General features: G+C 43.5%; 3 protein-coding genes across 3 annotated transcripts; 2 read left to right on the top strand and 1 right to left on the bottom strand.

Annotated features, from left to right (window-relative positions):
- The first annotated feature begins 24,496 nt into the window (after positions 1-24,496).
- Positions 24,497-32,988, top strand: LOC309451153 (transmembrane emp24 domain-containing protein 7-like). Its single transcript, XM_082074646.1, has 3 exons — positions 24,497-24,834; positions 27,546-27,791; positions 30,088-32,988. Exons 1-3 carry the CDS (start codon positions 24,652-24,654, stop codon positions 30,322-30,324), a joined length of 666 nt encoding a protein of 221 aa, XP_081930772.1. The 5' UTR covers positions 24,497-24,651; the 3' UTR covers positions 30,325-32,988.
- Positions 32,989-48,565: 15,577 nt separating this feature from the next.
- PIH1D1 (PIH1 domain containing 1) lies at positions 48,566-51,005 on the bottom strand. Its single transcript, XM_082074578.1, has 10 exons — positions 50,950-51,005; positions 50,766-50,858; positions 50,588-50,654; positions 50,322-50,504; positions 49,900-49,961; positions 49,734-49,818; positions 49,466-49,559; positions 49,299-49,389; positions 48,897-49,043; positions 48,566-48,702 (listed from the first exon to the last, which is right to left on the bottom strand). The coding sequence occupies exons 2-10, from the start codon at positions 50,853-50,855 to the stop codon at positions 48,670-48,672; spliced, it is 852 nt and encodes a 283-aa protein (XP_081930704.1). The 5' UTR covers positions 50,856-50,858; positions 50,950-51,005; the 3' UTR covers positions 48,566-48,669.
- A 21,061-nt stretch (positions 51,006-72,066) lies between these two features.
- Positions 72,067-91,088, top strand: FEM1C (fem-1 homolog C). Its single transcript, XM_082075615.1, has 3 exons — positions 72,067-72,126; positions 72,727-73,456; positions 85,498-91,088. The coding sequence occupies exons 2-3, from the start codon at positions 72,913-72,915 to the stop codon at positions 86,805-86,807; spliced, it is 1,854 nt and encodes a 617-aa protein (XP_081931741.1). The 5' UTR covers positions 72,067-72,126; positions 72,727-72,912; the 3' UTR covers positions 86,808-91,088.
- The last annotated feature ends 53,091 nt before the right edge of the window (positions 91,089-144,179 follow it).

Here is a 144,179-nt window from a genome sequence, read left to right as displayed (position 1 = left end):
AGTAAAGTAATGGGAGAAAACCTCTCCTTTATTAGGACAGATGATGTGAAAATCTGATGTAAGGCTCCTCTGCCTGACTGCCACAGCCATCTTCTCTCTAATGTGTTTTGGAATTTAAAAGAATGTGAAGACCAAGAAAGTCTATTCTGTGTCAAGTAATGGAGGAAAACCCAAACAGGTGAAAATTCTTGAGATAAAGGTGACTCTCTTTCAGAGTTTACACACTTAGGAGTGTAGCAGAAGTGTTGGGCACCCAGAGAATAAAATCTTACGCAAAATTTTGTCAAAATGATGGATAGAAAATGTACATTTATGAATAGCTAATTATCCTCTTAATTTTTCCGCTCTTTTTACTGTGTTCCTCTCTTTTTAAAAATAATCATCTTGATATTTCTGCTGATTCAATGATTTCACATTTGTTGATGTCAGAATATTTTTAGATATTAAATTACATAAATCTTTCCCATACCAGAGAGACAATTCAAATGTTAATGTAGAGTTAGACCCCTTTTTCCTGGTATATTCCTGTACTGTAGAATGTTAGGGCTGGTTCTGTCTCACTTGCTGTATGACCACTCAAAAATTCCACCTCTGAAATGGAAACTCTTCTAAGTTTCCACGCAGATGCCAAGTTGTTTCCACATATTTAAAAGGCAAAGTCCAGCATGTTTGTTTTCCAGTATTCAGCTGGGTGTTTTAAAAAGGGAGATCTAAAAATGAAAGCTTAAAATATTAGAAAAAGGTAAACATGGCAGAAGTTTTATGGAAGCTTTGCTGAATTTCTTTTAGCAAATGATTGCATATAAATACTGCTTAAAAACATTGAAATCACTTTTTTCTAGAAGATGTGACACCAAAAATACACACGTAATTCTTCAGTTTTTAATTCATGCCTTGAAAAGGCAAAGTTTCCAGTGACATGTACAGAAAACAAGGTCTCATTACCTAAGATCTATTTCTTCAACTTTTATATTTTTTCTAACACAGATGTTTTAAGCATAAGATCAGCCAACACTTTTAACTTTGTCATTCTTTCATTGAACTGATGTGGGAGGAAAGAAAGCACCTGAGAGAAACTAATAACCTCTTGTCAGATGGCATGCTGATGGGGATGGTGGAAATGTCTCCCCTGAGTTCAGGGGTCAGGGTTGGACTCTGTAGCAATAAGCACAAGGAAAATCTCGGCACTCTTTCAGCGAGAGGTGCTTTAGATTTGCAGAGATTTGGGATTGAGGAAGAGGTGTTCAGTTTCACTGTCGATTCCTTCCAGCCAAAGCTTCAGCCAGCTTTCACCAGCACACAGCAGCAGAGCTGTCAATCAACAGTTAAATACCGGCATGAATAGTGCCTTTATAAATATTTCTGTTGTGCCTTTGAAAGCACACAAGCCAAAACAAAAAATCTTTTCACAGTGTGGAAAACAAAACTGAAATGCTTCAACAGCCTTTTGCAGTTAGAAAGTTTGCCATATGAACTCTCTAAAATTGAATGTGCTTTGTCAGGCAGAGGAAAGCTTGTGTTCTGAGATTTGACCATCAGGCAGCCCAGCTGTGCAGCTGTGTGTCTTAGAAAAGCATTTCTCAGCTGCCTGAGTTGGTTGGTTGCATTTTAATCACCTTCATGAAGCATTTGCAGTCATCATTGTATTTGTCTTGAGTGAATTTCCCTTGTAAAGGCATTAGCAAGATACTGAGCACTTTCCAGATCTTCCGTCAGATCTGATGTATTGTAAGGTCTGTCAGACAATTCCCCAAGTTGAGTGGTTGCCTTACCTGGAAGAACCATGATTTGAGTTTGTGTTGTTTCTTTTTTCAAAATGCTGATTGCACTTGGTGTCACAGGCTCAGCCTGACTCTTTGGTAGCAACAGCAGAAAGCACTAGGGTAAGTCAGGCTTAGATGAAGCCTTTTTCTGTGTAATGTCCCTATTCAATTAAGTCATGTAAGCATATTTGTAACTTACATAAAAGAATGATTGAAACTATTCACATGTTTAAAGAGAGAAAAACAAATTTCTGAGCTGCTGGCCAGTTTCTGAGATGTTTTTCTTGTCCTCCTTGAGTGGCTCCACTGAGGCTTTTACTCCTGCAGTAAAGTCTTCTGAACATGAACTGCAGAAAGCAGAGATGAAGGCAAAGAGAAGCACTTCTTTTTAGGAGGCAGTAGAAAACGAAAGGCCTCACATACACAAAGGAAATATTTTTCATACATGTAAGTTTATAATCATCCTTATAGGATAGTCTCAATTACATGCATTGCAAAAAAATGTTGAAGGTGGTGACAAACTAAAGAGAAGTGGGACAGAAGTGCAGCAGTTATCTTGAGTTGCACAATCACACTTGCAAAATTGAATATTCAGTCTTGTTTGGATTAAATGACACATTGGCTAAAGCTGCCAATTTATCTGCCACTTTTATTATAACTTGTCTTGGATTTTAGCTTCCGCAAGAGGTGGCAGTAGTTAATTGTTAGTACGCCATCCAATATCCAGCAGACTGAAGTGCAGCACCACTGCTGCCAGTCTGCTCAAAGGTGGCTGGGCATCCAAATTCTCTCAATGAAAATTAAAGTAAACAACTTTGCGTTATGTCCTGTGTTTGTGGGAAAACTGGGTTTTTTTTTAGGGGATAAACTGCTTTATGCCCATATACTTCAATGTTGATGTTTTTTGGTTGGTTTTTGGTTTGGTTTTGTTTGCTTTGTTTGTGGGAATTTTGTTTGATTTTGGGTTTGTTTTTTAAGCCATCTGACATCTTTTACAAAGCAGTTAATCCCTTTTGGAAGAACATAAGTTTATCCTAGAATTGTTGTGTTTTCACAGAAAAAAGATTTTCAACAGTTACCTGAAGTTAGATCAACAGTTGCCCTTCTGTCAGTCACCCCGTGTCCATGCCATTCTGCACATATTTACAACTGAGTTAACCTGTGTCTTTTTTCTGTAGGTCCTCTAAGGACAGTTCAGCTGACTGTAACCTTCCACTCAGATTTTAAAATTCAACTAGCCCTAGTAGCATTCCAGTTTATATACACTTAACAACATTCCCTTTATAGCAGTCATGTTGTCTTCCTCCAGGTGCACTTGGTGGGCAGGTCAGTTCTTTAGTCTTGAGGAAAATAAAGAAATTCTCTGAAATGTCAAGACCTAGCAGCACTGGAAATGCAACAGATGGATGGAGTCCCAGTATCTTTGAAAAATGGTGAATGGGGAAGGCATCTAAGTAACTGCAGGTGTCAAGGAGGGATGTCTTTCCCAGAGAGAAAGAGGTTCTTCCAGGTAGATTATCCACCTTCATTTAGAAATAGGATCTGGAAATTTAAGATACAAATGTGAATCATTAGGTGGAGAACTAGCATGCAGCTTCCACAGGCTAGAAAACAGGCTGGTATAAACCTCCTTAAAATTATGGGATATAACCCACGTTCTTAATTATAAGCAGATCGATGCAAGATTGTTCAAACAGGAGGAAACAAATGTAAACTTCTGATGCAGAAATACTTTCTAAATACTGTCTGAGCTGTAATTATATGCCTGTGGATAGATGGAGGAATATATATGTACAGAAACATCTAACACTGAAAGGAAAGTCTAAAGTGTAGGGTTTTGGCTCACATTCTGTGGAGCTGTTATTTCCTGTGGCTCCCACCTTGGCATCAGGGATCCTTCCAGATGGTTCTCACTAATATAGTAAAACTGGAGGCTTGGAATGAAGAACAGAAAATAGCTGGGTGGATCTTGTTATTTGTCCTGGCGTAGTATCGTCATTGTAGTGTTGTAGTTATCTATACTTGAGTTTTGAATTTGCAGTCAGTGCTTACAGCAAAGTATTTTTTATCTAGATCTTCATCTGAGATGTGTCGTTATTTTATCCACTGAAGTCAATGAAGTAGCAGTGGCCTAAATCATCTGAGCCTTAATCCTACCTGTGTCTGGACACCCTGGCTCTTGGTGTTTCCCTCTCATGCTTTACAGCAGCAGAAGAACAAGCATTAGAGAGAAATGACTTTTCTGTTTTGAACCAGAGACCATTTATTTTGTATTGCCCTTTTTTTATTTTTCTTCATTCATGAGTTTATTTATGAACTATTCAACACCTACCAAAGGTGATACTCCAGCTTAACGGATGGTAGCTGAATATCAGAAGGTCATTTGGGCTATGTGTATACTGACAAGTAGGGTAACTGAGTAGGACAGGATCTGTATGGTAAAAGAGTTGGTGCTGGGGACTGGGTATTCCACAATATATTAATTTCAGTAAGTTTTACTTCAGATGGATTCTGGTCTGACCTCTGAATGGAAAATGCCTTAGTGGTTGGAACACTCCAGAGGCACATCTTCTGGATTACTGTTATCTACAAGTAATCCAGATAAGATGCTTCATGACCTCTCTGCAGCATGGTATGTGGGAAAGAACAGGAGGTTTGCTTCAAAGTTGCACTCTTGCCCTCACCTAAAACACAATGTAGAAGCCTGATTTTTCACTCTGTCTTGAGACAGGTCACCAGTTGTACATCCTGCAATAAGTACACAGTCTGAGTATAGGCTTGTGAATTCTTCCCTTATTAAAAGTCTTCCTACTGGATTAGAGGTAAGGTTGCTTGCAAAAGGATTATTTCTCAGCTGAATGAAAATGTATCTGGTGTATAGACTAGAACTACGACATTGTTTACACGTCTCTGAGGCTTGCCAGAGAACAGCTGTTTCTTATTTTCTCCAGAGGTCCCTTCCAACCCAAATAATTCTGTGAGTCTGTATTTTTTCAAGCGTAGTGAAAAGGAGACAGATCTGACAGGAAAACTCAGACAGGGGGTGGTAATGCCTCAGAATTTGTGCTCTCGTCTTCGGGCAATGTGTTTGGCTCAAAGAACTTGAAACTACCTGGGCAAGCTATGTGAAGCCATACAGGCACAAATGCCAAAGTGATTTCAACGAGCAAAGATCTCACCAATACATTTGTAGCTGGAGAGGAAATTACCAAGATATAAGCTTCACTGCTGAAATTTTAAACCTCTTAAGTCATACACTTTCGTTTTTGGTGTGTCCAAATGACACCGACACACTATTTCTCACAAAGCAATAAGTTCACAGATTAGAAGGGAGACAATAAGAGATTGATTTGGAGTCATTAAAACAATTAATCAGTATGTGTATTTGACAGTAACGTTTCCTGAAATAAGTTTGAAACCACTTAGCACCAATATCACAGCTGGTGGAAACACTTTCCAGAGTGTCGCCGGAGCTGGCCCTGACAGCTGCTCTGAATTGTCATGTTGCACATTCCATGGTTTAAACAGTAATTTATTTTGAAATCTCTGCATCGTCAGTTCTGGGGTGTTTGTAATGTTTAATGTTTAAAGAGGTCAATATTTACAGAGATCTGTGACAGCAAATAAAACCTCTAGGTTGCTTGAAAGTTAATATGTCACACACTCTCATGGTGATATAGAACAAGAATTGTCACTGACAAAGTGTCAGTGCCTCTATTAAGACAAGTAATTGTGGTGCCAAGAGAAACACCAGTGAGAAACACAATTTAAAACTTCTGACGCAGTTTCTGAGTATCTTGGTAAAGTTCAATGGAGCTTAAAGGAAAAACTCTATTTGTTAATCCTATTCAAGATGTGCAGGGGAACAAAACAGTTTGACTAGTACAAAACAGGGTATATAGGATTTGCCAGCGTGGAGAAATGAATGTCCCTGCTGCTCTGTCCCCTTCTCCAAGCCAGCGTGTGAAAAAAAAAGGCGTGTGTATTGGCAGATTGTGAGATACAATACTACCCTCAGTAATGCCCGCAAAACTCACCACAATGCATTCCTACAGGATCACTGCTTTGAAGCAGCATGGCCACACTTGGCATTGAGGTCCCCAGAGTGATTCTAGAATAACCAAATTATCAAATCTGTGGGTTGTGCTGCCCATAGAGAAAGATGATGGCAATAAAAACCGGTACTACAGGCACTGAAATCAGTGTACATGACTGCATGGTAATACAAGCAAAGAAGGAAAGAGCCGGTGGAATTCCTTCAGATGCTGGTGACCCAAGGTTAGCAGGCTTTGCCTCTGCTAACCCTGCTGCTTCTATACGAGACAGGGCTTTCTGCAGCAAAGGTCTGTAGCAGCAATGCTGGGAAGCACAACCCACCCCCCCTCTCCTTCCACGCACAGTTCTGAGTGAGACAAGGGCTGCTGCCTTAAACAGCAGATGGGCAAAAGACCTCTGAGAAAAATCTGTAATCATCAGAACTTCAAAGATATTTTTGCCCATGTTAAGTTAAACTTTTAGAAATAGGGTTATTTGATTAGTGAGAGGACTTCTGATTTTATATCATACACTAGAGATACATATTTTTTTCATTTAACTTGAGTAAACTCAGACCTACAAGCACAAGGAAAACTATTCCATTGAATTGGGAAAGCACCTCCTGAATCTAAAATTACTTTGGTTGCAGCATCAGGTTAAGCATCATGACATAGCGTATTAGTTGTTCAAATACAAATTAAATAATTGAATAAATATTATCCTATTTTTAGTTTTTCAAAGAGTTTTTCAAGAGTTTTTCAAACTCTTTTAGGAACTGTGACCATTTGCTTCCAGATACTCTAAGCACTTCTGGTGTTTCTGGGAGAAGGGAAGGTGTTAAAAAAATCCAGTCTCTTAACAAGTAAGTTCGGTGTTTCAAGCTGGAAAGATAGCTCACTTCCTGAAAATCACATCTGATTATAATATCTTTCATTGACAAGAAATATTATTTCTATAAAGGGAGCACAAAATATAGTTTAATACTTCTAAATACCACATTTGAAGAAATGTGGGATGTGATTTGTTTCCCAAACCTGATGCTTGCGAGTTAGATCCTCCATGGTCCCAAAAGTCATGAGTAGCTTTTTGTAAGTAGTAAAGAGAAAAAGAAACAAGACTTATAAAATCTTCTTAATACTCAGGTCTATGCTCTCTCTCTCTGCTTGCTCTCTCTCTCTGTCTCCAGACCTAAAAATGCTGTGAGGTTGAGGCAAACTGCCAAGAGTTTCACACCCGGTGCTAAACTGGCATAAAGTCAAAGGCTGCTAGCTGCATTTGGATGCCAACACATTAGCATGGCTCTCACTACTGGCTCTTCCACATCCTTTTTCAAAGCTAGATACTTTGCAATTTTTGCTTCTTCTATAAGCTTTTGTTGCTTGCTTTTCAAGGTTTTCCTTGAGCACTAATCTTGCTGCTGATAAGAAAGCACACTGCATACTAAGGGTTTCCTCTTCAGTAGTGGGTGTTGATGGAGGTCCCTTTTCTGCAACAGGAAGCACATGCATCAGGTGCTGCATGCCCTGGATACATCTGCAGTATCAGTCCTGTGTAGTTCAAGCCTGCTTTTTGGTTCAGATTTGCTGGTCAGTCACACTGCACCCTCAAAGCCCCAGTGAGAGGCTGCCTCAGCCTGAGCTCCGGTGGGGGACAACCTGACCTTTCTCAGAGCCCCCAGATATGTCCAAACTTCCACTCAGAAATGGAGCGTGCTAAGTTTTAATGCAATACTGCCCTGTCAGTGACACCCCAAGCCTGACCCTTGTTAACACTGTATGAATGCACTCAGTGACTAACCACCACAACTTGAAAAACTGGGCTGCACCAGCTGGGATCTGCCCTGCATCCCTGGTGTTTACCCCACAACTAATGGCTGCCCTCAGAGGGCAACACACTGGAAAATGCAAGCATATTTTTGGCACATAGGCTTCTATTCACCATGTACTTAGATAAACACCAATATGCAACTAATCACAAACTTCCCTTTAAGCTCAGAAATGTTCCCACTGAAATCAGTGGGAGTATTCGCATGTTAATTGCGCTGGGATCAGTTACCTGAGGCTACGAGCTCTCAGATCTGCTAAAAGTTCCTTTCTGTTGTAAACATGTGTGTGTATCAAAGCATCTGACAGAATAGCAGATTGATGCCATTATGATATTTAATATTATAGCACTTTAAAGGCTCTGTTCTGCAGGAAAAACAAGGGCTTCAAACACAGAAAACTCTATGTAATGTTATTTCTTTGCGGATATTCAAGTGGCTGGCAGAAGGAATCAATACAACTGAGCAGACACCTTATTGCACCAGGGCAGAGTTAACTCCAGCATGGAGGAAAAACAGCCACAGACTGTAGGGAAGTATTTAATCACTGTTCACCTGTGCAATTCTCAGCAACAATTAATGATTTACATACTTATAACCCAATCCTCTTGACCTTTGTTAGCCAAAACACCTGAGTAAACCAATCTGTATGCTTAAATTTCTTGTAACATCTGGGAATGTGGGAATGTTTTTTTGGGATTTGTTTGTTGGTTTGGTTTGGTTTGGTTTCTTTTTTAAAAAACAAACAAAAAAACACACACACACGTATACACATACGTATAAACCCCGAACAAATGAAAATCAAAACAACAACACAACCTGGCAGGAAGGATACTTGTTTTGGTTCTTTCAAGGTAACACAAAGCAGGAATACAGAAATGGTATGATTGAGTTTAACAGTAAGACAACAAGCAGTAACTGCTAAAAACAGAATGTAAAAAGCCATTTTGCTTGTGCAGTTGCACACTTTAATTTTGCAATGATAAGTTGCTTGTTTATCTCGTCCAAGTAACTGTTTCCTCATTCACATCACAGCAAACAGCTGACTAATTGAAAAAGGTTGATCAGCAATTTTGAGGGTTATAGCTAAATAATCACATTGGTTTCAAATTAATGGTCATAAAATAGTCATACTACCTTTGTAGCAGTTCATTGGACAGAACACAGTATTTCAACTATTTGCAATTCTTAGAATGGCAGGCTCATCCCAAAGGGTTATTTTAAAAATACATGCACCCTTTTTGGTAACTACCTCTTTTGGTTTCATCCACCCCCTGAAACCTAAAACCAGTGAAACCTAAAAGTAAATTTTATGCTCTGGAAAAAGGGCAGGATTTCTTTTCTGAGTATGTATCACTGAAGATCCTACAGCTTGCAGCTAGTGTTTTGTCTTGAGGCAGCCAGGGATGCTTGTCAATTTCGTATTATAGTAACATGTGGCATAATGGTAATTTAGAAGCCTGTTTTGTCACATTAACGAGCGAGGATCATACGAAGAAGAAGAACACATCCCTTGCTCTCAGAATCTCAATGCTCTGTTAGTGCTTGTGAAGAAATTCTTGCATACTTCTAGCATTCTGCTTAAGAGGCTAAAAGTAAAGCAGGATCTATAAGCACTATGGATTCCTTTAGTTCCACCTAATATCTGTAGTTGCCAGATCAAAGCAAAACTGAATAAACCAATCTATGCTTCTGTATCTGAGCCAAATGCGCTTGATTGTCCACACCCTGCTGATAATAAAGGGTTCTTAATCACCATAAATGCATGCTTTGTGTGCAAGGACATAGTGTTTTGTTGGAGACAGAATGGATGGTTTTAGCTGGAGAAAAATGACTGTTGTCCAGATCACCAGCAATTTAGAAGGTTGTTTTGTGTGGATGAGTTAGCTACACATGGAGCACTAGAAGGCAACAACTGTTGGATGATATTGCACCCATATGGCTGCAGAGGGGGTCAGAAAATTAGTTTTTAGAGAGGTTTTAAATGGGTATGGAAGGATGTTTGTTAATGCACCCTGAAAAGTGCAAGACACAAGCACTGGACCTGGGAACTTGCTCAATAATTACTCAGATATCACCACAAGTTCCTAAGTACATACACAATGTTGGTAAGTCCCTGCCCTGAGATTTTCAGTGCGATCATTTGTTATTGAAGACAAATAACAGTTAGTAAAACATACAAGCAACCCCAACATTTAAATAACCTAGATAACTTTTCTGTTCCCTAATCTATTTTTGCACTTCTCCATTGTGGAGTCACAACTATTTCCTTTGTTCTTCATGCTCGGAATACACAAAGTAAAGAAGATCTTAATTTCTGAAGTGAAATAATGCAGACATTAGCTTGGTTTACAAACAAACTTTGTAGCTTCTCTCAAGCCTTGTGCTCTAACACACAAGGACCTAGTGTTCTTTACTTACAAGATCAAGAAGCAGGAACAAGAAGAAAGGAAAAACTCTTTTTAATTTTACATAAGTGTTACCCATGTATTTCCTTAAATAGAAGGTAAGCAATCTAATCTAAAGCACTACAAAACCCTTTTCTTGGACCTTAAGTGGCTGTCAGAGGTGCAGTTCTAGTACAGGGGATCCTTTGTTCGACAAGCAAAATCGAAGTATGAGTTAAGGCTCTTAACTAACCTGAGTCTTAGTGCTGTGCTCTAATCCACCCCTGCAATGCTGTAACTACTGCTTCTTTACTGCAGTGAATACCTAAAGGTATCATGTCTCAAGTTACCTACTGGGTATTAAAGCAGAAAATCTGGCCTAAGGTTGTTAATGGGAATTTTGCCACTAACTTAATTTACAACCTGGATTTCAACCACAGCTTGTTGAATAATTGTTTTGTTTTCATATGTTTGTTTCTTCTTTGTTCATTTATTGAGTTTTCCACACTATATGGTATCACATAACTTTCGTACTCCACTTTCGGCACTATTGCTTTTTGGTTCTGACTGAATGGGTCTTAAAAAAAAAAAAAAGGCAGATGGGGAAAAGAATGTTTTTAAAGTTTTGAAAGAAACATTTGTACATCTTTTCTAGGCGTGGAGCAACAGTTGCAAAAATTGTATCGACAGGACAAAAGAGCATAATTGAGCAGCTAACCCTCAGAGGCCTTACACTTGATATGTTGGAAGAGTACCCGAATAACATAGCTAAACTGTGAAGGAATTTCAGGAAAGTAAATGTTAACCTTACATATTTAAATCTATCTTCCTTTGAAATGCACTTCTTCACAGGGGAAACTGATTTGCTTAAGTGAGTCTTGGAACAATTGACTTTCTGTGTTTTTCCATCAAAGTAGCCGTTTTTCCATCAAAGTAGCCGTTCTAATGATTTCTGTTCTCCAAAAGGACAGAGGTTCTTTCTCTCTCTTTGTGAAGGGGAATATTTTCTTAACATTAGAAGAAAACATATTAGTATGTTACAGCACAAATTAAGAGACAGACCTTCTCTAGGAACACTAGCCCATCAAATCACTTCTGTCACTTCTTTTTATTAGAAATGACAATGTAAGATCTTACTTTGCCCAAATTCACTGTTTCTGATCACATCTATTTCCCAATCTTTTATTAGTATTTCCATTTTGCAAAGCAAGCATAAACCTGCTCCATTTCACGTTTCCTTGGCACAGGTGCAAACGATTTAGCAATTGTAACCACATGTGTCCCATTATGTAACTGCAAACACTTCCTATTTTAGCCAGTGTGGCAAATGACTAATTGTATAAATGTGCAACTTAACAACCTACTGATATGAAAACAAGATAGAGAATGCTTTCGTTTCTGCGGTGCTGCTACCCTCTGGATGAATGTATCGTGTTCAGTGCTATAGCTCTTGTCTGTAATGACGCTCTACCCAGTTAACTGGTTCACCTTTTCAGTCTCTAAGGAATGTGTTGAGTTGTAGGATTTGTGTCCTGCTGTAGAAGTAACAGAGGACAGAATGTGATGCCCTCAGCTGGGTGACCCGTTGGTGCAGGGGCACAGACGATCATGCAGCTGCACTAGAGCTACTTTGTATTGACTCATGGTTAACTTTGGGTGTCTCCCCACTCAATTAGGTGATCCTTTAGGACTGGGAAGAACTGATCTCACAGGGGAAAAAAAAAGCTATTTCTAGAGAAAGAAAAAAAAAAAAGTTTATTTTCCCTGCTTGTATTCCTTTATTTTCTTGGATAGATGAGTTCAGGACTATTATTTCACTTCAAAAATTAAGATCTTCTTTACTTCCTCTACTCTCTACATAACACTGATAAAACAGAGAAGTGCTGTTGAAGACAGTTGGATTATTCTTCTGAAGTTATGATTTAGAAAAACATAAGGAAGAAATGCATATATGTCCTTTGACACACACAGAAAGTTAAGAATTATCAACAGTTAGTGATAATCTGCAGAGATGTAGCAATATGTTTAAAAAGCAAAATAGCATATATTAGGGGAAAAAAAAATGTAGCAACTTCACAAAGGTTTCCTCTCCAATTAGTAAGTTTACCGTTACAAAAATTATTACTCATAGTCTCAGTCTTATTTTTGTCACTTGTCCAGGCCCGAAGTTGCTCCAAGAATCCAAACACATGACATGCCTACTATTCCAGGAAGGAAACAGAATATTTTTGTTTTCTCATGTTCTTCCACTTTCTGCAATCTCCAGTATATTGAAAATGTACAAATGAAAATGTGAATGAAAGACGCTACCTATTCTCTTTGTCACTAGAACCAAATGTACTGGTGTCCAGACTTTGAGACTGCAGTAATGATGATTACTATCACTTTTGCAATATGGCCCTACAATTGAAAAATCCTCACTAGTTAGTAATAGTGTCAATCCAGAAACATAAATTTTAACATAGACAAATGAGCAAAATATATACTCTGAGCATCTAAATTCCAGAAAAAAGCACAAACTCATTGCAACCTCCATGCAGCCTTATTCTACTGACTTCGTTAATATCAACATTTTGCAAAGTAATAATAGGTACAATTATAAAAGTCCTTTGGAATTAAAATGCTGGGTCATGTGACTTTCAAAAATAGAATCAGTATTCTAAATTAAGCCCCTGAATCCCTCTAAATACTTTCTCTCTTCTGCTGTGTTTCTTAATATTAGCTTTCTGTTTCACCTAATGTAGAAAAAGCCCTTGTTGAAATCCTGTCTGTACCTTGGTAAGTTATTAAGCAAATTAAAAACATTATAATGTTAAGCCTGTATCTTGTTTTCTATTTCTATATACAACTTTAATTATTACATACTTCTACACCATACTTCGCTTATTTTTGTACTGAAAATGTGTTACAGAATCATAAGTTGTAAAAACTAGTTTAAAATTGAACAATTGCAGTTCCAGGCACCACAGTCTACAAGAACTCAAGAATGTAGAATAAAGACCTGTCCTAGCAGCTTGTCAGGTTCTCTGTTTGCCTCTTTCTCTAATAAAATGGATTAACTATTTGCACTGAAAGAATCTGTGAGAACCTGCAACAAAAAGTGTGTTACAGAACTGCCAACACAAGTTACTGGAAGGATCACTTGAATACAGCCATGCGTATACATTAATTTTGCAGATTGGCACAAGCATATCTCCAGCCACCATCAAAGCTTTCAATAAGTAATTCAAAGCACAAGCATGGGGATGTCTCTGGTTTCACAGTCTGTACTGGTATAAACTCTAGTTGTCTATTAACCTTCTGATAGCTACCTGCTTTATATAATTGTGATGGGTCCTATGGTATCTCTTACAAAGACAAAAAATAAACAATTCAAGTTTAGGTGAATTATCTAAGCAAAAACTTTGAAAATATCTTTTCAAGGGCCAGAGGGGGTGATTACCAGAGAAATTACAGGATGTTGAAACAGAAACTATGAATCTGGAATAGAAGCCTGAAGAGGAAGAAAGTGAGCAGGTTTTATTGCCCATCCATGTTACTATTTCCCTGTGCTCAAGATACAGTAAAGAACTGCAACAACAATGATCAATCCATGAAAACATGGTCTTACCCCTCCCCTCCCCTCTCCTTTCTTTCCACTTTCCCCCCAGTCGCCTGTTGGATATCCTCATTCATCCCAGTGCATTAGTTTTGGGACAGGACTTGTGTTCCTGTGCTCACCTAGCAGAGCAGCAGGGCTTGGCAAGGAGTGCAGCAGACACAATGTCACCTCTAACACTGGTGGTTTCTCTATTTCTTCACAGCTGTTTGTCTTCCACAGGGCTGACAGATGTGAGGCTGCAGCAAGCACAAAGCCGAGTTTCCTCTTGGATTCCCTTCTTCCTCCTGCTGTGCCTCATGTGGCTGGCAGAGCTTTGCCATTGTGGAACAGAGGTTGCTGGAAATAAATTCTTCCTAAGCAGACAGGCTTTTGTTCAGTTTGACTCCAGGCTCCCAGCCCAAAGTCTTGAGCAATCTGCACTGAGAAAGCTCTGTGTGTCTGTGGTAAGGCTCTTTTTCAGAGGCCCCTACTCTGAGCCAATTTGTAGTAAAGAGAACCATTTTCTGAAAGACTATGTTCTGGGCAAAGGATTGTCATTATCAATCTTGTCCTAGCATGTTCTCTGACATTTCCATCAAATTAGGCTTTGGATTTAGATGCAGATAAGACCACTCTTAGACTTCTGTATCTGTGTTTATTTTGCAGACTAGTTGCAGAACAAATAAGGGAGGTATACTGTATTCTTGTAGCTCTTGCCTATTAATTATTAATCTTTCACTTTTTTCTTTAGAAACGGGTAAAAGAAATGGTGTGTGCACAGAATTTTTTTTTTCTTTCTGAAAAAGGAATACATGATTCAATAACTTATTTTCTGTCAAAACCACAATTTCATCACATGAAATCCAAGGTACCTCTGTGCTTAAAAACAGGCAACACATTACTCATCTTTTTGTGGAGTAAGAGCCCAAATAATTTTTCAAGTTTTCCTGCTCCTTTTCTGCTTCTCTTGTTGTAATGTCTTTGCACGAATCTACAAACTGAGGCACTTTTTAGAATAAAAGATTTAGTGTCACACTGGTTTCAGCGTGATGTTTGTGCAGCATTTGTATAACTGTTCAAAGAGCATCCCTCTCTCATTTACTTAATGATGGTGGTAGACAAGCCCTCCTGTTTACCAGTTAGTTGTCATCACCTGTCACCCATGTTCTGAGCATATCTATCCAGTCTTCACCTGCCAGCTATTTTTATTGGATGCTTTGGTGAATAATATAAAAATTGTATAAGCGCAATGTTGACTGCAACATGCACTTTACAGACCCTTCACTTCTTTTGCAGCTAAAAATAGAAGAATGAGGACTATAAAGAGTTCCCATGTTTCTTAGTCTACCTGTAAGTCCCAAAATGCACGTTCATGTGTCTGTATCCTGTTCTGCAGGACAGCAAGGCAATTTTACAACAGCAATGAGCTCTTGGGCAGCAGCTTTGTCATTCTTATTTTCAATCCCACCCAAGATGCTTGCTTTTCCCCTTAACCTTGTTTCCCCATTCTTATTCCACATCAAGCAACACATTTGAGTCTTTCTTCTTTGTTATGTACACTTGACATTGCTACATGGCTTTTTTCCTGGATTTATTTCATGAATGATCTTTGCCTACACTTCATCTGTTAGAATTTGCCACATCTAGGCTTGAACTCCTTTTTCTAAACACAATGATAATATATTGCTTTTCCAGATGTGTCCTTTTTTTGGGGGGGTGGGGGGGGTGGGGAGGGAGGGGAGCGAGGCGGGGGGAAAGGGAGTAGAACCTTGGATGTACTAGTGTGTCAAATATCTTAAAAGAAACAAAGCATACAGAGCAAATGAGAAAAGCCACAGAACAAAATACTGAGTCACAGCATACTTGGTTATTTTGCTTTCCAAGATGTTAACAATGCTGTTGCTGTGTTGGCTATGTCTAAGATGAAATGTGGAAACTCCCTTTGGCTTAGAATACTGATGATACTTACGATATTAATGCTTGTCTGCTATCTTCTAAATATTCAATATCTTGTGTTCTTTTACCCAAGATTAAGACAGATGATTTTTGAATCAACAGACTAGACTTGGGTAGCCAGATAGTGTACCAGATGGGTATCCTTATTCACTTACTTTAATGAAATTCTGTGTTGCTTCCCACAGGAAATATTGTGTAGCATATTTATTAGAGAGCCAGTCATGCTAAAGGCTTTGTTTCTTCAATGGACTGATGCTTATAAGCAATAATTACAGCATGATAGAAGGCAACAGTCCAACATATTCATGTTTCAGTGCCTAACTACAGCCTGAGCACGAATAGCTGGGATTACTATGGATAGGGAAGAACCATTTAGGTATATAACAGAAAAGAAAAACATATATAATTATTTCCCATAGAGGTGTTCTTTATCTTTTAAAACCTGTCCATTATTTATGAAGCCACAATATTTCCTAAAATGCTTTAATTGGAATGGTTTTTGTAGAGAGAATGATGTGTTTCTTTAGATAGACTACACATAGTTGTAAAGAGTGGACTATTTTTATTAAGTGTTTAATAGTATATTGTAAGTACCTTAAATCTGAGCAGATAAAAGTACACGTGTGAAAGAAGAAGTCTTTCTTTCATTATGTAAATGTAACAGAATTATCAAATTTCAGCCATGGCTAGGAGAAAACAAAACAAAACAAAACAAAAGGTGGGCCACTGGAAGGAGTGTTGTGGGGAGGATGCCTGGATTCTTCAGATGCTTTGCTTAAAATATGACCAGGGCATCCTTTGGGGTTCCTATCTACTTCAGTGCAGTCAAACTTGAATTGTCTGTCTCTTTCTGAGGTTTTTCAGCCCTTCCCCAGACCTCTCCCCTTCACACAGTCCACTGAGGTCGCGGTTCAGCCAGAGAACAGACGGGAACCAGTCTTTCACACATCCTGAGCCCTCCAGGTCCTAAAGAAACTGAGTTAATGGGGATGGTCCTTGCTGCCCCACCGCACCACTACAGCCTGCATAAAAGAGCTGGTGCAGGCACCCATACCTGGAGAGGACTGAGAGTATCAATAAGAGATTAATTCCTGCCTGTTACTGAGGGCAGGCCATGTTTGCCACGGATGTGAGAACACACTGACATTTCCCACGGGGCATCAATTCTTCATTTCCCACAGAGCAGCTTTTGCAGCTGCCTCCTCAGGATGTAGGTGCTGGTGACCCTCACTGTTGGAGATCTCTGTGAGTTACATACAGGGAGATGTGTGTTACATATAGGGTCTTCTGGTACCTAAAGTGACATGGTGCTCCCACTGCTGAACTGGAAGCCTGACCAGTGCATAAACCTTGGGTGCTGTAACCATTCCTTAGGGCTATGCCTACCTTACGTATGGCCGAGATTGGCACTCTTTTATTTTTTTTAGCTTTCCAATATCCATTCACCACTGAATTGGAAGAGTCAATTGAAAAGTCAGAAAAGCTCGGGCACGGAATATTCTTTCAACAAAAATTGACAAGCGCGAAGGGAAGTTGTTGTGACCAAGAGCTCCCTCTCGTGTACCACAAGGTCTGTGTCTGCACAGGGAAAAAGCCTCTTGCAATATTCGCAATCATGTGTATTTTACAGATTCCCTTACCCACCACCGCCAAAAAAAGGAAGAAGGAAGAAGAAAAAAAAAAAAAAAGGCACAGAACCGACATTTTGAAACAAATTCTGGCTTAGTATTGGCAAGGAATCTACTTTCCTGATGTGGAGACAGATGGCAATCTAACAATGATTTGCCTTTATCCATGAAATTCATATATCTAGTTAAAGGAGAAAGAAAGATCTTGGATGAACCAGTGAATTATAAAAAATGACCAGTCAAGATAAAGTGCATTAGAAAAGACATTTGAGAGAACTTGTAGTACAAAATTTGTTATAGTCACTGTTAAATATACAAACAGAGAGTTAGACTCTTTTTGTCCTATTTCTGTATTAAAAGTAACAGTTCTTGTAAAGTAATTACGCAGATTTGTTCTGAATTAGTGACAATTGATCATGTGCCAGGTTTTGTGATTTTTTTATTTTTTTTTTAATGTGAAATAGCAATCAACTGAGGTAAAAAATCATACTTGTGATTTAATGCAACCTGATTTCCGTATGGATATGGAGCCACAGGACACCCACCTTCAGATTGTGTGCAGTGAAGAGGTGTCCCAGAGGACCCAGTGGTCTGAGGATCCTCCTTGTTGTTTTACAGCTAAGGAAGGAATGTCACTTCTATAAAGCAGCAAAAGACATATTTTCAAAAAATAAAAAATCTTACCCATTTGAATTTCTTATGTACAAAGACAAAAAGAAATAAAAAAAGTTAAAATCAAAGTACTATGTTTTCATTAATACAGGTTTGCAAATTCTGCTTGTCAGTAAGACTGGAGACTCTGCAAGAGTGCATGTGGAGTATTTCAGAAGGTAACACAGGTCACAGCTTTCCCAAAAATCTCCCTTCTTCTCATTCTATGATGGCTAACTCCTTGTACTGCAGGAATTCTCAACCTCTTTCTCTGTGAAGCTGTACATGTGGAAATAGCGTAAATGCTTAATTCGGGGTGCAACTAAATTAATTTTTCATCCCAAATGTTTATTTAAACATTATTTTTTTTCTTGGGGTTTCCCATCTGGATGTGTTTTGGCTTTTACGTAATCAACTATCATGAGCATAGACAGTAGTGCACTGACTTTTTAGACACAAACAAGCTCATTTCTTGTTCACTGAAGTTTTGAAAATGAGAGAACAGGGGTTAGAAAACGCACTGAACCTTAAAAGAAAGGATAAATTCAAGCAGTTTTAAGGTCTGGTGATTTTTTCCTTCACAGCATGACTTTGCACAAATCACACTGAAACTGAGGCCTGAAACTGTTTGTAGTTAGTATACTTGACTGCCCTTCAAGTGTTTTGCAGCTGCCAAAGTTGTTTAGGGCTGGTTTTGCAAGTATGAAGGTCAGTGAAAATGAAAATTAATTTGTATAACAACCTGACCATTTTAATCTATCAAAAATGGAGCACTGTAATGACAACTAAGCACGAATTAATATCTGGATATGACTACTTATAGTGATAATATTTGTTTACTGTTCAGGTAAAATCTGTGGAAGCAAGCCCGAAGAAGGGATTTTTAAAGCTGAGGTACTTAAAATGGTGAAGCTGTTGAGTTTGGGAAGCAATGTAAAGCATACTGTGGAACGTACTTAAGTGAGTGGATTATTTAACTGTTCCATGCAACTAGATTTCTCGAAAGGTATGATGGCGACGCAGACTGGGTAATGTTATGAAAACACCTTTCAAAACCTCCTGTGGGAGGATTGCATATTGAAGGATTGTAAAGGTGAAGAACACCTTTTTCTGTTTTACTACTCATATAACAGGAAATGCTTTCTCTATTACAAGATCTTGTTTTATCTGCCTGAAATCACATCCCTACGTACAGCCTCTAATTCAGGCAAAAACTTTCTAACTACCTCAGGAGAAAGGATTTGAAATGTGTCTCAGCTACTAAGCAGAGAAGAAGAAATTCAGACACCTGACTTTCCTCTGCTTTACAGGTTACTTCAGTCTTTTTGCAGCTGCTTCGATGTGTGTTTCTGAAGAAATGAACAGCTTGTACCACCATGGTTCATTAGCATTCTTCAGGAGATCATGTTTCAATTAATGCCTGCACAAGCAACTCTAGCCATTCGACAATTTTAACTTCCCACAGACATAAAATGACATCATACATTCACAAACTTGAAGTCAAACTCATATAACAGCAAAATGAATCCTTGTTTTTCCTAGTCTTTGACTGAGAATTATGTTCTAACCATATGCTTATGGTAAAAGAGTACATTAATAAAATTATCTAGCTATGCATGTATGCCTGGGGAAGATTGTAATTCAGAATTCTGCTTGCAAATATTGTCCTGATAGAGAAAAACTGATAAAGGTTTTTTTCAAGTGAGAACTATGCTGAGGAGCATCTGAAACTGAATTTCATCCTAAGAAAAAGATGGTCCAGAAGGAAAAAACCCCTCCCTCTAAAATTATTAAATCTTATTTTGGGCTTAACACTCAAATATTATTTACACAGTAAACTAATATAGACAGCATGTGGAATTTTATTATTTCACAAACAGAATGGTTACCCATGGAGACAGAACAATGGAAACTGTGAAGAATCTGGTAAAAGTAACAGAAGCACAAGCGACCTAGAAAACCAGCAACCTGATTAATTTTTTTATTCCTTGTAAGGATTAACAACTATTAATGGGCTAACTCAAGGAAAATTACCATGAAATCCACAAGTACAAAGGCATATACGATGTTCTTCTAAAAGAGGAGAGCTCAGATCCTTACTGTTACAAATTAATACATAGTTCTGTACATCATTTAGGGAAGAATATAAGGCTGCTGTTAGAGGATGTAGGAAGGCAGCTAGGATAGCCAAGGCCTCCTTAGAATTACAGCTGGCGAGAGGGGTCAAGGACAGCAAAAAGAACTTTTTCAAATACATAGCAGATAAAACTAATACCAGAGGCAATGTAGGCCCACTGATGAATGGGGTGGGTGCCCTGGTGGCAGAAGATACAGAGAAGGCAGAATTACTGAATGCCTTCTTTGTCTCTGTCTACTCTGCCGGAGGCTGTCCTGGGGAGCCCTGTACCCCTGAGACCCTGGATGAAGCCAGGTCAATGGCGGAGTTTGCTTTAGTTGATGAGGACTGGGTTAGGGAGCAATTAAATAGTCTGGACATCCATAAATCCATGGGTCCAGATGGGATGCATCTGCGGGTGCTGAGGGAGCTGGCTGAAGTCATTGCTGGGCCGCTCTCCATCATCTTTGCCAAGTCTTGGGAAACGGGAGAGGTGCCCGAGGATTGGAGGAAAGCAAATGTCACTCCAGTCTTCAAAAAGGGCAAGAAGGAGGACCCGGGTAATTATAGACCGGTCAGCCTCACCTCTGTCCCTGGGAAAGTAATGGAACAGCTTGTCCTTGGTGCCATCTCAAGGCATATCAAGGATAAGAGGGTTATTAGGGGCAGTCAGCATGGCTTTACCAAGGGTAGGTCATGCTTGACCAACCTCATAGCCTTTTATGAGAATGTAACAAGGTGGATGGATGATGGCAGAGCGGTGGATGTGGTCTACCTTGACTTCAGTAAAGCCTTTGACACAGTCTCCCACAGCATCCTCACAGCTAAGTTGAGGAGGTGTGGTCTAGACAATAGAGTAGTGAGGTGGGTTGCAAACTGGCTTAAGGAGAGAAGCCAGAGAGTGGTAGTCAATGGTGCGGAGTCTAGTTGGAGGCCAGTATCTAGTGGAGTGCCTCAGGGGTCAGTACTGGGGCCAGTATTATTCAATATATTCATTAACGATTTAGACGAGGGAATAGAGTGTACTATCAGCAAGTTTGCTGATGACACTAAGCTGGGAGGAGTGGCTGACACGCCAGAAGGCTGTGCTGCCATCCAGCGAGACCTGGACAAGCTGGAGAGTGGGGTGGGGAATAACCTAATGAAATTTAACAAGGGCAAGTGTAGAGTCCTGCATCTGGGCAGGAACAACCCCATGTTCCAGTATAGGTTGGGAAATTACATATTAGAGAGCAGTGTAGGGGAAAGGGACCTGGGGGTCCTGGTGGACAACAGGATGACCATGAGCCAGCACTGTGCCCTTGTGGCCAGGAAGGCCAGTAGCATCCTGGGGTGTATTAGAAGGGGGGTGGTTAGTAGATCAAGAGAGGTCCTCCTTCCCCTCTACTCCGCCCTGGTGAGACCACATCTGGAATATTGTGTCCAGTTCTGGGCCCCTCAGTTCAAGAAGGACAGGGAACTGCTGGAGAGGGTCCAGCGTAGGGCAACAAAGATGATTAAGGGAGTTGAGCACCTCCCTTATGAAGAAAGGCTGAGGGAGCTGGGTCTCTTTAGTTTGGAGAAGAGGAGACTGAGGGGTGACCTTATTAATGTTTATAAATATATAAAGGGTGAGTGCCACGAGGATGGAGCCAGGCTCTTCTCGGTGGCAAACAATGATAGGACAAGGGGTAGTGGGATCAAGCTGGAACACAAAAGGTTCCACTTAAATTTGAGAAAAAACTTCTTCTCAGTAAGGGTGACAGAGCACTGGAACAGGCTGCCCAGGGAGGTTGTGGAGTCTCGTTCTCTGGAGACATTCAAAACCCGCATGGACACGTTCCTGTGCAACCTCACCTAGGCGTTCCTGCTCCAGCAGGGGGATTGGACTAGATGATCTTTTGAGGTCCCTTCCAATCCCAAACATACTGTGATACTGTGATACTGCGAATTGGGTATCAGGGTGACAGGGATGTTTAGGAAATGGACAAATCAAGCCATTTTCAAGCTTCGAAAGAAGTACTGAGGCTCATAAGCAGTACATGTTGCTCATAGTTCTAAATTACTATCAATTGCTTTTGCTACATATACAAAACAATCAGTCCTTAAGAAATATATGCCAGATGAGCTGTGAGCACACAAGATGCTGCACAGTCAGTGCTGGTGGCTTCTGCTTCTTGGTGGTACTCACTCACTGGGGCCAAGGTAAGCAAGCTTGAGAGCTCCTTGCAGGCAGTTTGACACCCTTCTTCCTTATGCAGGTGATGTTTTATACTCTCTGTTCCTGATCCAAAAGAAAAGGAAGTGACCTCCATCTGCTCTTGATGACTCATTTTGGAGACTGGGTCGTGTTCTGGGCTTTTCTTATTCTGCAAGTGCCACCAGACACCTTTCTTGCCTGCTCTGCAGAATTATCTTGGTTTTACCAAGCATCTTTCCCCTTCTGCTTTGTTTTTTGTTTGTTTGGTAATAGTTTTCCAATTGTTATTCCTAGGTAAGTTTGATTTTGTCTATTTAGTGAGGCTTTAAGAAAACAGCTGGAAAGAGTGAACTAGGAAACCATAGGCTGTACAGGATCACTTCAGTTGCCTGGAAAATAACAGAGTGAGTCTTCCTGAAACGTGTTTTTTGCCACATGAAGGAGAAGGTGGTTGGGAACACTTTGCAAAAGCATATGGGTGCTACAGGCCTATAGTCACCGATTTAAGTAAAATGGCTGAAACTGCCTCCTATGGCACAAGCACACAATCTGCTTTTAAGCTAACTGAACTAATAGCCAAAACACAAATGCAATCTGAAATAAAACCAGTGTGTTTAAATTAAAACAGCAGAGATGTGAGGGTTCATTGTAACTGGATAATGTCTGCCTCTGAGGTGGTGTAGATACTTGGTGAAGCATTTGCCATCTCACTTTAATCTACACCTGAAATTCTATTAGAGTCTTCAACATAGGAATTTCGGTTACCTCAGTCCTGTGAAGCCCACAGTCCTGAAACAGATGCCCAGACTTCTTATACAGTGCTGAAAGTGAAACCTGCAGGCTCCACAAACTAATTCAGGAGTCACCATGTGGATGCTGGAGGATTACGAAGGAGCATCCAAGTGCGGTGCCTGTTTTGTCAGTAGGTGCCTCATGCAGAGAGATCCTTCTCTGGAGGAATGAAATGGAAGGCCTGACCTACCCCAATACAAGTTAATTCTCCTGCCTGGGAGATTGGAGCTGGGTTTTCTTTCTCCTATTCTGCCTGATTTATAACAGAAAGGAAAATAAATATTGAGGGCGGATGATTTATTTGATTTCTTCTTTTGATTCTCTTTTATGTTGTAAAAATAACTGAGTATTTACTGAAGTACAACTTAAAGCCTACATTCCTGCAGCCAGCATGAGCACTCCAATTGGTATTATACCTCTCTGGAGCAATTAATGTTTAATGACCTGTGAAGCAGCACTCTCCAGGGCCGTTCCTCTGTATTCCGTTTATTGAAGACGGGGAGTACCAAGGTCACATTTCTCTTGTATTCCGTTTATTGAAGACGGGGAGTACCGAGGTCGCTTTTCTCTTGTGTTTGGTGGCAAGAGCCACTATTTCAGTTCCAAATCGTGCCTTGTGGGACCCTGAAGACCACTTAACCGCCAGGTGTCACAGCCAGTGGAGACAGAGCCAAAAGCTGTGATAGAACAGGGAACCTGTTGTCTCCCACAGGCTCTGCCCGCACTGTGAGCGATGGGCAGCAGTGGGACAGCCAGAGAGCTGCCTGGTGGAAAAGGACCTGGGGTTGAAGTGACCAGTGACTGAACATGAGCCAGCGGTGTGCCCAGGTGGCCAAAAAGGCCAATAGCATCCTGGTGTGTATCAGGAATAGTGTGGCCAGCAGGACTAAAGAAGTGATTGTGCCAGTGTACTTGGCGCTGGTGAAGCTGCACCTTGAATCCCGTGTTCAGTGTTGGGCCCCTCATCATAAGAAAGACATCGAGGTACTAGAGAGAGTGCAGAGGAGGCAACGGAGCTGGGGAAAGGTCTAGAGAACAAGTCCTGTGAGGAGCAGCTGAGATAACTGGGGCTGTTTACCCTGGAGAAAAGGAAACTGAGGGGAGACCTTATCGCTGTTTACAACTACCTGAAGGGGGGTTGTAGAATGGAGGGTGTTGGTCCCTTCTCTCAAGTAGCAAGTGATAGGATAAGAGGAAACGGCCTCAAGTTGTACCAGGGGAGGTTTAGATTGGATATTGGGAAAAATTTATTCACGGAAAGGGTTGTCAGGCATTGGAAGAGGCTGCCCAGGGAAGCGGTGGAGTCACCATCCCTAGGGGTGTTTAAAAGACGTGTAGGTGAGGTTCCTAGGGACACAGTTTAGTGCCAGATTTGGGGTACTGTATGACTCGACCACCCCGCTGTCTCTTCCGACCAAAATGACTCTATGATTCCGTGACCCCCGCCCACCTTCCCCCGCCCCTCCCCACAGACCGTGCCCCCTTCCCCGCCCACCGCCCCACCCCTCTCCACGCCGCACTCCACGTCTGCAAAACCATCCGCGGGAGGGAGGGGGCGCTCACCCGGAAGCTCTCCCGGAACGCGGTGCCGCCCAGCGCGGGTGCTTCCGGGTGGCCGCTCTGTTCCCCGCTCGGCCCCTTCGCCACGCCGGCGCCGCCGCCTCTCCCTCTCCCTCCGCTCCTGCCGGGCCGCCCGCTCCCCCTGCGCTCCGCCTGCCCCTCGCTCCCCCCCGCGCCGGGACATGCCGCTGCGGGGCTCCCGGGCCGCGGGGCCGTGGGGGCGGCTGCCCCCGCCGCTGCTCCTGGTGGCGCTGGCGGCCTGGGCCGCGCGGGCCTCCGAGATCACGTTCGAGCTGCCGGACAACGCCAAGCAGTGCTTCTACGAGGAGATCGTGCAGGGCACCAAGTGCACCCTGGAGTTCCAGGTACCGCCTGGGCCGGGGGCGGCCTCGCGGCCTGGAGCCTGGCCCGCCTCCGGGGAGCGCAGCCTGCGGGCGGTGCTGGCGGGGCAGCCGCCCGGGCTCGGCCGGTCGCTGCGGGCTCCTGGCAGCGGCCGGAGCCACCGCGGGGCTCCCAGCCCGGCGGATGAGGCGCCGCCCGCTGCTGTGCGGCAGCGACCGGGAGGCCTGTGCTCAGCTCGCTGATAAGACGGGCACGTAAAGCCGGGCCTGTAAGCTGCGATGGCTTTTACGCAGGCCGCCGTCGCACAGTGTCCCATCCGAACAGCGCGGACACCCAGCGTGCCCCTGCCCGACAAGATGCCACGGAAGTGATTGTCTTGTGGTTTGTGAAGCGTTTGCATGATGAGCAGGATGCAACTTAAGGAGCTAACGCTCCTTATGTCGGTGTGGTTCGAATGGGGGTCACACAGCAAACAGTAAGAAGGTGATGGAATAGATACACAGTACTAGCAAAGTGTCCCAGGCAAGACAGGAGTCTTACAAAAAAATAAAACATGTAGGCAACTGGCGTCTTATTGAAGACTAACCGTGATTAACATGCATGTATTAAGTAAGGCTGTGCAGTTATTCTTGCTTTTCCCAGTTTCTAACCGTTTGAACATGCAGCTATTACGACAGAGCATACTGTGCAGCTTTGACATGAGACAGTTTTGGTGCCTTTGAGTGTATCAGCAGAGTCTGAACTTTTCAGTCTGTCACTTTAGCAGGTTAAGTCACTCATGGTACAGCAGCACAAGAGAAAAATCATCCTTCATTATGGGAATCACAGTAGCCTTTGAGGGCTTTCAAAGGGGTTATCTACTTTTATGGTTCAGCTTTTATTTTTTCCCTTTATTTTTTTGTTTTGTTTCCCAGCTGTTCTGCCTTTTGTATTTTGCTGCCTGTTGCTGCTAAATATCCATCCTTGTTACTTTGTCTTTCATGCACTAGTTCTTTCTTAGATGTATCTGTTTTCTTACACAAATGTTTCCTGTCCCTGCTTGTTAATTTCATGAGGCCTTTTCTGTTCAGTACTTTCCCCCTGTTTTGAAGTGGATGTCATTGGAAGTTACTGGACAGATCAGCCTGCTGCTGTCACTTTTGTCGGTGATCAGAACAGGTGTAGCATTGTTAAAAGGAAACTCTGGATTTGAGCAGCTGCTGGTAGACTGAAGAGCTGTATGTGTGTCCTTTGTATGTCTTATCAGCTGGGAGTGAGGCTCAAGCAAGCTCTGTGGGAAAGAATCCTAGCGAACTTTAAAGTTCTGGAAAAGCCTTACAATATATATGTAAACTGGCCCTTTCAGAGTGTGTGATATAACTGAATGTGAGTGACTTTCCTGTAATTGGTAAAAAGCACACCCTTGTCAAATTTCAGATCATACTTCCAAAATAAGCCGTTTCATTATAGAAAATCTTATTTTTGTTTTTCCTTCCAACCTTCCATATGAAATATCCCAAGTAGATGGAATTCAGGGAGAGACATTCAGGCATCCTTTTTTGTTTGTTTGGTTGTTTGTGGTTTTTTTGCTTGTGGGGGATTTTTTGTTTGTTTGGTTTTGTTTGGTTGGTTTTTTGTTGCTCTTTTTATCCTCTCATGGTTTTGGAAAAAATGAAGATACTGCTTGCCAACTGAATATTTTTAAAACTTCTTATTTGCAGAGCAGCGACTGCTCAGGTCTCTTGTTATTTCAGTTGCACCATTAACATTATCGTTTAAATAACTCAATACCTAAATAAACTGATGTGAGTTTAAATAATACTATGTGAACTGAAGCACAGATACCCAGATACTAAAATATTTCAGTGATTTCTGCGCACATGTGAAAGGGACATGCCTTTAGATATAAGTCTCTTTCTCCTTCAGCATGCTTTATCTTAAAAGCAGAAAGTTTGGAGCAAGGGTTAAGTGTAAAAAATACTACTAGCCTAAGGGTCATCAGAACACCAAGTCATGAATACCTAAGCTACTGATTAGTCTTTCTCTAGAGATGAGGTAGCTAGTCTGCAGCATAGTGTGCTGTACACCAGCAGTAATCAGAGCCTGAAAAAACCCTTGAGACAATTCTGTGAAGTTCTGAGTCCCATTGTGCAGATGTGCTGGTTTTGGGTGAAATGCTGTGGCTAACGCCAGCAGGCAGGTGGCAGGCCCAGCTGGAACGTGGATGTCTCTGTTCACAAGTAGGCTTGAAGATGAGCCAGGCTGAAGTACCTGTTCTACTGGTCCAACGCCATTCCTGCAGCCTGAAGCAGGCTGAGCTGGTAGGGCAGTTAACACACTTTTGGCTGTAAAGGAGCCGTTTTATTGCATGTCAGCAAACTCAGCTGGCTGAGTCAGTTCCGTGGAGAATTTGTGGGTCTGGCAGATGGGTGATTTGTTACAGTAATGTCTTTGCTGTGCCATTGTAGCCTTTGCTGTTGTACAATTATTTATAGCAAAGTAACTAAAATTGCTCTTTTAACAGTTTGAAAGTAGAATTGACATTACTTATCCTGAATCTAGAAGTGTTTTGAATGTCTTTTGTAAGAAAGTAATTCTGCACTCTTGCTTTCAAAGATGTTCAAATTAATGGATTATGTTTTAAAATATTTGTTAAAAGTTTTGCAGTGTCAGCTGACAAGTCATACTTCTTAAAATAGATGTATAGATATTTGTTTGGTTAAAAAGACAGTTTCTTCTTTGTTTTTGTTTTCAGGTGATCACTGGAGGTCATTATGATGTTGACTGTCGGTTGGAAGATCCTGATGGCACTGTATTGTACAAAGAGATGAAGAAACAATATGACAGCTTCACGTTTACTGCTTCCAGAAATGGAACATACAAATTCTGCTTCAGCAACGAGTTCTCTACTTTCACACACAAAACGGTGTACTTTGATTTCCAGGTTGGAGAAGATCCTCCACTGTTTCCTAGTGAGAACAGAGTAACTGCACTTACCCAGGTAAAATGCTGTTTTGATTGACAGCAGCTGTTAGATGCAATGTTGTGTTTTGTTTTTTTTTTTTCCAGGTCAGCTGCATTAGATATCTATATGACTTTTGAAAATCAATGGATTTGAGCTTTGAAAAAAATCTGAATTACTGCATATAAGCTTTCTTTCTGAAGACAGTATTTATAGAATGCACGGTTCTGTTAAGGAAACTTCTTTTTAATGCCATGGTTCTGTGCCTGTTGAAGTGTGGATTTCACAAACTGTAAATATTGGTGGATTAGGGTTTCAAAAATTCCCGAACTTTAGAGAAACTTTGAGAATTGTTTTTATATTTAAAATGGTAGAGTCTTTTTTGGAGGGAAGACATAAATTGACTTAATACATAAGTACCGTATTTAAAATGGAGAAGAAAATTCTAAATAAATAAGTGAACAAAATCAGCCACATTTAGCTGTCTTCGAGGTATTTGTCCTTTGTAAGACACTATGCAGTGTCAGAGCATGATTATTATATTCTCAGGATTTTACAGTTTTATACCACCTCTAGCCAATCTAAATACGTCAAAACTTCCCCAGAACACTTGCTTCATGAATTCTTACTGTGTTTATGTGTTATAACTGTCACCAAGCCTTGCTTTAAACAACCATTACAGAATGCTGGACATGGTTGCTCTTTTGCTGCTCTGGGTTCAGTGGTATAAATACCACTTCCCAAATGCCAATATAACTTAGGATTTAGCACAAGTTAGTCTGCAGTAGCTGAGATCTGTAATGAGTAGATCATTTGCTGTTAATTCAACTGCAGCTCTTACTGTTTTCTTCTTGCCGCTTTTCTTTATTTTGTATTCTGATTCTTGATCCTGTATCTTTCCATCTCTTTTCCTTACTTTAGTCTTTGTTCTCTTCAGTCTGTATGTTCTGTCTGTTTTTTCTTTTGCTATTTTGGCATCATCAGAAGGATTTTGAGAATGCAGAACATGTTATTCCTGGGTCAAGATACATTAAAAAATAGTTTATCACCGGGTTGTAGCATGCACAATACAAATAAGGTGCTCAGCGAAAGGAAAGTTGATTTTCAGAGTACAACTTGTCTTTGGTAAGGAGGTTCTTATTGCAGTTTTTATTGAGGCTCATAGCATGACCAAATTTGGGCAGCCTGTAACAGGGACAATAAAAGCTCAATCCCTAAAAACAGAGTGATTTTATGTTTATATCCGTTGTGCAGACTAGGAGAGCTCTTTAATTTATCAGTGAGAGCAGTGGCAAAACCTTGTTTGGAAAACCTCTTCCAGAATTTTGTTGAGAATATCTTGAACTTGTTCAGACACCTATTTTGAAAGTCATCAGCTTGAAAAGGTGGTTACTCACAGGTGTAAGTAACAGTGAGTGGCGCTATCAGAGTGTTGAAATTTCCTTTTATAATAAGTTGTGCCATTTGATTTTCAGGAAATACTAATTTTAAGCCATAAAACAGAAAAACAAACTACAAAGCAGGTATTTTGCAAATCTATTGATTAATCTCTTGGTGATCAAAACACAGTGGAGGGGTACTAACTTTTGCTTATGGAAGATAAACTGAAAGTGGACGATGTTTATGTGAAAAATTATCTAGGGCTTGGAAAAATTACAGTTTTTTAAATGAAAAATGGTGATGAAGTTGGGCAATTTGTTGAAGTGTTTGTTATAAGATTGTTATGAAGCATTCAAGAACACGGAAAGGTAACAGAATTGTCCTTTGTTTAACCACTTCTTGTGTATGTGACTAAGAGAAGGGTGTCTTGCCAAAATAACATGTTGAGTTCAGTAATGTAGAGTTTTAGGATGTTGTACAACTTGAATGAGAATTATGCAATGAAGAATATCCTATTTGTTAAACACACAAGCATTTAATACATACTATCTGCACGTTAATGTTATAAACAACTGTTTGTTTTCCTGTTATTGTGTGAAATTAATAACTGGGAGATGACTGACATTTCAAAAGTTTTTCTAATATTCATTTTTAACCTAAATATAGATAAATTTAGGATATACTTAGTCATTCTCATAGCCCATTGCTTTTCATTAGATCTTCAGGTTTACACACTTCTGTATTTAATGGTCTGTTGCATTTCTGTGTATAGAGTTGGATCAGTGTAAGTTGAATTTTAGTGCATATATAGTATTTCAGTCTGGCAATGGGCTGAGTTGATCCTTAGCTTTCAAAGTTACGTGAATCCAAATTTTAAATATCAAACTGAAAACCTTAGCAGTAAAAGCACTGAAGGGTTCTTAATTCAGCGGTGTGTATTTGTTTGCTTCTCTAGATGGAGTCTGCATGTGTTTCAATTCATGAAGCTTTGAAGTCTGTCATCGATTATCAGACTCACTTCCGCCTGAGGGAAGCGCAGGGCCGCAGCAGAGCAGAGGATTTGAACACAAGAGTGGCCTATTGGTCGATCGGGGAAGCAATCATCCTTCTTGTTGTTAGTATTGGGCAGGTATTTCTCCTAAAAAGCTTCTTCTCGGATAAAAGAACCACAGCAACCCGTGTGGGATCATAACTGGTAGCAGTAGTGGTTTGGGTCATTGTGTGCTACTCATCTGCAAAAGTACCGTTCTCCAATTAATTGTAGGTGTGAAGGATCTGAATATATGCAACATTCAAATGTGTCCACCCCTCATCCCTTAAAAATCACAAAACAGACCCAAAAATTGGTGAAAGGAACACATGATCTGAAATATTTTAAAAATACTTTGGAACTTAAATATTTTCTGATTCCTCTATTAAATATCTGGCAGTGACCAGCTCTCCTTGTTTCTACTGATTTTAATCCAAACCAAGTTTCATTTTTACCAGATTAGCCATCTGCAGTGTAACAATTTAAAATAACACAACAGTCTAGTGTCTGATATGAGAGACAATATATATGAAAATTTGATTTTAATTTTCAGGCTGAAGGTATTGGATTATAAAAAAGCAAATGTGATGAACTGTAGTGCACTGTTTTGATTTGCTATTAAAAAAAATAATCCAATGGTACCCCTTGCTTATTTGTAAAATTGTTGCAAGCATGACACTACATCACAGTGCAAGTTCTCCATCAGCCTGGAAAGTGTCTGTCTTCAAAAGTTGCTAAATTTTGTACTTGATTATATTTGGTTGAACATACATTCTTCTATTTTAAAATAAATACATTTCCTCTTTTACAATGTTTGTTTTACTGAACAAATTGTAAGCTGAGACTACTCAGGAAATCCACTTTCTGTACTCAAAAATCCATCACCTCCAAGTTTATTTAAAAAAACATGCAATAAAATAGGGAATCTTTAACTTTGTCACTGAAACTGTACAGTTTCTGTACTTGTACATGCTGCTGCTGCTTTTTGGATTTAAGACCAGAAGTACTGTGGTTAGTTAAGCAGCACAGCACCAGCACTGGACAAGGTTCCATTATGTGTTAGGCACATACAAAGCTTTTTACTAAATTGTTTTCCTACTAAGAGGCCAATTTGATATTGATACTGCATTGCACGAATGCTGTAAATTTTACTTTCCTGTGTGTGGTGCACTGATACATGATGGCCTTGTGCATCTGATTGCCACTCTTTTTTGCTAGTGGTCAGGAAATGTTTTAAATATTTCAAGTTATCTTTTTGGTAGAGCTATAATTACATTTTTTCCACTGCTCATGTCTTCAGTAGCTTATGTACTGTAAAGTCTTGTTTTATTTGGATGTGGAAGGTAGTAAATGTATGTACATAAAAGTAGCTTGAACTGAGCTGGTCATAGTAAGGCTAAACTCTTCTAAATGGCTCTGGAGGAATAAGTAGACTGAACAATTCTTAAGTGCACGCAACCTAAACTAAGGTTAAAAAAATTGTCATATATTACTGGCTAATTCAGAAGATGCTTCCTAAACAAGCTCTCAGCAAGCAGAGAAAGAATGCTAAAGCCTTATTCATTGCCTGTGTTATTTCTAGCAAAAAATTTGAAATTTCATGTACAGGTGACACTTGAGCAGTCTGAAGAATATATCTAAGATGACTTGATTTTAAAATCTTGTGATGGCTGAAAAAAATAAAAGTACACCTACTCTTTGTTGTGAACTGAATGACTGCTCTTGTGGAAATAGAAGAAAAACCTCAGATGGCTCCAAAATTATTTGAAAGGTCACGGGGATATTAAAAAGCTTAATGTTTGTAAAATTCAGGACTATATGTAATGTTTTTCTCTCCTGTAGTGATTGTTAAATACTGCAGTCACATTTGGGGATGCAGGCTTCCCAGAAATAGTTAAACTCACAAGGATCAGAAGACAAAAAAAACCCAGTGCTTTCTTCTTGTGATACAATCTGCAACTGCACTCAGTATTTTTCGTTGTACCTACATGCTTTATTCTTGTGTTTCAGCAATTGATGTCAGTAATTTTTGTGTTACATTGCACACAATAATGAAGTAAGTGGTACACTTTGGGTGCAAGTGTCAGACGAAAACATGACTTAATTTTGATAGTGTCCACTATTATCTTCTGGAGTTTGAATATCACTTGTGTAGCTTTTATCGTAATGAAAGCATTTCTTTCAAAGATTGAAACACATTGGGCTTTTTTTCCCACTGAGTTGTTCTGTGTACTGTCAATATTGGTAAATAATAGGTTAAAACACATAATGGTTGGCCATCACGTACACGTCTCTTTATTCTTTCATAATGTTTGAGTGTGTGAAGTGGGACTGTTCAGCTCAATGTTACTCCCACTGCAGAGGTTTAGCGGGCTTGACTTTTGCATTGAAGTTAGGTATCTGATCCAGTGCTCTGGTATCCTGCTGCATAATATGCAGCAATAGCTTAAAAATGCCTTTATTTTTGTGTTATTAAAAACATGGCACAAATACACATGTTTAAACATAGCTGTATATAGTTTTTAAGTGACTGAATAGGGTATAATAAAACACATGCTAACACGCAGTGGGTGAAGAAATGCATTATGACTTTTGGTGTGATACAAGTAAGCACCCGGCGTTAATGGGGATATAACTGTGTTTTTAATAGATAATAGCCCTGGGTTTCAGCTCTTCCTTGGATGTTTTTTGTTTACAGAACTACTTTTCATGTCCTGAAATGTCAGTTCTTGTTTTAGTTTGCAGAAAAAAATAAAATTTAGTTTGAGTAAGACAAAAAGCAGACCCTGTGAATATTGTATGGGAAAATAAAAATTAATATATGAATGTGGTCTGATTGTTTTGTTTGCATGTGGGTGTGGGGACCATTATTCTTCAGAAAAGCTTTGAATAATGATTTTAATAGTCAGCTTATACTCCAACACGTTATAGTTAATCTACCACCTGACACTTGATCATTACTTCTGTTGCTGTACCTCATGAAGTGTGCAAGTTCACTGCTGTTCATAAGTAGCTGTGCTTCCAGGTCACTGGAAAAACTCACGTTTCGGCAAAACAGTGTGGTTACTGACTCTTTGCTCAGCATGTTAGCAGTGCAGGCAGTAATATTCATAAAGCTGTTCCTGCTGAGGTGTAAATCTAAGTATGGGACTACAGGTTCAAGGAATTATTAGGGACCTACAACATCTTTTCACATCGGTTCTGTAGACAGACAGTTAAGATGGAATGAGCTAGAAAGACACATCCAACTGGTGTTCTCTAATGATGAGATATAAACTTTGAATATTATGTAACTAAATGTGTGACCAGAGATACTTCATACTGCTTAGCTTCTTGCTGAATTCTAGCACATACCAGTTAAGCTTTAAAAACCAGATTTAAGTAGGCATCATTGCTTCATGTAGGCACCTTCCAAAATGTTTTGCTGTTTGTGTTTCTTCCATATTGATTGCTGTACATTTAAAATTTTTCAAGAATATTTACAGTATTGCATTTTAAAAAACCCTTTCATCTACAAGTACAAGTTCTACTCATTCAGTGATGTGTTACTATTATGTTCAAGTAGTTGTCTGGGTTGTTTTTAGGTGCCTTGCACCCACAATTTGGAAGTAGCATAGGATAAGTTATGGTCTGAAGTACTTTTTGGCTTAAAGCTGATGATTTTACCAAAAAAAACCCCAAAAAACTAGATAAAATGAAAAGATGAGTCAGGGGATCAGCTGACTTGTATGATGATGAAGGCTTTTATCAAGGAGGAAGTAGAAACATACTCAGGACCACTGTAACCAATTTTAAACAGTTTCTTGGACTGCCAGACTGCCTGAGGGCATAACCTGGATTTGTATGATTTATGCAATGGCAACAATTATTGAAAGAAACTTTTAAAACCTGATGCTGCGGTGCAGTGGGGAGTTACGGTCTAACACGTCAGTGTGCAGAAAGCGGTTATACTGCACTAGGTTACTCCAGGAGAGGTTCTGTGCTTGCTGTGTCAGTGAAGTTCATCGTGATACGGATCTAGCTTCCTAAGTGGTGTGGGTTTTTGCAGCTTATAGTTATATTCTACATCTCTTAAGGGAAGCAAGCTTATTGTGTATTATCTCAGATTTATGTAGTCTAATGCAACTCTGGAGTCATTGCTGTTGACTTAAGAGGCTTTTGTGTGGATTCACATCCAGGTGCCATCAAAGTGTCTCCTAATCATTATTCTTGATGTGCAAACTTCTCATGCCTCTGCTCTCTGCCTAATTCGGCTCTTCACAGGAAGAAGCCATACTCCTTGTGGAGAAATCAACCAGTAAGGGCATCATCTATTGACAACGATTATTTAAAACTAAGTCTTAGCAATCCACACTAAGACTTTGCTTAGTTCTTTAGAGAATAATTCACCAGTGTTGTTGTCCTGGCTGGGTGGCCTATAGTAGACTCCCACAATGACATCCGCTTTATTTTTCTGACCCATAAGCCTTACCCAGAGGCTTTCACCTTTGCCATCGTCAACTGTCAGCTCCATGCATTCCAGCCACTCTGCTACATAGAGTGGCCCCCTCCCCGGCCTCTCCTGCCATGCCTGTCCCTTCTGGATAACCTGTAGCTGTCCTTCATGGTTCACCAGTCACAGGATTCATCCTACTAGGTTTCAATAATGCCAATGATACCTTATCTGTGGGAGCGGGCCAAGGCTCTAGTTCATCTTGCTTTTTCCTCATACTGTGCACACTAGTGTAGAAGCACTTCAGGTGTGTTTGGTTGTAAGCTTCACCTAGTGCTACACTGAGGAATCTCACTGTCATGCAGCTCCTTGAGCTTTGGTGTGCCATCCCACTGCTCATCACTGACTGACCTGGTCCTGCCCCCTTCCCCCTTCCAATCTAGTGTAAAGCCCTGTCAATCAGCCCGGCTAGGCCCTGAGCAAAAACCCTTTTTCCCTTCTGAGGGATGTGCATCCCATCAGATGTCAGTAGACCTGGTGAAGAACAGACCATCCCATGGTCAAAAAACCCAAAGCTCTGCCAATGACACCAGTCTCGGAGCCATGCGTTCATCAGTTGGACCTGCCTGTTCCATTCTATATTTTTGCCTGCAGGGGGGCAGGCTGAGGACATATCACCCAGCAGCCCCAAGCAGTTTCCATTCTCCCCGGTCTCCTGGATCTTCCCTTTCAGCCTGCTGGCGAGAGGGCAGGGGATCTTTTGTTTCTAGTGCCATGGTTGGCTTCTGCACCTGCCTCAGGGATGGTAGAGTGTGAGTGCACTAGTCAGTCTCCTCTGACTCCCTGATGCTCCTCAGCCTGGACACCTCTTCCCAAAGCTCTGTCACCAGGCTGAGCAGCTCCTTAGGAAACTTTATTTCCCATCTGGCCTCTGCAGAGTGGGCAAGTAGATGTCCTTTCAGCCCACCGCAGGATGCAGCCCAAACAGAACTGGTGCTGTCAGGGGTGCACAAAGGCGACAGTCTTCTGAGCAGCCCAGCAGATGGTGCAGCTCCACGCTGTCTCAGTGGCCATGGTTGCTCTCTGCAGCGGGCTGGGGAGAGCTGAGGAGGAGGAGCTGCTTCCCCTGGCTAGCACCGGTGCTTCCAGAGGTGTTGAGCACTGCAAAAGGAGAGAGGCCACGGTCCTTGGTCATCCCATGGAGGGGAGGGGAAGGGGGCAAGGAATGCTCAGGTAACTTGAGAAGGACACCCTCCCGGCTTTGCGAACACCATCACCCACCCCACAGCCAGCCCGGGGGATGTTTCCCACACAGCTCACCTCCACTGCTACAAGTGTGTCTCACGGTGCCTGGCTGCCTGAAACAGACAGGGCTGGGGAAACACGGGGGATGGCTCTGGGATGGGAGCAAGAGCTGCCAACAGCAGCCCCAAAGAACCACCCAGCACCTGGAGAAGCCTCGCTCTGATGTCCACACCTCGCAGGCTGCTCGGCAGGAGTACAGGCACGGGCTAGTGACCCAGAGATAAGCAGCGAGGGATGGGAGGTCACTGTCCATGGCTCGCTGATGTCACCCTCCACAACTTGGTGATGTCCCAGCCAGACTGCAACCTCACACATGCACAACAGCAGGAGATAAAAAGAACATATCATTTATTGGTTTTGCTTCTACACTTCCCTGCCACCCTAGCTTGGTCACCTGCAACGCATGCCTATGACTGCTTCTTGTCCTCACTCTTGACACCATGCACAGGTCTCCTGTGAAGGGGAGTGTGGTGGGACCAGTCAGCGTGGACTGCCCATGGCCACATGTTGCCTCCCCCAGGTGGGAGCTGTCTTTCCCTGTGGGATGCTGGGATTTGCAGGGAGAAGTCGTGCTGTCTCATCAGCTGTTCCTACCTTTGCCTTTATAATAATTTCCACTCATTAGGCCATGCTCTTCTTTTCCTTTTGCAAAATCATTCTCTGTTATTTCCAATTTTGACTGCGTGAGTGTCAAGGGTGCTAAAGTCAGACACCTGGGTCTGCCCATTCACATCTTGTGGGATGTCAGCCCATATTTGCCATTCACAATCCTTCTTGCCTACATCGATGGGAGAGGCAACACAGGCAGACATTTCAGGCAGTCCCTGCACATTTTTTTTGCCAATTTTATTTTAAACGCAGGTTTTTTCTTCTCTGCAGCCTCACTGGATTAGTGGTGATAGGCACAACAGCACTCTGGTTCTACTTGTAGGGCTGCACAATTGTTCTGCATTCTCACCAAGAAGAAGGGGTTGCCTTGTTGCTCTCCGGCTGTAGGGAAACACCAAACCCAGCAACATCTTCTCTCTGCAGGCTTTTTCGGCAACCGTTGTTTCATCTGCATGTTTACAAGGGCAGGCCTCCATCCTGAGAACATATCTGAAATAACAAGGACATACGCAACATTCCAGCATCTAGATCATGTGAAGAAAGTCCAATTGCAAATTTACAAATAGTTCCCACAAGGCCAGGTTTGAAGCTGTGCTTGTCTTCTCCTTCTGCCTTACACTGTTCTGTTGAAAAGTTGTAACCACATGAAGACTTCAGAATTAGAAGAGTACTGTGCTTGCGAGCTTCAACCATTTATGCCTTCATCTCTGACAAAATGCAAGTCCTTTCCTGATCCTTCCAGCTACTGAATGGTTTTGATTAATAAAAATGTGTATGGACTAGACAAATCCTGTATTTGTGTGGACTGTTTGAAAAGCCAAAAGAATAATATTTGAAGTCCTTTACATTTCTTTTTCCAGTATTAGCTGTATCTTCAGGTATACCAATTTTTTAATGACATAGTCCTTAACTCAGCGACGTCATTGCAGTCTTCTGTTGCTCTCATCCCATTTGAAAACAATTATGAGAATGGAGAGGTCACAGACAGGTATACACAGAAGCAAAATTTCAGGCAAAACAAATAAAATGTGGAGGAAACCTATCGTGCCACAGAGCTGCAGTCATCCCGCTGTGCAGTGTGGGCAGCTGGCTGGGCCAGCCCAGCAAGGGCGGGTCCCTCTGCTCTTCTCCTGGCCGTGCTCCCACAGCCCTTGTCCTGCAGCTGGCTGGAGCTGTTGGTCACTGCAGCCATGCCTCATGAGTCTCGTGTAGTGCAAATAGCCTGATCTGATCAAGTGATCAGCAGGATGCGTTTCTCTTGAGGAGATTTGCATTTCCAGTAGATGCATTATTTACAGAGTGCTGTAAAACTCGGTTCTACTGCTCGTCTCTGCCAGGTGTCAATTTCTGTAACATGACACGATTCCTTTGCAACTACGCATTTCCCTTTCCTACCTCAGTCTTCATAAATTTTGAAATTCTGTTTGTAGGGAGCTTAGAATCACAGACTCATAGAATCAGTGAGTCTGGAAAAAATCATTAAGATCACCAAGTCCAACTGTAAACCTAACATTGCCAAGTCCACCCCTAAACTATGTCCCAAAGTGCTGCACCTACCCATCTTTTAAACTTCTCCAGGAATGGTGACTCGACCGCTTCCCTGGGTAGCCTCTTCCAGTACTTAATAACCCTTTTGGTGAATAAATTTTTCCTGTTCTTTGCTCTGATGTTTGGAGAACACAATACCTCTGGGTGCCAGAAAGGATCTCAACAGGAACAGAAGGAGGGGAAAGAGAGGCAGAGTAGAGAGGTAGAAGAGAAGAAGGAAAAGCAAGGAAGGAATGAAGAAAGGAAGAAGGACACAAACTCTTAAAACCTAAATGGAATATTACGTGTTTCCGTGTGTGTGGTCAAAGGAGACTGCCTTTAGTGTTGGGTGTAAGCACTGATCTGCTGGAGGGTGGGAGGGCTCTACAGAGGGATCTGGACCAGCTGAAAAGATGGTCTGAGGCCAATTGCATGAAGTTCAACAAGGCCAAGTGCCAGGTCCTGCACTTGGGTCACAAGAACCCAAGCAGCGCTACAGACTCGGGGAAGAGCGGCTGGAAATCTACCTGGTGGAAAAGGACTTGGGGGTGTTGATCGTCAGCTGGCTGAACATGAACCAGCCAGTGTGCCCAGGTGGCCAAAAAGGCCAACAGCATCCTGGCTTGTATCAGAAACAGTGTGGCATGTAAATTTTCTCTCTAGTTCCACTATGGCAAATCTTATGTTATTTTATCAGCATTTGACAGAGAGAGACTTCATAATGATTTTGCTTTATCTTTTTTGTCCAGAGGCTAACTGTAGCAACATGAAGAAACAGCTTTATTACTTCATTTCTGTCGGGCTCCGTGCCACAAAAAAAGAGAAACTTATGCTGCTTCTGTGACATCACTTTACAGCATGCGATTTTTTTACATGAGTCTTTCACATTTATGCTATGGCTTCCCTCTGTTGACCTTTGAATTTCCACTACAGAGGCACTGTGCAGTTGGGCTCCAACTCAGCTTCCACATTGCCTGTACATGGTGAAACTGAATGACAGGGAAGCAGCCACATGACAAAAGAGGGGGAGCTCTGTTGGTTCTCATCTTCAGAGAAATGGAAATAGAGAAGAGTAGCCCTTGCAATCTGCCTTTGTAATTTCAAGAGAAAGAACTTTGTTTCATGCTGCTTGCACAGTGGGATAAATGCGTCTTCATCTTGAACAGATAGAGAAGGTCTGAAACCAGGGATCAGTCAGTTCCTCAGGAAAGGCCCCCTAGCTTTCATTTGCAGGTTGAGTTTTAGTTGCAGCTGAACTACCCGTTGAAAATAGTTTTCGGTTTGAACAGATCCTCCCATGCTGGTGTTCTCGGAAGGAAAACGTACCACTGAAAAGCAAAGAGCTGTCCCTTTGCTGTCACCCTCCACCACTGCTTCCTGCCCTGCCAACACACTCCCCAGCTGCCTACACCCAGGCCTCCTTCCTGCCCACCCATGTCAGCTTTTGCACCTCTGCCTTCCTCAGGGCGGTAAGGACCTGCCTGCCTCACAGCACAGCTCCCATGCCCTCTTCCCTGTCCTGCCCTCCTCCCCATTCCCAGACACAGAGGTTCAGCTTGGCCCACACAATTCCCCACAGTGATCCAGCACAGGACTGGAAGGGATGATTTGGGTCACTGCAGGCAGGGAGAAGAAACTGGTGTTGAGAACCCAGGGGATGCCATGTTTTCTCCACATTCCCAAGTAAGGGGCCATACTCTGACCTCTTCTTGCCAAGACCTGTGCCAAATATGCTAGAAGAAGGGGAAAAGAAAAACCAAACCCATTAGTTAGTGAGAAGACAGGAGACGTAGAGAAGCAGCCTAGCATGGAGGGGCAGGGTGTGCTCCTCATGTACCTGCTGTTCCCATGTCATGTTCTCCCAGCCAAAGTTCAAGCTGACACACTAAGACAGCTTCAAGCATAAAGAAGCCAAATGGCCTTGGAAAGACAGGAGGACATATCAAGCATTCATCACCAGAGGCCAAACCCAGAGAAATCAGAGACAGGTGAAAGTAGGCTATGTGTGCTGTAGGCTAGCAAACAACTCTACCACATTGGCCAAGAAAGAGAAGTGTCTGGGAAAGGACACTGAAAGGGCTGGGATGCCAAGCACTGGGCACCATAATGTTTCACTGTCACTGAAAGGGCTGGGATGCCAAGCACTGGGCACCATAATGTTTCAAGTCCTCCTGCAGTTTCAAAGAGACAGCAATGTTAACATTCAAACTGTCATCCAAAGAGAAGGTCAAATCCTGGCCCAGTGGGAGAGCTGAGATCTCAACAGGAAGGCATGAGGAAGAGTGTCCCAGTGGTCCCCGTTTCCCCATGGGAGCCAGACTGGCACAAAGCTTCCTACTTAGAAGCAGCTGGGACAAAACCTCCTTGGGTCAGCATTACCAGGCCATGTGGTGGAGGAAGCAGAGCATGGAAAACACGGTCAAAGGCCATTTGGACAGAGCCTGCAAGGTTTGGTTGTGTCTAGCAATACAGATAAACCTTCCCTGTCCCTGTGGCTTCACTCCCGCTCTCTCAGCAGCAGAAGGCAGCAGGGTAGAGAGGCGAAAAGCCTCTCACACCAGGGTTTCCAAGCATCTCGGCCACAGGGAAGGGAGACCAGCTTGGTCTTTCTCTGCAGAGCTCCTCTTTGCTGGCCAAGGCTGAGCCCTTGGTGCCATTGTCTTCCTCATCCTGTTCTCTCAGAGGACACTCACCACTTCTTGGTGATCCCCACATATTCGTAGACAGAGACAGTTTGGCTAAAGCCTTTCATCTTTTTCTCCAGCAGCTCCTTGAAGTGGTAAGCAGGCAGGGGAGCAGCAGTGTAGGTCACTGCATCACAGCTCACCAACCCAGGGTAGTTCATCATCATCATCCAGGCTGCCAGATTCATCCTCTGGCCAAGGACTGCCAGAGAGAGAGAGAGCACATGCATTGATGTACCTGTGTCACCGCAGGACATTTCTAGGCCACCCGTAGAGCAGGGCCCAGCAGAACCCAGGGGAAAAACTGGCCACAGAGACCATTCCCCCAGCCCTGGGCCATTCCTAACCGGCTGCTGGGCAGGCCCTCTCCCGCGCCAGCCTCCCGTGCCTCAGGCACGCGTCTCGTACCTGTGTATTCATGCCTCTCTGGGTGGCCAGTGACTCCGCAGAGTGTTGACCTACTGGTAACTTCAACAGACACTTCCTTGGAACACATGGAAACAGTGTGGCTTCATCCCCTCCTGCACCTGCTCTTGGTGCCAGCCTCGGCCGCCTGCCATCCTGCCCTGCCAGCACAGGTCACTAGAGAGCTCAGGGGTGTAGGAACACAGGTAGAACACATGCAAGAAGTTTTGGACACTTCCTCTGAGGCAGCATTCCCTGAATTGCCACCTACAGAAGGCCACAGCCTTCTAGTGAGCAAAGAGGGAGGGAAGAAAGTGCTCACTATGTCACCAGCTGGGATGACAGCAACTTGAGTTCAGGTGGCTGGGCTCCATCCCCGTTCATGGGCCAGTTGCCCCTGGCACCAAGAGCCTCTTGCCCTTAGAATCACAGAATCATTTTGGCTGGAAAAGATCTTTAAGATCATTGAGACCAACCACTAACCCAACACTGCCAAGTGCACCCGTAAGCCATGTCCCTAAGAACCTTATCTACAAGTCTTTTAAATACCTTCCGGGATGGTGACTCAAGCACTTCCCTAGGCAGCCTGTTTCAATGCTTGACAACCCTTTCTGTTAATAATTTTTTCCTGGTATCACACCTAAACCTCCTCTGGTGCAACTTCTTGTTCTGTTGCTTGCTTCCTGGGAGAAGAGAGCAACAGCCTCCACACTACAACCTCCTTTCAGGTAGCTTTCAGGCAGACAACAAGAAGGTCTCCTCTCTGCCTCCTTTCCTCCAAGTTAAACAGCCTCATTTCCCTCAGCTGCTGGTGCCAGTGCGATGGCTGGCAGAGTGTGCTTGGAGGGACTCCGTGTGGCTGCCGTGGGCTAAGCCCAGGGCAACCTGCCATCACCTCTCAGGGCACTTGGCAGGGACAATGGAGGGCAAGCTAGAAGGCACACCTCTTTCTGGTAAGACCCCTTGTGCCATCCCAGGCAGTATGTGCCCCCCCCCCTGCCACACACTCACTCTACATCCTCGAGCATGGTGGAGCACGACTGGAAGATCTGAATAGTACTCTGCAAGGCACGAATGCTCTCATGGGGCAGCCTTTCTCCACTTAGTCCAAACATGCAGAGGAACGTGCAGCCCTGCCAAGGACAGATGCAGCACATCTTGCTACAATGCCTAAGAGGGTGCCTCTCCCTCTTGCTCACTGCCCACACTCTCATGGTCAGGGGAGGCAATTACTCCCCCACATTCACTTTATCAAACAGGACGACTTTGTTGAGTTCACCCTTGTGAGGACACAGGACTTCTAGTATTATCCTCGTGGCAGTGTGGAGCATCTCTTGGAATGCACTGATGTGAAATGTCCAGCGTACTTCAGATGGACGAAGAGACTGCTGACTGGCTGCAGCTCAGAGAAGAGGACCAGTGGCACTCTGTAATCAAGCTGGAAGACAAGAACCTGATGGGTTCACCAACCTGCTCTCCTTGGGGCTTACTGCCCACATCAGATACTGAGGGAAAGCAGGCACACTAGCAATCACAGGTACTACTGCAGGAGGGACAAAACCTCTCTGTGCAAATGTCAGGGAGGCTGCGCAGCCTGTGGCAGGCAGACACCCAACCGTAACTTAAATCACCAAGGAGAGAAAGGTGCTCCGGTAACATCCCATCTTGGTACAGATAAGGATGTGAGGGGAGATCATCAGGGATACTCTAGGGACTTCAGTGGGATCTGCCTTTTATCCCACTGTCATGTGTGCCGCACATTCAGACCCATACCCACAGTAAGAATGGGAGACAAAAGTCTGCCTCCCACTGACCATGTGTCTCTGAGGACAGGGCACACAATGGTGCAGCACGGGTGCCCCTTGGCTCAAGTTTCCCCCATTGTCTTCTCAGTGTGCATTTTCTTTTGATTATCTGTTCTTGTGAGAACTCAATCTTTGCACTGCACTGCTTCTTGCGTCCTCCAAAAATGCAGCCCCCAGCAGTGGTGATCTGGCATTACTGTTCTGAGAGCGGTTGCTGGTATGTACGTCCTAAACATCTCCACATCAGAAAAATTTGGCAAGAAGAGAACAGGACACATGGCACCTGGGGAGAGAAAATGTATTGGGAGGATGGAACTGAGGAGTGTTGGAAAGCAGGGGCTGGCGCTGGAAAGAGAGGAGAAAGAGGCTTCTGTGGTTACTCCTGTTTCTACCTCCAGGTGCTCAGGGAAGAGCTGTCTGGAAGGAGGAGACAGCAGTAGCAAGTGCCCCAGCTGATGCACAGGGGGACTAAAAGCATGAGTGCTAACTGAAAGGTGAAAGAGGGTGGAGGTGGTTCCTCTCTGGCCTCTGAAGCAGCCAGATCCTGTGTTTCAGGGCAATCACAGAGCAAGGTGAAGCTGGCACTCACCTTGCCCTTCCAAGCAGTGGTTTGTTGGCCTTCCTGCAAGCTTGTATAAAGTGTCTTGGCATTCAGACCAAGACATCTGCTCCATGCCTGCAACCTGAAGACACACAGAATGAAAGCAATGCCCATGGTTCCAGGGTATGGAGCCTGCCCTCCATCAGTGCCCAGAAAAGGGGACAACAAGCCCACCTGGCTGGATGGGACAGAAGTGCTTCCTCACAAGCACCAGAACTGGGCGGGTACCACCCAAGCATCCCCCAGCTGTCAACAACAGCTCCAGGACCCAGAGAGGATATTGCTGGCCGAGCCAAAAGCCTTCCAGTGCCTTCTGACCCCTCAAACCAAGCAAGCTCAGCCCACAGTTACCACTGAGATAGAAGGACAAGAGCTTCAGCTGCCTGTCCTCTTTCACAGCTACAACTGTCCACACAATCAGCTCCTCAATCTTACGACACCTCCCTCCTTTGTGGCCAGGTCCAGCTCCTCTGAATGGCTTTAGAGGCTTTCCCATCCAACCTACCTTCACAAACCCGTTGTCTCCAAGATGCTTGGTTGTAAGCTGGTGCTGCTCACAGAGCTCCCAGGAGGTGGCTGAGAGGATCACTTCACCTTCCTTCACAAGCTCTTGGGCCTCATGAATGTCGTGCATGGCTTGGCCACAGATGCAGAAGTAGTGCCGCGAGCCATCCCCAACACTCAGGAGGCTCATGGGCCCGCAGAGACCACTGGTGAGAGACAGAGGGTGAAGCAGAACTGGCACAAGGAACATTTTTTGCTTTACGTCCCCAGCATCTCAGCTATTCAGAAGCTAATTGGAAGCCAAGTGGGAAGACAGGCCCTGAAATGGGTGTCTAGAAATAGGCAAATGAAGTTGGCATTCACAATGTGTTGAGAGTGCTGGGCATCTGACCCAGCTGCCTGCCCCAGAAGTCCAGCAAGGCAAGGGGTTTGATCACCTTCTGCTCCATTGACATGCAGGCAGGTTGCAGCTGTCTGCTTCAGAAGACATAACAGCCTGCAAAAACTCTTCTCACAGACATAAGCAAAGCAGTTCCCCTTTGCCAAAGGCAGGAGAGAATGCAGCAGGGGAAAGGAGATCAAGCTGCTCCCACCTGAAAAAAATGAAAGGATTGCTACCTTCTGCAGACATTCAAAGGCCCTAATATTTGATCTGAGACCCACATTGCCTTTAAGCTTCCCCTGCATCTGCACACACATGCAAAGCCAGCAGTCCTGCTGTCCCACCCCCACTCCGATGGCAGCTGGCCCCTCCGATTCTTGCAGGAGATGCTTTCCTTTGGCACTAACCCCAGTGGGGACCCCCACATTCCCTGCCACTGAGAAGCACCCAGAGGCACAGGAAAGTGCCATGGATCTGCGCCTGGCACAGTGCCCATACCTATCTTCAGGCGGAGTTTCTGACCCACGTTGGTGTCACGACTCCCATACTTCTTCTGGACCTGCTGGCTGCATTGCAGCACCAAGCTGAGGGTCCTCGACACCTACTTGGCTGTTGTCCTCCATAACACCAGCACAGCACCCCTGTGGAAAGTGAGGGGAAGGTCAAGGCTCTGCTGAGACGTGATCCTCCCCAACCTATGCTCAGTGGCAGGAGCAGCAGAAATTGGCTGATGTGCTGAGGACGATGGGCTTGTGGGAGAGCATCGTCCTGGAGGAGCACATCCTGGGCACTGGGACACCTCCCCTCTTCCAGGACAGCCACTGCAGTGGCCAGCTGGCAGCGGTGGCACCCCCTGCCCCAAGCACTCCTCTGCAGCTGCAGCACACCAGGGCCTCCTCCTCCTCATCCTCCTCCTTGTTCTCTCGCAGCCTGGTGGCCCAAGCTCTGCCATCCCCAGGGCCTCCCTGCCCCTCACCACCACCCTGACACAGCCCTTTGCCTGCACTTTCTAGGGAAGGGTCTCCTCCTCTCAGGGCTTTCTTGCCCCCACCCCCAGCCTAGGAACCTGCGTGTGGGGGCAGAGTGAGGGGAGCCATAGCCCTTGCCAAAGCCAAACGGTCTGGGGGAAAGAGAAGCCTGGAGAAAGGGCACTGCATTGGGGGCTGAGTGCCTGGCCAGAACGCTAGCTCAAGGTGCCACATAGAGCCTCTTGAGATGAGAGCAGAGCAAATGGCCGCCACAACAGTTAAATGCTGCACAGCAGTACATGTGGGCATTCGGGTCTGAAGTACATACCAGCAAACTTCAGAACGTCTCTGCCGAAAGCCAGCATCTCTGTGGACAGAGAGAAGAAAAGGAAGAGTCATGCGGACATTTTCTTCCAGAAGACACAGGGCAAGCCCTCTGGCTGGGGAGCAGCCCCCGGGCCAGGGTGCACCACAGCTCAGGAAAGCAGCACTCCAGTCTGTGTCCCTGGCTGCACAGAGCCAGTGGCCAGGACAGTGGCTGGATGGCTTCTGAGTAGCTCTGAGGAGGGAGACTCCACAATTTCCCTGGGCAACCTCTGTCAGTGCTCAGTCACCCTCACAGTCAAGAAGTGCTTCCTGACATACTGGAGGAACCTCCTGTGTTTCAGTGCATGTCCATGGTGTGGCCTCTGTCCTGACACTGGAAAGAGCCTGGCTCTGTCCTCTTTGCACCCTCCCGTCATGTTTTAGACACATTACCAAGATGCCCCTGAGCCTTCTCTAGGCTGAAGAGTCCTAGCTCTCTCCACCTTTCCTCACAGGTGAGATGCTCCAGTCCCTTCCTCACCCTTGAGGACTTTCTTGCTTTGCTCTGCAAGTGCTGCCAAAGGGGTGGCCACAATGTGCTCATGGACAGTTCAGAAGGGTCAAGATGTTCCCCTGTACTCTATGCTGGTAAGGCTGCACCTCCAATACTGTGTTCAGTTTTGGGTCCCTCCCTAGAAGAAAGACACTGAGGTGCTGGAGAGAGTTCAGAGAAGGGCAATGAAGGGTCCTAGAGCACAAGCCTGCTGAGGAGCGGCTGAGGGAACAGGGGTTGCTCAGCCTGGAGAAAAGGAGGCAGAGGGGAGACCTCCTTGTTCTCTACAACTACCTGAAAGGAGGTTGTAGTATGGAAGGTGTTGGTTTCTTCTCCCAAGTAGAAGGATGAATGCAAATGGCCTCAAGTTGCGGTACAGGAGGTTCAGATTGGATATTAGGAAAAATTTCTTCACAGAAAGGGTTGTCAGGCATTGCAACAGGCTGCCCAGGGAAATGGTTGGGTCAGCAGCCCTGGAGGTGTCTAAAAGTCACGTAGATGAGGTTCTCAGGGACAATGTCCAGTTTTCACCACCACAGCGGTCTCTGGCCCATCCAGGTCACTGAAGTCTGAAAACCACCACTTTTGTGCAACACTGATCAAAAGTCAGGACTGGCTGAACTACTGGAGATGAAGGTAGTGCTCACCAGGAATGAGAGCTATTGGTTCCTGACTCTTCTGAATTTTTTTGTAGAATCTTTCTCTTGTTATGTCTCTTGCCGTGTTTTGCATTGTTAAAACCCTTGTTGCTTTATGTAGTGACTACCATTTTAATTTTAAGTTATAGCCAGGTTAAGAAGCTCTTCTTCAAGTCACATATGGACTCCAACATTTCCAAAAAGTCTCACTGGGTGGATTTTAAAGTTTGCTAAACTTTAAAACTGCATGTGAGCCTCAATAGCAGCTACTGAATGAAAGATGTGAATGATAAATCTCTAACATGCTTTGTGTTGGTTTGTGAGAAATCATGGCACTGAGTGGGAACACTTTGTTTACTCTTATGCTTGTTTACCTTCATACTTGTAGGGGTGGGATTTTTTCTGTGATTCACCAGGGGATTTCTCTTCAAAATCAATCCAAGATGGAATTATTTGCCAGAGACTGGAGAAGATTCTGCTCTGATCCTAACATCGTACAGAAATGAGAAAAAAATAACGCAAACAAATAGATGATATCTGTTGCAGCACGAACTTGTTTGACATCTAAATATGGAATTGAAATATCCTGAAAATGCAATTTTAGGGAGCGGAAGCGAATTAAGTTTCAATTTACATTGAGGCTTTGTTGTGAAGTTAACAAATACATTTTTAATTTTCTTGGGAGAAGGAAGAGGTTGCCTGCACTGATGAGGTTAAAAAAGAATTTGCTGAAGTACATTTGCTGTACTTTAAGAGCTGAACCCTTTGGTGATGTAAACCAGTCAGATCCAGGAATCCTGAACAGGTGCTTCCAGGTAATGGGAATGTTTTGTAGGTGTCAGTCACAGGTGAATGAAACTCTGAACATTATTCTGAATATTCGTATTCAAAAGTGCTTTGAGTGATGGGAACAAGATTGGAATTAGAGGATGCTTCTGGCCTGTTCATATAGTAACTGCGTGGGCTGGATTTGTGCATTCATGTGGGAAATCTTTGAGCTCAGTGTCCCAGAGGTATGCTCTTCCCCTTATCATGATAAGGACCTGGCACCCCTGAGCTCAGGTCCAGCCCCTCTGCATCCTCCTGCTGCCACTTCAGGAGCCTGCAGGGACAAGGCGGGATGGAGCGATCATCCCCCAGCACAAAGCCCCCCCATGTCTCTTTGTGTCCCCACCCATCACATTCCCTCATTCCCACCTCCCAGAACCCCCCCCACCCCATCCCTGGTGTCCCCATGTCCCCAAATTCCCCTACCACAACATCCTGCTTCCTTCCCCCTGACCTGGTTCCCATGTCAACCCCTGGGTCACACTCCTCCCCACCCCGTGGCAGCAGCAGATTAACTGCAGCTTCTAAATCCCTCGTCTGAGCCTTCATGATGGGGTGGGAGGTCAGTGCACATGCATGCGTGACATTTCTGTTTCTGCTGCCCACCCCATCCTGGACACCTGGGTCCCCCCAGATGCCTGGGTCCTCTCTCCTCATCCCAGACACCTGGGTTCTCTGGGATACCACTCCTCATGCCCCCTCCCCCAGCTCACCGCTAAATCCCCCTCATGAGCTGAGACCCCTGCCTGTGTGGAGGGGGAAGAGGTGGGCACTCAGATGCCTGGGACCACTGCAAGGCCCTGCCTCTGGTGCAGGGGACCCAGGTGTCCAGTGAGATTGCACACACACATACAAGTTTGATTGACCTTTTATTGCAGGTTTTTGTACAAAAAAGGGAAGTGGGGAGGGAGAACATAGGCATCCAGGAGGGACCCAGCCATCTGGGGCGGTCCCCCCACTTCAGGCCTGCAGGGGCATCGTCACAGTGAGGACCTGGGGGAAAAGGTCAGGGGTTGGTAGGGAGGCAGCACCTCCTGGCTAAGGAGTGGGGCCGTGGGGAAGTGTGGGGCCAGGAAAGCGGTGTGGCTACGAGAGCAGACACGGCTAGGAGCTGCTACCTGGGTAATGGGGATGGTGTGGTTCAGGGCATGGCTCAGGGTGTGGCCCATCGCCACAGGAACACTCACCTTGGTTCCACGGTGGAAGTGGGCGTGGCAGCGAGCAGGGTCGGCGGGGTGGGGCAGCCCCAGCTCCAGCAGGGCGGGGCCGCCCCCCTCCTCCTTCAGCACCAGCCGTTCCTCACTCAGCCCCAGCCACAGCGACTCCGCCCCAGCCTGGACGGGACAGGGCAGGGTCAGGGGAAGGGCCATGACTGCCTCACCACAACCAGGGTCCCCCCAACTTCCCCTGGACAAGGTTAAATTTCCCCCACACCTGCCCAGCCCCCAACCAGCCCAATAGCGCCCCCCCAGTGCCCCTCCTTCACTCCACAGGCCCCCCTGGACATTTACAGGAGCTCTCCCACCCCCAACACCCCCTTGGATCAGGTTAATACCCCCCAATGACCCTCGGTGCCCGCCCCGACTCACGGCCTGTGGAAGCAGCACTCGTGTCTGCAGCACCCGTGGGTGTTGGGACGAGGGTTCGGCCACCACCACGTACTGAGGGGGGGCGGGGGAGCTGCGGGGGGAGGGGCAGAGGTCAGGCAGGAGGTTGACAGGGGGTGGGGGAGGGGCAGGGGTGCTCCACTACTCACTCCTCAAGCTCCTGGATGTGGGGCCGGGGCCGTGTCCGGATGTTTTGGGCCGAGATGGAGCCCAAGAACCGGCGGTTTCGCAGCACCCGCCAGCCTGGGGGGGATGGGGGAGTCATGGGGTGGGTGTGAGACCCCCCCACCCCCTCTTCTTTTCCATTTCCACCCCTAAAATTCATCCCCCAGCTCCTTCCCAGTCCCACCAGTTGCCCCCCGCTCACCCCCAACCCCTCCCAGTGCTCTCAGCCCCCCGCAGTGCTCCCAGTCCCACCAGTCAGCTCCAGCTCCAGCCCATACTTCTCCGACAGCCCCTCCATCGCCACAGTCAGGAAGAACTCGCGGTACAGGGGGTCAGCCTTGGGGGAAGGGGGGCAGGGGAGTCAGAACCCCCCCAAACTCCCCCAACCCCCACCAGGCCCCTCCAGCCTCCCTCTCACCTGCAGCGTGCGGAAGAACTCCGAATTCACCACCACATCATAGGCTGTGCAGCCCTGCCCACCTGTGGCGTGGAGGGTGGGGGATGAACAGGGAGCTTGGGGGCATTTGGGGGGGTCAGGGGAAGGGATTAAGCGAGTGGAGGAGGTCAGGGAGAGGGTTTGGGGGGGATTAAGAAGGGTCAGGGGGATTTCACAGGGGGGCTCAGGGGACAGTTTGGGGGATCAGAAGGAGAAATTGCGGGGGGCGGGGTTGGGAGGGGATTAAGAGCGTGAGGGAGTCAGGGGAAGGGGGTCACACTGGGTCAGTGGGGTTAGGTGGGGTTAGGTGGGGGGGCTTGGGGGGCTGGAGCGTGGAGGGGATCAGGGGAGACGTTTGCAGGACTCAGGGGTTTTTTTTGGGGGGGGGGGGGGGGGGGTCTCACCGCGGTCCAGCTCAGCATGGGGCTCCCCCAGGCTCATGGGGATGCGAAAGGCCCCAGGTGGCTCGCGCAGGAGGAGGCGGCGCAGCCCAGGGGGGGACAGCGGCGGGGGAGGTGGCACCTCTCCCGAATGACAAACATTGATAAAGACCTTGGCCCCCCCCGCGCGGGTCTTCACGCAGAACCCTGGGGAGAGGAGATGCAGGGGAGGGTCAGGACCCCCCGAGACTCCCCCAAATCCCCTAAGACCCCTCCAACCCGCCCCAGACCTGGCTGCGGGGTGACAGCGCGGGAGGGGCCGGTGGGTGGGGACGGCTCCTCGTCGTCCTGTGTCACCTGGGGAGGACAGAGGGATTTGGGGAGTACACGGAGGAACGCGGGGGGGCGGGTCTGTCCCAGTTCCCCCCGGTCCCCGCCCTTCTCCCCCCGGGCTCCCCCCGACCCTACCTGCAGCAGAAGCCGCCGCAGCGCCTCGTCCTCCCCGTCGTCCGCCTCCAGTTCGGCCGACAGCAGCGACGGGTCCGCGGGAGCAGCCATGGCCTGGGCGGGAACAGGAAGAACCGGGAAGGAGCCCAGAGGCCCCAAACACCGCCCGGGCCCCGCCGAACCACAGCCCCAAGGTTCCCCCCACCCCCCGTTTCCTCAGGCCCTCCTGCGGCTACCCTGCCGCTACAGCTTCCACTTCCGATTTCCGGCGGAAGCGTGGAGGAGTTTCTATGGTTACGGGGCCGCTCTCGCCGATATCTCATTGGTGCGATGGCGGCGGCAGCGCGGGGGCCTGTCTCGGGGATCTTCAGCTCCATGGAGGAGGGACCCAGGGCCGAGGGGGCCGCAGCGGGGGAGGGGAGGCACACGTTTGGGTCCCCAGGGGAGCGGGGCAGGAGATCCCCCCGGCGCCAAAGGCGACTTGCACAGCAGCTGTCTCTGGGTGCCGGTGGGGGGGCCTGACTGACCCCTGGTGACCCCTGACCTGCGACCTCCCAACTGTGACCTCTGACCTGTGAGTACGACCCTAATAAACACCCTCTCCGCGCGCCCCCCCCCCCTCCTCCCCGACGGAAAATGGAAATGGTCTAGTGTGGGTTATCAAAGAGGTAGCGAAACAATCACAGGACCTTAGACAAAACATAGAAAGTACGTGGATTAATAAGCTGTTATCTCAAATGGGTAATATTTCACTTGCAGGGTGGCTAGCATCATTAGTGCAAACAGGAATAATTATTTTAGTCGTCATAATTGTGTTTATTATGATTTTAGTATGTGCAAAGAGAGCCACAGAAAAAGTGGTTTAGAAGTAAATGCTCAAGGTTCTGTTTTAATGAGGGTTGAAGCCTAGTGGTCACAAAACCTCAAAAAAAGAGGAGGGATTGATGATACCTAAAATCAGCAGTTAGTAATAAAATAAGTCTATATGAATAAGGGTCATAGATTTTAGGCACTGACTAAGTTAATAAGAGTAAGGTTTGCAGATGTTAGGTCACAAGAATGGTATTTGTTAAGATGATCAGGAGAAGGGTAGGAGACAACGCCCTTGCTCTCAGAAGATCAGGTGGTGACACCAGCACAAGCAGGATCCAAGCTGAATAACAAAAGAGTGTAATGCATATGCAAAGAATTTCTTGGAAATATAATGAATAGGTATGATCTGTGTGCATATAACCCAAAGTGGGACCCCCATGAGCTGCCTCCCGCCCCGTGAAAGCCCTCCCCAGCCCCACTGCTCCCCTCATCCAGCAACCCTTACCCCCTACAGGCTCCCCCTGCCTGGACCTCTTGGCGACCCCTAAAGCCACAGCCCCTAACCCCGCAGGTCCCCGTGGCCGTGCAGAGTGGCCGCCCCCCCCAGCTTCATCAGCGCTGCATCCACAAGAGGGGGCTCCTGAAGAGGGGAGTCTTGTGGGGAGGGCACCTCTATGGTGATAAGAGGAATGAAAATCTTCCAGAAACCCCTAGGCATAATGTAGCAAGACTGGGCATAAAGTAACAGAAACCGAACAGCGAAACGAGCTCTACAGAGACTGGACATGAGGCAAAGCAGGATGCCCTGGGCTTGCAAGCTGGGAAAGCGGAACGTTCCACTAAATGAAGAAAGAGCTACGTGACTTTTGCTCAGTAGCAGCACAAAATGACAATATGCTTGCTCAAGAAATTAGGTCAAGGAGCTGACACAGAGTAGGCACCAGGCTGCAAAGGCCCCCGCGGACCACTAGAGACCCCTGATGAAGACTCTCGAATACCAAAGATGGACTCCCAGCAAAGGGCAGGGCTATGGAAATAATTTATGTTTAATGCATTGACTAAGCGTTAGAAATAAATGAATATGCAATAGGCATATGTGATAAATACCAAGAAGTGTGAATCACGTGCATGCTGGATTAAAGGAACGATCCTCCGAGTGTCTGGCATGCTGTAATAAAAGTGCCTGCTTTTTAACACTTTCAAAACTGTTAAAGAGTCTTTTTGCCGACTTTTTGCTATCAGGGGAGGAGTCCCGAGGGGATGGGAAGGAGCTGTGGGGCTCCGGCGGGGCTCTGTGGACCCTGTGGGAGTTAGAGTGGGTCGTAGGGGCTCCAAGGTATCTGGGGTCTCTGCGGAGGGGTCTAAGGTGACTTGAGGGGTTCCTGTGGAGTCTTAATGGGAGTCACACGGTGGTGCTGCTGTTCCGCGAATGTGAAACTCGATCCGGCATCGGCAAGGGAAAAAGTGACACCTACCACCATGCAAATGTGTGTGTGTCGGGGGCGGGGTGTGCCAAAACGCGGGTTTCTGGCCTGTGCGACAGTGATTGATCTGTTATTTTATTTATCAGCTGATATGTCAGATACTGGTTGTTGTGGTTTTATTTTTTCTTGTCTTATATCTATGCAGCTTGACACACCATGAACATCAGCAAAGTGTCCAGAAAAGGAAGTAAGTTTTAAGCTTCTAGAATACACATGTATACAGGAAACACTTAACATAGAAAATAGCCTTTCAAATTTCAGATTATAAATGTCACTCAATGGGATTAGAGTCGTGGTTTTGTTCTTGATAAAGTCAGCCTTCTCTTGGTGTTGTGTCCCTAAGCATACATCAAAGATACAAGAGCTAGCAGCCACTCTCATTAGTTAAATGACCCGTGACATTATCATTAAATCATGTTATTGGCTTGTGCCTTTGTCAGCATGATATTTCATCTTAACCACAGTGATCTAAGGACAAAGGCAGCACACAGTCCAATGGAAGAACTAATACATTTTATTCATTAATTGGTGTGACAAGAAGAAATGGACTAACTTCAAGTCACTTCTTCAGATTTCCAGGTTTGATTACTCAAAAGCTTGATTGATTTTTCTGAATATATCAATTTGTCTGATGATGTCTACCAGCAAACCACTTTCTGCTTTGTTAGAGTTGGTATCAGTTTATCAGGACAAAAGGAGCCCTGAGTTCCAGTGGACCTGCCAACTGATAGACCACTCTGGGTTGAATCAACTCAAGAAAAACCGCCCAAACATAATCTAAGGCTCTTGGACACATTCATGTATTGTACATGACCATTTCCCCTCTACTCTGCCCTGGTGAGACCACATCTGGAATATTGTGTCCAGTTCTGGGCCCCTCAGTTCAAGAAGGACAGGGAACTGCTGGAGAGAGTCCAGCACAGAGTAATGAAGATGATGGAGTGGAGCATCTCCCTTATGAGGAAAGGGTGAGGGAGCTGGGTCTCTTTAGCTTGGAGAAGTGGAGACTGAGAGGTGACCTCATTAATATTTATAAATATGTAAAGGGTGAGTGTCACAAGGATGGAGCCAGGCTCTTCCCAGTGACAACCGATGATAGGACAAGGGGCAATGGGTGCAAACTGGAACACAGGAGGTTCCACTTAAATATGAGAAGAAACTTCTTCACGGTGAGGGTGACAAAACACTGGAACAGGCTGCCCAGGGAGGTTGTGGAGTCTCGTTCTCTGGAGACATTCAAAACCTGTCTGGACACATTCCTGTGTAACCTCATCTAGGTGTTCCTGCTCCAGCAGGGGGACTAAATGATCTTTTGATGTGCCTTCCAATCTCTAATGTTCTGTGATTCTGAGATTGTACTGGATATAGTGTGTACTGGATATAGTAAATCCTTTCATTTTTATATTGCTTATCAATAAATAACTTTTAAAAAGGTAAGGCTGTAGTCAATGGTTGTAATTTCTTAAACATGGCATGAATTCTGGTGACTTGATGAAAAAAAAAAAATGTGTGTGTGTGATGCAAGTATGATACCCTAAACAATTTCACTGTTCATTGATGTATTTTTTCACTGTACTCATACACCATTGAACATCGACTTTGTTATATATATAGATGAATTAAACACAAATCTTGATCAGAGGCAAGTTATTTGAGTTCCTTAAAGCACTTTTCTCCTCATAGACCATGTGGATAGTATTAATTTGTAGCAGGTGAGCACCAGTTAAACCAGTGAGAATATTTTTACTGCCTCTGGTTTGATTGCTACTTCCCACATGTTTCTTCAGCTCAGCTGGGGAACAGATTTTTAATTTTATTTATCCATGACTTTGTATTTATTAATCATATATTCATCAGGTTACTAGATTGGGTAATTTGTTGCCACATCCAATAAGAGACCATTAATGCATTGTAGAGTTTTGGGTTAAGAGGATTAATTTTGCAGAAGTTAAGCAGCCTGGCAATCTAGCTTGTCCTCAGTATTTCACTATGACAGCTTAGGTGTGGCAGAGCTGAACAACTGAGTGATGCCCAATTACATCAAATAACCTCAACCTGGCACTACAAGTCCAATCATGCTCAACAGCCGGTCTGGCGTTATGTTTAATTTGCACAGTTGGATTCACTGATAGTGCAGCATAGACGAGACCATTGAACTTATGTGCTTGCACAGATTCATGTATTGTATAATACATACTATAAGTCTGAGCGTGTTCAACAAGAAATTCTCCTGACTAGATCCATAAACAATGAGGTTTATTAATGCAACAGGTTCCAATTCTTTTAGATTGCCATTGTCTGCAAAACCACACTTCAGTTGCAAAATACACTTTAGCTGTAAAAACACACATTAGTTGCAAGAAACAAGTATTGGTACCAAATATATATAAATTCTAAGATGATTATATAGCACTACTAATGTGATAAATACAAGCTTGAAGTCTAATTGTCCTGGGGTCTTACCCAAAAGCATCCCTTTGGGTGCAGAAGAACAGGCTCAGCCCATTGACTTCTCCCAGAAGTCCATTATGCTGTTCCTTTGACTTCCCAGTGATGACATCTTCCCTAACCTTCCTCTATTGTTAGGGTATTTTATACAGTTTTCTAAATTTAAGTGGAGCTTGAATGACTCTAGTCATGCTTGCCTTTGTTATCGACTGGTATAAAAACTCTTGCTTCGATTCTTAAGGTAAAAACTCAACTGCGCTTGTTCAAAAGGACTTAGTGGGTGTGATGGAGGCAGGTACCCTTGGAGATGGAGGTGTGTTTTGGTATTGATTAAAATGAGCAAAGTTTATCCATCAGACAAACTTCTGTCTTAGTAACTGGCATTTTGGACAGAGCTGAACATTTATACTTCCAAATCAACAGCAGCTGTACCATCTGGTTCCTATACCTGCCTTTTCACACAGGACCTGGCCACGATATCTTCACTTCACTCCCCTGTTACACTGGGCTTCCCCATGCATGGTCATTCAAGAACGTAGGCCAGGCTGGGCCGTGAAACATACAGAGCAAGATTCCTTCCCTGTCACGCAGCTGCTTTATATGCTGAAGATGTGGACATAACTTTATTCTTAATAAGTGTAGCCTTGACGATTGGTTTCATTAATTTGCCCCCTCAGTATTTATTCCACAACAGCATTCTGTATCATATATAAACTTTGCCTTTTTTCTGATTTTGATGGAATTTGGTGTCATCTTTCTGCTTTGGAGGTACAGCTAATACTCAAGACCTCTGCTTTGGACCTCCAAGGACCAGAGACAATGAGCAGCTCTTGTTTGATGCAGGCTGTTGAAGAGGCACCTCTGCATATGCTGAAGAGCAGCTAATCCCAGGGGTAGGGGAATGCTCTCAGTTTCTCTTCTCCTGCAGCCCCAACTCCAGCCTGTGGTGCTTGGGAACAATGCTGGCCTGTATTTTGCCTTCCTTTGGCAGCAGCTAATAGGAAAAACGCCTCTGGTGGTCATGAATGCTCAGCTGCCCAGGAGGAAGAAAAGCAGACTGGATGAGTTTGGTTTTGGCAGCAACAAAATGACACTCTGAAGGTTTGCAGCTGCACAGGGCAAACCCTTATTTGTCTACGTGCAACTCCTGCATGTTCTCTGTGTGCCTGTGGTGGCATCTGAAATGAAGACAGAGAAGCTGACTGGGATTTATTTGTGGGATGGCGTAGCTAATGTGGCATATGCTAGGAAAAAAAAAAAATCAAATGGCCTGAGCCTCCTGCTGACCTTCTTCCCCAGAGGAGGTGTTGCTGCTGTTCCTGAGATGGACTCCTCTATAGCCCATGGCTTCCTGCTCCCAGCATGTGCCCAGCAGCCCCTCTCCAAGGCACTCCACGATGCTGCTCTGCCTCTGCCATGCAGTGGGAGGGGGTAGGGCTCAGCACGCATGCCCCTGTGAGGATTGGAGGCTTGCTGTCCTGGGAATCCTAGAGGAGGGATGTCAGGAGCAAGATCTCAGTGGCAATGGCCCTGGTGTCCCTCCAGAGACATCTGCTCAGTGACCACATCTCTGCTCTGTGAGGACCATGCTTTTGTGGTGTGGAGGGAGGTGTGATGGGATGAGGTGGAGCAGGGCTGTGCAGGTTGTGGGACAGAAGCCGTAGGCTTCTGCTCTCCACAGGTGTGGCAAAAACAACCCCAGAAAGATCACTTTAACTATCAGACTTGCTTCTTTTCAGCTCAGAAGTTCAAGGCCCCCTGTAAATGGGGCACTCTACAGCCTCTTCTTGCTGACCCAGGTCACTCCTGGTGAGCACTGGTGAGCAAGCACCAGCCAGCCACAGCACCAGTTCTGGTGGTTCAAATCTGACAAGTTATCCCCTGGGTGACATTAGCAGGACAATGTCCTAGATCCAAGTCCAGACTGCCAGCAGCCACTGAAAACCCTAGGCTCCCTTTTGCTGGCCGTTTTGGGCTGACTCCTGCCTCAGGGTTTACCTGTGTGCCCAGTAAAAGGCTGCAGCAAACCAAAGATTTGATTCAACAGCTGATGCCTACTTGTGAGAGCACACACACAGGTCAGTGGCTGGAGGGAAAGAGCTGTTTGGACAGCAGTCCCACCAGTGTGACACGATGAAGGATGCTGTGGAGGTCATGCCCATGGAGCATCTGTACTCTCACCCAAAATCATAAATACGTGAGCATGGGATGAAAGCTCCAAGCCACTGAAGTGCTACTGACTGCCCTATTAAAGCCAATATCAAATGAACACGCAAACCCATGCCCAGGCTGCGCAGAGGGAAGTGCTGGCAGGGGTCATGCCTGTGCAGCTGGAAGCAGGCACAAGAGTAGTCAGTACTGTAGCCCATCCTCCTACATATCTCTAGGGAGAAGACTCAGGTTTGGTTCTCTGAGCAATGTTATCACCATGATAAGCGGAAGAAAGAAGAGAAGCAACTTTCCAAGACAGCAGATGACACATTTCCTTGTTTTTTATTATTTTCATGTTAAACACAACTTTGAAATAGTCTAGGGATATATTTACCACACTATGAGAATACAGGATGGCTTTACATAACTGCAACTTTAAAACACACTCCTGAGAAATCTTAAAAGTTATGTACCAGCAGTACCCTGCTTTCTTCACTTTTCAGAAGTGTTCAATGTAAAAGTTCTATGTATTTTTTCCTGGTGAATCAAAGCAACAGGATCTCTTGACAAGTCACTTTGGCAGTGTTCTTGTCAACAGTTATCTCTCTTGGGTGGCCTAGGAAGGATGTCCTGAGGGAAGGCAGTTGACTGGAAGTTGCTGTTTCTGCTTCTTGGCCAAGGAAACATGTCAACATGTTCCTGTAGACACAAAGTAGGAGAGGTGCATAAGTTTGGAGCCTCCACTGTCCAGTGAGATGATGAGATGTGGTTCCTCCATGGGAGGACCTCTATTACCTGAAAAGGTACTTTGTGTTTTCTTACACATAGGTGAGATATTGAACCAAACAGATACTGAAGGTTTGTATGTGAAAAAACATTCCCCATTGAGTAATCAGATGGCTGCTTGTTTGCAGGCCCCTAGAGAACAGATGCTCTGTGTGCATGGCCTGTGAGCACACAGGCTGATAGCAAGACATGCGAACATACAGGTAGTAAACTGCTATGTGGGATGCATTTATTTATCTGCAAACAGGATCCTGAATGACACAGACTCCCCTTCTTAAAGCTGGAAACAGACTTGTCCTGTTGAGTGGAGCTCCTATTTGACACAAAGGATTATCATTATTCACAGGTTCTTCTTTTCTTGCAGCCTTTCTGACATTGATAATGAAAGATACAGGCATGTATACTAAGATGCAAATCTCTATAGAAGGCAATTGAGGCAATGCCTCGGAAGTCTGCTCAAATACTATTCTAAGGAACGGAAAAAAAAAAAAAAAATCACTCTTTTCCAGATAATTGCTTTTATACAGGAGGTAGGGCAAGATAGTTCATAGGTGTATAAAATAATGTATAGGAAAGGATTATATTTGTCTGTGACAAACAGTCTTATCACGCAACTCACGCTCCTCTCTCTCACACACATACTGAATGAATGAACACTGTCTTAGAGAGGACGTGAGATCTGACTTCTTACAAGCAATTCCTTATTTTTCCAATGTGGAAGAAGATACAAAATATTGCATTTTTCTTTGGTACAAGACTTTCTTCCATCTTCTCTGAGTGAGTGTGATTTGATGCTTTTCTCTTCTTGACAACCTTCATTCTGTTCTCTTTCCTGGTGTCTGTGCTGCCCAGAGAGGGCAGTAATCAAGCACAGACACCTCATGCCTAGCCTTCTATTAGGTCACAAGGGGATTTAATTTAAGGGATCATTGGCACAGAAACCTCTGTCTTACTGTAATTACTGCTCAACACTCTTAGCGTGCTGCCAATTTGTTCTCACTGAAAAATGAAATGTAGGAACTCCTCCCCTCCCCTCCCCTCCCCTCCCCTCCCCTCCCCTCCCCTCCCCTCCCCTCCCTCCCCTCCCCTCCCCTCCCTCCTCCCCTCCCCTCCCCTCCCCTCCCCTCCCCTCCCCTCCCCTCCCCTCCCCTCCCCTCCCCTCCCTTCCCCTCCCCTCCCCTCCCCTCCTCTCCCCTCCCCTCCCCAGTGAGGAGCTGGATGGGGCTATAATGGTCAGAGAGCAAAAGGGAGGAATCCTGCTGCCTGATCTGTGCTTAAGCCTGAATGGACTAATGCTGTCTTAACCTTGAGTATGAAAGAAGGAAAAGCTGTGGGTCAGATTGAGACCTAGTTGTGGGAGACCTTGACAGGTTTCTCAGAGCACGAGTAACTCAGAGAGCACCAAGCCCACAGGGATGGTGTTCAGCTGGTGTCACATCTGTTTGCTTTGGGCAGGTGAAAACACCTGCGGTCCTACTGGTGATCCTGCCCTTTTCTCCTGGGCCAGGAGGCCACAGAGCAAACAGCATTTTAAGGGGAAGAAGATCAAAAGAGAGGTGGGGAGGCACAGGTAACAGGAGTGGTGGGGTTCCACCAGGCAGATGCTGCTCTCTATGCAGGTACCACGGCTCTCAACATCTCAGCCTGATCCCGTGCCAGCGGTCCTCTGTAACCTCGTCAAGGACACTGAAGTCCAGATTAATTTCAAGGCCAATTCAGTTGCCTAAATTCCCTGGAGGGTAGAAGCCTTGGCTGCACTTTCACACTACAGCTACTGAAAGCGGCAGGACCCCTCCTGCCCTGCTCTTTCTTGGGAGCTTTGCTCAGGTCTGCAAGTGGCATGGGCAGAATTTAAAACCCCAGTTCCTCCAACTTCTCTGCACAAAGAGAGGATTCTCCTGTAAGTTCAGATAAACCTGTGCAAACAGCAATTAAAGAAATCATCAGGAACCAGAAAAAGGCTGGCTGTTCAGCTTTCCGTGGGCACTGTGGCTCTATCACCTCCACAGAAGAGCCAGCGTCGGCTTCATGGTGCTGCTGGCAGCCTGGCAGCCCCTGTCTGTAACCTTCACTGCTTTCGGCTGGGGTGAGAACACAGTTCACACAGGGGACAGACGAGCTTCACCTCTGCCATTCCTATGCCAGGATCTTCAGCAAAGCACCACCCTTTGCAGCACAGAAACTGCAACAAGGGCTGGAGCCCCCTGGATGGACTTCTCAATTGGCAGCGGCTGCTGGGTCTCCATGGGGAGCGCCTGACAAGTGCTCAGCATTGAGTTCATCAGCAACAAGTGCTGGGAAGTATGGAACTCCAACATCAGCTTTTCTGTCAGCATTTCTTTCTTCTTTCACTAGCACAAGTAATAATTTCCTCCAGTCAAACGATTTTGTTATTTAAAAAATGCAAGGATTTTTTTTTAAATATTGTCCTGTGTTTTTTTCTTTCTCTGACCTTTTTTTTTTTCTTTTTAAAGAATGGAGAAAACAGATGTTAGTCACATCAATAAATAGTTTTTCAATGTGTGTGTGTTTGTTGGAATAAGCAGTAAAAACTCCAGACAAACCATTCTCGGCAAAGAGCAGTCAAAGTGTTAGAGGTTGAGCACAGGACTAAGAGACTCCAAGTCAGGTAATGAACTGTGTGACCTCTCTGCTGAAATCAGAGCCCACAAGCAGGGCTTCAGGTGTTTGCAGCAGTCATGAGACTACCTGAGGCTGTCTTTGGTGTGTCTGTGATACTGTACACTTGGCGAGACAGATTAATCCATCCACATCTAGAACTTGCTGCACAATAGATTTGATGTTACATATGGAATAATCTTTGGAGTGATAACTTGCAGTGAACATGTTTTGGAAAAGTTAAGTGCTGCTGCGAATGGCTCAGCAGGGACTATTATACAACTGACAAAATTCTCTGAATGGATCTTGGCCTGTGTTTCAGTCTTACACCTCCTTTGACAATGCTCTTAACCGCATAAATTACAATTCTGTGATACCTGTGAGACCACTGAATAACCTGCTTACCCAGGAGAAGACTGTTTTTCTTTGCTTTGCGGGCTGTTAATGCACTGTAAGAGGGTATTCCTGGCTTCGCAAAACAATTTTTCAGGAGTCTATGTAGAGGCAACAGTGAGAGATATGTAGGGAGGAAAGGATGAAACAGAAACCAGAGCACTTGTCATGGTGAAAAATGGTGGAGACAAACCATGTTTAGAATAAAGCAGAAGTGATATTTCTTGCTCTTGTTTTATAAAGGAAGGGAAACTCTTCTTTTGACAAAACTAAGTTCTCTGTCAAGGCATGTTAATTAAGTACTGCTGAATGCATGATGTATATGAAGGCACACCTGGCACTGTGGCTACTCAGAGGTACAAAATACTGCCAAACTCAACCCTAGGTATGTCTGGCTTTATCTTGTGAGCTTTGCTAGGTGTGTGTTGTTTCCCATGAACAACGCACAGCTCTGCACCTCTTGTAGCTGATAACAAAAAATATTAATAAAAATGGAATGCTAGTCATCTCAATGAAAAAAACAATATACTACAAAAATCACTCTATGAAATATGATGTTACTTTGAGAAGCAGGAATTTCAAGGTTACTTAATTTTTGTTATACTTGAGATTCTTCTATATAGAAAATACTTCCTAGTGTGGTTTGTTATTTCAAGAAACACTTCCTTGGCTTATTTTGACTGAACTTTGTTTGCCACATTCTTTAAGGGAAAAAATAAGACAATTCTATTTGAGAGAATACTGCGGGACAGTGTGTTTGTCTTCAAGGCAAGTCTTCTGAGCTCAAGCTGGAAAAGGAGGAGACCCACATAAATGGCCTTGTTTTAAATTACTTGCATGCTTTGCACTTCAGATATCCTAGTTCTTAAGCATGTTTGAACAGATTTAAGACATCTTCAACGTCCCTTTCTTAAGCATATTTGAACAGATTTAAGACAGATCTTCAACGTTCCATTTGCCTCTTCTATGTGATAGGACTAAATGACTGAAATCGGGCTATTCCAAATGTAAGGACAGTCAGCTCTGAGGAAAACAATTTGTTCCTTGCTGAAGAGAAAAGGCAGCTAGAGAGGCTTGGTGTTTGGATCAGCATCAATGCCATGCTTGTGGGAGGCAGCTGACATGATAGCTGTGCCATTGCTTGCATGCAGCATGATTTTGTGTACGATGTCTTGTGTTCTGCCTCTGTTCCCTGTTCTGCAAATGAGGAGAATAACAGCTATGTAACTTTGGCTTAAAAATTGAGGGTGAGAGTCAGTTTTGGACATACCATGCATATCGTGTACCCTTGTGCCACAGGAAAGCAGATTTGCAGACCTGGGCGGGGGGGCTGCTGTGTGTCTGAAGCCCTTGAAAAATTCTCTCAGTGCACCCAGTTATGGTGCCTGGGATGGCAGAATGTCCTGAGCAGGGTGCAGGTGTTCTCAGTTCACCACCTCCAATGTCCCTGATGCTGCAAGTGATGCCTATCAACAACAGGCAGCTGCCCACAGGCAGAGGGGCACTGCTGGCTCCAGCTCTGGGTCACCATGACTGAGGGCCAGACCTCTGGTCCCTCTAGCCCCTCTGCACCCCTTGCCATGGTGGGGTGGCCAGAGCCACATGAGCTCCTTGATGAGAGCCACAAGCACCTCAAGTGTGAGAGGAACATTTTGGCTGCCAGAGGCTTTCACAGTTCTTCAGCCAGTGCTGATTCATTTAAGTGCTGCTGAGAGTATTTTTTACCCTTTTTATTTTTCCCACCGGTGTAAATGTGCTTTTTTCCTGGGATGTTTAAAGTGGTACATGTAGGACAACCTGTCTGTAGTATACAGTCTATAAACCATATCGATGTCAGGATTATGCAAAGACAGAAGAAGTCTAAGAGAAACAAGAGAAGATGTGGTTTGTCCTGGGCTGTTACACAGATAAGTGATTCCAAAAAGGGAAACCAGTTCTCAGGCTCGGATCAAACCTCAGCAAGCCGGAGACTACTCTTCTTGAGCTACCAAGCTGCTGCGTTGTTGTTGCCAATTATTTCTTCTGTCTCCATAACACCATTCCTTCTGGCTGCTTGCAGGAGACACCTGTTGCTCTGCTGGTGAGAAGCCCATACTTGCAGGTAATACCCTACTGTGCAGGTCTCAGGCAATGTTTGAGGGTTAGAGACCCCAGGGTCATTTATGCTTTAGTGTTGTTCTCTTTCAGTAGCTAGTTCAGAAAAAAGAGTGTGCCTGCGATGTGTTACTGCAGCTTGTACTGCTGCATACTGCCTGCAAGAACCACATGGGCAGATACCTTGTACTCTAGGTGCCTACAAATAAAACATGCAGTCTCATTTTCAAGCAAAAACGTGTGCCTTGTCACTACTGGTCACTGCCTGTCCTCCTGCCGGTCTCAAAGGGATGGTCGGTGTGCTGCCCTGACAGCTGACAACTGCCTGGCCGTTGAGCGAGGCTCTGCCTGGGAGCTGCAGACTCCAGCCAAATGAAACTCCTGTTACTTGTCTTAGGCTGCATTTGCTGCCAGTTCCAGCTCTGATGTATTTCTCCAGGGCATGCTTCATGCTACGTGTGGAGTTCCCTGAGTCCTGCAGCAGAATGCAGTACTTAAAAGGGTACATGGGGGTACTCTGGTAAAGGGAGGAAATTTGCATCCTGTGCTAAGAAAACCATATCTCATCCAGCTGTGATCTGCCCCTGCTCTCACACTCGTGGATGCAAAAGCTGGAAAAGCAAGTGAGGTGACCCAACTCTGTCTTTGGTATAGTAAGAGAAAAACAGCTCAGGAGTTGTGAGCACACTGCTGGCTGAGCAAGACTGCACTACAAAATGGATATTTGGAATTATGTCTAAAGCTGAATTACTGCTCTCTGGGAGATGCTAAAATGCTGTTGCCATGACTATCATGTCTGGAGGGAGACTCGCCTGTATCTTGGAGCACTCTGAAGCTGCAGCCTCTGTGCTGTTTCCTCCCACTGCAAGTCCCAAATGTCACCCTGACACCACCTCCTCCCTTGATACTTCTCTCCTGGCAGCAGTGAGCAATGGGACAGAGACAGGGAGAGACCTCACGGATGCTGAGCACTGTTCTGGACTTGGGTGAAAGGGTCCTGGGTGGGGGAGGGCTGTCATGGTCCCCTGGTCTACAACAGTGTTTGAATCAGGCACCTTATCAATAGCTGGGAATTGGACATACCTGAACAGGTGGGGGAGGCGAGTGGTAAGACTGAGGGCTGGGACAGCAAGGCAGCACACTGGAGAAATGCTCTCTGGCATCAGTCAGAGCCCCTTGTCCCCACAGCAGGTTAGGTGCTTGAAGATCTCTCTGTGCTTTGCTACATTCAGCTGTTAAACAAGAACAGCAATACTTATGTCACAGAAGGCTATGTGTATTTTATTTACAAATTCTTGCGATAAAAGGGGTTGCACAATGGGCAGCAGAGCTGGCACATTTTGTAAGCCTAGTGGTGTATTTGGCTTTCTTTGCAATAGGTTATTCATGATTTTAAATTTTCCTTTGCTCTGCCTGAAGGCCTATAAAGACTTGTGTAAAAAAATGCCGAGACTTATTAACTGGAATAAGCCATTTTCTGGGTTTTGTGCTTTGTTTTTTTTGTTGTTGTGTTTTGTTGTTGTAGTTTTGTTTGTTTGTTTGGGGTTTGTTTGGGGTTTTTTTGTTGTTTTGTTGCTTTTTTGTTGTTGTTTTTTGTTTTTCTCTTAGAAGTACAATCTTATTAGAAACTTTCTGGCAGTTGTCTCAGATGTTTCCCAATCAATTCAACCTGTGGAAAATATGAAGCTTTGTGGCTGCCACCTCACCCTGCACTGCATTCATCCCTTAGAGAAAGGGCAGGGTAAAAGCAGCAGCTCTTCCTTCTCAGAAAACCACCAGTATCTCATTTGGCATAATCACTAAAAAGGGAAAAACACCTCCAAAACCAAAACTGAGGTAAGGCACCTTACTGAATTTCAGTGCTGAGGATGGTTTCGCTCTTCTCCTTGGCTGAAAACCACAGTTGAGGGGTACCCAAGGAAAGGACAGGGCCTGAGTACCCAAGGTACCAGTGGAATAAATCCAGGAGATATATCAATCTTAAATATGCTAAGGCAATCTGTGGACAATGGTTTTAATAAGCTCAGTGCAGTTAGCGTTAAAAACCAAGCAAACAGCTCCAGTCTGCTGTCAGTGAACCTTCTGAGGCGTGTGCATGAGAAGCCCTAGTAAAGTGTGCTGTAGTAATCCAGCCTGCAGAAGACAATGGAGTAGATGTTCATGTGCTGCAGCAGTGGAACTGACAGCCTAGATATGGAGGCAATTGGTTATACGGGTGTCTGTGGCAAACTTACTTAGAAATGTGAAACCTCACTGTTAAAGGCAAATGCTGAAGAGCTTGTGGTGTTTCCTCAGGCAGTCAGGCATCTGGAGGGGATGCCCAAGGAACAGCTGTGGCCAACAGCATCTCCACAAGGAGAAAAGCCACTACTGAAATTATATTGATCTTTCCTATCAGAAAACCATGAGACAGACAGGCAAAGAAAGCCCTGTGCAAGGGAACTGAGAAACTCAATATCTGAGTCTTTCATCCTTTATAGAAACCATCACAAACCTCTGCCTCCTAACCTAGAATTAAGCCAGGTTTGGAAATAGTTTTCCTGTTAGTCCATGCCCCCTGATTCTTCAGGGTTAATCTAGAGTCAGCAATCATAGGCAGATTAACAGAAGAGTCCCTAGTCATGATTTAATATGGAGCTACTCCCAGAGATCTTTTAGCTAAGAGGCCACACACTTTTCTCTGACCAACTGCTTATGGAAATCATTGGAAAGCAGAAAATGAGAGCAGAACTCTCCAAAGCATACAGGCGTGTGTCTGCATGTGTGTGTATGCGCACACACACCCCCACGTGGCCAGAAAACACTGGGAACTGGGATTCTTTGCTACCGACAGAAAGGTTTCAGGATATATATCTATATGGCAATGTAAAGGTCACGGCTAGTCTGGACTGCTCAATGCCTCTGCAGACTTTCAATGACAGTCACAGCTGCAGATGACTAAAATGCAGGGACACTTATAGCACTTTCATCTGAAGCCAAGGACTGAAATACCACCGGCATGCTCCCAGCCCCTCTGCAGCTTATGCAGGAGCTATAGCGTGCAGCACATTGCAATCCAGGTGGTTGCCTGGCACTCGTACTCTGTTTTGTTTGCTCTCTGCTTGTGCTGCCTGGTGATTATGGTAAATGGAGTATTTATCTGATTACTCTCAGTCCTCCCCCGCCTCCTGCCACTGATATATATTTGAGGAAAAGTAGCTTTCCCACAAAGACCTTTGCTTCCAACCATTTTGGTCCCCCTGGAACCTTTTGAGCTTTCCACTAGCTAGAGTGCTCCCTGGCTGATCACAGCTCCATAGGTTTTCTCTGCAGTGAATTAGCAGAGGGGTCTCTACAAATGCCTGCGAATTAAATATGCATATTCCCAAGTATCATGACTAGCCTAGTAAGTTTCATTGTAGGTGAAATGTCTGTTTGGAAAGTAGAGGATGTTATGTATTTTTTATTCCACCCACAGTAGCAATCTTGTGAATTCAGTAGCTAAAATTCTGTATACCTTTTTCAACACTGTCAGGACTGTCCTTTCCTTTGCCTGGGAGTAAAGCAAGGAAAATAATGGGGAGATAATAGGTATATGGTAAAAAAATTCAGCAAAGAGACTGTGAGCAGCCTATTCTGTAAGGTTTACATCTATAACATACCAGAATGGATATAGCCTGCAGGATGGGAGAGGCTTCTTGTGTCACAGGGGCACAACTTGAAGTTTAACAGAACAAGGGATTAGTCCAACCGATTGATTGTAAGCAAAGTCACAGTACATGCCCAGCATACCTCTGGGAGAGGATGGCAGAGTATGGTTCAAGCCCAGCATGGTCAGTAACATGAACATGACTGGCTCTACCTGATCATGGCACGGTTAAAGTACAGTGAGCTAATTTTTAACCATAAGCTAATTTTTGATGCATTTGTTAACCATAGCTTAGCCAACTTAAACAACTGTACTGATTTAAGTCAACTGACTTGACTTAAAACAACTGTACTGATGAATCTGAGATTATTTTTTAAGTTGCAAATGTTGCTTTGGCAGAAAATCTTACTCTGACAGTTGCTTTTGTTACATTTAAATTCTGCCATGTTCAATTTACAAGTTTTACTGCTCAAGATATGTTATGCAGCCTAGGGCAGCCCTTCCCAGAATGACAGGTTATTGTTATTGAAAAGGCAACGTATGATCTTACACTGGCTAGCAGGAATGTCTTTGGATGTATGAATTCAGATGTGCAGGTCTTTAACAATGCACACTAGGAAATGCCAGATGAAGAAAATTTGGTTTGTTTTCTCAGAGGGAGATTCAGCTTTCACAAGCTTGGCAAATACTGAACTAAAATCTCGGTCCACACCTGCCACTGCTTTTAACAAAAGAGATGATTCCCAGTGTACTCTGTAAGTTAAGTGCGGAAAGACAAGGAAAGCTCACAGGGGTTCAGCAAGCCCACCAGAACTGTTGAGTTCCTGCAGACTCACATCTCCAGCCAGCTTGTCACCTCTCTTAAAATTTTAACACAAGTCTGCACCAAGTTTGTCCACTTGCACAACAACTAATGAATTCAGCCTCCACAGTTTTGCTGACAGGACGATACAAGCAAGAGTTGCCCATCAAAGAAGAAACTTGTCATCTGGCTTGCCCACAGTGGACTCGCGAAAGAAAGGCTGGGGTTCTGGATCAAAGGGGGAACATCTGGATCACTAATGTCACCTCAGGTAAGCAATGACCCTTTAGGAGGCTTAGCCTATAGATGCGACTACCTCATGCATGCAGTCTCCCCAAGCCGAGTGTGTGTCCAAGGTCCATGATGCTTGTTGTCCTGAGGGACAGAGAGATGTTTGGCGATGCAGCACACACAGACATTGCTTGGGCTCAGACGGGGTAAGGAGGTGCTGCTGGTGCCTTTAGCCCTTGCCCTGGCCCCGGGGTGCAGGTGTGCATCCCCTGGCTATCTTGTGTGGTGTAGGGGTCTCCCACTGCTGCAGACAGTGTCACAAACCTTGGGCGCAGATGTTTCCAGATTGAGTGTCTCTGTCAGTCCTCGTGAAGCTCTTCTGCCTCATGTGAAAATGCATGAACATTCACAGGTAAGAGCAAGTGCCAGCAACTGCATGTAGCATCACTGCAGGCATCTGTGCCACTGTTGGGGCTGCCAGAGAGGTGGGCAAGGACTAGCACCCAGGAAGGAGGCTTTCCTAAGGTCAGTTTGGCAGTGTATGGCAGGAGTTTGTGATCACCATGTCCTCGTCTGGTGGTCAGGGTACCTCAGGGAAGACCTGGGATTCTGACTGTGCTTTAATAGTATTTCAGTTTATTGAAGAATTTGGCCTTACCTCATATGCTGGCATTTGCTCACAGATGCCTTAGGCATCTCTCTGCTCAGCTTGTTGTTTACCCTGGCTCTCCTTCCTGGGAGCCTCCTTCCTCATCCTTTACCCTGTATTCCCTCCTGACCTACCTCTCAGCCAGCTCTGTGTAGGAGACTGAGTGCCAGTTTAGGTAAGCCAAAAGCTACACACATCACACAGAGGAGCTGGAGTGCATGTCCACCTTGCAAAATGCAACACGGAGTTTTCTGAGTTAGCTTATGGCCTGGGGGAAGTATAGTCATGCTGGGGATATTGCCTGGTGGATGATGAAAAGTGGGATAAAGAATTTGAGGAAATCACCGTGTTCATGTAGGTATATTGCTTCTAGTGCCAAAGCTAATGACAGAGATATGGCTGAGGCTTCTTTTTGCTGTACGGGTGTGTACTACCTGCCTCAAGGGGAAAGCAAGCACTGCACCGTCCTCTTCTGTCTTTTGGGACATACAGATAAAGAACCAAGGCATGAAACTACATAATACAGCACTTTTCAACTGGATCTCTTGCTGAAAAGAGAATTTGGCTCCCAAAATGTTATCAATGGAAGTTCTGAAAACCCTCCAGCTAGTTCAGATGAAGCACTCTATCAAGCATTGTCTGGTGACCTGTGAGTTTTTTATTATGGTATTACTATTTGTACACAAAATCACAGAATCAGAGAAAGGTTGGGGTTGGAAGGGACCTCCGGAGATCATTTAGGTCAACCCACCTGCTAAAGCAGGTTCACCTAGAGCAAATCACACAGGAATGTGTCCAGGCAGGTTTTGAACGGAGAACGGTGAACATCTCATCTTCAGTTGGGAACTGACGCTGTGGATGCAACAGTAAAACACTGGTCTAATGAGACACAGCGCCACAGACACATGACCCAGGCACTGAGGGAGGACCACTCAACACCAAACTATAGGTGTCTGCAAGGTGGGTAGCGCATTAGTCCCTTGTGTATTTGACAAATCCCTTCTGCTGTTTCCTGTGAATAGCTGTGAGCATAAGAATATCCTGAGGTGAGAACGAAGTAATCTCAGCACGTTATTTTTCCACTCTCCATTCAGAACTTTCAAAATCAGAGTGTATTTTGGGGAAGAAAACTGCAAAGTTGATCAAGCAGGGCTAACTGGTCTTTTCAGTGGCATGGGCTGTGTTTGGGGGCACCATCTAAAATCCCAGTCTCACAACAATGCATCTGTTCGCTGTGGGTGTGGGGCCATTATTCCCACATCCACCATGGACCCACAAGAGAGGAGGAGGTAAGGCAGGTGAAATTGTTCCCAGCACGCTGTCCCCACACAAGATCGACTGGAAACGGATGTTTAAAGATGAAACCTTAAAGAACCTGCTCAGACCTCCATAAGTCCACTTGTGTGCGGAGAATGGCCTCTATAAAATATAAATATGATTAAATAATTGTTGAAGACATATGTATAATGAGGTGTGAAAGAGAAGTATGGCAGCAAAGCACTTGGACAAATATAACTCCTGTAAAATTTTATTTAATAATTTATTTCTCTGCTTAATTCATAGATGCCCACATCTAGGGACTGAAAGGTAGATTTCTGAAATATCAGGGCAGATCTATTATTTGCCATAGGAGACAGAGATTTTAATTTAAAGAAGAAACACGGTGGTCCAATAGGTGGTGCCAAAACTCGCCGTGCCTTGCAGCTGTGTGCCAGGGTTCACCTTCTGCCTCGGTCTAGGCAGGAGGTCTCTGCAGAAGTGGTTCCCACTCCCCGCTACCTTGCCTGCTCAGTTTTTGTCCCATGGACCCTGCCCCAGGACCTTGGCCTAATTTGGAGCCAGGAGGGAGTGGGGACACACCCGTGTTTGCCATCTGTAGAAGTGCGGTGGCATCCACCACTTCACAAGCAACTGTGAAGCTCTGCAGGTTGCAGGTCCACCAGTGCTGACCGCGTTGCAGACAGCCCACCCTAAAAGCTCCAGGGACTGAAGTGGAGCGTTCTGTCAGGTTACCATCTCCATGTTTTCTCCAGTACAGAACTGTTCCCTTCATTTTCTTCCCAATTGCTGTTGACTAAAGCTTGTAGAACTCTTCAGATAACTCCTCTGTTCCACACGTCTCTTGAAAAAGTTCTCTATTCTTCTTTCCCTCACTTAATTCTAATTTAGCATTTACACACAGTTATATCTTTTAAACTATCTCCATCAATTAGTCCTGCCAGCTCCTTAATAATTTTGATTGCTCTTCTCTAAACCCCCATCAGTTTGTTTTCATCCTTCTGGTTCTGCGGTTTGTAGACAAAATAACCAGTAGCCTAGGTACCGTATGCCAGCACCAGGTATTAAGGGATGAATTGCACTCTTTCCTCTTGTTGGTTCTTTTGTGTATGTTGAGGGGTTTTTGTGGATTTTGTTTTTGTTTGTTTATTGTGGGTTTTTTTTGTTTGTTTTGATGTTTTTTGGGAGGGTGGGTCAGCAGGGATATGAGTGGGCTACTCAATCATCCAAATTACTGCCTGTTAATGACCATGGGTCTCCTCCAAGTTTGTTGCTGCGCATGGTGTCCTTCCTTTTTGAGGCTTGCACGTAGTACATGTGGTAGTGACAGAAGTTACCTTGCTTAGGTGCAGCGTTTCAGGATCTTTCTCCTTTTTTATTATTACAGAAGCAAAATAAACATGATATGCTAAGCCATACAATATCAGCAAAAGCACATTTTATGCCAAAAGGTGATGTCGTCCAGAGCCAGAGCACCCTCTGCGCTGCAAAAATCAGTCATTTCACCCGCAATTTGTTAATTAACGATGCATATACAGATATGTTATATTCTGCCCCACGGAGTCGCGCTGCCCCCACGCGAGGCCCCCGCCGCCAGCCCGCAGGAGCGGCCGCACAGACCCCTCCGCCCCCCACACGACCCCCGGGACCGGCCCCGACCCCCCCTCCTGCGCTGGCGCGGGTGCGGCGCGGGGAAGGGCCCTCGCCCGCCCCCTAACGGCCAGCCGCCGCGTTCTGCGCCGCCGTCGAGCGGCGGCGTAGTCCCGCCCCGAGCCCCGCTGCGAGTGGCGGGCGGGCGCCCGCGGCCTTTTCTGATTGGCCCCGGCCGCGCCCAGGAGGCTGCGCCGCGCCGCGCCCCGGGCAGAAGGCCGTTCCTGGGCGGTGCGGACCGGCTGACATGGAGGAGCTGGACGGGGCTTGGGGGGAGGTGGTGGTGGTGGCGGCGGCGGCGGCGGGCGCTTCCGTCTGAGGCCGGCTGCGGCGGGAGGGGGCCGATAGCCGGGAAGGTAACCCATAGCCCGGTGGCCCTTTGTAGCCGGCGCCGGGCCGGCGGGAATCCTGGGGTGGGCCGTGAGGGAGCCAGGAGCGGATCCGGGGCCCTGGGGGCAGGAGCGTGGGGGAGGGGGCGTGCTGAGGGGTCTTGCTTGGAGGGGGGGCGTCGGGCCTCTTGGGGGGCTGAGGGTGGTCGTGAGGGAGAGGGCAGGCTCGGGCTCTCCTTACTGCCTGAGACTTGGCTGGGCCGTGCGTCGCCTTCCCTGCTGGGCTTTCCCCTGTGGGGTGCGTGTCTGTGCGGCTCTTCGGGAGAGCCGGGGGGGCGGCTCTTGCCTTAGACTACGCCTCAAAACCAGCCGGGACTCTAACGCTGTAAGGGAGAAGAGGATTTTTCCGCGGCTGGTATGAATAACACGCTGGTAGGATCAGCCCCTTCCCCCCAAGAGCTTTCCTGAGGGGGCACCGCGCAGGCCGGGGGGGGGCTCCAGGGAAGGCAGCTGGACGTCGGTACACTGCAACAGCGAGTTGTCTGGGGACAGCTGTACAAAAATACAGTTGTGGTTACTGGTTTGCCAAGTAGGAGGTGAAAACATCCAGAATTTTGTATCTTGCAGGTTTATAATAAGCACAACCTGTGCTTTGTCAGGACCCTGTTCAGGGTCTCCATGTTGACCCATCTAGATGAAACTGATTTGAAAAGAAGCTGGGGACATTCTGTTTGGTCTGTGAGTTTCCAGTGAGCATTTGACTCTGAAAAAGGGAGGCGTGTATCCTTAAAGAAGGTGAGAGGTACACACTAAATGGATCTAAAGACAGCAGTGTTCAATGCAGCTCGTGATGGGAAGCTGCGGCTCCTGTCCAAGTTACTGGCAAGCAAAACGAGAGAAGAGGTAGCTCTGCTGATGTCAGAGAAGACCAATGGTGCCACCCCACTTCTAATGGCAGCCCGTTATGGTCACCTGGACATGGTGGAATACTTGTTGGACCATTGCTCTGCGTCAATAGAAGTTGGTGGTTCAGTGAATTTTGATGGTGAGACCATCGAGGGGGCTCCGCCATTGTGGGCAGCATCAGCTGCTGGCCATTTGAAGGTGGTTCAGTGTCTGTTAGATCACGGTGCATCTGTCAACAATACAACTCTGACGAATTCAACACCACTTAGAGCTGCCTGTTTTGATGGTCACCTGGAAATAGTGAAATACCTTGTGGAGCACAAAGCAGACCTGGAAGTATCAAACCGTCATGGGCATACGTGCTTAATGATCTCGTGTTACAAAGGCCACAAAGAAATTGCTCAGTATTTACTTGAAAAAGGAGCTGATGTTAACAGAAAAAGTGTGAAAGGTAAGTTATTTTTTTCACTTTCCTTGTGGTAAGTTGGGGCTAAAGTTACTCATTTGTGTTTCTTTAGGAGGCTGACAAACAAAGATATTGTCCTAGTTTCATAAAGTGGATGATTAAGACATGAAGTGTATTTGGCTATGTTTTTACTGTTTTTTATTTCAATATACTCCTTTGTTAAAATGGGTTGTATAGTTTCCTTCTAAGTTAATACATTTTAATCTTAAACCACTAATTCTTAGAAAGACTTAGTCATATGAAGCATCTCATCCATGTGCAAAAAACGTGATAAACTTGCTGAGAGTAGCAATGTACTCAGAAATATCAGCATATATTCTTGTGTTTCATGCTATTTCTTAAACGATGTATGTTGTAGAGAAAACTGACCTGTGCCAATAAGGCTAGTACAAGGATGAGACATAAAGGAGAAAAATTATTTTCTGTATTGGAAATTAATAATGACTTTGCTCTTCATCCAACTCTTCCTCCCAATTATTGAATAATTTTGGACCTTTTTGCAGTGTTATTAAACAAAAACATAAATTAGGATTGAAGAAGTGAAGATGTCAGGTAACTGTGATCCCAACAAAAGAATTTGAGTGGTGTGGAGATCACGAAGAACATCTCTACCCCTCTTTACAGTTACCCTGGTGCTATTGTTCGAAGGGAAGATTTCTGTTTTTGCTGTGATCTTAACTATGTGGACCTCTTGGTTTAACTACTGGGGTTTTTATTACATCTCAAACATGTAACTGGGTATGATATTTACCTGAGAAGCATACCAATTATTGCAGGTTACAGTTAATTTTTAGTTCACTGAGCCGGGATTGTGTTTCAGCAGGTTATTTCTTGTATAGATATTACTAATCTGCTAATAAACCTTTTTGTAGCATAATACTTCCTCTGCCTGTTTCTGGACAATCACATTTGTAACAGTATACTAGACAGTTATTTCTGTTAAAGTGTACTTTGTATCTAGAATATTGTATACCTGTAAATGCCAAATATGAGAGTAATCTTTGGAAAAGCTGTTCAGTTAAATATACCTTTTTTCAGCAGATCGTGCAAATATGTGGGTTTAATGTAAAGAAAGCTAAACTACAGATTTGTCATAGAGGTGGGCAGAGCAAAATAAAACTTCCTCTGTGAGGATTTAAGGCTTCGTATGAATCATCATGGACTTGTGATAGAATAAAAATGTCATATTTTCTAGACTCAGGGTTCTTGGAATAACAAGCTAAATATAAAATGTGTATTGTTTTTTAGTTTTAAAACAATTCCTTTACATAATAGGTATGAACAGAGCAGCGCTGTTAAATATCTAATTTAACAGGGAAAAAGATTTCCAGCAATATTTCACCCTCATTTTGTGCTGGTGGAGTAGGCTTTACTTTACTGGTCCTTATTACTCACTTTAGTAGTGCATTACTGTTGTCTGTGTTCAAACATAGACAGTTGTGGAAGTGCACAAGTATGGCTAGGACGTGATTAAGGTGTTCCTGAAGACTTTGGAGTCTGTGTCAGATAAGATGCTACACCAGGGAAAGTGAAGGTCTGGAACTGTCTTGCAGGAAAAGATGGTGAAGAAGGAGGTAACAAGATATTTGGGCTAGGTGAGTCCTGTACTGTGAAAGATGGCCAATGGTTTTAAATTTAAAGTATGAGCCTGTAGTTGTCTTTGTTTCTGCTGTTTTGAAGATCTCAACTTCCACAGTTTCCCCAAATTTTTATGAAGCACATAGGCAACACAAATGTAAACGAAGGATTTTTTAAGAACATGTTTTGTGTTACATGAACAATGTTTATGGGGTAAAAAGGGTGTGGTTTTTCTCCCAGATTTGTGGAAAATAGCGAAGATATCTCTAGAAATTTGGTTTTCTTTGGTGGTGGTTTTTGGTTGTGGTTGGTGGGTTTTTTTGTTTGTGTTTTTGTTGTTGTTTGTTTTTGTTTGTTTGTTTTTAAGAAAAGCGAAAAGCAGCCAAAACAACACTTAAAAAGTGAGTTAGTTCACCACTGTCTTCCTAATTCAGAGGCTTCTCCAGTATATTACTCCTGTTTTTTCAGATTAAAAAATAACCAGTTAAACTGGTATATAATAATATCAATAAAAAACCAGTTACACTAGTATATAATAATATCTCAAATTGCAAGTTAGGTTTGTTAGGGTTTTTTTGTTTTATTAAAAAAAAATCCAACCCTCTTGGAACTTAAAGATCTTAAAGCTTTTATGCTGCCCTTAAGAGGAGGAATGGTGTGGATAATGCTACAGTAGCAGAAACCTGAGGCTTTTTTACCTTTGTGCTGGATGAGGAGGATGTTCAGTGTGTCGGTCGTTTGCAGTTTTCTGTTCCGCATTGTGAATCGTGCCAGTGACCTCTTGTTAGGGTGGTGCTCCCTTGCCATGTTCAGAACAGACCTCTGGATTCTTGAACAGTGTTTCACTGATGTGTTTCTGTGCGCTGTCTTCATTTGGCTGCTATGCGTACAGACATAAATGATTACTTTTGCAATTCAAGTGGTAGCAGTCTTTGGCCTTCAAATTACAGGTTTGAGCTCTCTTGGTTATATACCTGGGGCTGTGTTTGTCGTTTTTTGTATTTAGAATAAAATATTTCATATAAGTGCCTTAATAATAAAATTATTTTGCATGTAGACTATTTTAAAAGGATCTCATACTACTGTTATAACGACAGGACACTTAGCTCTTACATTTTAAAAATTTGCAATGCACATTTTGATAATTTGTCTTATGGTTTATCTTCATCCACCAGACTTGCTGCAATAATCAAGATTCATTCTCCTTTCTGCAATTAACAAGTTAAATTATAGATAAAGTACACAGGAGCTGAAAGCCAGGATGGTCTGAATGTAATGGCGCAGGGAATAAGGATTCTTTTCCAAAATATCTGCTTGAAAGGCAGATATTTTTTTCTGAATGTGGCTTGTAAGTCTTTCCATTGCTCAGTTGCTTGGTATGTGGTCTCTTTCTCTTCAAGGTGATGTTCGTGGGTTTTACTGGTGGTCTTCACTAACTCTGTCCCTCTTCTGTTGTTAGCAGAATCATCTGCTAGCCAAAAGAGTAATTTTTCTCCTCCTGAGTGTTAGAAGATTTTGTTAAGACCTGCTGGGTGTTCCTTTAAGTATCCTAGGTGTTCCTTTAGGTATCTCTGGAGAACTACACAGGATTGTTTGCTTGCAAGCCCTGATTCTTTGTCATTTATGATCCTCCACACTACCGTAGCAGTTGGAGGGGCTCCTGTACTTTGAAAATGCAAAATAACACTGAGATACAAAATCTTCTTTTTCTTAGATTCTACTGGCACAGTATTTGATTAGAATAGCTTTGTAAAATGACATGGAGGACAAGGCTTGTTGATGTTGCTTCCTCATTTTGGAAAGTAGGGGAGCATGCAGACCTTAGTCTATGGGTACTACATCAAGGTTATACGCAAGGACTAGTGCTATTTCAGTATTATCATTTATGTGGGGTACTGGAAAGTGTAACAGTCAAACCTGCTGGTAAGGGAAGGAATCTTTTGCAGACTTGGCAGACCCAGAGATAGAGGGATTAGAGAGATTCACGCTCTTTGCTCTGTGATCGCTGTGGTTTAGTATTCATTAAAAATAATTAATTTTCTCTTGCAGTAAACATTAAGGAGTCTGACAGGTTTATTTTCTTCTGAGTTTTTGTTGGTTTATTTTTTTGTCTTGTCTGCTTGCCATGATTAATTTTATGGTGGGGAGAAGGGAAACACCAAACAAAAAACTCAAAACAAAGCACCCTTTTTTTTCCTTTATTTTCTTTTTCCCCACTTGTGAATAAGTCTTTGCTCTAAAAGTATTCTGTGTCTTTTTTTTTTTTTGGGGGGGGGGGGGGGTTCTATTTTTTCTCCTTTTTTGGTAAGTATTACATGGCATAGTGCACTGCATTTTGTAGATATTTTGTGTGTGACACTGTGTGGAAACAACTTCATAGGAATGTCTGTAAATAAAAGAAGGATAATTCTTTCAAACAAGGAATAAATTATTGAATTTCAACTAAAAAGGAGTTTATATTGCAATTAAATTATTAACAGCATGCTTTTTATTGGTAATCTTAATAATACAAGTTCTCATGGAGTACTTCAGTGAGCAAGAAAGCAATTATTCCATTATGGAATATGGAAACCAGATTAAAATAACTTACTGAGATTAGAAAGTCTTTGCAATTTTCACTTAATTTCTTCTCAAAACAAAGTCATACCTTTAGTTTTTCTTCATTCTGCATGCTAAGTGTAGGGATGTATTTTTCTGCAGTTTTTGTGTGCACTGCCCATGTAAAACTCTTGAACGACTTAATTACTTCAAGTCCTCTGTTAGAAAAAAAAAATCAATGTTACATGAACAGCTTCACTTAATAAAAGTGATTGATTTCATCTGTACAGCAGCAAAAATAAATGCATGTGGTTAATTTTACATACTGGTCGGTTGTTTAAATCTTTTTCTCACATGTTTAAAGATCTTGGATATGAAATCAGCTTGATACTAAATTTTAGTGTAACTTTTACTACCTATAAGTTTGATCGAGTGTTTTGTAAGTATTAGGAATTGAATATACTTAATTGGTTGCAAATCAAGTCAAATCACTTTCTGTGTCATTGCTTCATTTTCTTTCATTCCCATGTCACAAGCTGCCAGTCTATTTTGGGAATTATTTGCTTCTGACATAGAAAGACGTGGCCTCATTATGAATTTGAATGCCCATCACCAACTCTGATTTCTTTGATATGTGAAGTGTTTGCGTAATGTTCATAGCACTTTCAACAGAGGACTGTAACCAAAGAATAAAACATGGAGCTATGGTGGCAGCTGACCATAGCTTTTTCCTTAATTTGTTTTTGAACGATTTGGAAAGACTGGAGGTCCATTTCTTTGTTGCAGTTTTTAATTAGAGGAAGTTATTAGGTAATGTGAATAGTACAGTTTTATACACATAGAAATAGTTTGTAAGCAGTGTTAGCAGCACAGTATAATGGCACTCACTTTCTAGCTGAGAAGTATTGTGACTAGCAAAACATTTCCAGTCCAGTTTTATTTCTGTGCAAGAATGATGAGCCTTTAATCTTGTTGTAGTATTAGCAATCTTCTCCATGTGATTAAATTCCTGCAGATCATTTTAGAATTAAAATGGATTAAGAAAAATTAATTAAACCTGTTGTGAAATACCATCATTCACACCTTCAAAAAATACTTTGATTTGACCAACATCTTTGTATGTGTCCCTTGGAAAACTGCTTATGAAAGAGAATGACTTTCGAATTGCCTTTATTTTCAGCCTTTTTTGTTTTTAATACAGCAGTAGATATAATGTTGACTTTTAGTTTGTTACTGAATAAACCATGTTACAAAAATTGAATTAACTTCTTAATTGTGTTTAGCCACTGTTCTTGACACTATAGACAATATGTTGTTTTTGAAATGGGTCAGTTAATTCACAGAATAATGGTTGATTTGCTATAGTTATTTGAACTGTTCCATTCCTGGCCAATTTATGGAACATAGACTTTGAATCACATATTAAGGTCATTGCCATGTTTTCTTTCAAGTTCTTCCTCAGATTTAACACTTGACACTTGCTAAGTGTAGATGGCTAGTAATCTTATTTCTTAAGACTGGGGTTTATGGTTTTTCAAGTTGGCAGCTCTCAACTGTCTTTCTACCCGTGCCCACTTTTAGTCTATGGAAACGTGGCTTTTTACAATGTGTTCTTTCCACTGCTGTACCTGCACCATCCAGTCGAACTGAAGTGTGGTTCAGCCACTAAAAATTAGTGGGGATGACCTTCCTTTATTGTTTGTACATGGCTTAGAATAACTGTGGTTATTTTAACTCTTAAGGGCTACTATAAGTGGCTAAAAAACTACACTACTTCCGATATGTTGTCAGCAACAGCTGTTTAAGCTTAAGTCAGTAATTGTAATACAAATAAAAAAACCCATTTTTTTTTTTTTATTAAGGACATACAGTTGGACAGAGTAGTGAAATTCCTCGGAACCATAAGCATATTTCAACATGTTCTACGTAGCTGCAATGTGAATTAATGACACATAGACTGTTGGATTGAACCTGGATTTGTGCAGACAATGACCAAGCTTAATTTGTGTGGATATTTTCAGCATTAATGTGTCATAAAATATGTACCTGGCAAGTGATAAAAGGGTATCAAAAGCAGCATTCTGTGGTGATGGATCTATGATATGTAATATGAATAGCTGCCATTGGTCCTATTGTCAAAACCAGCAAAATACACTAATAGTTGTGAAGCAACAGTAAGAACTTAGGTGTTACTAATACCATTTGTTTTATTTGTCTTTGATATGCTTTTCTATTACAGCTTTCAAAATATCTTAAAATATTGACTTGTAGATAGAAGTACTCCAGCATAGGGAGATGAGTTATAATGGATGTGAGTTGTCAAGTTTGTGTATTTTTCTGTCTGCTTTTGACACCTTTCCATCATAGGAATTTAATGGTCTCATGCTCCTCAATATTCAACTCTTGACCATTGTCTGGTCTGTGATGTGTGATAAGGACAGAAAGAATTACAGCTGAAAAACTGTGCAGGCCATACAGTGTGACCAGACCTCTCTATTACTGATAAAAACTGCCTGAGTTACTAAAGACTGAAAATCACTTGTCATTGCATGAACTGATTTAGCTCTGTAAATCTTGATCTAATTGATATTTTCAGGTGCCACTTTGTGTCAGGGTGTCTTCCTCAGCTTGCTTGTTAGTAAATGATAGTAAAATCACTGACCACTATTAAGAAGTGTTTTCGGAAGGGAATGTTTTGCAAGTTCACTGTCTGTTAATGAAACAATCTGATATTTTCTGTGTGGTTTTTGTTGGTTGGTTGTGGGTTTTGTTTTGTTTTTTATGTTTGGAACTTGTACTTCTGGTTGGGGGATGAAATATGTTCATAGTTCTGCTATAATTGCAAAAACATGTCAAACTTGGGCCTAAAGCTTTTGAAAATAACTTTTGACATGTCTTTTGTATTAATTTGATTAGTGTGTCAGCTGAATTTTGGTATCTTGTGAGCCTGGACTGAGACTCAGTGTGTCCTGAACAACTACCATTCTGTCTTACTGTTGTTTTTCTGATTGCTGGAACTGAGAGCAGCTAAGAGGTCTTGAAATGTGCTGTCAGGTTTTCTTCAGATGGTACACATACAAGTTTGAGGAAGAAGCAGCAGACCAATTTACCTGTAAAGTTTTAAGAAGTTGAAGATTAGAAGAGAAGGAGTTGAAGAGGGAAGATTGGGATACTAGTGGGGAAACCAAGGCAGAATGCCCATTGCACATCAGAGAATTTTCATCTTAACAAAACTTGAGTTGCTACATACTTATTTTTCTGCATACCAAAACTTGAAAAAGTGTTGGATGAACACCTTGTTGTCTCAATGGTTTGCCACCAGAAGATAAAAGCAAGCTACTACGTGATAATATGCTAATTCAGAACACAGAATAGAGGTCTACATTGTGGGTATAAGGTATCTGGCTCTTCTGGCAACAAGTAGGTATTGAATTTGGTTTGGCCAGATGTTTCTGAATTTTGCGTATTTTTTTTTTTTTAATCAATTTGTCATCCTCTTACTGTGTCTTGTTGGAAAGAAGCTAAGTGTGTTACGAAGTCATGTATGCAAAAGCTAGAGGATGTCAGGATTATTTATATAGAACTCCATCAGGTTCTTATAATTGAAAATTGAATAAATTTTCTATTTCTGAAGTGTATTTTATAAATGAGTCTTTCTTTACATACATGTACTAACTACAGATATTTTGCTTTTGAGTTTATCATGTTTATGACAGTGTGAACAATATGTTAATGGCAGAAAGAATGCATTAGCAGGAAGATTTTACCTCCATTTTAGTTTTAATTTATTTCTATGCCGTGTTCAGCTTTTAAGACAGACTGCAGACACATTTTTTATTTGAGTTTCATTACCTAAATACTCTAGTATATAGTGTGAACTGCACATTCTAAAGGGCCTGGAAAAAGAAATAAAGTGAAGATAAATAGAAAATGTTTTGATGAGTAGACTACATATCTACAAACACACACTTATCCCAAACATTAGCTGAATATTTCAAGACTACTGCTTTGTCTCCTAACCCACTGTAGTTCTGTTAGAGACTAGAAGTACTACAGCAAAGCACACTTAGTCACTGTCTTGTTGGCATTAAAAAAAAAACCTACCAAAAATGCAAATAAGGAAGTTTCAGGAAACTTCTCTCTCAGCTTTTAAAAGCCAAATTTGGCGAGTATGAATGGGCAGAGAACCCTTAGAAAAAAGGTCTAATTTATGAATGCGGAAACTTGCTGACAGTGTAACAGAAGCTGATGATTTGATGGGCAGTTAAGTGGAGTTTGCAGGGCTAATGGTAAGAAATCTTAATTGGGGTGGAATTTTCACATTAGTCTTCTGTTCGTAACGTACATATTAATTTAGTGGGAGGCTGAAAAATTGCTATGCCTGAATCTGTATAATATGCTTGAAAGAAGAAGGTGGATTTAAATTCTATAATTTTTAAAAACAGTCAACCACATAGGAAACTTTCTTATGTTGGGAGAGGACCAGAAGGGTTTGTCTCCATCTTTTTCCTTCTCCTACAGTGAAGTGCTCGTATTTGAAGTTAAGCAAATTTTCATCTGGTTGAAGGCTAATAGTTAAATATTTAACTGTGGTGTTCAGTGCTTGCTTTCTGTTTTTCTGTGGATGGCGTTTTCAAACAGGTGACACTAGTGCTTACTAGAAATTTACCCACATGGTGTTAGGACTAGAGTGCCTTTAAATAAAAGTCTGTGCAATGTTATGCTAATGAGAAATAATCTGTATGTAAATGATAAGAAGTTTATAGGATAGATGGGTTTGTGTTGAAGGCATTTTTTTCTTCTTGGCTTTGGGAATTCTAACCAGAGGAGCAGAGGGATTAATGTGGGACTTGAGGATAAAGACCTAAGAAAGCATTAAGAATAGTTTGGCTGTATATCTGTGCTTGACAAAATATCCAGCTCCCCCAGAATATACTGGCCATGTCATAGGCCGCAGCTAAGATGAAAGGCCTATTGCGATGGGTTGTATTTTGTGTTCTGTACAATTATTGCTTCAGAACATCTAAATCAGAAGGGTGGGCAAATGGAGGGAGGAAGAGGCATGATATAGAGACAAACAAAGCCAGTGTTGAGTCAGCCCGGCTTTAATTTTCATATGGATTTTTGTTTGTTTGTTTGTTTTTGTTTGTTTGTTTGTTTTGTTATTGCTAGAGACAGAGGGGAAGGGCATTTTGACAAGGGAAGAAGGGAAAGTGAAACAGCATAAAGATAGCAGGCTTAAGTTTCTCTTTCATACCTGGAAACAGATACAAAATCCCTTAGAGAATAAAATATTTCAGTCCGAAGGGACTTAAAATGGTCATCTGCTTGACCACTTCAGGGCCGACCTGAAGTTAAATCAGATTTTTTAAGGGCATTGCCCAAATGCTTCTTGAACACCTCCCACGGCACAGCTTCGGACCATTCCTGTGTGTCCTGTCACTGGATCCCAGAGAGGAGAGTTCAGCATCTCCCTCTCCATGTGCCCTCCTCAGGAAGCTGTAGAGAGCAATGAGGTCATCTCTCAGCCTCCTTCACTCCAAACTAGACCAGCCCAAAGTCCTCAGCTGCTCCTCACAGGACATGCCTTCCAGCCTTTCCACCGACTGTATTGCCCTCCTCTGGAGGCATTCAGGGACCTTCACATACTTCTTGAATCATGGGTCCCAGAACCACTCCCAGCCCTCTTGCTGAGGCCGCACCAAGGCTGAATCCAGGGGCCTGTCCCCTCTTCTGAGCTCTGGCTGTGCTGTGTTTGATGCCCCCAGGATGGGGTTTGCCTCTGGGCTGCCAGGGCACACACTGCTGACTCACACTGAGCTGCTGTCAGCCAGCACCCCAGGGCCCGCTCTGCAGGGCTGCTCCCCAGACACTGCTCTCCTAGTTCATACTTGTGCCCCCTGTTACTGGATCTCAGTGCAGAATCCAGCATTTGTTCTTGTTAATTTTCATTCCATTAATCATTGCCTAATCTACTTAGATTCCTCTGCAAGACATCTTGTCCCTCAAGAGAATCAGCAGCACCTCCCAGTTTGATGTCATCAGCAAACTTGCTAGGGGTGCATTCAAGTCCTGTATCTAGATAAATGACAAGTAAAATGAATAGCACTTCTGTAGGACTGAGCCATGAGGAACACTGCTGGTGACTGGTCACCAGCCAGATGTAGCCCTGTTTGCTACAGCCTTTCGAGCTCTGCCCTTCAGCCAGTTCTTCACCAAGCTTCTGAACCAGTTCACCCCACAGCTGGACAACTTGTCCAAAGGATGCTGTGAAGGACAGTATCAAAAGCCTTACTAAAATCCAGAAAAGCTAAAAATTACATCCACTGCCTTCCCTTCATCCACTAGGCTGGTGACCTTATCATAGTAGGATATCAAATTAGTTAAGCAGGACTTTCCCTTTGTGAGCCCATGCTGACTGTGCCTGATGATTGCATTGTCCTTTAAATGCCTTTCAACAGCACACAGTATGATCTCAATATTTTTTCCAAGCACTGAGGTTAGACTAACAGGTCTGTAGTTTCCTGGGTCTTCCCTCATGCCCTTCTTATAAACTGGACTAACACAGGCCAGCTTCCAGTCAGTGCAGACCTCCGAAGACCTTTCGTAAATGACTGAGAGTCTTAGAGAAGTTATTTTTCCCTGGGTTTCCTCTAGCAGAGACTCAGGCATGGATTCCAGAAATGCTTCTAAAATAAATAACTGATTTGCAAGGTACAACTTAGAGCAGATTGAGCTGGGTTCCTCCTCAAGAGGGATGCTCAGCAGAAAAGAACTTGGTCAATTTTACCCCTTCAACCGAAGCCCCCACCCTCTGTGCATCACTCCGGGCCAAATGCAAAATTAGAGCCTGGGGTCCCCCTGTTCTTCACTGGGTCTCTTTCTTTTTGTCAGGTTGACTAACAAAGTTCTGACCTTCAGTTGCAGTTCCATTGCTGCAGCTGGAGAAAATAAGTTCTTGGTAACAGCCAGAACATTCTTCTGTTTGATGCTGTTTTGTTTGCTTACTTATCTCCAAAGACACAGCTCCCTTTATCTTGTAGCTTGAAGACTCTGTGGCCTTTTTACTTAATGAAGCAGAAAGTCCAAAGGTTCACAGCTTGCAGAAGTTATGCTAAGCAAACTTACACTAAGTGAATTTTATGTTAAATAAGTTTTATAAGAAGCAGTATACCAAATAATTCAATAAGCTAAGGCAGTCTATTCCCTAACAAGAGGGGTCCTGCTGTAACATCCGCTAGCCCCTTCAGTATCATGGGATGAATCCCATCAGGCCCCATGGACTTGTGAACATTTAGCTGATATAGCTGGGCCCTTACAAATTCAGTGTCCATGAATGGAAAGTCACCTCTCCCACAGTCATGGTCCTCTGACTTAGGGGACCAGGTGGCCCAAGGTCTCTCTGTATTATTAAAGACTGAGGCAAAAAAAGCACTAAATGCCTCTGTTCCATCCCTATTAGTCATGTGGCCATCTTCAACAAGTATCAGTCTGATGTTTTCTTCAGGCTTCTTCTTTCGGTTAACATACTTAAAAACTCGTCTTCCCCCTTGACTGACTTTTCAGAACAATGAAGTTGCTTGCTCCTGTGCTTTTATGTAGTGGAGAATTCAATTTTACTTTTTTTTTTTTTTTTTTTACATAATGAGACAAAAATGTCCTTAAAACTTCTTTAATTCTTTCAGGCAATAATATCAAGCATTTTGATTTGTATAACTGCCTGTCAGACTTGATATTTAATCCAATCTTGAATATTTTACTTTGTCATCCAAGCCTTTCATAGTCCATAGATGTTGAAGTAGCTATTTTTTAACTATTAATGTTTGGGTATTTATCTTTAACTGTTAGTGTGGTGGGGGTTGGAGCATAATTTGATTACGATTTGTGTAATTGTGTTTCTTTTCTTGCAGGAAACACTGCATTACATGACTGTGCAGAATCTGGAAGTTTAGAGATCATGAAGATGCTTCTCAAGTATTGTGCAAAAATGGAAAAAGATGGTTACGGAATGACTCCCCTTCTGTCAGCTAGTGTGACAGGCCACACGAATATTGTGGACTTTCTCACCCAGCATGTACAGACCAGTAAGGCTGAGCGCATAAATGCTCTGGAACTTCTAGGAGCAACCTTTGTGGACAAAAAGAGAGACCTGCTTGGTGCTTTGAAATACTGGAAGCGAGCTATGGAAATGAGATACAGTGATAGGACTAATATCCTGAGCAAACCTGTGCCGCAAACACTAATTATGGCGTATGATTATGCTAAAGAGGTAAACAGCAGAGAAGAGCTAGAAAATCTTATTGCAGACCCTGATGAAATGAGAATGCAAGCACTATTAATTAGAGAACGTATTCTTGGCCCTTCTCACCCAGATACATCCTACTATATTAGATACAGAGGTGCTGTCTATGCAGACTCTGGAAACTTCAAGCGTTGCATCAACTTATGGAAATATGCTTTGGACATGCAGCAGAGCAATCTTGATCCACTGAGCCCTATGACAGCCAGCAGTTTACTATCATTTGCTGAACTTTTCTCCTTCATGCTGCAGGATAGGGCAAAAGGCCTGCTAGGCACTACTGTCACATTTGATGATCTTATGGGTATACTGTGCAAAAGTGTTCTTGAAATAGAACGGGCTATGAAACAAACCCAGTGTCCTCCTGATCCAATACAGCTGAACAAAGCCCTTTCTATCATTTTGCATTTAATTTGCTTGTTGGAGAAAGTACCTTGCAGCTCAGAACAGGAACATTTTAAGAAACAGACTATTTACAAGTTTCTTAAGCTTCAGCCTAGAGGGAAGAACAATTTTAGTCCCCTTCACCTTGCTGTTGACAATAATACTACATGTGTGGGTCGTTACCCAGTTTGTAAATTCCCCTCTCTGCAAGTTACTGCTATCCTGGTGGAATGTGGTGCTGATGTAAATGTCAGAGACTCTGATAACAACAGTCCGTTACACATTGCTGCGCTGAACAACCATCCAGACATCATGAATCTTCTTATCAAGTCAGGTTCACACTTTGATGCCACAAACTTGCATAAACAAACTGCTAGTGATTTGCTAGATGAGAAGGAGATAGCAAAAAATTTAATCCAGCCCATAAATCATACTACATTGCAGTGTCTTGCTGCTCGTGTAATAGTGAATCATAACATATACTACACAGGGCACATCCCTGAAAAACTAGAGAGCTTTGTTTTGCTCCATAGATGATAGTGTGGAGTCCCACAATACTGTTTTTGAAGCACGACTTGGTGATGGTATTTTCCTTTAGCACTGTTGTGATACACCAGCGTTTCCTTAGCTTGCTCCATCTTGCTCTCATTGGCTAAAGCATTGTTAGCATCAGATCTGTAGAGCTGGTTACCCAGTATTTAATATGAATATGCCATATAATATATTTTGTGGGTTATTTAGAAATGTAATGCCATATTTAGACTGTTAAAGTCGTCTGCCAAAGGCTTGTCTGTTCTGGTCTTATTTGCCTGTTGGGTGTTTGGAACTGAGTTAAGTATTTTACACTGATGTCTTTTTACTATAACTGTTATGTGGATTTTATACACTTGGAAGGTCATAATTTTTTTGTTTTGCTTCAGCATTTCTACTCTTACTCTATTCTTTTTCTATGGACTCATTGCTAAACTGTACAAGTTGTATGGACTTGTTAACATTTGCAACTACCATAAGTGCTTTTATCTTCTCTATGCACTGGCTTAAACATGACTGTTGTGTGTGAGCATATTTCTATGCAGCACTTGGCCAATTTCAACTTAAATGCCAATTTTGTTTTGCAGTTTGTTTGGGGCTCTTTTGAGAATGCTGTCTTTATAGCATGATGAATTTTAGAATTACTTATCAGCTTTCCAAAGTTGGGTTTGACTTTTTTGACTGCTTTAACTGAGGTTGCTTTCATTTTGATCTTCTGGAAATTTGTCCTAAATTCGGGAGAAGAAAATCTTGCTTTTTCTCATCGTAGTCCACTTGAACTTTGAATCTGAAAATCATTTTATTGCATCATGCGGTTAGGGGAAGAGTCCTAATTATGTACAACTGACACCTTCCCCTTTGCACTAATGTCTTGCTTGTGCTGGTTTTGTGACTAGATGTGAAGTTCGCTCAAAGTTTAACCTCAAATTTAATTATACACTTCAATGATAAATAGATCAAATGTATGCTGTAGTTTAAAATTTACAAATCAACTTTAGCTACAAAAGAAACTAAAGCATGTTGGTGGCATGATGTTAATCAGTCCAGATCTGGACATCATCTAATATAGTGAGTGGCTGTATGCCAGAGTATTGGAAGTTCTATAGCAGTGTCCTTTTTTCTTCATTTTAAGTATCTTTATAAATACTTGCATGGATTTTTCATCTCTGCTATGTCAGCTGTACTTAACAAAAAGCGGAAGTTCTGTTGTGTATATAGCTCCTAATTAAAGTACCTATTTTTATAATATTTGCACAACAGCTTAGCTTTTAAACCAGAAAGGGCTCTTTTGACTTGATAAAAAAAAATCTGTAAACGAAGATCATAAATGTGAGTGCGATTCAGGTAATTAATATAATTCAGCACTTTACTGTTGATTACTAGTAGAATTTATTATGGCACATTAGCCCTGCAAATGTCTTAAAGCAAAATTCATTTCTGTTCGATAGAATGCAGTTTACTTTCAAGTTTAGTGGTCTAACATATTGGATATTTTTGACTTGATGTTTCATTTCAGTGGTGGGCAGTAATTGTACCTATGGGGTTCTTGCTCCAGAAGTTTAACAAGTTGATTTAGGCCTTTGTTTGTGATAGAGCTATTTGGATGCCAAGTGAACTAGATAAAGGTAAAGTTGTTTTAGCAGGGTCTTTTTAAATTTTTTTTTTTAAAGTTGATATCAGAACACTTTTTTGTTTATGAAATAAGATGAGGAAGAATGTGTCTTCGGAGCATATAAGAACAGTTCTTCCTTGCTTTCGGGCTGTTCTGTGTTTCCTGTTAGTGTACAGTGTGTTGCTTACTAGCTTAGCAATTCTTTGGAAAAATATGGGGATATTTTAAACAAAAGTATGTTGAAAGCAGTGTTGTTTGTGTGTTATTACTTTCTGACTCTATTTTGAAACAGCTTTCACCTGTTTGTCCTATGCCATGTCTAGGTTGTATGAAGTTATGAGAATAAAGAAACCCTGTTAGTTTCTCTTGCAGATACACAGGAGTAAAATTATATATTTGATTGGCTGAATTTCTCTCCTTTGTAATGATTAAAAGACATGCCACCCGGTTTGTCATTTGTGAACATGTGTAGTTTGATTTTTTTTTATGCTTTTCTGCTACTCTTTGAGTGTCTAGAGAATCACAAATCACACCATCCTAGAAATGATACACATTATTCTTCCATTCATAAAAATAATTATTTTTATGTAGGCCACAGAGAAGGGGATTTTTAGATTTTTAGAGTTTGATACTCTAGAATCTGTAATGTTCTTTAGTGGTTTCAGTTTACATTTCTGTCTTTATAACTGTCAAATATCCTGTCTAAAGTTAGTTGGACATCATTAGTCCAGAAATATAGTCTAAAAAAATGTTAATTGTTAGCAAGTTTTTGAGTGGGAAACATTCTCAAAAGAGAAAGCATATCACTATTAAGTGTATGTAAATATAGTGAAAGGAAGGTATCTGCTGTTAGCTACTCTTTAAAACCAAACCAGTTTAAGAGGCCATACTGATTTCTTGTTTGTAGTTCTGTCTAAATATCTACCAATGTGCATCAGTCCTAAAGACTTTCCCCTCCATGCAGAATTTAATTTTTATGGTGATGAGGCCATTTGCTGAACTCCTGCCTTGCCAGATACCTGGACTTAGGTGTCCAGGCAAATGAGTTCATGCATTTAATACCACTCTCAATTAGCCCTGGATGTTTACATTATCCTGTTTAATTTTTCTTAATTTTAAACCAAATTGTTGCAGAGCTTGTGCTGAATAATGTGTTAGGGTTTAGTTCAGGATTTACTGAGTGGGAGGGGTTTTGGAACAGCAGGCCCTGTCCGAGATGCATGTGCCACTAAGGCCAATGCTAATGTGTAGTAGCAGTTTTGCCTCCTTGGCAAGCCACTTTTGTCTCCACATCAGTTTTCTCTCTGCTCCTGTATAGGTACCAGCTTTCTGGACCCGCATTTTTTTTCCTTCTTTTTTTTCCCCCTCAGTCTTACCACTTCAGAGGTAGGAATAAGTTTATTTTAGTAAGACATACTGATGCTAAATGCAGCAGTGTTGGTAGCTGGACTCAGACTGTGGTAAGGACAAGGAACTAAAGGCCATTCAGATTATAAAGAATTGGTATTTCTTTGGTCAGATGTTTAACTAATTCTTTTCCCGTTCTTCTCTTTTCTTCCTATTCGGGCTTTTTTTCTGATGAAATGTACTGCTTCTGAGCTAGTGACACAGAAGAATGTTGAGGACACTGCAGAAAATAAATGTATGCCCCACAGAGGTGAAAGAGATTTTAAAACTGCTTAAGGCACTGATACCTCCTTGCTTGTTAAGACCTCTGAAGCTGTATTTTTTGGGGTAGGGGATAAATGCTCAAAGCAGTTTTTCTTCTAATCATCTTGGTTTTCAACTGAAATACTTCAACCAGGAAATTGAAGAGCATTCTCATAAAAATGAAATGCTTTCCTTACCAAATTCTAAAATTGTATTCCTATTTTCGTATCACTTACGCTGGTAACAAGATTCCAGCTGTCTGTGGTGTCTCTGTTCTGTTTGTTAAGTGCAATGTTAAGACACTTTCTGAAATGCATGGCAATAGTGTGATTAGTTTCACATATATGCTTTAGAACAGTCCCCAGATAGGAAGTAATCTTGTGTATTTCTTAAGTCTCCAAGGAGCTTTCTTTTAACAACTGTTTTGCAATGGGTTGAAATTAACCTCTTTCCAGTATTACAAAATGCTACTTTTAAAAAGGTATAGAGTGCTATAGCAAAATGTTTACAGGAGGATTTATAAAAATGTGCCTCTCCTCAGTTCTATGTCAACTGCAAGGTGACAGTAGCAGGATAAAACTGCTCTTGAAACAGCTTTCGCATGCTTTGAAATATAGAGTGGAATGCACATTATGCTCTAAAATGTTGTCAAACATGGGTTAAGTATTCTAAACACTAATTTCTCTGTTCTGTGACTACAACAAAGTCAGCTAGTATTTAATGCTTCAAATTAATTTTGTGGAAACTGATGGGAGACATACTGGACTTCTTGTATCTCTTGGCTTTGAGTGTGAAAGTAACTGTTGGCCCCTCAGTGCGGGCAGAATGAAAAGCTCTTGTTGGTTTGGTTTTAGCTAACATTGTATTTGTGTTCCATTCTATCACAAAGACTTGCAGTTTCTTTTTTACGTTAAGTGATTAATCTTTAATGATAATGTAAAAAAGGAATAACAAGCATATTTCTCTGTTTTTACTCTCTTTAGGCTCCAAATGCAGATTACATTAAAAATATGTTTTGGAGAACACCTCTCCGTGTCTATATTATAATCTGTTACTGTTAGGGTTACTGCAGTACTGGTTTTTAATCCCCTTTTTCTGTAGAGTATAAATTGTTAAATGTGAATGATGCAGCTTTAGACTTTGATCTTCATGTCATTAAGAATTGTAACTTAAACAAAATGTCATGTTTCATTCTCTTTCTTTTCTGAAACCGTGGTCTTGCCAAGCCTTTAAATTAAAAGTGGGTGACAGTGAAGAAGAGGCTTAAACTTGATGATACAGGAGAAGTTTTTTTCCCAGTTTCTAGAGAATGCAGTTAGTCATGCTATTAACCCTGTTAAAACAGTAGATTTAGTTAGCAGGACCTTATAAGAAGTAAGCAACAGACACTTCTTTAAGAAAGTTGCATAAATTAATTTTCTCCTTAAAGCCTTTCAAGTCTCTTCCCTATTGCATTAACAATTTTAAAAAATAGAGGAGTAGAATTCTCCAAGGGTGAGAGGAAAAACTGTGAGGAGATCCTTATTAAAGGCAGCTGGATAATGGGAAATTTTGAAGAACATTGCCATTGTAATGTTTATGGTTAGGCACAGTAGTCACAATTCCATATTTAAAGACAGTGTACACTCCAGAGAGCTAAAATTTTAGGTTTAGGCCGAATCAGTAACAAACAGCATCAAAATATAAGAGCTTCTGGATGAGGAAAGCTGATCCAGAGCTTTTACAGTAAGATAATTGTCACACAGATGGCTTTAATGAATTGAATGTACATTCTCTTAATTAGAAAAGGAAGAATTGGAAACGATCATTTACATCGTTATTCATCCCTCTGCTGTTGCAGGTGGTGAAAGATGTTTTCGTCTAGAAGTGTCTAAGCCCCATACCCATGCAAAAATGCTTCTTGGCAGTAGCAAACACTGGCTCTCAGTTGAAGACCAAGACTCACTGTACAAAATAGCATGGGAAGAGGGCAAAAGAGGCCGAGTGTATGGTAGGTTTCTCTGGCAAAGGCAATATGTTTGTTTCCTGCATAATATTTAGAGGGCTGTATACCATCCACAGTGAAAAGCAGAAAGCCCTTCCACCTCCTGCCAAATCAAACTCTTACGTTGCAGTTGATCTCCAGCATTCAGAAAAACTGAGGAGTTTCTGTACTGAGACTGAAGTTATGGACAACCATGTTGAATTAGGAAAAAGAATTTCTTTCTGATCCGTACAAGTGTCCATCAGAATCCAGAGGGTGTGAGGCTGTTGTGTAAAAGGGGGGGTTCCAGTCTGAAATTCAAAGCGTTGCTTCTATTGTATCTCCTGAAGATTTATCAAGTCACAAGTTCCTTGCCATATTTTTTCTTTAGAAGGCTATTTCGAAGTCCAGCCCTTTAATAATTAGGAACTTAATTAGGATTTGATTTTTTTTCCACAGTTTTGTGTGTTTCATAGTTTGAGCACTCATGTCCTTCAGACACAGTTATCCTCCATCAGTCTTCATGTGGTTAGGCTAAACCCACGAAACAAAACAAAAAACGTTATAAGGATGAGCAAGGAATGGAGAATAGTCCAGGGTAGAGTAAGCTGACTAAATGGTTCAATTCTAACTTTCCCCCTCCCTCGCTTGTATGTTACAAAAAAATGAAAGGGGATCACTGATTCAATAAACCTTTTCTGCTGACAAACCTGCAACGTAACTTGCCAATTTTTTCCTTGTTAAAATGGGAGGATTTTTTTTTTTTTTACAGTAAACAGAGTCAGTTGTTTTCAGATAGTTTAGCCTATTTTAATTTTTGTTAGATACCATTTTCTTCTATTCACATCCAGCATTATCCTAACCTGAAAGTGAGGCAAAATGTTCAGTGGATGAGCTGGGCTAGGATTATTTTTTATTTTTATCCCAAGGTTTCAGAATAGTAAACTTTGGAGTCCTCTGAAGCTGTGTGTGCTCTTTCTCCATTTATCAGGCTTTGCTGATTGAAGTAAATGTATCACCTTCTTTATCATGCTATTTTCCCTCTCATGCATGAAGTGGGAATGCCAGGGAGTTGGGAGAAAAAAAAAAAAAGGAGGAAAAATAATGGGCCTATTGTAAAATAAAATATGCTGTGTGAGGGAGATGCCCAGTGAATTGCCAAATGAGGAGTCCACATGGCTTATGTTCAGTCCCACCTTGTGTTCACCTTGGACTCAAACAGCAGATAGTCCTGCAGCCAGGCTGGCCCACGCAGGGTGCACTCGCCCCATGTTTCAGTTTAGATCAGGAGCATACTTTTGAAGCAAGTCTCCCAATTGTCCTCACTTTGCATATTTGCGTTCATATCACAGAGTTGTCTCATTCCCTGACCTGGATTCCTTTTGAATGAAACTGAACAGAGAGATGTGCTCCAGCAGCTCACCTAACAGGCTGTGATGTCTAGTGGGTCACCAGTTCATGGGAGCGGACTATAAGTTGTTCTGAAATAAGCCCTTTTTCCTTTCCTGTTCCCTTCACTGTCCCAAAGTGTCACAGACTTTTGATCCTTGGCACCAGCTGTGCCATGCTACAGAACTGCTCCTTGCTAATACAGGTGTAGCCATAGTTTACTGTTTCTCTTCCTGTGTTAATCATAAGTTGACACATACACTGTGGTTTGTTTTGTGTTTGTTTGTGGTTTGTTTTTTTTTTTTTTCCTCTTGCTTGTAAGTGCTTACTGCCTATCCAGCCTAACATTCCATAGTCCACATTATGCTTTGAGCTGGAAAATTAAAATGAGATAATGTAGTTGTTTGCTAAGGTGGATCTGCCACATGATTAGCTGTTGGAAATTTACTCAGCCGTGCTGTACGTGTTGCTGATACTTCCTCCTGACAGCACGACTGACCTTAGAACAAAATGCTGTTGATGTGGTGTGAAGAAATATTTTCTGTGTTATACAAATGCAGAAACTAAGGCACAGACTCAGTGACCTCTTCAAATGACCATAGGGAGTTTGTGCTGTGGCAGAGGACAAGCTTCATGTCATCTGGCACCAGGGACTTTAATTTTCAGACTCTTGGCTCCAGGTATGGTTTGACATCAGTAATTTCATACATGAAGAGTCTGCTAGGAAAACAAACAAACAAAACCACCAAGAATTTTGTAGGGAAATTAGGCTGATGTCATTGTGCAGTATTACTGTGTGTGTAGCTTTCTTGAGAACAGCAGACTGAGCATAAGGCAAAGGCCCTCCTAACAGTTCCCACTGAAGAAGAGGATTCAGCATGAGCTTGACTCTTGCTAGGCATGAGAGAATCCACACAGGCATTAAAATACTTAGGACCATAGAAAAGGCTTCCATCACAGCCAAGGCTTTACTAGGGAGCAGCAGATCCAGGCACCAGTCATTAGATCGTGTATCCTAGAGTTCCTGCACCTGCTCATCAAGGAAGTAGCACCTGACCAACAGATTATCCTGGTTTGTAGGACCTAATCTTCTTCATTAGTCACCCAATGTCCTGAGTTGTAGTTAGCTGTAGCAGCACAGAATGTCAATGAAAATTGACTAAGCTGCACAAATGAGAAACTCTAGGACCATCTGTGCCTATGTACTGACTATTGCACTACATTAAATCCATTTAGCATATGTGCCAAAACAGCTTACAGTTGATTTTGTTGAGAAGTTATGATTGCCGCTGCAGAGGGTTGGGGGAAACAGTCCTTCTTTCAGCTATATGGGTTCTGACCCTCTTTGTATCCTGGTTTCTGACAACCTCAGTGCAAGTTATGAGCAAGACCAGACTCCATAATCATTCTCTTGCAAAATCCTGCACTTCAGTTCTCCAAGATGGTAACTGTTGCATTGAAAACTTCAAGTGACATGAAATGAATTCTGGAAAAGCAAACACATAGCTGGTGGAAAACAGTTCTGTGGGAAAAGGGATCTGGCACTTTGGAAAATTTGCCTGGTGAGGTCTGCTCTCTCCCAAGTCTCCAGTGGGAATTTTCCCGAGATACTCACTTCTGTCCAATGCCTGGGGTTAATTTTCCAGCTCTCTGTGCAGCAGCATTTCTCCAGCCACACACCTTGCCCTTGCTCCTCACTGAACTCAGCCAGGCATTCTGCTTGGCTGCAGCTGCCCTTGCTGTGTGCTGCTTCTGGGAGCCAGCTGCCAAACCAGTCAGCCCCTCTCTGACAGTGATGTCTGGGGAAGTCTCGTGCCAAGCATGAGCAATGGTGGCTATTAAAAAACAAAGACACAACTCAGATTTCCCTTCATCCTTCGTGACCCTTTTCTAGCCATGCCATTGTTGCTTCTCATGGTATTCTCCATCTCTTCTGTTTTCTATGCCCAGTTACTCTCGGGAGTTCCCTGTTTCCCACTCTCCTCTTGCTGCCACTGTGGCTGTCTCAAGCCTGTGCTGAAAGGGGAGGTGTTTGGGAAGACATGTCCCTTGCCATGCCGTAAGCAGCTTGTGCTGTCTCTAAGCTGTGTCAGTTGGGAAGTGGGAGTGCTGGAAGAAATGCAGGGTTCAGCTTGTTTGTCCTTTCTTAATCTACCTGGTTCTTAAGCAAGGTAAGTCTCCTGATCAATGTGAAACGTGCACTCTGTTAACCACTCCGCACAATGTATTTTGTCTCATGTGAGTTTGTGGATGCCCTCCATGCAGGTATCACTGATGGAAGCTATTAACAATTCCATCGTAAGTCTCATCCTGGAATTAGTAATACTGGATTTCCTCCCATGCAGAATGTACTTAAAAACCTCTGCTCTGTTTAAACACTTGGTCCTACATTTTCAAACTTGCTGATTTTGCAGTTTGTGGCTTCTTAAAAAGCTGTTCTCTCAATGTCTTTCCAGGTCCTACTAGTTTGTCTCTCAGGCTGCTGCTTCATGACCCCATTTTGCCCTTCTGTGCTGTGGAAATACATGCTAATATTAGGAATGTGACATTTCATGTTTCTTCTCAAGACGTTTGTTGACACCACAAAAGTGGGAACTGCATTAAAATTGCCTGTTGCCGTGTGTTCTGCATGACTGTCTTGCCTTCCACAAGGCAAGAGTCATCTACCTCAGAGAATAAATTCTAGTAAGCTAAAAAATATTTTTAAATGGGTGATAGTGAAAATTTGTAAATTACTACTGTAGAAGCATGGTTTAATAACCTCTATTGAATATGGAACTGTTTCTTAAATCCAAATAAGATTAAAAAAAAGGAAGCTGCATGTACGTTTGCAAAGTGTAACACCAAGCATGCTATGGGTGCACCTTTGGACAAGGTACAGGCACCTACTGGTGGGACTGGAGAGGCAAATAGATTCACTTTCGACCCTCTCTGCACCCAGGCTTCTGCTGACTGCACCATGTCTGGGTAATTAGACCTCTGTGGGCTTGGAGCAAATAACTCTAGCTGCACAGAGCTGGCCAACGGCTTCTCAGAAAACTAGGAAAAAGAACACCTAATCTTGCACTGGCAGAGAGTTGTGTTTTGAAACAGAAGAGGGAAGAAAGGCAAGAAAGGGTCTTACAGAAGGAGGAAGATGTGATGGTCAGTTGGACTTTTTAACAGGCTGTAGGTCACTTAGGGATGCCATGGATGGGCGTCTGTCATCAACCCTTGCATTCACCAGTTCCTTGTAGCAAGTCTTTTCTGACCATCTTGCATCTTCCATGCTGTTGGGCAAAGGTCTGAGCTCATTCCAGCTGCAGCAAGTGCAAAGATGAGGCTGAAGAGCACACCTTCTGCTTGTGCTGTTGCAGCCAGCAGTGACAGGGATAGTGATGGCAGCTGCTAGAAGCCACCTTCTGTCCCCTGTGCACAGCAACCATTGCCTTCCTGTTGTCCAGAACAGAGGCGGCATAAGCACTGTGTCGATCTAGGCACCCCCTCCTTTGAGTTGTGGCATGATCTGGAGCTAGCATGAAATACCAACTGAGGTATCTGAACTTAATGCTCTGACTGCAAGTGGTATGGAGACGAGCTGGTAGGGCACCGCTCTTTCCTAGTAAACCCTTGGACCCTGCTCCATTTAGTCTTAAATTGTGTGATGTTGGTCTAACACTGGCAGAAAACAGCAAAGAAGAAAAGTGAAAGAAGCGCATGCAGCTCCTGCAAAGCCACACTGATTTAGCACGCAATAGTAAGCTTTATTTGGGGGGGTGACAAGAAGCTGGAAGAACACTCAGTGGGAAAATGAAGTATAGTTACTAGTGGCAAAAAGCAGTGCAAGGCAGCCACTATAGATAGATCAGAGTCTGTGCTCACATGTTGTCAACTGCCAGGCTGGAAAAGAAATCTGAAATATCACCTATGTAATTTTAGCAAGCTTTGATCCCAGAAAAAGAAACAGAAATGTAGCTTTGTGTCTTATCCAGGCAGCTAAGATTTTATGCGTAGTCATAGAATATTCTCTGACATGATGCTAAAAATTCCTGAAATCTCCACCATGATCGATGTGAAGTCACTGCAGTGTCTTCTGTAAAGCACCTCTCAGCACAAACTTTGTACCTTCTAGCAGAGTTCACCTACATAGTCAACTCTTCAGCAACCTACTCAGATAAAATATCACTCTTGAAATAAGGAAATACAGTATCAGGGACAGAGACAAAAATGTTCTAGGTATCGTGCAACTGCTCTAGAAAACTAAAAAGCAACTCAGTCCTGAATAAGTTATTTTTCAAAAGAGGAATTTCAGAAGGTGAGGAGGAACATATATCCTTAACTCAGGAAATGTGTCTGGGCCTCAGAGGACATTTCCTTTATCTGTAAAAATTGGATAAAGACTTGTAGAAGAAAACGGCTAAGTGGTATTGTCCAGATCTTCTATTATGTGTTCTCTGAAAGATGGCTGATGATGCTTCTTCTAAGCAAGCTGTTCTTAGCTCACAGTGAGGGACAATTCAGTCAAATGGCTCAGTTCTGGGAATGTTGCTGTTATTCATCAGGGAGCTCATCCACTTTTGTGTAGAGGTAGGGTTTTAATTAATCAAGCATATCAGGAAGACTTACTAATCAAAAACCTTCTTATAATTTGCAGCCTCTGTCACCAGCCTGAACAGTTAAACCATGCAGACTGCTGAAAGGTGTCCTGAAGCTCCTCTACTTGTCACCTAGGGTTGAACACATGTGGGTGCTGAACAACAGCTTGGAAGAGGCTTAAGACATTCCATCACCATTAACCAGGCAGGGTGCAGCAAGTGCACCTGTATTACATCAAAACGTGTATAGGTCACGCCATAAATGTGCAAGTGCACATGTAGCAGAACACTGTGTGCGTAAGAGGCACATACTTATAAATAGGGAAGCAAGTTCTTTTTGCTGCAAGAGCTGTGAACCTTCCTTTGTAATTAACTGTGCTTTTAATGTGTCTGTTTTCATTTGCCTGAGGTAGCAGAGTGGAGGGACTTAAAGTCATTAAGCCATTTGTAGAGATACTAGATAGCTAAGCTGAGCACTAAGGGAACCAGAAGTGTTAACCATCATTGTTTTGTGGCTTGTGCAGCTGTTTGGTACTGGCCACTGAGAAAAACATGCACTTGGACAAATATATTCACCAAGCAGAAGACTAACTTTCATAGAGATTACTGGATTTTGTGTATTTAATTGCATATGATGCACCTGCGTATCTGGATAAGTAGACACTATTTTTCTGTTTTGGCATGGTTTGAAAAATGTGTGACAACCTAGTGTAGAAGGAGAAAGAATCCCAAACTGCCTTTGTTTTGTTTCCTGCTGTGAGCATTTTACAATCAGTTGCAAGCCACCACATGTACTTTTGCCCTGCTGCCCCTGCAGCTACCTCTCAGATGGAATCTGGCAGGTATTCACAGAACATCTCCATTGAGGCTGCTCAGTGAATGGGAGGAGAAGGAAGAGTATTTTACAACATTGATAAAGATATTATTTTTTTGAAAGGAACACCTACAGAGTCAAATTCTGTAGGACTTTTTTTCCTTACAAGCTTTTGTGGGTTGGCTTCCCCCCCAAATTGAAGAACTGTATGTAAAAAAATCCCTGCAAAAAAATTACTGAGTTTTACCTCAAAATGATAATGCTACCTGCAAAGTGGAAGTACAGTTTGCTTAAATAGCTCACTTGCAAAGCTATTTGACTGAGAACTTGTCTAATTCTTCACAGAAATTAAGACTAGAAATCTCTTTGGCTTGTCTCCAGTGTCCAAGAGAGTTCAAAGCACAGTAATTCTCCATCATTCCCAGTGAAATGCTGCAGTAGTAAGAGCATGGTTTAGTTGGTATGCAGTTCAACATGTAATTACTATTACTAAAATATGTCCCTAGCTATAGTTTGTGCTGCAGAACATGTACTGGTTAGAGACACCTCTGAAGCAAGGCAAATTGTGAGTGTGAATATCCACAACAGGAAAGAACAGAGAGAGCAGGTTGCAGAACTAGCATCCATCCCCTTTGCCTGCTCCCTAATTTCAGACTTGTGTTTTTTGAAATTAAATGAAGACGTTAGTGTTCAGTGGCTGTGACATTAGCATTCAGGAGTATACCAGTGGTAGAGATCTCATGTTACAGACTGAAGCTTTAGCGTTCAGAAGCAAGTTGTTCCCCAGCCATTTCTCCAGGATGATAAGGGTGAAAGCTCACAATGATATGGCACTGTTATTAACTATGTAAATGCCAGCTAAAGTTTACAGGAAAGGCAAAGAAATGTCAGAATTAGTAATAGTCTTGTGCTAGGTTCCAAGACTTAGTAAAGCACAGGAGGGGGCCAACTCATTCCCTGGTTTTCCCCGTTCCTGCTGTCTCCCACCTGGTGCTGGGGTGTGCCCAGGTGCAGTTCCCCAGGAGGCTGCACCTAACTCAGGTGCAGTCCCTCTGCAGTGCTCCTGGGGGCTTCCCTCACCTCGCACCTTTGGAGGTGAGCTGTGACGGTAGTACCTGCTTTCTTCTTCCCTGGTGCAGAAGTCTCAGATTTTCTGGTGGTGATGTATTCTGCAGGCTGAAACAGGTATTTTGCTCACCTCTGACATCAAGAGTCTTCTCTGGAAGTCCATGTTGTGTAAGGGTTTACTGATACAGGGAAGTTTGTGCCATCAAAACACTTGTGCAAACACAGCACTGTAACAGCAGGCTGCCGGGACTCTCCCTGTCCTCCAGGATTTCAAGGATTTCTTAATGCTTCAGAGTACTTTGGAGTCAAATTTACTGGATTTTGCCATCTAGAGTATGGACAGCGTGCAAGACTGCAATGACACAGCTGAACCGGTGAAGGGCAGAGGGAGGAAAGAAGTTCATTGGCCTTCTGCCTTCCATCAGTGGGATCAAGGCTTCTCTTCAGAGAGGGACTCTTGTGCCAGCCGTCTGGCACACGTGTCACAGAATCACAGATGTCCCGAAAAGTTAAGAAATTACTCAAGAGGAGTGGAAGAAGCTGAATTGCTTTTTTTTCCAGCTGCATTCTTGCACCTTGTGTATGGGGAAGCCAATGCACAGGAAAAACGGGGACAGGCAGTAACAGTGGCACTGTGGAAACCTTTCTGAGGAGGGCTGCTTCCAACAGCAGCTCATGTGGTCCTCAGCCTCAAAGGGTCTTTTGTCCAGCAGGCAGGTGTGAGGCTGTATGATTACCTTGTTCTTCTCTTGCTCCTGGGGGAATTTTGCAGCTACAGGGTTCTGAATTATGGGTGTGCTCTCTTCGTATCAACCCATAATAAGTTAAAACAGGATTAAATTGTTCATACTGAGATAGAAATACACCGTGTACACTGCTGTGCAAAGTGGAATTTTGCCAGTTGTCTTAAGCCATTTAATAATATAAAATCTTGGTTGTTACAGAGTACAGGGAACTTCTGATTAAGCTCACTGTAGTTGCGTTTTCAAACACATAAAAACCTTTAAAAAATGTATTTGCAGATAGTCTTACGCTTTTCAGCCAACTTTCATTCTTGTGCTGTTGGAAACTTACAGATCAGAGTGGTTTTGGAACAGTGCGTTTTACAGGATCACAGCACATCACACCAGGCTGATAACTAAGAATGTGCTTCTGCTCAGCTTCTTCCTGTGAGTAGTTTCATTGCTGTCAAGGAGACTGGAAATGTCCTTTATGTGTGACTCTCAGCCAAATGCTAAGTACGCATGAGACACTGCTTGTTTTCTAGCTGCTGCTGCCATTAATTAGTCTTTCACAGGATAATCTAGGTTGGATAGGAGCTCAGGATGTCTCTTGTCCAACCTCCAGCTGAAAGCATGGCCAGCTATGAAGCCAGGCCAGGTTGCCTCAGGGCTTTATCCACCTGAGTCTTGAAAATCTTAACGGTAAATGTTTCTTATAGAATCATCTAGCCTCTTTCCTCAGTATTAGAAGTGAAAATTTTCTCATTTATGCTCAGTGATTCTTTACTCTAGAACTATGAGCATGTTTTTACAGAAACACACAGAATCACAGAATGGTTGGAATTCAAAGTGACCTCTGGAGATCATTTAGTCCAACCCACCTGCTAAAGCAGGTTCACTCAGAGCAGATCGCACAGGAATGTGTTCAGGTGGGTTTTGAATGTCTCCAGGGAAGGAGACTCCACAACCTCTCTGGGCAGCCTGTTCCAGTGCTCTGGCACCCTCAAAGTAAAGAAGTTTTGCCTCCTGTTTTACCAGAGTCAGACCAAGGTGTGGGCTATTTTTGCCTTTTGTCCTGGCTGGCTCAATGCACCAGCCACCGGAGAGTAAGATCCATAAATACATCATCTGTAAGTTGCATGCATTGTCTGACATGTATTTGTCTATTTGGATTTGTGATTTTCTTCCCCAAATATTAAATTAATAGATCAGCAGACTGTAAATTCCCTTCCTCAAAGTTTTCTGATTTTCTACAGTTGTCTTATTTCTCCTTTATGCTTCCTTATCTCAGATGATTCTTCAGCTGCAAGATGCAGTCCAAGTTCCTATTGCCGTCACCTCTCTGATCCCACACTTCTTCCTGCATCATCTAGTCTCTCTGAATAGCTTCTTCCTGTGGATAGACATATGTGTATATAATTATGCAGAAGAGCAAAGTTAAAGGGAAAATATGATGACAAAGTCAAACAATGAAAAATTCAGTAAGGATTGCCAGCAGTCTCATTTTGCATTCTGATGTGCACATGGTTGATCAAGCTGGTGATAATTATATGATCATGTCATTTTATTCACAAAACCCTTCCTTGTTCCTTGGACAGGATGTGATCTGGGTGTGAGTCAGGGCTGTGCATTGAAGGAAGATCTTTGCTCTTGCAGGAGCTGAAGCTTTTGTAGCAAAAGGGCCTGATAATTGCAGGAGAAGCAAAAGAAAAGTCTTGTGGTTAATGGGACTGACCACTGCCCTGGCCAGTTGGACAGTGCCTGACTGGTACAGGATTTTGGTGCTGCAAAGCAAGTGGCTTCCACCTGAATTCTCACGAGTGGTTACACTGGGCATTTTGCACTTCTCAGGTGCATAACACTTGCTCCTTAATGTCAGAGACTCTATATCTTCACAGATGTCACTTAAGTCAATATGAAATATTTGCTTTAAGCATGTAAAGGCATATGGAAAGACTGTTTCTGTATTCTTAAAAAATCATCTCCATGTTTCAAATAGAACATCAAAAAGTTGAAAGGAGGGACAGCTTGTTTAAGACAGCATTAGGAATGTTTATCAAGCTCTAAAATGAAAAGAAGGTCACAATCAGATATGATGGGTGTGCTGAGAGGACTCAGTTCATTCGTGTCCGTGAAGCATTCATGGTGGGAGTTCTATGAACATGCTGATGAGGAAACCTCTCTGACAGCTGATGCCAGGCTCGGAGGTGTCCATTAAATGCCATGCTTGAAATGAAGGGAATAAAAGGAAACTGTGATAATAGCTTTGTTCAAAGCAGGGAGTGGTAAGCAGGGAGGCTGGTGATTACCTACATTAGTTACAGGTGGATGGGATGTGTGTGCTGGGCAAGGTGTGCTGGTCCTGGTGCTCCAGCCTCCTCCAGCCCCAGAGGCACCAAGCCTCCAGAGAAATCAAATGCTGAATGTTGTTCATGAGGCTGGTCCTTGATGTCCTGTATGTCCTGCAGGTGTTCTGCCCCATACACCACTCTGAAATGAACCAGCAAAAGACCTGGCTTTCTCATGAGCATCACAGATGACTGCTGTTGTGTGAGGGAGCTGGTAACCCCATGGCATCCCCAGGTACTCCTCTCCCAGTGATGAACCTCTTTTCTGCCCTCCTGCCCTCTTGCTTTCAACAGCTGGACCAGAAATTGTTTTCGTAGCCCCAGTCCTGCAACGGCAGTTGTCAATTGTGTCAGTGTCAAGCACGCAAACAAGAGAGCTGAAGTTCCCTGTGACACCTTTGCATTTGGAATTTTCTGATTAAAGTGTGTGTAGGTGACAGGCTGAGATGAGAAAGGTGAAATATGAGTATGTATATCAGTGACTCTTAGTTGACATCCTTTGGGAGTCATTCACTCTGTTGTTATTTAAAGCCTTATACATAAATTCATTACTCAGTTAGTATTTACTGAGACTTCAGCTAATTTTGGAGTTGAGTGTAAGGAGAAACGAGCCAGCGTACCAAGACACTTCTAGTGGAGCTTGCACTGGTTGCCATGCTCCTCCAACCATCTAACACAAACCTTAAGCCTGTCACTTAACCTCTAGCCATGAAATATGAGGTGTGACCTTTATAGGGCAGAGTTCTTGCAGCTCTTGAGGGGGACTTCAGTGCTCAGCCCTGGTCTGGATATGTGGGGTGACCTGATGTCACAGGACAACTTGTGTCCAAACTGCTGGGGAACCTTCTCCTTCAGATACTGCCCCTTGCCCTTGTTCACATGCGACTGAATGGTCTATTTGGATAGGAGATGTACCATTTACTTTCAGTTTCCACCAAGGATGGAGAAATAGGAGACAAACATATAAACTGCCATGTGTCTGGGAAAGGGTAGTGCTCTATTGACTCTTGGTCCTGTGGTCAGTCTGACAAGGTGCATGTTGAAGTGTAATTTAAGCAATGTTGGTGTGAGATGAGTCAGAGAGGACTGCACACACGTTGCATGACTTCCTTATAAAAAGCGTTAACCAGCTGGAGTACAACATCAAGCCTGTCATTTCAGGACAGAAATTTCAAGCATGCAAGTAACAGGTGTCCCTGCAAAATGCTGGACCCTTCGCGAAAGACTGCTCTTTAAATATACAAGTGATTGCATTTGTTTTGGTGACAAGTTACTAAGCAACCTGCACTGCACCAAGAAAATACAGTCTCAGCAGTGCTTCTCAGTACAGTTGGTATCTTTGGTGTTGAATCACAGAACCATGAATTAGCACGGACAGGAGCCATGAGGCTTAATCTGCAGAAAATAGTGGGGCCGGATATGCTATGCCTGTGGTTTCGGGTATTAATTAAAAAGCAGGTATTCTGGTTTTAGAGTAAAGTTCTTGTTTTAGAATTGCGTACAGTATTGTCAGTTTTGCTAGTTAGCATGAAAATGTAATAATAGTTACTGAAGTCCGTAATCAAGTGTGGCAATTTGAGCATAAAAATTACTCTTATCTGAACACTGCTAGAAAGCAAACTTCTGTTGCAAAAATTGGAGGCAACCAAACTGGCTGAAAAAGTATAGGAGAGGAAAAAAGGGACAATATCTCTTAGAGGCTGTGTGTATGTGAAATACAATATTCCACACCTCTATGACCGGAACCCAAACATACTAGGTGGCCCCACCCAGTTGCTCCTCAGCAAGGTCAAGCTCAGCGTCTGACATATCTAACCATTGCAGTCAGTCACATGAAATTTAGTTGAGTGAAGCAAACAAGTGTGTCATTTGTCATTATGCATATACATCTTTTTTTCAACTTCTTGTAGAAAGTTATGGAACATCTCCCCTAAAACAAATACATCCATGACGTCTCCCAAGATGTTAGGGAGGTGTGTCTGTAGATTGGAGCAGGACATAGAGGATGTAGTTACAGATTAATCTGTATCCTACAAATACCTTCATGATCAGTAAAAATTGTACCTAGCTAATCAGAAGTGTGTCCCAGTGCCAGACCACAGGAGGAGACACAGGAGCTCTCCTGCGCTTTGCTGTCCATGGAGGAGCCACCTCCTCGGGAAACCGACGGCTGCAGGGTGCTCTGGCATGTCATAACCCAGACCCGGGCATGCCCTCACTTTTGTTGATACAGGACTTGTTAATGCTTCTAGCAAGCAAACTAGCTGAGAAGGGCGAGGTCTGCACAAGACCAGTTTCTAGCTCTCCTTTGCTGATATGAGTGCACTACCTCAGGGTACGATCTGGCCACAGGCTATGTGAATTACATGAGGGACTAAACTATAACATCGACAATTATCCTAGGAAATCAGTTGAAAATACATTATGCATAAATAGCATTTATGTAGTAAAATGAGTTGGTGCGAGCAGGAAGGCTGGGTGTTGGGACTGACGGTATGCCCAGTCATGGCCCTGTGGTTTTCTTTTGTAACAGGAGGAGTGGCCACTGTGTAATCCTTCACGCTGAATTTTCTGCTTCACTTCCTCTATGTCACAATGTCAGTGTTGCCATAGCATGTTTTAGCATGTCTGCATTTGCTAAAATAAGTGCTGCTTGAGCATGGAGAGATTTGAATGGTAAAGATTTACTTGATGCTCCCTGCTGCCCCAGAGCAACGTCAGGAGATGTGCCCCCAGTGAAGTGTGTAACTGATGTGAAATGAGTGTGATGCTAATCTTCACCAAAAGATTGTGAGGAAGCAACATCCCTTTCATTTCCAAGTAACATTGGTTTCAAAGGAGATTTAAACCAGCTGTTAATTGGAACTGACACAGCAGTTTTATAAGAAAATTCTGGAAAGATTAGTTTGTTAGACAGACAACTGTTCATCTTGCATTCACTGCATTTCCATTTTGTTTTAAGACCAGTTCCAAGAATGTGATTCTTAACAGCTCAGCCCATGTCCTGGCAGCACAGTCCCTACTTGGTAAGGGGGACTAACATTTGTGGTACAAGGGATCAAAGATTAATTCAAGCTTCTTCTGACAGTGCAGCTGCTTGGTTACGTTGCCTGCCTCTCCCACCTACCACACTGATGTTCATTCCAGCTCTCTGTTTTATGGTTCTGTGCATTTATTAATACCAAGTATCTATGTACTGCCAGCAGCCCACTCAGGTCTAATCTCTGCAGGCCATGTTGCTGTTTGTTTGTCTGGTCACAGCTGAACTGCTTCTCACAAAGTCCTCAGGAGGAAAATAATGCAACCAACTACAACAAACACAGAATGTAGATGTGTTTCCTCCTCTGTCCCCTTTCTCTTTTTTTTCTCTCCCTTTTCCAAATTTCATTATTTTTACAAGTCTTTGGGAACAAGAGCTCACCAAAGCTAGGAGAAGAGCAAATGTCCCTCTTGCTCTGGGACAGGCACAGGCTGCTGGTGGTCTGACAAGCCCCAGAGCACAGGTGTCTGTCCATGCACTGGTAATGTTGCCCGTGGAGACCATAGCAGCATGAGAGGGAACAACCCACCTTCTGAAAATATAATTTAAATTTACAATTATCTTTACTGAAATACCCAAGAGATGGAGTGGGTTATCTTGCTAGCACCGGGATCTGCCAACCTTTAAGAAGTTACTGAAGTCCACTAATTTCAAATACATCTACTTATTTTGTGTGTCTCAGTTTATGCATCCCCAGTTTGGTAAAGTAAAGCATGTAGGAGGTGGCATTGGGAACTCAGGTTGTTCAATAGCTGTGTAAATAGAGCCTCAGTTACTGCAGGCTGGGTAAAGTAAAAAAGGAGATCCCTGAGAATGATGAACTAAGTTGATGCCTTGCAAAGACTTGAAGATATTAGTTGAACATCTTTGTTAAAAGAAAACAAACAAACAAACTAAGAACCCCCCAAAGGACTGTTAGTTGGATTTTTTTATTAATAATAATTACCACCAACTGTCTGTAAACCAAGCATATTACTTCCAACCAAATAAAGTGATTTATGTGTTTAGGAATACAGAATGAACGGACTAAATTGAATCTGAGAGGTAGTTTATTGGAAGATGCTATATAAATTCACTGGTTCAGTATGAAAAAGCATTAACTATTTCAGAACAGTTAGGCACTGGAAACTCTCTGGGAAAATCATAGAATTGTTTTGGTTGGAAAAGACCTTTAAAACCATTGAGTCCAACCATTAACCTAGTACTGCCAAGTCCACTTCTAAGCCATGGCCCTAAGAACCTCATGTATATGTCTTTTAAACACCCCCAGGGATGGTGACTCCACCACTTCCCTGGGCAGCCTGTTCCAATGCCTGACAACCATTTCCATGAAGAGTTTTTCCTAATATCCAATCTAAACCTCCCCTGGTGCAACTTGAGGCCATTTCCTCTCATCCTACCACTTGCTACTTGGGAGAAGAGACCAACACCCTCTGTGCTATAAACTCCTTTCAGGTAGGTATAGAGAATGAGTAGGTCTCCCCTCAGCCTCCTTTTCTCCAGGCTGAACAGCCCCAGTTCCCTCAGCTGCTCCTCATAGGACTTGTTCTCTAGCTTCTGCTGTTGAAGTGCATAATTTCCTTGCTGACACTGAAGGCAACTGGAAAACCTGCACAGGCTAGGAGAAGGGATGCTAAAACTGTTGCTGAAGCTGCCCCATCACTAGGAACTGACCAGTGGAACCCCACTGTAAGCAGCACCAGTGCTGGCTGTCGGTGCTGCCTGCACCACTTTGCCTGCAGCTTGCACTGCTCATTGCAACTGTGCCACAGGATTGAGGTGGCTAAAAGTACCAGTAGGTCCAGAAAGGGATTAGACATGGTAAATAGGCACTTCATGGAAACACTGTGTGGTCTGCATGCACCAGAGCCCCTAAAGTGTTTGTTTCCAGAGTACATGCTAGTGAAAGGATTGCTTCATACTTGTGTTGTGCTTTGCACTCTTGCCTTAAGCATTTATTGCTGGGTGATGTTTGACTAGGGACTAGACTGGAGTCATGCTAGTAAGCTTTTCGTCTGTTTTGCTGCATCTTGTCTTGCACCACTGAGTACACGCTATCACCTCTGCATCTCTGCCTTTTGCATTGAGGATCCTGAACCTGCCACCTGTGTGTCCTTCTGCTAGACAGCAGGGACCTGACAGGGGTCTGACCCACATTATTCTGCACAGTGCTTGCTTAAATGCTTAGGAATGGGCTTTTGCCCCCTACATTCCTTTTTGTAAAACCAGGACCAGGAAAATCACCCTGCTCTTCCTCCCTGGGCCTGCACAACTTCTTGGAAAATAGTTTGCAGCTGTTGGGGTTGGCACGAAAAGGTGCTGATAACATCTGTGGATAATGAGCCTCAACAAGAACAGTTAATGAAGTTTTTGCTTCAGTGGTTGTGCTCCTCTCATCCCTAGAATAGCCAGAGACATACAGTACATGAACATAGTGATCATTGCATGGTGCTATTTTCATCCCTTTTTCCTTCTTACCAGCTTTCAACAGTTTGCTGTGTGGACCCTCCCTCTCTGTTGGTCTGGTAGCTTATGACAGTGGTCTCCAGGGAGTGTGCAAGACAACCCACTGAGATGAAGAAAGAAAATACTTTTTGCACTAGAAATAAACAAGATAAAATTGTATTTTTAAAATAATGTTTATTTCATCTGTACCTCATCCTTTTAAAATTTCTATTTTTGTATATGTTTTATAATGTACCCCATATATTAGTACAGTAGTATAGGTATATTATTGATAGATAAATAAATATACATATATTGGGTGTGCATGTCAAAACATTTTTTTTTCTGATAGGGGTGCACAATAAAAATAATTTGGAGGCCACCAGCTTAAGAGACGTCTTGGAAAGCTGTCTTCTGCAAACTCTCCTGCTCCTTGAAGAGCTGGTCTGTTTTTCCCCTCTGAATCAGTTCACCCAGCTGGGGCTGTTGTCTTCCTGATTGTCATACACATGGTACTTCAAGACTGCGTGCTCTGCAATTTTCAGTCCCACCTGAGGTCTATACAAATGGTGGCCTAATCACCAGTTATGCTGGGGTGAACTGGTTGTATGTCACAAGCAGAGCTGGAAGTGAAGCAAATTCATCTGACAAATATCTGAGGGGTCTGTAAAAGCCTGAGTTTAAAGATCTGTAGTCATTCAGCACAGAAAGTAAAGCAAGTCTCAAGCACCAATTTTCTAGCTGGAGATTTGGCTGGGAAATAAAAATCTATGTTAGAAAATGATACAGCTAAGTGGTATAACTAATATAGTGCCATGGCAAGCCTGGTGTACTGCCCATCCTCTGCCACAGGCCTGGGATGGCTGCATCCTCTCTTACTGTCTCCTTTTCACGCTTGTGCAATGAAGGTCACCTTTCTTGTACTTGCACTTTCTGTTTGTGTTGACTTTTAAGGCTCTTGTGATCTCAAGTGGAGAGTTTAGGTCCTGCTGTGGTCGTCTCCTGGCAAGTGCAGCTCAGCACAGCTGCAGCCACGTAACAGGCTGGGTTCATGGAAAAGGAGGGCAGCAACTAAATTCAGAACAACCTACTTAGACCATGCATATTGAGGTAGTAGATACTAATGAAATTCATTGTAAAGAGCTATGAGGCAATAAGGAAAGTAAAGGAAACTGCAGTGACTGTGGAGGGTCACCTTCAGCCGTCCCCTTCTAGGGTAAGTCTGTTACTGGGGAAAGGTTTGGAAACTGACATAACTGAAACAGTAAATAAATCCTCTGCCTGAAATTTCAAATCAATACACAGGAGGATTATGTCTGCCTTTAAAAGTGTGATGGTAAAACTGCTGAATAAAGGGCAAGGGGAAATTATCCTTATGTGGTTCAATAAAGGAGCTGTCCCCCTCCCCCATTCCAAGGTGTCCATCTGTTCCAGCTGAAGTACCACTGGAAATTGTGAAGGAAGAGTCTATGAGGAAATTGAAGGGTTTTTGATGTGATCGCCCTTAGTAAGACATACATGGATGTATTAATATATGTGGATTTTTCTGAGTATAAGTTGGCTTTACTGAAGGGGCACGTAGTTCACTTTGATGTGACGACACACTGGGACACAAGTAGGTCTTCCTTGGAAGGAATTCCAAAGTTTGGGTTCTGTTCTCAGTGGAGTTTCTTTTCCAACTGTTTGAGAGCAGACATTTTGGTGTCTGTGGGTTTTTAATACCTGAACTGTGGCTGGCAAGGGCTGCTGTGAAGAGATAAGCTGGACCTCCAGTAGTAAACTGTCTTAACCCCCTGAGAGATTTGCAGATCAGGACCTTGATTCATTTTATGAAATAAATATGTAGGTGACGGGAGCCTGCAGACCAGAGGTCATTTACAATGATGGGAGGGTGTCCCCACATGACACCTGTAATAAGCAGGGTCCTGGAGCTGCCAGAAAGTTGGCTGCTGTAAAAACATCCTTGATGCAAGATGGAGGTAGGAAAAATGGGCAGTAGCATGGTGACATGGATGATCAAGAAGGGTTTTTAAGCAGCAGGTCTGCTCTGGGGTGGATGGGGCCTGCCTCTCACTAAAGTAGGGTCTTTGCCCTGCACGTATCCTTGCACCCTCAGACCAGCAGTACACACTGCACAGGGCACTGTGGAGTCTGTGGCCTGCAGTAACTATTTAGGACTTTCCAAAGAAAGACAAGAGCCTTATCAAAATAAATGAAACAATCATTAATAGGCAGGGACTGATTTATAATCAAATGTTTGCACGCACCTTAGCAATCTACATCCAGCCTTGTGGTCATTATCTATAACATCTAACCTTAGATGGCAAGACCTCTCAAAGTGAAATGTGGCTGTCTCCCGGCTACGTGCCCTTGCTTGTCTTCAAAGACGTCTATTACTGGGAAAATAACCAACCATTCTTTTTATGTAAGCCAGAACTCAGTAGGTCTGTCTTTGAAGGGAGATCACCACAGGTACTTTTGGTCATTCGCCCCTAATCTCAGACACCAACATTTCTAGAGGTGGATGTACCATGAGCAACAGGCGGCTGGCACACAGCAGGTGTTGTTAGCGGTGCAGGCTGTGTAACCTGTTTGTCAGCATTGGGGGTACAACTTCTGATCTTGGCCCACTTTTGTTTATTTTTCAGCTGTGTGTCAACAAGTACAATGGCGAACCTGATAAATGTCAGATGAGTCATTGTGCCCATGGGTTTAACATGAGCCAAAAACAGATCCTTGCCCTGACAGAAGTGCCAGGCTGTGCCGTATATATATTGTAGGTCACTGGATGCGGAGGCAAAGTTTTACTCTGCACTGCAACCAGCGCTGCACCTTACCACTGTCTACTGAGTCATAATTCTATAGCAACTCATACAGAACAATTTAGGAGAATATATATGACACAGAGTGTAGAGCTACGCAGGATATTTATTTTAACGCTTCCAACTTAGATTCAATAAATTGTCCCTCCCGTCCCTGGGATGCATACTCTTCTCCATGACTGGAATGCGTTTTAAGGGAAGAGGTGTAAATACTTCTTCCTATGTGATTTGTGTTGAATAACAAGTTAATGGTGATGTCTATCCCAGAGTAAACGTCAGTAGAATTTTTTTAAATTTTGTTTGCGTCAGTATCTACTGTGCAAGTTAATGGATCTGAAGAAAATTATTCACACAGCTGGTAAGACAGGTACTGCTGGTCTGGATTTCTTTCCAACAGGGGGTACAAGAAGAGACTGAAAGCTGAAGAAAACTTCCCAGAAGCACAAAATCCTGCTAAGTTATTCACAAGGATATTTCAAAAACATTGAAAGAATGTCTGGCAGCTTCTGGTTTACATTTCCTATTTCCATAAATAATTGGAGCACTTTAATTAAATTGCAATCTTGGCTGTATTTATAACTGGACTTTTATGGAGTCTTTCATCCTAGGGCCTTAAAGCAAATAATTTAAGTCACAAAACATTCTTAATTAGACACACTGTCAGTTTACTGGTAGGCAAAGGAACAGAGAACACAGAAATAGTCCACTGGCAAGATGACACAGAAAACCTTTAGCAGAGGCAGGAAGGAAGCCTGGGGTCTCTTGGGATGTCAGGCAGTGTGCTTTCAGCTGCAGCTTCTTTATGGAAACCAAGCTTGACTGTAAGAGAGCGTATCTGCTTTCTATTACTTCAAAGCACTTTTACAGGAAAAAAATATTTTTAATATTGGAAATAATGACTTAAATATGCATGCACCTTTCCAAGGGCAAAAATACTTCCCTAAGCTTCTGCAAATGCTATGCTTGTGCAAGTCAATGTCACAGCACAGTTCCTTCTGCTCTCTTTAAAAATACTTCACAGTCATAACAAAAGTAAACATATTGGCAGCTCCCAGGTTAGGCCTCTTGAGTGCTCCACATGACATCCCAAATGAAATTGCTTCTAAATAATAAATAAAGTCATGCTGACACTTCTGATACTAAAACCTTGAATTTTACCTGTCCCTTTCATGGGAATGACCATAATTTTATTTCAGCAGTTTTCAGAAGGCTGTGGTCTATGTAAGACCTCCTCTAACATGGCCACTAATTAAGCTACTTGCATGAGAAACTGTAAAAATCATACCAACTTTCTTCCGAGCCTCCCTGCAATGCTGTTTGCACCACCCTTCTCAGCTCCACTGAACTTGCTAATTGCTTGCTTTTATGACTAGCATTTTTCTGCCTCATCATGCCTATACTGCCGTGCTTGAAACAGTATGTCTACACTATTACTTTGCAAACAGCACATCTATGTTTGATTAAGTTTGGGTTGGAATTTAACGGAGGTGGTGCTTCAAGCAGGCTAGTTCTTACCCCAAGTGAAACTTTCTCAAAATAGAATGTCAACATCTTTATCAGATCTTTCTCCAAAATGCTGTTCTTAATGAAAAGGGGAAAAAATATGCTTTTTCCTACATAGAACTTGATTATACTTCAGTTAAAGAAAAAAAAAAAAAAGACATTCCTCATCTGTGTGCACAATGAAGCATGCTAAGATTAATGATCCATCTAGCACGTAAAATGCTCCTGAACATAGATTTACATCTGCTATTGAGCCTCATGTATCATTTCATGACTAGCATGAATGCACTTGCAGAGAGGTGGTCAAGTATAGTTGATACACCCACACAGAAGGGCTATTGCAGCGGGTGCTGCAGGAACTTGTTATGCACTTTTGACTATCTTAGTTTTCCTCTAACCACTGCTCCGTCTCTCAGGAGCCTGTTGAAACTTACAAAACAACAGCTTTAAACTAACCAATCAGAGATAAAAAAAAACACATCTGGGGAAATGTCATGCCTTTCTCCTTCAAAGCGATCTATTTTCATATATCTGTTATGCTGCCTCAACTACCAGTGAGAGGCCTCCCAAGGGACATAATCCCTGAGCTGTGGCCAGGGAGGTGGTGTGGTTGCTGTGATGTGCTGTCACTTGTAGAGCATCAGTGACAGCAGCAGTGGTACCCCCTGGAAGAGGAGAGTCTCGGTCCTCTGTGAGAATCTAAATTTTCCCAAGCCGCAGTCGATGACATTGCTGTGACATCCTGTGCCCGAGAAAGCCCTTTAAAAGTCCTCTTACTCTTTTTAAACTCCAACTTTAGAATCAAGGAGATGCAAGTCTGAAATGTGTCTTCATTCCTCCCTGCACCGCCTCCTCCCGCCAAGGACCTGGCTACATTTCTGTATCTATTGATGTACATTCTTGTATCCGTTGTTGCTTTATGGTTGCCTTTTCCCTCTGGTCCCTCATCATCTGAAGCCAATATAGGTCGTGTGTTCAGCAGTTTTTCGTGGGGTAGGAATTATTGGCCAGAGCCAATATTGTTCAAACAGCAAGAACACTTTTGTGTATGTGATTAACAGGATACCAAGTGATGGGTGCACGCAGATTTTTTTACTGTTCTGGGTCTGAACAAAGCAATTCTCTCAAATGTGTGGAATGGGAAATCTGAGCTGTAGTACATGTGTATTGTGTGTATATTGGTATAATACAGAACATGCCTAGACAGATAGATGTGCATGCATATGTACATGCAGTATGTTATCTATACGAAAGAAAACACCTTAGCTTTAGAGAAGCCACTGAATGTATGAAAAGTGAACTTTTGTGTGTAACGTCTTTTGTGCTGTGAACTGCATCTCAGATGGGTTGCTTACACTGCTGTGAAACTCTTCCACAGAGCATTTTACCTCAAGGAAGAAATTTATTTCCTACCAAGGGGTTTGTAGGCAATGAGACAAAAAGTAGAAAAAGCACTAGAAAGGTGCATATTTTGTTCTGTAGTTTCGCACAATAGCACAGCAAGAGGGTTTTCATGGCAAGCAACAGTAAAGGGCTTCAATAAAAAAAACCTCACAGCATGACTGATGAAACGTACCATTTCTGTTCACAAATTAATGCCTTCGAAATAAGAGAACTGTGCCTGTGTTTTAGAGGAAAAGCAACGGAATAATAGGAGGATGGATGAAAAAGACTGGTGTTGTTAACCTAATATAAAACATGCCTCTTTGCTTTAATTGGCTGAGCCAGTATAAAAAATCTAAATAATCAAAATGCAGACAATTTCAGCAATAGACTCCATATCTGAATCAGAATAATTTGCACTGCAGCTGTCCTAGGATTACGTAATGTATCTTGGCTAACAGATATTAAAGTACAGCAGTGAGAAGCACAACCTTGAAATGGCTCTGTTACCTGTGGGGGACATGGGGATGAAGGCAGTGCCAGCCCATGACTTCCACCTCAGTGTCACTACCTGAGCCCTGCTATGATTAACATTAATCAGTTATCCCTTTCGAAGTATAGCCAGGCACTTCGGTGAAATCACTTTAATGCTAATGAGTGATAATTTGAGGGTCAATTTAACCGCCAACAGAGCACTTGCATTTCATGTCACAAGCTGCCACACTGTCTGGTGACCTGAGCAGGAAGGCTGGTCACTGAGCAGCGGACAACCAACCCCGACTCAAAGCCCTCCTCCATCAGCGCTGCTCAGCACACAGCCAGGAGGAGCAAGGGCAGATCCTCCTGTGTTATTGCTCCCGTCTGTCCCTCCTGTAAGGGAGCAGGGGGTTGTGGTCCGCTCCAGCAAGGTCCTGGCATTGCTTCTCCAAGCCACCTCTCTGCCCTCTCTCGGGGCAGCCAAGCTCCTCCAGGTATGGATGTGGTAGGACAGCAGCAGCCAGTCCCATGGAACTGTGGCATCCACCAGAGCGCACTGGAGACAGGCGAAGAGACAAAAGTGGCTCTGTTGCCTTCCTGGAAGCCTGCCACCCTCTGCACAGAGCTGTCACCAGTAGCTGGGTGCCAGAGAGTGTCTGTGAAGCTGGAGAGGGGGCAACACGTCCTGGGACAGTGTGGGGTGTCAGGCTTGCTGAGCTGGTTCTGAGGACTGTCTCTTCTGTCATGTGAACTGCTGGGGTTTAAAACCTCACCAGTGCAAAATCCAAATGCAGAACTAGCTCTCTGTTCACACCCATCTTTATAAGAAACTATCATCCAGAGGGACCTTGACAGGATTGAGGAGTGAACATATGCAGACCTCATAAATTTCAACAAGAACATGTTCAACATCCTCCACTTGGATTGGGCCAATCCCTAGTGTCAGTACAGGCTGGGAGATGAAGGGTTTGAGAGCAGAGAAGGAGAAGGACTTGGGGGTACTGGTGGATGAAAAATTGGATGTGAGCTAGCAACAACATGCTTTCAGCCCAGAAAGCCAACTGTATCCTGGGCTGCATCAAAAGAAACATGGCCAGCAGGTCGAGAGAGGTGATTCTGCCCCTCTACTCCACTCTCATGAGTCTCCACCTGGAGTCCTGCGTCTAGCTCTGAAGTCCCCAGTTCAAGAAAGACATGAACCTGTTGGAGCAGTTCAAGAGCAAGGCCACAGAAATCATGAGAAGTCTGTAACACCTCTCCTGTGAAGAAAGACAGAGAGAGTTGGGATTGTTCAGCCTGGAAATGAAAAGGTTCTAGAGAAACCTTATCGCAGCCTTTCCATATATTAAGGGAGCCTATAAAAAAAGACAGAGACTTTTTACCAAGGCCTGTAGTGACAGGACAAGAGGCAATGGTCTTATACTAAGAGAGAGTAGGTTTAGATTGGATATAAGGATGAGGGTGGTGAGACCCTGGAACATATTGCCCAGAGAAGCTGTGCATGCTCCATCCCTGGAAGTGTTCAAGGTCAGGTTGGACAGGGCTTTGAGCAACTTAATCTAGTGAAAGATGTCCCTGCCCATTCCAGGGCAGTTGGACTAGATGATCTTTAAAGGTCTCTTTCAACCTGAACCATTCTGTGATTCAGGATGAAGAGTGGCCTAAGCAGTAGTGCATCTGTATCTGCATACAATGCATGGTTTCTAGTTGCATAAGTTTACTTGTTCATTTCTCCACTGGTGCCTAGTGCAGCAGCTTCCTTCTGCTGATGCATGTAGCACCCTGATGTGTGGAGGTTCCCTGTCCAAGTCACACAAGGCACCCCAGCAGCTTGCACCAGCTTTGCTTCAGGTCGATGCTGACTTGCTCATGGCCAGAAGTAGACCTTCACCAGCCTCTCACAAGTAAAGCTCATGGACAGGACAGGCTGGGCAAGTCTGGTCTGACATGGCCTGTGCAAAAGCCCAGCCAGCAGCAGACCTCCAGCTGAGCTGGTGACAATCTAATTCCTTTGGCGTTCTGAATGCAATTTAACGCATTAAACCCAAATTTACCTCACAAACACCAGCAAAAAAGGCTTCTTCTCCTAAGACAGTCAGTTGCTGTGCTAAGAACAGGTTGTAATGGTTATTTCAGTAAGTAATTAAAGCATCTGTGAGAGTGTGGTGGCCATTAAGAGCTTAGCTGAACTCCTGGTTAGATTCAGGACAGTGTGTTCTCCTCCCTGGGACAGTGGCTGATGGCTGCAGATTATCTCAGCTTTCCCAAGTTGCTCGCTGCTGGCATAGAGCATATGCTGCTACAACTCTTTTCACTCCCTGTGACAGCAGAGATCATGTTCTGCATGGACACACAGCAAGCACATAGCAAAGACATGACAGCAGCACACAGGGCTCTTGTTTGCTCGCTCTTCTCCCCTTGGGTCAGTGTTTCAGAACTTGTGTTTACAGAGAGTAAACCAGTGCTTAGCAGGGAAGCTGAGCACCTAGGGCTTGTGTGGTTGGATGTCAGGGGCCTGAGATGCCCCTTCTGCTGGGCAGGTACTGCTGGCACATAGAGGGAAGGCGGCCGAAGCTGCACTTGTTTACTGCATCCACACTGCTATTTCCAACTGCATGACTCCGGCTGTGTTCCTGAGGGAGATTAAGGCTGCCCTTCTTTCTGTGAATCCTTAGCTGAGATCATCCGCAGCTTTAGTATCTGTGCTTCAGCAGGGCTGAATCCCATCTTGCAAATAGGTTTATAATCAGCACTGCTGTGATGGCTGCCATCTATGGCAAGCATGCCCATAGATGTGCTGGGGACCCCCACAGCCAAAACCATGGTTCTTCCCCAGCTATATTGCAAAGCAGAAGCATGCACTGGACTGTTATTCCTCTCTGGGCAGTCATCAAGGGACTACTGTGGTCTCCGGAGGATAAGTCCTGGGAGGACTCATTCAGGTGTGGTAGCCATCATCTCTACCAGCAGCCCCAGCTAAATCAAGGGTAGCTAGGAGCTTCCAGACAAGGCTCTCTGGCATGGTAGGATCATGCATTCAAAAGGCTTGGTGGCGTCCTTGGTGGTGCTGTCCCTGGGGTGACACATGACATGGAAAAGGCCGGTGCCCATCCAGCTGGAAAGTTAAATACCAACATACAAAATTCTAGGTACATTTTTAAGTACAGACGATGACTTCAAGATGCTTCAGTAAATGAGACCGCGATGCTCAAGGCTGTGTGTGAGCAGCTGTTCAGCACGTGACGGCCATGTCAACCCATGGAGCTGCCCAGGTTTCGCTGTTGGTGCCTCCCTGGGCTCTCGGAGCTGAACTTCTGCCTGGGATGCCAGGGCCCTCTCAGCCAGGCACCTGTGGAAAGGGACACTGTGAAAAGAGCTGCAGATCTTCCTTGTTTTACAGTCCTGCTGAGCAAAACCAGGAACGCAGCAATTGTCTGTGCTGTTTCTACTGGGCCTTCATAGGGCATCTTGTTTGTACTTTCAAAAATCATGCTATGCAATACTCTAAGACAAGTACCATCCTCCCCTACTTGTTAACATATGCATTTCTAGAAGTTATAATGGAGTTGTTATATTCAAAGCATTTTTGTCTTATTCTGTCTTCCCCCTCACCCCAGCTCCCCACCCAGTGAGAAGCTCTCAAACCTTATGTTTAGGTCTCTCAATGTTAAAAGCAGGTACTAACTACGCCAGCCCAGCCTAGGATCATGGCCCATCAGTTGTGTGTTATGGAGGAAGAAAAGGCTGCCGTGTAGAACAAAAAATTGAGGAGGTGCACATTTCTTCTCTGGCAGACCTTCTGTGCCTTTTACAAAGGAGCAAAAACAACATTACTTTGTGTGATATGAGAACTATGCTTGCTAACTCAGGTTGAGTTTGACCTGGACAGCAAGCACACAAAAATCATTTGCCTTAAACGTGTTATCTTTTTGCCTTAGTACAGAAAAATAGTACTGTCAGCTCTTCATATGGGCCATGCTTGCTTGGTGTTCTAAGTGGCTTTTTTTTGTAAATAATAATCCCAAACATACTGTGATACTGTGATACTGTTATAAAACTGCAGGAAAAGTCTTCTGTCCACCAAGTACGTTCCAATGATGCTAAACAGAAAACGATGAGGACTCATTCTCCCAGCATCTTAACATAATTTAACTAACAGGGTATGATAAGAAGATGCAGCTGGCTTCTTCCAGTGTGTAACATCTTTAAGCCTGCAGCTGATTTGTGTAAACAGTGATTTTCTCAATAATCTTTTGTACGAGGAGGCTTCCTGTGATTTGCATAATTTGAGGCAGAAAAAACACAGTGAGCGAAAATGTCACTGGGGGAGCCTACAGCATGAAAGGAAAACAATAAGTGCTTTTCTCTCCTCTGACTGCCAGCAGTGAAGTGTGTTGAGAACATGCATTGCGCAGGTCTGGTTTCCTGAGGCAATGGCTGCAAATTCAGTTGCTTCCCCACTGCTGCCTCCAAGGTTGGTGTCTCCCCTCACCACCAGTTCAACATGAGGTGTATGCAGGAACTGGGACAGGAGACTGGGAAAAGCAACAGTGACAAGTGGCAGGGACAGAGCTGTTAACTCCGCACATTTCTGAGCAGTGGGTGTGTATAGGTGGGTGTGAGAGGGAGAAAAGAACAGAGCTTGAGAGGAGGTAGAGGAGGAGCAGGCTGGGAAAACACATGAAGGAAGTTACGGCGAGAAAGTTTGATAATGCTAATGCTGTGGGAAGCTCTTTGTGTAGCTCAAGAACATCAGAAAATAATAAGAGGAAGTTATTAGTGAATTGGTGACTTTTAAGTACTGCCTGGGCTTTTTTTTTTTTTCTTTTAAATCAGTTTTAAACCCCTCTCCATCTCATTTATTTTACGCACCCAAGTTTCAAAATGATGATTTTCTGGTGCTAGTGGTAGATAAGCAATTAGCAGATACCCTGCACAGAACAAGGTACTTGTTCTGCAGCAGTGCTCAGAGGCAGAGAGTTCATCACCATTTCTCGAGAGTCAGTGTGCTTAATTGATATCCTCCAAAGATGACAGGCCTGTTTGCCTTTTGCTTCTTGCTCACCTTTTTCTCCCATTCTTTGATATTTCCATAAAGCACAATAGTCCCCAGAACTGCTAAAAAGGAGTCAACACGCTCTGCCCACATCTTCTCTGTCCCTGCAGTTAGTCTCTTGAATTTCATCAAATATGTGATGAGGGGTGACACTGTTACTCTTATAAATGAATATTGTCTTATGTCAGAAGTGACAAAAAGAGGTCATTTTTATGAACATTGTCATCAACTTCTATTTTTCTTCCCAAAGAATAGTCTGAATGCCCCATTTCAACCCTGCTGCACATCAGGAGAGATGCTTCTGCAGAGTTTGCCCTTACGTTCTGGTCCAGGTGTGCAGCCACATGTAGGTGAGACAGAGAAGGTAGATCCATTGCATTGCAGAGGGTCAGATATTAGCAGTGTGTTTCCCTGATCAGATTTTTGGTTTAACACACTGTTGATAACTGTCTTGTGCAGCTCAACATTTCACTAACTCTCCATGATAATCGCTGAGGGAGCAAGAACAGTTCCCATGCTGCACCAATGCAAAATGCAAGCTCAATTAGGCAACCTACTTCCAGCTACTGCCTCCCAGCCTCTCCTTTGGGGCAAGTTATTTCTGTGCCTGAAAGGGGAAGCTGGGTCATGGTGCCTTTGACCTGCTTCTGACCAGAGCAGCTGTATTGCCAGCCACATTTTGGAGACGACGGCAGAGGATAAAGTCCTGCTTCAGACTCAGAAATCTCTTTTCTGCACTGTAGGGAGTGCAGAAAGCTGATAGGCTCCTGATGAAGGAGGAATCAGTGCAAGAAAGGAAAAATAATTTCAGATCATTGTTCTATCTCAGCCATCCCCCTGTTTTACAAGATCTGCTGCTTTAAAATGGGATGTGTCACAATCCAAGCTCTGTTTCTTTGTCTCCCAATACAAGGTTCCGGTGAGACAGACCAAATGTCACGGACTACTTTGATTTTCATGGAAGCTCATGTCAAATACCAGATGTCCAAATTACCCCACCTTATTCTACTTTAGGACTGGGACATGAGCGTTACACCTTGTGCTTTTCAGCAGTTGTGTACAGGGTCCTGCATTTTGTTTGAATTGGCCTTGAAAAAATCTTAACTCCTATAAATATTTTGACCTGCTGCTGGCCTATAGAAATCTATTCTTAGCAGCAAAGGGTGCTATGGCAACTGTCCCTGCAATATTACACAGTAGCAAGAATTCTGTCTTCTTTTAATCCATAACTCCCAAAGTACCTTTTGTACATCCCAAACCACTTGGCTTTCCCCACCCTCTTCAGAGCTGGGGAAGTAGGTCCTTCCCAATTTATTTTTCAAGTTCAGTCTGAGGTAAAGCTATCTTGAGCCAATTTAAGTAGATCTGAAATAACATACTCAGTCCCAGCTGTCATAACCTACATTGCAGGATATTCCCCTTGCTTTCTTATGACACTCTCATGATTTCTTTTCCCTGCAGGACTTGCTGAATAATCCTTTGACATGGGCTCTATCACACAGTATATCCTGCCAAAGGTTAGCTCTCAGCTTGAAATCTTCTGTTTACACATTTTTAATCAATACAGTATATTATTTATTCAGAGGTTAACATTTCTATACAAAACCTCCTCTGACAAGACAACCTCAGGTTTAATTAATTAAATTATGTCCATTACTATGGCTAGACTTTTGGGAGCCCATATGTGTCAGGAGTGTGTTTTGGTTGGGACCTATATACGTCCGTGCTAAGAGATGGGCTGTGCCTTAAAGAGCTAAGACTTATTAATGGAAACAGGCTCAGAATGAGCCTTTACACTTTTAGATCTGTTAGTGATATGCTAATAGAAAAATCTGAAATGTTTCAACTCTCACGATACACTCTGTCTATTAATTTCTCAGGTACACTGTGGGCTTGTACCCAGCATCCTGCTAGTAACCCAGAGCTGCAAGCACTGTTTGCTCAAGTACTGAGCCACATACAAATTTCACAATACTTGGTGAATAACTGAAGGATTTATGTGTTCAGTACATTCCATATGCCATGAATGTCTTCAAGTGGCAACAAAGTGATAGCAACAACACAGTTATTGAAAAGTTCTGCAGATAACAGCTAAATTAATCGCTGATGTGACCCTATCGGCTTCAGCATAGTGACAACTGCCCTACAGGTGGAAAAGCAATGCGCAGGGCTGTAGGATGTAACGTGGCTCTTTCTGCTACCCTGCTCAGGCTCTCCTTGTGCTGTTGCCCTGCCAGTGTGCCACTTGTGCGTAAGTGGAACCTGTGTGCTGAGGCATGACTGATAATACCATTTACAGCTCTTCAGCAGGGTCCCACAGGCATTAGAAAAATAAATTGTCATTGCCAGAACGTGGGTATGAATAAAAATACTTGCCCTGGTTTCTCTGCCATAATAATAATGATTTCTAATAAAAATTATGTTAACCTTCTACTCTCATAAAAGGTGTTTTAACCCTTCAGTGAGAAAGACTGGTAACAGACTAAGTATAATACATTGGGTTTTAAAATTAAGCACTTTCTTTCTTCTTACTCACTTTTACTGATTCTGAAAGCACTTGAAGGTGACTATTTTCCTTCTATGAAATGCAATTTACTGAGACTTGTATCTTATTTAACTTTTCCCTACTAGAAGAAAAAACCTCTAAAATATATGCTGTTTACATTCTGCATATTTCTTCCAGCTTCCCAGTCATCTTGCCATTCCACAGGACAAATGATCAAAATGTTGAAGTTTAGAAGGGAAAAGGGAGGGAAGGGTGAGAGGATCACAGTGCAGAGTCCTCCTCTGCCCCAGCTGCAGGGTGAGGGACCTGAGCTTCACCCTCAGCCTCTGCAGCAGAGCAGTTTCACTCTTTGTTGGCACCTGTTAATTGGGACACAGGTTTGAACTTGATGCTTGTGCCTCAGGTGAATGCCCCGAGCCATCCATCTACCCAGCCTGCCAAGCTGCCCTCCAGTGGGTACTGAATCATCTGTGCAGTGAGGAGCATCTCCAGGAGGAAAAAATATGAGAGCTGAACACACTCAGAGGAAGAATCTGGTCCTTCAGCCCCTGAGGCCAGTGGTCTGTCTGATGGAGTCTGGGGCAAGCTTCTTCACCTGAGCAGCCCTGGGGTTAATCGAGCTATATCTTAATCTAGCTTTTTTTAATTAAATTAAAAAAAAAAGACAAATCTACTTCCCTGGCAGAAAATGCCCTGCCACGTTAGTGCACCCTGGGCCCATGTTTTCAGCAAAAACCCTGTGGGCAGGCAGCAGCCCCCATGGACATGTCATGGCCATGTCCCGGTAGGTCCCACTCTGACGGCAGTGCTCATGTCATTGCGAAAACTCCCTCCCGCTGTGCCTGTATAAATATCTCTTCATTGTGCATCTGAATTTACATAGTCAACCTGAGTTTTCTGAAGTTTCTGAAGGTGTGGGGTGGGTGCAGAACTGTAAGCCCCACAGGGATTAACCCTTTCTGGCAGTGTACAGCTCTGCCTTCATGTGTTTTCCCAACCTGCTCCTCCTCTGCCTCCTCTCAAGCTCTGGTCTTTTCTCTGTCTCACACCCACCAGCAGACATGAGCTGTCCTGGCTGTGACTAACTGTGTCAGCTCAGTGGCAGGACGGCAGCTCCCTCCCCGCCAGGCACTTTTTGCACTCAAAGTTGCAGTTTTTCTGCATTTTTTTGGTTGGGCTCATGCCTGCCTCTCAGAGATGCCAGCAGCTGGCTATCCATGCACTGGCAGCAGGCAGTGCCCGAGCTCACTGCGGCACCCGGGTGATGATAAATGAGGTGAAAGCTGTGGAGGCAGTCCACATCACCACCTCCCCGGGACTTACGTTTAGTCAATCTGTTGTACTTTGCATCATGCCTTTTCATTGTTACTGTCAATCATGCATTTAGCACACATATTTCACTGGGTAATTATTTTATCCTTATGCAAAACATGTACTCCAGTACCTGTCATTAGCAGCACCACACGTTCAGTTCATGCCATATAACTTTGATTACTGTATTTGGATGTCTTTGTCATAAAATACCACAGGTGTTTTGTGGAGGCCTCAGATAGTCCTCTGATGGACTCCAGACATCCCTCTCATTGACCTATTATCTAGTTGTTTACCAGTTGCACTCTCATTCCCACTATTATATTAATTGCAATGTTTCAGTAATTAGGTTTCCTGTTTTTCAGGCCTGTACACTATTATTTCAGCCTGCAACACAACAGACCAGGAATGAGTGCTGCCAATTTGTATCATGTACCAACTTCCTGAGAGAGCAGAGATGGATATCTGCGAGGACATCAGGCACTGCGGGGCAGCACAGTCTCATTACTTCACCTTTACTGCACAGACTTCCCCACTGAAGGAAAGGTGTGGCTTCCAGTTCCACTTTAACATGCAAGACTTGAGAATTCCCAGACCACTAGCCAACCACATCATGAACACCACCAGGAGTGGTTTTGTCTCAACTTTAGAACCTTTAGCATTTATTTTCCAAATGCAGGAAGATACTCCTAGAAACTTCATCTGTATTTTTTTTTCTTTCAGTAAATCATGCCATTCAATTATTTGCAGTATAATTTTATTCCTATAGAAATGCATTTATTTCCTATAGGAACCATTTGCAATAAACACATTTTATACTGCTGCATTTGCCACATTGTCTCTCTCAGGCTTAGGCATTTTCCAGTCCTTGTGCAAAAATACATGACCTGGTTCAGGTTCTGAAAATACTGAAGGATCTGCTTGACACTAAATAAAGACTATTTACTTCTAGACCGCCTCCCCGAACCCCACCCTGTCACCCTGCCACCCTCACCCTCTCCATTACAAGGCTTCCCACACCTTGAGTGTTTATGCCACTTAAGTCAGTGGAGGAATCCTTTCTGCCAAATTAAGTCTTACTCATCAAACAGCAATTTGTTGTTATATTTAGCACTGGTTTCCTCACTGAGCAGACTCTACAATGTATCCCAGAAAGTACCTGTCATTTCTGAGGGAGCTTCACATTGGTTGCCTATGAAATGCTACCTGTTGCGCATGTTCTCCACCAAGGACCGAGCTGGAGCAGAGATGTTTCCAGTTAAACTTTTGGATCAACTGAGATTGAGGTTATTTCACCTCTGGCAAAGGAACAGCGGCATTGGTAGGCAGTCTGGGAACATCAACACAGTTGACACAAAAAAGCACCAGCCCCTCAAACTGACAAGGACACTGCAAGGGGGCAGGAGCCAGGGGGTGCGTGGCACTCGCTGGGCGCACTGGGGGTGATGGTGTGCAAAGGCCTGCCCAGCACTGTGAGAGCCAGAACCCTTCAAACCTAGGCAGTTCGGCTGGGGCTCATCGTCAGCCTGCCCGGAAAAATCCTTTTTCAGACCTGGTCTGTACTGATTTCTCAAGGCCATGCTGTGCTCTGGCGTAAGAGGGAAGGTTTGCACAACACATGCTGGGGTCAGCATGGAGCAGCACTGGGTAAAGGAGGGGTAGGACAGGCTGTGCTGGCACATTGAAGTTACTCCTCGTAGGAGATGCCAGTTCTATAGTTACTTTGCAGTCTTAAGACTTATTCAGTGCTAGCAAGAGTTTAAAAAAAAAAATATTGCAATGATAGCGCCTGCTTTAGTTCTTTTTCAGGGAAAATGGAAGATTGGATGGATTTTTAGGTTGACCACATTCCCTGTTCTTGTCAAATATGCAGAACGTTTCCTACTCCACATATCTTCTCCAGCATTTTTTAGTTCTATTTCAAATACTCCTCCTGCTGAAGTGCAAAAGCACATCTGATTAATTGTGTCATGGTAACATTCCTCAACAGCTACACAAATAGTTCCTTCTTCTCCTCCTTCTCCTACTTTCCCAGATTAAGTGACATTTACTGTATGTGTAGCTGGATTTGAGGCTCAAGTACCACTGAGGGCTCAACTGCGACCTAATGCAACATTTTCACTGTTCTGAGAAACTGGGAGCCATAATTCCGTGTTTCTACTTCATTCCACAAAGGACAACACTGTAAATGGCAGGGAGCTACTAGCCATAAACCACTCCGTCTTGCCTGCAATATGAGTCATGTTCCTGAGGAGCTTCTTTTTTCCCTGGAAAAAGATGATAAAGCGAATCTTCTATGTCAGTAGAAAATCCCGTGCATTTCTGTTCTTATTAACCACAGCAACCACTTATCTTTTTCCTGCAGTGCATCTTGGACACAATATAGCCACACCGTTGAGAGAACACTCAACTGGTGGAATGACAGAAAAGTCACAGCAGAACACAGAAAATTATTACAGCTCCTTGGGAACCAGTTTTTGAAAAACTAAATGGTTTTCTGAAAAAAAATATGTACATCAGCATTGAGCACAGACCAATTCCTTATTTCAAAAAGGCATTAATGTAGAGTCCCAGAATAAACATTTTATGAGTGCATTGCTTTTTAGTATAACAATTATACAGCCTAAATGTACTTCAGAAGCAATTATCTCTTGTAATTTGAGCTCTGGATATAATGGAGACAGAAAAAATGTATCTGTAGTTAATGACAACTTAAAATCTTCTGCATCAAAAGCCTTTTGCTCGCAAGTCTTTTCACACTCAACTATGTCAGTGGGGATGTGTTTTTCATGTTTTCACATGCTGCAGTGCAGATTTGGCAAACAGGGTACGTGGCTGCTGACTTCCAAGGCTGAATTCCAGGACCACTGTGGCAGGGGCTGTGGCTGGGTCATCTCCCCTTCCTGCAGCTCGGATGCTTTTCCATCAGGATCTATATGCTGGCACAAAACCATTGGTGCCTTTATCCCCAGCAATGGTCTTGAACAGGAAAGCTCTGATTTCAAGCCCTACTCCTACCCTTCCAGGGCAGGAAGGCAGCAAAATTGTGGTTTTGTCGACATGATCTTGTTATTGAACCCTCGTGCGACAGAGATCTAAAACTGCAATGGTAAAGCACATGGGGAAACCTAGGCTCTTTGTGGCCAGCTAACTTGGTGTCAAGTATCCAGCCTTCATAACAAGCTTGTTAATAGGGATTAGGACTGCTTCTGCTGCAGCTTCACAGAGCTAATGTGGCTGGAAAAACATGCCCTTTTTGGCCATCATGGAAAGATGTCTGGGGAAGCTGAGAACGTATGCATATCAACTAAAATTAGTTTTTTTAAAGATTGTGGCTCCCCCTGTGCTAAAAGGGCTAGCTTGTAATCCCTACACACCATCTTAGAAACACTGATTTTTTTTTCCCTGTGGATCAGGCAAAGTGTATGAACGTTCCATAGGTGACATATGTAGGGCTCCTAAAGTTGCCGATCACCACCAACACCTCTCCAGCTAATGTTCCTGTGTGGAAGCAACATCCATGTCTGCTGCCCAGTACACAGGTCCACCGGAACTCAAAGCCAGAGCGCCTGTTTTTTCACCCCATACAATGTCTGAGTATCTCAGGAATTATACCCAGACACCCTTGCACTGAGTTCAGTACTTCTTATTTGCACAGAGCATATCTAGCACACACTGGTGTGGTAAACTTGGAGGCTGCACAAAGGCTAAGGCTCCCACACACTGCTTAGCCAGACAGATAGATGTACCCATCACACAAGGTGTACAAAGAGTCATCAGCTAATTTGGAAGAATTTTACATATGCATGTACAATCTTTCTTTCCAGAAGGATAGAACTGGAACTGTTAATTATGTTTTTTTTTTTTTCACTAAAACTGTTGATTTCAAAGTTATTTTACATAAAACAGTGCATTGAGTCCCTGCTTTTGCAAAAGTATAATGTTATTCTTCAGGCTATTTTATGGCTGAGAATTTCTGGTTAACCAAATTAGCGGTTGCAGGCACAAGGGAGGAATGCAATGGGCCTTTGATGTAACAGAAATCCACTGGAGCTGGAACAATCTGTTTTGATCTATAAAATTCCTACAGGGAAGTTCTAAAAGCCACAAAGGTCTCAGAGCTACTTACTGAAGTAAATACTGGGTCACCATATATCTAGCAATGATAACATAAACTGCAGAAATAATACAGAGTAGGAAAAAACCTTCCTACAAGTTACTATAGAGGGGAAAATAGAAAGAGATTTGCCTAAATGTATTCTCAGTCACTTCTCCTTGAATAGATAAATAAGTGAATGCCCTGTTGTACTTTCTGTGGTCTAGGAGGTCAGAGTGCTCAGAGGAGGTTTAGAATTATTTCACTCAGTCTTCCCTCTGTGGAGGGAGCTGAAAAACAATTGCAGCAATTGCATTGAAAAATTGTCGTCTTCTGTCTTCCTCTTCCACCTGGTTGGTGGAATAATACTGTGTGGCTTACAGGCTTCTGCAGGATGACAAGGTGGTACTCTAAAATTAGATGAGCTGGGCATTTATCTGCTTCAGCAGTGGATCATACTCTAATGATGAGGTGAAATCAGAAAAGATGCCTCTTGGAGATTTTCTTAGGGCTTCTTTGATCTGCTGTACAGTCTCACTTTTGCTGAAGAGGTCAAGGCCAGACACGTTCTGAAGGCAGATAAATTACTCTGATTGCCAGAGGATGCTACCCTGCCTTGTTTTGTACCAAACAGATGTGAACCTTAGTCACATACATGGAGTAGTTCACAGCTGATGTCTCTGTAGATATTTTCTTACGGTGAAGAGTGCTTCAAGTCCTTGGACTCCAAGAGTCAAAAGGTTCAGGCACATCCATTACATGCTTTCATAAGTAGAGATGATTTCCAGCTGCTTGCCAGGTTGCCCCCAGGTGCTTTAAAAAGACTTCTTTTTAAGATAAAAAGATGTCTGCCACACAGTGTCTAGGCTATGCAGTTTTCTGATATGATTAACTGTACTGCAGCACTGTAGCACAGCTCAAGCTCATCTGACAGGTGGGGGCTCTTTTTTCAGTGAAGCCTTTTCCTCATGGCATGCAAGACCTCCTGAAACCCAGCTGGTACTAGTACTTCAGCCAGTAACGACAAGAACATCAGAGTTATATGATAAATGAGCAGAAACCTACAGATTTTGCTGAGCATCATGGTATGAGCAGGAATACCAGGTATAGACCACCTAAAATCTCCCGCTAGGTGGTGGTTCACCAAAACTGAGGGACAACCAGTGAGTTTACATGAAATATGCTGATCTGGTTTGTCATGTTGTGTCTCTTGACACCCAGAGCACTGGTGTGTCTCTGTGTCCTGAATGGGCCCTGGCTGAACACAGGAGACGTCTGAGCAGATGAAGGTGTTTCCATACTGTGCTGGTCTGGGCTGGGATAGGTTAACCTTCTTCACAGTAGCTGGCATGGGGGTGTATCTTGGATTTGTGCTGGAAAAAGTGGTAATAACACCAGGATGTTTTAGTTATTGCTGAGCAGGGCTTACACAGAATCAAGGACTTCTCTGCTCCTCACACAACCCCACCAGTGGGTGGGCTGGGGGTACAGAAGAACCTGGGAATGGACACAGCTGAGACAGCTGACCCTAACTGAACAAAGGGATATTCCATACCATACGGCACCATAATCATTATATGAAGCTGAGGGAAGAAGGAGGAATGGGGGAACATTCAGAGTGATGGTGTTTGACTTCCCAAGTAACCATTACGTGTGATGCAGCCCGGCTGTCCTGGAGATGGCTGAACACCCGCCCGCCCATGGGAAGGAGTGAAAGAATCCTTTGTTTTGCTTTGCTTGCGTGCGTGGCTTTTGCTTTACCTATTAAACTCTCTTATCTCAACACATGAATTTTCTCACTTTTACCCTTTCAATTCTTTCCACCATCCCACCAGGGGAGAGTGAGCAAACAGCTGTATGGTGTTTTGTTGCTGGCTGGAATTATACCATGGCACTTGTGGATGGTGTTTTTCCATCTCTCTTTTAAATATTTGGCCTTTCTTAACTATATAATGCTGTTAGAATTGCAATGCTCAAACTTTTCTTAGTTTATCTCAGCTACTTGCCAGCTTCTCTGACCGGTACATATTCTATTCTATGATTCATTCTTCTCTGACTCTCCCCAGTTCCTCTAATTATAGCTTATTTATTTGTTTGTTTGTTTATTGTGACATGGCACTCCTCTACTACAGAGTCCTCCACACAGCATTACCTTGAGATTTCTTCCGTCAGAAGCTCTAGCACTTTTCTCTCACTCTTTTGGTATTTTACCTCTATTCTTGTTCAATCTCATTGGTTCATTGGTTGTTAACATTGCAAGTCATGGCAGTGCAGCAATGAAAGCTCTTCCAGCTCTCACATTCTCCTCAGTTGTGACACTTACTGTTTGCATTTTAAATAGCTGTTGTTTTCTTTATCTCATTGCACTGAGCTTGTTATATTGATCTCTTGTCACAGTTGCATCAAAACTTGTCCTAACACTCATACAGTGGAAATGTCTTAGTTCTTTCATTACAAAGTAGTTTCTTTTTTCAAATTAATTCATTACACTAATATTTTTGCTTACTGTCTATGTTAACTTCAACATTCCTCCCTCGTTTTCTGATCAGTGATTTCACTACCTTCTGCACCACCGAAGGCATACTCTGCAGAAAGCAGGAGGTAATGCTTCCTGTCCCACCATCCACTCTCACGCTCAAAACTGTACCTGATGACAAACCGTGCCAGTGCTCTCTAACATCCTGTGCTATTCCCTTGGTCTAGTTTTGTAACAAAACTCCAGTGAGTAAACATCTCCCATAAATATCCCTTTGTATCTTCAGCAAAACATTGCAATCCTTACTGACTTTGCGCAGTTTGCTCCAGTGTGCAGAGTTTCATCCAAACAACACTAATATAAAAGCATTCATGAAGATTTGGAAGTTGCCTGTTACACAGAGCCTCCCCTGAGCACAGCGATGACTTGCAAGGAATGGGATGAAATAAAGGTGAAGAGTTCTTCCACATGGAAAGATACTGTCAGGCTCTGGTTCAGATGGCTACAATGCACACGCTGGGTACTTCTCAAGCGGTCTTTTAATGCAGATGTTCTGCTTCAAGCAGTTTTGTTTCCTTTTGACTGCTGACACATTTCTTTTGCAAGGCGGGATGTTTTCTAGATGCATCGTATTAGGGAGCTGCTGAATTTAAACACTGACCTTTAGCTTTCCTAACGCCTCCACTGATGCACAATTTAGTTTTACTCATAGTGAAATTTGCAGAATTACTCCGGGTAAGAACAGAAAACATTTCCATCAGTCACGAATCTAGCAAACAGCCTGATTTGTTCAGTTTCGCTTGATGTATTTTAACAGGAATAAACTCCCCTATGGCCAGTTTGGGGGAAAATTTGTCAGCTACTCTTGTTTGTTAAAAGTTACTTCCCAAGAAGCTCTATGAGTTTGAGTTATCACATGTGCTTACTGAGGTTCACATTATTTCTCTTCATATTATGGAAAATATAAATGTTAAGAATGTTAAAACTGAATGTTTTGATCTAACTTTCTGTGGTTCACAGGAAAAGACATATTTAGGCTTTAACTAAGTAAGTTTAATCTATATTACACAAAATAGCCAAAAGCAAATAAGTTAGAGGTAAGTTTAACATTTGACTAATTAGAAGAAAGTTCCAGAGATTAGGCAGGACTTTAGTGCTCTGGTATTTCTACTCTGAGAATATGGGTATGAATGATAACTAGAGGTTCAGCTTTGACTCTAATAATCCTTATTAATAGATGGCTGCACAAAACTCCAAGATGTGACAGCACAGTAAGTCACTGATGCTTTGTCACTAAGTGTGATGAGTTTGTTTGCTTCATTAACTGAAACCCCCATTATCTGCTGTTTAACAATCCTTTCTTCAAAATACCAGTACTAGTGCATCAGAGAAAGTTTGGGAACTCTGTGCAGTTGTTCACCTGCAGGGTGATGCTCAGCTAGCGCTGTCAGCTCTCTGCCAATGCACCCTCCCCTACTGTGTGGGTTTCAAGCTGGAAGTCCCTGAGCACAATCCACAGTGAGCCTTGGGGAAGCAGCGCCATGGGAAAAGGAGCAGCAATAAACCAAAGACACTACTCAAAAGCAGCCTGTGGGTTTAATCAGCTTTAATGAATACACCCAGAGAAGAATACCATTAAGTCCTACATTTTGAATCTGAATAACATGTAAATTCATTAGACAAGGCACAAACAAGTAAAACACTCAAATAGGGTCTGTCTATTAGTGTGGAGAGATCTCAGCATCATTGTTGTGTCATAGCAGTTTGGAAAGGATTACTTAAATCTGTTCTGCAGATCTCCTGAGCTGCTTTGATACCTGTAATTTTTGTATTTGTTAACATTTTGTTACCTTCCTCCACACAAGATTAACCCTAGAATCATAGAACCATTTCAGTTGGAAGAGACCCTCAGGATCATCGAGTCCAGCCATAACCTAACTCTAGCACTAAACCGTGTCCCCAAGAACCTTGTCTAAATGCCTTTTAAACACCTCCAGGGATGGTGACTCCACCACTTCCCTGGGCAGCCTTTTCCAATGCCTGACAACCATTTCCGTGAAGAAATTTTTCCTAATAACCAATCTAAACCTCTCCTGGTGCAACTTGCGGCTATTTCCTCTTGTCCTATCACTTGCTACTTGGGAGAAGAGACCAACAGCCTCCATGCTACAACCTCCTTTCAGGTAGTTGTAGACAGCAATAAGGTCTCCCCTCAGCCTCTTTTTCTCCAGGCTAAACAGCCCCAGTTCCCTCAGCTGCTGCTCATCAGACACGTGCTCCAGGCCCCTCACGAGCTTCGTTTCCACCCCTGCACTCTCTCTAACACCTCAATGTCCTTCTTAAGATTAAGGGCCCAAAAGTGAACCCAGTGTTCAAGGTGAGGCCTCACCAGGGCCAAGTACAGTGATACAATAATTTCTCTAGTCCTGCTGGCCACACTATTCCTGATACAAGCCAGGATGCTGTTGGCCTTTTTGGCCACCTGGGCACACTGCTGGCTAATACACCGCTGGCGGCCAGTCAACACCCCCAGAACCCTTTCCACCAGGCAGCTTTCCAGCCACTCTTCCCTGAGCCTGTAGTGCTGCCTGGGGTTGTTGTAACCCAAGTGCAGGACCCAGCACTTGGCCTTGTTGAACCTCAGGCAATTGGCCTCAGCCCAACCATTCAACCAGTCCACATCCCTCTCTCTGTATGGCCTTCCCACCCCCCAGCAGATCAACACTCCCACCCAATTTGGTGTCATCTGCAAGCTTACTAAGGGTGCACTCAATTTTCTGATCCAGATCATTGATAAAGAGATTAAATAGAACTGCCCCAATACTGAGCCTGGGGAACACCACTTGTGACCAGCCACCAACTGGATTTGGCTCAGTTCACCACAACCCTTTGGGCCCAGCCATCCAGCCAGTTCTTTATCCATCTCAGAGTACACCCATCCAGGCCATGAGCTGCCAGTTTCTCCAGGAGAATGCTGTGGGATATGGTGTCAACCCTAACATCATTCGTCCTCTGAATTCTTGATAGTATTGAATGATTGTTTCTTCATCAACTGCTTAAAAATAAGGTTGAGCTATTATATTAAGTAAATATCTTACTCATAACCAGGAAATACCTGCTGAATTTGTCACAGTTCTGTAATGCTTTTCATCTTGTAGACCAAATCCTTATGGCTGGATCTGACTTTTATCCCACCTTTCTCAAGTCTCTAAATGACATCACACGTTTTCCTTCTCAGTTCCTTACACATTGTGGATACTTAAAACTCAAAGTTGCAGAAGCACTTCTTTTCATGTTACAGCAAACTAAAAGGTGGCTGCCTTCCCACTAGGTACACAACTGTGACACAAAGGTCCATGCTTTTGTGTCCTATGGGCTTGATGCTTGCAATGCCCCACACCTGGAAATGAACCCATGGTCACTGGATGGTGAACTGTGGTGGCAACCTCCAACCTCAGCTGTTGGGAGCAACAGGGGAGTATCAGCCTAGTGCTTTGTTTCCTCATGCTGTTTAAAGCCAAAGTCTAGATTTCCAAGGCCCAAATAGTTTGGCTTCAGGTGTTGGAGGGGCTGAAATTGACAACCATTATGTCTAGTCCCCTGGGTTTGGATAACAACCTATCCTGGTGCCTTATTCTTTCATGGAAGAATAATTCCATAAACCAGCTTCTGAGTCCCACAGAAGAGCCAGTCTAACTGAGCAGTCTGATGGTTACTTGGCTGGTTGTGAGATGGACTTGCAATCTTGGGATATGCCATGTGTGTGACCTGCCTGTGGCTACAGGACCCTGTCCACTGGGACAGGACTGAAACCTGAGTGCATCCAAATCTCCTCTCTCTGTTGCTTCTCATGCAGCTTCTGTGCAACACATCCTTCCTCTTAGACAGGTTTGCCGTGCTTTTGGCAGAGTTAGATTTTTCTGGGAACATATTAGCAGGCTAACAGTACACTAAATTTCAAAAACAACAGTCAGTCTATAAATGCAGCTTATAAATAAATAAATAAATCAAGCATGTCTTTGTTGCTACTTTAGAAGAGCTCTGGGACCACATTAGCCTGGGTGAAACATGAAAGAGCAAACAACAAAGGTAAAAAGCAAGCTGATGTATGTAGGTGGCTAAATGGAATTAAACATGTGATTATGTGACAGGGGGTATAGGTATGAATCACCAACTGTGCTGCCATTTTTAAAATGAGCGCTGTGGTGAAATAGACCACGCTATCATTTTAAATGACATAAATGGGGCCTAACCTTGTTTCTTTCTATCAATCTTGTTTTATTACAACTTTTTAAAGAAGCATTTAATTGTTAGGAATGCATTTTGCTCTGTTTTTCAGAGCATACTGCTGATGAAGTGTATGATGAGTCACCTAATTGAACAGAGATTTGTGTCAGTATATAAGGAGAAAAACAGATTAAAAGTACCAGCCAAATGCCAATGTGTATTCTGATTTTGATTACAGTAAATAGACTGGGGAATATTTTGTTTTATTATTAATAATAAAAAAATTAAATAGGTTGTAAATTGATTTAGTCTGGAAGATGAGGAACATTAGTTTAAAAATAAACAAACAAAAAACCACAAAAAATATTCTTGCATCTACTGATCCACTGAAAATTTCTTTGTCTTCTGTTACTTCTGGTATGAAAAAGAAGAAAATTCTCCTCTTTTCTGAGCCACTAAAGAATCTGGTATTTCCATAACAACCCCTAAGAAGAAGATGCTTGGAAAGCAAGTGATGTTTCCAGTACAAGTTCCAGACACTAAAGCAGTGGATGGTTTAAAAAATGTGGACTGCAGCCCCAAGGTGAAGAGGGAGGCCGTGCAAGTGCTTGCATTACGTGACTGGGTCTGGATGCGTCATGGACTTAGTGCTAAAGGCAGTGGCAAACAACAGCCCATTATCCTTTTGGCAGTGATGTCAGAGCCATTAGAGATAATGAGCTGCTCATATCTCACAAAGTGTTTTGGGTAGATGTGAAACCCCTTACGCAGGATTTCCTGGAGAGGCAGGAGGAGCAAGAAAAGCTTTTTCCCTAACACGGGAACCATGTGGACACAGGCCCAGGCCCCTGGAGTGGCCTTACTACTGTGCTGTAAGCTGGTAGCAGACCACTGGTACCGCCAAGGATTTCCTCCTGTGAAGCTGTCCTGACAGAAAGCTCAGCCTGGTGTTACTTAAGTCGGACCTCTTTGTGCTGGACTGCCGTGCCCTGGCATTGCCCAGCACACTACCAGTCTGGTGCAGATGGAAAGCATACAGAGGTTTAGGACAGATCATCTCTATGGTTCTACTTGGAGTTAGGTCCATGTGTGGTGGGCTCAAACCACTGCTCATGGTGACCTTCCTAACCAGACCTTGCTCAGGGTGACTTCTCAAGACAAAAAACTGTGTAAAAACTGCAAGTTTTAGCCCATAAGAATTACAATTACTCCTGCTTCCCACTCCCCAAGCCAGCCGTAGCTGCTTTTGTAGGTTGTTGCTGCTGCTTTACACCCTGCTCGCACTGGGCCGTCCCAGGCCTTTTCAGGACCCAGATGAATAAGTGGTGGCACACTGCCTGGCCAGTGGACTGTGGTCTGTGCACCAGTGGGACAAGGAGGTGGGGGAAGGATAAGGGTGGGCAGGAGGGCAGAGGTTAGCAAAGAAGGAGATGTCTCCAATTGTCACCTGCCATGCCTCTCCTCCTGCCAGAGTCTTGGCTCTGGAGGAGATCCCCAGGTCCCCCAGCCCCGCTGGGTGCTTTGCAGGTGATGGCACTTCTGTTCCATGTTGGTACGGATTGAGTGCCCCCTGCCTTGGGAAGCATCCGCACTGTGGAAGGCCACCACAAACAAAAGTAAATGGTGGGTCCAGCTTTCCGCCTCCTATGGCTGCTTCTCAAGAATTTGTTTTCCTTCTGATAAGAGACTCAGTCCTGCCCCTCCTCCCACCATGCTTTCCCACATTGGAATAAATGTCCCAGAGAGTTTCCACTCGCCAGGCTTCAGACGGGCACAGACCTGGTCTAATATATCTTGGGCTGCTGTAGACCACTTTTCTATTAATATATCTTCAGTTGCTCCAAGACTTATGGCCCCTTGTACTTCTCAGTAAGTTATATTTATATGGTACTTCTATGACACAGCAAGTTTGTAAAAAAACCCAGCTGCATAAACAGAGTCTGTTGGGATCAACTGATTGAATTTAACCAGGCTCCTCAGTCTGCTTTCCAATCAGACTGTACTTGTTTACACAGACTATTGTTCTTTTGCCATGAAGCAAAACTTACCTTACAGTGTACCACATTTAATAAACAGATAAGGAGATCATACAGGCATTCCTGGGCAAAACTGCACCCATAACTTGATTTATACCAACATAGGTAGTCAAGCACCTGCAAGAAACATTCAGCAAAGACATGAGCTGAAAGCCATACTGAAAAATCCATGCAGTAATCAGGGATGTGTGCAAGTTGGGGTTATATCAGTGTGAGGCATTTGCACACAAACACTTGCATTCAGACATAGAGGATCAGTCATGCACAGGTTTCATACAGCTCCTGTAGGGCTCACCTCTTATATTAGCTGGGCTTATAAATGTGAAGATCAGGATCTAACTTCTACATTAATGCTAAACAGTTGCTTGTTTTAGAATGAGGCTAGGTGGATCAGTTAATTAAAAATAATAATAGATTGCCAGCTGCTAATTAGGAAATTAATTAGTCACACAGTAAAGTGTCACTTCTTCATGTGAAGGAGCTGACTTCAAGTTGTCTTAGAGGAGACTGGCTTTCTGCCAGCACCAGTAAGTATATTCACAGAAAAAATAAACTCTGATTATTGATGAGTACTTTTCATTTGAATAACAGGAGGTCTGTTAGTCAACGAATACCCTCAACGAAATAATGAAGTGCAGTCACTTCATAAGAGAGTTATCCTCCCTCTTTTGGCAGAAAAGAGCTTTTGTGAGCTTCTAATGATAAATACTAAAAAGCAAATGCATGAGAATGAAATTCTTCAGGGTAAGGAAAGCTAGTCCTTTGTTGATGTAAGGTGTTGGCTTAATCCACTTAGTTTCTGATGTAGTAAATAGTTGCCTGAAAGCACTGCTCTTTGTGCCATAAGTGAAACACTAAAATTGAAGTCTCTTATAAATAAAATCCCACCTGTATCATCCCAACAGCAAGGTGCATTTGGCAAAAATGTCAACACCCTTAGAGCCTCCTCGTACCAGACTTTGCTGTTCTCCAGCTTCCAAAAAAACACATTCCTTATAGTATTGTGGGGAAAGCAACCACTACGCTTGCAAGTAGGTTAAAAAGTGTGTCTGAAAATGTTCAAAGTCGGGAACAGACTGTCTTAATACCAGTATAATTTTAGGCAGCCTCAAGTTAATTGCCTAGCTAAGAAGCAACATAACCTCATAAAAAGCCATGCTACCATAAAGGAAATAGCTCTTAGGAGCTGGGAGTTGCAAGATGCCAAGTACAGCCTGTGTGTGACAATAGGTGTCTTAATTACAATATCTGGAACACAAATACAAAGGCCATCATATTGAAGGCCCAGGAAAACAGATGGTCTTGTGATGCCAGAGCTGAAATCATGGTAGTTTTATGGTATTCTAGTTTATGACTAGAATAAAAGACAGCCTTCAGAATTCAGCTAGGCATATATATTACTCATCTGCACCAGAAGCTCACCACCAGAACGGAGCTGAAGTTCTGCCTCTGTAAGCACACAAGTGTAGTGTGATGCCATACACCTAGGTCAGCAGGGAGCACACGTGTGTGCAAGGCAGGACCTCAGAAGAACTGCTGTGCCTGCCACAGTACCCGTGATCGCCTGTTGTTTGAAATGCTGCAAGTGCCTCTCTGTGGATGGTAAACCTGCCTTAACTACTGGGACAGAGGGAGAGAAATCATACTTAATTAAAACTGTGGAAGACAGCATTTAGACAGGCAGAATATAATCTTTCAGTCGGGAATGACAGATGAAAGTGATGGTTCACTCTTTGTCTTCATGGAAAGTCTCAAGGGATAGTGATGTGGTCAGCAACTCCCACACCACCTCTCACATGAAAACCCATGCTACAGACTTACATGGTGGATGCAGAGCCAGGACTGGATGGGAGGGAAATACACTTGTCATGCCTGCAGAACTGTTTTTAAAGCACATATCTTTAACAATGCAAACACAGTCCTGACTATGGCTGACACATACCAAATGAGACTATCCATACAGATAGTCACCACTCAGAGTTTTCCACAGATCTATTTAAAAGTCATGTTTGACAAATTTGAAGGGCCTAAATGAAAGTACAATTACCACGATAATTCCAGCTCTTATTAGAAGCATGTTGCTTTTTAAATAAAATTTAACAACGTTATCTGTGAATAAGTTTCAAAGAACCTCCATATCCTACTGATGTTGTAGGGACTCAAAACCTTCAGAAGTCAGGCAACAAAATGTTAATCTTATGAGCATTTTTGATATTTGTCATTGGTGTATTCCTGTGCTTTGAAGATGCAAGCATGTGCTGTGAAAGCACCAGCCGATGCCACCTGCCTTTCTCCTCTGCTCCCAGCAGTAGCAAGGAATTACCCAGTATTTTAGTCGCTAGGACAATGATAGAAAATGTTACATCATGGCATTTCAAATAGAAGAGGAGCAGAGGATGTATCCTGTAATTTTAATAAAGCAAGAGACATACTGTTGAGCAAAATAAAATTAACCCACTCAATGACTTGTGCTTCTGTAAGGTAACTGTTGTGGACAAAAACATACCCACACAGAGCTGAAAGGAAGTGTTATATTTCCAAGTTGTTACCTGAGCTGGCACCAGTTTATTAGGAGACAAGCTAATCTCATGCCCTCATTTGACTCTCTAGTAGAAGAGCAAGAGAACCTGTATTAAAAATAACAGGAGATCAAATTTCCAGCCGTCCAAGCCAGAAGCAATAGTAGTGGATTGATGACGACAAACAGAGATAACGCCATGACAGGTGTATGTTTGCAGGAGCCTGACACATTTCTGACCTCCAAGGCACGTCACTCCTTGCAGTGGCTGCCAGAGCAGCTTGCTGCAAACTGCTTGTTTTGAGATGAGCAGTTCTGTCTTCCTGAAGTGACAGAAGTTTAGGTGATTGTACCTGTCGGTGGGATGGCAGTGGGTGCTTGCTGTGCCAGTCAGGCAAAACAGAGAACTTAGATGTCAGGATGGATGGGTACCAACCTTGAGCCCTTTGTGCCAGCTTTGCAAAGCAGGCACAGCCCATACTGATGTAGTAACAAGGTGATAGGTGGCAGCATGTTGACACTGGAAGATCAAATTGTGGAAATGTAGAGTAACAGGAGTCCCAGGGATGAGAGGATTGCTATATTACTTTTTGTAATTGATTATTTTTTTCATTCTCAGTTGTGACTGAGTCCTGGGAGGCAGACCTTCTTTTTCTTACAGACAGCATGATGTCTTCACAAGTATGTGTGGTTTTTAGATGGCATGTGAATTTTGGATGGACAAAACTGGTGCTAAGGTTCTTCTACAGTCCTTGCCAAGGTAGAGAGAGAAGTTATGTTGGTCTCACTATTTCTGCCAGGCTTTCTTGGCACCTTATGCAAGTAAAGTCTTCAAAATACTTCTTTTATAGTCTATCTTGGTGTTAATTCCAGGTAAAGTTGTCACTATATACCTCTGAGCACTCTGCTGAGAACAGAGAGGAAAATGGAAGGGCTTCTGTAGTCTGTGGTGCGGCCTTGGGATTAGGCTGTGGAGGACACAGGCAACATCTTTCTGTATATAGCCTTTTGTGATCACTTGATGTTATAGTCTCAGCAGGTATTCTTTTAACCATGTAGTTCTCCAGTTCTATCCCCAAAACAAGGGAGCTCCAACTCAAACCACTGCCCAAAGCCCATGTTGCACAAGCAAGGCATCCCAAGGCAGATGTGTCGGGTCTGCAGTGAAACTCCAGAAGTGCCATGGGGAAAATATGTGCTGTGGTTTCATCCCTTGCTGCTCCAAACTAGTCCACCACACTGGCAGGACTCAAGACTGTTGTGCAACACTAGTAAGGAGGTGGTAAATCTTTACATGCATACTGCTGGCTGGGATTGAGACATGGATAGGCTTACTGACAGAGTTAAGTCTGAACATGATGAAAGGAAACATTTTAGGTGTTGAAAGTATTGCACGCCTTGCACTAGTGTTCAGGTATGACGGTCCATTCTCATCGTCCAGCAGAAACACATGAAAACTGCATGTACTGCAGGAGTACCACAAGGTCTCTTTTCTCAGTGGATCAGAATGATGCAGAGCTTCCAGCTTCACCCCTCAAAGGCCACTCATACTGCATATAACACATCAGGTCACACAGACATCAAATAGCACATACAAATAACTCTGAATAAAGCCAGAATCATACTGCCAACAAGGCAGTGCAGACACAGATGTTCTGTTCCCCAGTTGCACAGCAGCAGGGGTGATGCCATGCAGGAGTCCTGTGTGTTCACAGCCACACGATGTGCAGAACTTCATTAGCCACCTGGGTGAAACCTGACACAACAGGACCCTACAGATCTTTAAGCCAGGTTGAGCTCCCTTCCAGCCATGGGCTGGCATGCCCTGCAGGGTTATCTGAGGCTACCTTGCCAAGCAGATAGCTCGTAATGTATATCTGAGTATGTGGTGCCTGAGATGATAATCAGGTCAGTCCAGATACTTTTCTCCCTTTGCTATAAAGCACTTGCATGCTTTCCAGTTCATCTGATTTTGTTCAGTTAATTCTCAGGTTGAACTTTTTCAGGTAGCAGGGTCAGTCCCACAGAATTAAGTATGTCAGCTCTTGCAGTCACCCTGCACCTTTTGAAAAGGAGCAAAGCTATGACCTTTTTGTGCAGCTGACAAATGTACCCAACATACTTTGCCCACTTGGAGCAACACAGATACTGGACCCAACAACTCTGCTCCCGAACGTGTGTCCTTGTGCCCCATTCACCCTGTCCAAACTACAATTTCATGTCCTGATTTGCTAATCGGGTCCCTGTGTTGTCATGTAAAGAACATACAACCATGCTTTGCTTGCATGCTCCCTGTGAGCCAGAGTGAGGCACAAATTCTCAAGGTCTGTCTTTCAGCCATGGCAAGGGAGCCAGGGAGAGTTGCCTGTGCGTGTTTGAGGTACACTTTCTGCAGGCAGTACAGGATTGGTTATTATTAATGCTGATCAGAAGATATTTGGCTTCAACAATCAAGTAAATAACTTTTTTTCTTTTTGGCAGAAAACTGAATATTTCACATTAGGAGTACTCCCAAATACCTTGCAGAAAATGTGTGTTGTGTCCTCCATCCTCCCATTCTTCCTTAGTTTACAAATTCCTAGGAAAACTGTATCTCCTATCATGTACTACCTCTCACTTCCCTTTCCTCTGCTTCACACCAAAGGAACACTCAAGCCAGATGGGATTTGTCTTATAAATACGCTTTCTTCAGAATCGTTTTTTCCATTGAAACTACCAGCCCTATCTTGAGCTTAATCGTGGTTTCAAACAACTTTAAGTGCTATGTTGACCTTTTGTTTTTCTGTGTGCAAATAAGTTTTCCCCTAAAACCTCATGCTGGCTAGACAAAGACAACTTCATTCCAATATGCCTCCAATGGCTTTTGCTCAGGTTGATATAAGATTACGCTGAATAAGGAATTTCTGATTATGCAGTATCATACTATGCAGGAACCCAGGAAAATTTCCTCACCACTCTCTTTGCAATAAAGAAATCACAGCAGAAGACAAGAACATCTCCCACATATAAAAACAACAACAACAACAACCACCAAACAACCAAACAAACCAAAACCAAACAAACCCAAACCCCACAACTCTATAATAATAATATGTAGCAGAACTGAGAGAGATAGACAGGATCTTCTCAGACACGCAACAGTTTCAAGAGCCCCAGACCCTAGAAGCTGAGATGTAAGCAGAGTGTCCCTGGCAGAAGAGAAATTGCTGACTCTGGGAAAAACAAAGGATGGAAGCTGGTGACTTCTGGCACCAAGAGGAAGACTCCTGCTCTACCCAAGGACTGTAACTACAACACAGGTTCACTGCCCTCAGAGCTGAAGAAACCAATTGTACTTTCAAGTGAATCATCTGGGCCAGCTGACCCTGAGCCATGCAAAGTCACCCTGAGGAAGCAGTGAGTGACAGCGGTGAGGTGATTCCCTGCTGCAGGGGTCAAAGGCACTCACCTGCTGACCTGACCTGTTGTCTACAGAAGTTTGCTGCGTGCTGGGGCCCAGATCTGGGATGTTGTGGGGAGATCACTGAGGCTTGTACAACACTCTGACTAGTACCCCATGATGTTCTTACTTGCGGGCACCAATGATACTGCTGGGGCAACATGGGGAGTATCAAAGGTAACTACAGAGCTCTGGGGGTGACAGTCAGGGGCATGGGGACCAGGTGGTATTCTCAGTCCTGTCAGAGAGGGTAGAGGGTGTGAGGAAGAGGAGAGCACTAGTACTGTCTGTCAACAACTGCTGGGGGAGGTGGTTCCAGCAACAGGGTTTGGTTTCAGACCATGGGACCCTGTTTGGAGATCACTATCTGCTTGGGAGAGATGGGATCCACCCCACTAAGTGGGGAAAATGTATCTTTGCCAGGAGGATGGCTGCCTTAGTAAGGAGAAAAATATAACCATCTTTGGTCAAAGGCATAAATGTCTATTTAAATTAACAAATATAATTTCTGAGAAAGAAGGGAGATATATTTTGCAGAACAGGGTGCTGAATGCTAAACAGAACACCTTGAAAATCAGCGTCCACTACTATTAAATCTGGCAGAAGCTCCCCAGACAGCGCTGGCACATAGATGCTGTGGTGTGACACAGAGGGCTGATATGATCTGGTGTTTCAAAGTTTAGAGTCCAAGGACCAGAGGAAATGTCCTCGGCTCCCATTCAGATGTTTGCATATGCAGCCCCTGGCACCAGCCCTGGTGGGTGCCCACAGGATTGGGGCGACCCCTGCCTGGGGCAGGCACCTTCTCCCAAGGCACAGGACATCCTTCTGCCTGAGCAGCAGGTGCCAAACCAGAGTTTGTCTCCATGTCCTTCTCCCCATTACGTAGGTCCTGCACTGAGGGCTTCCAACTTGCCCAAAAAAAAAGGGAGCTGGTAGACGAAATTACCCACATGGGGTACATTGCCAGGGTGGCACCCATGTCCAACAGCCTCAGCCCTTAGCCTAAAGCATTTCAACAGGCAAGGACTAAAACCTCAATTTGTGTGATGGCTCCTGACAGCTGCTCTGCCTTTCCACGAAGGATGCTGGCGCTCAGCCTGCTCAAGGACTTGCTGGCATCTCTGGCATGTCCATCACAGTGCAGCAGCGCCATGGGTTGGGCACGTTGAGGAATCCAGTGTGTCCCAGTAGCCACCAGCTGTGACGGCTGGCAGCCTTCTCCCAGCACAGCAGGCCCCCCGCGCACCATGGCCCCACTCTTGGCAGCAGAACTGGTTGCTGAGTCCTTAATAATAAAGGTGACAGCTAGTGCATGCACTACTCTATTTTTGGGGGGGTCAGCACTGGTACTTGCAAATTAACATCTTTGAGAAAACACCAGTTGTCATGCTCTGTTATTCTCCAGTCAGCGTGAGACCCCTACCTGGTGTCTTGATTCCTGCCAAGTTTTCTGCTCCTTCCTGCGCCTTTAGTCATGTGTACATTTATGCCTCTACATAAGAGAGGTAAAATTAAAAAAGAAAAAAAAAAAGTTTATGTGACAAATTACGGTTTGGTGAAATTTTGGTCTAGCAGTAAAAAAGAAAATCTAATATCACAACTGATATCTAGTATTTTGCATAATAGTAATAACATAGCATAACCCAAGTAATGGTATTGTTACTATCAAGTGTGACTAACTAGATAGATGAAAACAGCTTTTCTCATCTCTAGAGCACATTTAACTTCCTAAAATACAAGTCTTATTTAAGATTTTTAATTTTGTCTGCTGAACATGTGACACAGAGTTTGACAGCTAAAAGGATTGCTTGTCAGTGATGATAATTTTTTGCAGAGCTGTGGGTATGACAAGGAGGTAAAGGAGGTATTCTGGAGCCTGAGTCCCCACTACAGTACTTCT

The sequence above is a fragment of the Streptopelia decaocto genome (genome assembly GCF_964273445.1).
Source record: "Streptopelia decaocto genome assembly, chromosome: Z".
NCBI lineage: Eukaryota > Metazoa > Chordata > Aves > Columbiformes > Columbidae > Streptopelia > Streptopelia decaocto.
Note: the sequence above shows the minus strand (reverse complement) of the source record. Positions and strands in the feature narration are given on the sequence as shown.

Coding starts and splice junctions, on each gene's coding strand:
- LOC309451153 (XM_082074646.1), top strand. CDS start 24,652: ATGCCGCTGCGGGGCTCCCGGGCCGCGGGGCCGTGGGGGCGGCTGCCC. Junction 24,835..27,545: donor AGTGCACCCTGGAGTTCCAG/GTACCGCCTGGG, acceptor TTTTGTTTTCAG/GTGATCACTGGAGGTCATTA. Junction 27,792..30,087: donor GAGTAACTGCACTTACCCAG/GTAAAATGCTGT, acceptor TTGCTTCTCTAG/ATGGAGTCTGCATGTGTTTC.
- FEM1C (XM_082075615.1), top strand. CDS start 72,913: ATGGATCTAAAGACAGCAGTGTTCAATGCAGCTCGTGATGGGAAGCTG. Junction 73,457..85,497: donor TAACAGAAAAAGTGTGAAAG/GTAAGTTATTTT, acceptor CTTTTCTTGCAG/GAAACACTGCATTACATGAC.
- PIH1D1 (XM_082074578.1), bottom strand. CDS start 50,855: ATGGCTGCTCCCGCGGACCCGTCGCTGCTGTCGGCCGAACTGGAGGCG. Junction 49,962..50,321: donor CCATGCTGAGCTGGACCGCG/GTGAGACCCCCC, acceptor TCCACGCCACAG/GTGGGCAGGGCTGCACAGCC. Junction 49,819..49,899: donor AGTTCTTCCGCACGCTGCAG/GTGAGAGGGAGG, acceptor CCTTCCCCCAAG/GCTGACCCCCTGTACCGCGA.